Raw genomic sequence first — 134507 nt, 5'->3', positions numbered from 1 at the left:
TGTTGTTTATTATGTGATTCTATTTTTTAACACACCAAACTTAGCATAAGATAATCTCTCCATATGATATGCTAATAGTTTATTCTCATTTTCTTATATATACATTTCATCTGTGTGTAGGTAGATTGTTTTTCTTAATCCCCCACAGTTTTATGTTTCTACCAACAAACAAAACTTTAAGTTAGGAATAGACATGCTTAAAAAGAGATTCTTTTAGGAAAACAGAACTTATAAGAAAGAAGAGAATACAGAATGCAACCTGCGTTGATTTTCTGTTTGGAACTAAATGCTCACAGTATGTCATTTGACATACGACTCCCAGTAATCCTAGGAGGCAAGGGTGTGTTGTCCATTTCACAGATGAGCACGCCGAATACTGGAAGAATTATGCTAGCTGGAGACCATCCCTAGGGAGTGGCAGACCCAGGCCTTGTGTCTTCACAATCCATCATATCATGCTGCCCCCAAAGGTAATAATAATGAAACAAGTGCAATTAAAAAACTATACAGTTCAACTTTTTTCACAGAAATGTTTTATTGAAGACCCTGAGGGTATAAGACCCTGATTTATTTTCTTATTCCACATTTAAGAATCTTCTATCAAAAACAGATTGTTGACCCTTTTCTCATATCCAACTGAACAATGTGTTCTCTTCCTCTGTTTTTTTGACTCCCTTGTTTTCTGACAGTATTAAACTATAACTGTTGAATTCTGCTCTTTAAGTCTTTGAAAAATGGAGTTCTCTCTGTCCTTATACTTTTTAACTTTTTACATTGGACACACATGCTTCACAAAATCCTGATCTCGTCCGTGTGATGACCATCTTCTCAGCTTTGGTCCAGACATTAGTGCAAGGTTTCATAAGAGACCTAACGAAGTGTGAAAGGAATCTGAGGCCTTTGAGACGTCTTACTTCACTGACTCTTACTTAACCTTTCCGTGGTGGTGTATATTTAACCATAAGCCAAATAGAATCACACTATGTGAGCATTTGCTGTAAGAGAATCTTTTTTCCAGTGCTATATCATTAGACATCCTTTGGGATATAATGTGGATATGATATGTTTTTTCCCAAGCGCCTCTATTTGGGATTTTTTGGAGCCTTTTATCAGGTTATTGAGTGGAGAGTCGAGTCACTCCCAGGCCTGGGCAATTGCTTCTTTTCCCTGTGTATTTCTAGGCAACATGGTTAGAAGCACTGATGCTGAAGCCACACTGCCTGGGTCCAGATCTTGGCTTTATCTCCTGTGGTTTAATAACCCTAAGTCTCTGCTTCCTTACCTATTAAAAAAGTGCCTGTGTCATAGGTTTGTCCAGAGGATGGCATGAGATGACAGGTGCAAAGTGCTTAGTTGAATGCCTGGCATATGAAAAAGGCACCGTCCATGGAGGACTGGGGTTGTCAGCATCCACAGGTGATGCTGAGTTTCAGCGAGCCTCCATCACCCTGACTGTTCCACACCTTCCCCTTGCCCTTGGAATGACCTTAGGTTAACCAGTCCTGTAGGCACAAGGATGTGATTCTGTCCCCCGGACCCTTTACACTATTCTGCAGCCAGTTAAACCTGGTTGACCCTATGTGGCTTTTATTTGGTTACTTTGGTACCTGGCAATGACAACTGGATATCGTAATGTGACTCCAGACAACAAAGGATACTTGATGAATAGCCTTTTAAAAGATTGATTAAATGGCTGATTCTTCTTTAATTGTTTACTTTGTATCGGACTATAGTTGATTCATAGTTTTGTGTTTTGGATGTTTAGCAAAATGATTCAGTTATACATATACATATGTGTATTCTTTTTCAAATTCTTTTTCCCATTTAGGTTATTACAGAATATTAAGCAGATTTCCCTGTGCTATACAGTAAGTCCTTGTTGGCTATCTATTTTTAAGGTAGTAGTGTATATATGTTAATTCCAAACTCCCAATTTATCACTTCCCTCCGGTAACCATAAATTTGTTTTCTAAGTCTGTGAGTCTGTTTCTGTTTTGTAAATAATTTCATTTGTATAAGAAATCACAGACTTAATTATTATGGCTGTGTAGTTGGAAATAGGTCACTTAACCTTTCAAAAATATTCATTTGGTTTCTTTTTGGCATGCATGGTGCTGGGTGGCCAGGTCAAAGCAGTGAATAAAACCTAGTTCCTGCTCTCATGGAGCTTGATAGGTTAGTGGTGGAAATTAGTGAATACCCAAATACTACAACTGCCATCGGAGGAGATAGTAGGATGGACACATCTGGGGTGTCATGAAGGGTGTGGGCAAAGATGTTCTGAGGACCTCCAGTAGCAACAAGTCCTGGGAGCCTAGGAAACACACAGGATCCTAGTTTTGCCCCTCAACCCCCCAGACCTATTAAATTCAGAATCTGCATTGTAACCAGACCGCCAGAGATTACTAGGCATTTGAGAAATGCTGATGCGGAGGAAAGTTCACGGACCATGTGTTCCTACTGTCTGGCTACTGAACAGTTCTGTGACCTCAGATTACACCGCTTAACTTCTCTGGGTCTCCTATGCTTCCTATGTCAAAACAGAACCAAGAAAAGATCAAAAGTGGCATTAATGTCATTGGCTTTGCATATCACGTAGAAACACCATAGTTATTAAATGAACTGGACTGCTATTTGCAGGAAGACATATAACAGAAAGGAGTTCTAGAAATCTAAGATGTTGTTTAAACATCAAGAAGACAGGAGTAGCTCTGTGAAGTAAGAGACCTGTGACTACCTTCAGTAGGATTGGGAAAAGATTGTTTTCCTAAGTGGTGACAATATCCACCCAATATCCATGGCATATTTGTATGTATGCAGTCTGGGTTAGGTAAACAGATAACTGAGTAACAAGCACTGTACAACTGATGAAACATTAATGGTTAAATATTCACTTGAATGAAATAACTTGCAAGAAAAGTAAGCCAGAAAGCCTGAGTTTTATGATGGTTATAAATGGATATTTATAAGTTATAATGAGTTATAATGGACAGAAGAACTGTACAAAAAAGATCTTCATGACCCAGGTAATTACGATGGTGTGATCACTGACCTAGAGCCAGACATCCTGGAATGTGAAGTCAAGGGGGCCTTAGAAAGCATCACTACAAACAATGCTAGTGGAGGTGAAAGAATTCCAGTTGAGCTATTCCAAATCCTGAAAGATGATGCTGTGAAAGTGCTGCACTCAATATGCCAGCAAATTTGGAAAACTCACCAGTGGCCACAGGACTGGAAAAGGTCAGTTTTCATTCCAATCCCAAAGAAAGGCAATGCCAAAGAATGCTCAAACTACTGCACAATTGCGCTCATCTCACACGCTAGTAAAGTAATGCTCAAAATTCTCCAAGCCAGGCTTCAGCAATATGTGAACCGTGAACTTCCAGATGTTCAAGCTGGTTCTAGAAAAGGCAGAGGAACCAGAGATCAAATTGCCAACATCCACTGGATCATGGAAAAAGCAAGATAGTTCTAGAAAAACATCTATTTCTGCTTTATTGACTATGCCAAAGCCTTTGACTGTGTGGATCACAATAAACTGTGGAAAATTCTGAAAGAGATGGGAATACCAGACCACCTGACCTGCCTCTTGAGAAATTTGTATGCAGGTCAGGAAGCAACAGTTAGAACTGGACACGGAACAACAGACTGGTTCCAAACAGGAAAAGGAGTACGTCAAGGCTGTATATTGTCACCCTGTTTATTTAACTTATATGTAGAGCACATCATGAGAAACGCTGGGCTGGAAGAAACACAAGCTGGAATCAAGATTGCTGGGAAAAATATCAATAACCTCAGATATGCAGATGACACCACCCTTATGGCAGAAAGTGAAGAGGAACTGAAGAGCCTCTTGTTGAAAGTGAAAGTGGAGAGTGAAAAAGTTGGCTTAAAGCTCAACATTCAGAAAACGAAGATCATGGCATCCGGTCCCATCACTTCATGGGAAGTAGATGGGGAAACAGTGGAAACAGTGTCAGACTTTATTTTTTGGGGCTCCAAAATCACTATAGATGGTGGCTGCAGCCATGAAATTAAAAGATGCTTACTCCTTGGAAGGAAAGTTATGACCAACCTAGATAGCATATTCAAAAGCAGAGACATTACTTTGCCAACAAAGGTTCGTCTAGTCAAGGCTATGGTTTTTCCTGTGGTCATGTATGGATGTGAGAGTTGGACTGTGAAGAAGGCTGAGCACCGAAGAATTGATGCTTTTGAACTGTGGTGTTGGAGAAGACTCTTGAGAGTCCCTTGGACTGCAAGGAGATCCAACCAGTCCATTCTGAAGGAGATCAGCCCTGGGATTTCTTTGGAAGGAATGATGCTAAAGCTGAAACTCCAGTACTTTGGCCACCACATGAGAAGAGTTGACTCATTGGAAAAGACTCTGATGCTGGGAGGGATTGGGGGCAAGAGGAGAAGGGGACGACAGAAGATGAAATGGCTGGATGGCATCACTGACTCGATGGACGTGAGTCTGAGTGAACTCCGGGAGTTGGTGATGGACAGGGAGGCCTGGCGTGCTACGATTCATGGGATCGCAAAGAGTCAGACACAAATGAGCGACTGATCTGATCTGATCTGTGGATGAACTGAGTTTTATGATGGTTTTAAATGGATATTTATAAGTTATATCTGAGTTATAATGGATATTTCCTAACTTTGGGGTATGATGTGGATGAACTGCTATTATAAAGACTGAGATCAAATTATATTTTATATTGGATTAAAGTTAACAATGTTGTGTTAGTTTCCCATATACAGCGAAGTGATTCAGTTATACATACACACGTATTACATATCTATTCTTTTTCAGATTCTATTCCCATTTAGGTTATTACAGAATACTGAGCAGAGTTCTCTGTGCTGTATAGTAGGTCCTTTGAGAGAGAATCGGAAGCATGTGATATGTGTGTGACCACACAGACGTAGGCTGCTGTTCTGGGTGGCTTCTGCATGGCTATCGTTTGCTGTGCTTCCTGTGAGCAGTCCTACTAATGGAGCAAGCTGAAGGCATGCTGCCATATAGGCCACTCTGGGGTCAGCCATGAGCCCAGATTTATTTATAAACCCACAGGAAAGGCCCCAGAGCCATCCACCACCTGACCCGGGACCACAGTGAGGGAAGATTAGTGCAGGAGCAGAGGAAGCCCTTGGTGGCCAACTGGGCTTTCAGTCTCAGCCCTTTGCCCTTTCAGCTTGGCGGTGGCTACAGACTGTTCTCTGAAGAGTCAGTGTCCCGGGACTCCTGTCTGAAGTGTGATCTCAAGGAACAGAGCCTGACCTTTCAGGTGTTGCTTATGAAGTTGATTATGACTTGCCCCATGGAGATCATGTACTCAGTAAATATTTATCAAGCATTTACTACCTATCTGGTAGCTCTGTGGGCACAGGGAAATATTTCAGTCCCTGTTCTTGAAGACAAACCTGGTCTCTGTACAGCAACATTGAGTTAATTTTTGGAGGCAGAGTTTTGAGTGAAGTAAAAAAGAATCCCAAAGAAAGGCAATGCCAAAGAATGCTCAAACTACTGCACAATTGCACTTATCTCACAAGCTAGTAAAGTAATGCTCAAAATTCTCTAAGCCAGGCTTCAGCAGTATGTGAACCGTGAACTTCCTGATGTTCAAGCTGGTTTTAAAAAAGGCAGAGGAACCAGAGATCAAATTGCCAACATCCGCTGGATCATGGAAAAAGCAAGAGAGTTCCAGAAAAACATCTATTTCTGCTTTATTGACTATGCCAAAGCCTTTGACTGTGTGGATCACAATAAACTGTGGAAAATTCTGAAAGAGATGGGAATACCAGACCACCTGACCTGCCTCTTGAGAAACCTGTATGCAGGTCAGGAAGCAACAGTTAGAACTGGACATGGAACAACAGACTGGTTCCAAATAGGAAAAGGAGTACATCAAGGCTGTATATTGTCACCCTGTTTATTTAACTTATATGTAGAGTACATCATGAGAAATGCTGGGCTGGAGGAAGCACAAGCTGGAATCAAGATTGCCGGGAGAAATATCAATAACCTCAGATATGCAGATGACACCACCCTTATGGCAGAAAGTGAAGAGGAACTAAAGAGCCTCTTGATGAAAGTGAAAGAGGAGAGTGGAAAAGTTGGCTTAAAGCTCACCATTCAGAAAACGAAGATCATGGCATCTGGTCCCATCACTTCATGGCAAATAGATGGGGAAACAGTGGAAACAGTGTCAGACTTTATTTTGGGGGGCTCCAAAATCACTGCAGATGGTGACTGCAGCCATGAAATTAAAAGACGCTTACTCCTTGGAAGACCAACCTAGATAGCATATTGAAAAGCAGAGACATTACTTTGCCAACAAAGGTCCGTCTAGTCAAGGCTATGGTTTTTCCTGTGGTCATGTATGGATGTGAGAGTTGGACTGTGAAAAAAGCTGAGTGCCGAAGAATTGATGATTTTGAACTGTGGTGGAGAAGACTCTTGAGAGTCCCTTGGACTGCAAGGAGATCCAACCAGTCCATCCTAAAGGAGATCAGTCCATCCTAAAGGAGATCCTGGGTGTTCATTGGAAGGACTGATGTTGAAGCTAAAACTCCAATACTTTGGCTACCTGATGCAAAGAGCTGACTCATTTGAAAAGACCCTGATGCTGGGAAAGATTGAGGGCAGGAGGAGAAGGGGACGACAGAAAGTGATATGGTTGGATGGCATCACCAATTCGATGGACATGGGTTTGGGTGAACTCTGAGAGTTGGTGATGGACAGGGAGGCCTGGCGTGCTGCAGTTCATGGGGTCGCAAAGATTTGGACACGACTGAGCAACTGAACTGGCTGACTGACAGCATCATCAACCTTCTAGCTCCAACCAGTCTGGAGTCTCTGTGCTTGTGGGCAGCATACCTTAATTTAACTAGTCCCACCTGGTAGGGGTTTCATTATCTGCAAATCAGCTCAAAGACATTGTTATGTGTATCCCTTGAGGGGGAGCCAGGACTCAGCCCCAGGACTGACTATTGTTTCTTAACCATTCCTCCCTTTTTTCTGCGTCCCCTCCCTTCACTGATTAGAATCTGTTCCAACTTGCTCTTGGAACTCTGTGAAGGTCCTTGAGGCTGAATGAAGCCTATTTCCTGTAATGGAGAAATAGGGACACAGAAAGACTTTTGTGCCCAGGAGACTCAGAGAGTCCTGCTCGGGTATCAGCCTCATAGTGCTTGTCCGCTGCTGGAGTAAAGTGAAAGGATTAGTTGCTCAGATCAGATCAGTCGCTCAGTCGTGTCCGACTCTTTGCGACCCCATGAATTGCAGCACGCCAGGCCTCCTGTCCATTACCAACTACCGGAGTTCACTCAGACTCACGTCCATCGAGTCAGTGATGCCATCCAGCCATCACATCCTCTGGCGTCCCCTTCTCCTCTTGCCCCCAATCCTCCAATCCCTCCCAGCATCAGAGTCTTTTCCAATGAGTCAACTCTTCGCGTGAGGTAGCCAAAGTACCGGAGTTTTAGCTTTAGCATCATTCCTTCCAAAGAAATCCTAGGGCTGATCTTCAGAATGGACTGGTTGGATCTCCTTGCAGTCCAATGGACTCTCAAGAGTCTTCTCCAACACCACAGTTCAAAAGCATCAATTCTTCAGCGCTCAGCCTTCTTCACAGTCCAACTCTCACATCCATACATGACCACAGGAAAAACCATAGCCTTGACTAGACGAACCTTTGTTGGCAAAGTAATGTCTCTGCTTTTGAATATGCTATCTAGGTTGGTCATAACTTTCCTTCCAAGGAGTAAGCGTCTTTTAATTTCATGGCTGCAGTCACCATCTGCAGTGATTTTGGAGCCCCCCAAAATAAAGTCTGACACTGTTTCCACTGTTTCCCCATCTATTTCCCATGAAGTGATGGGACCAGATGCCATGATCTTCGTTTTCTGAATGGTGAGCTTTAAGCCAACTTTTTCACTCTCCACTTTCACTTTCATCAAGAGGCTCTTTAGTTCCTCTTCACTTTCTGCCATAAGGGTGGTGTCATCTGCATATCTGAGGTTATTGATATTTCTCCTGGCAATCTTGATTCCAGCCTGTGCTTCTTCCAGTCCAGCGTTTCTCATGATGTACTCTACATATAAGTTAAATAAACAGGGTGACAATATACAGCCTTGACGTACTCCTTTTCCTGTTTGGAACCAGTCTGTTGTTCCATGTCCAGTTCTAACTGTTGCTTCCTGACCTGCATACAAATTTCTCAAGAGGCAGGTCAGGTGGTCTGGTATTCCCATCTCTTTCAGAATTTTCCACAGTTTATTGTGATCCACACAGTCAAAGGCTTTGGCATAGTTAATAAAGCAGAAATAGATGTTTTTCTGGAACTCTCTTGCTTTTTCCATGATCCAGCGGATGTTGGCAATTTGATCTCTGGTTCCTCTGCCTTTTCTAGAACCAGCTTGAACATCTGGAAGTTCACAGTTCACGTATTGCTGAAGCCTGGCTTGGAGAATTTTAAGCATTACTTTACTAGCGTGTGAGATGAGCGCAATTGTGCAGTAGTTTGAGCATTCTTTGGCATTGCCTTTCTTTGGGATTGGAATGAAAACTGACCTTTTCCAGTCCTGTGGCCACTGGTGAGTTTTCCAAATTTGCTGGCATATTGAGTGCAGCACTTTCACAGCATCATCTTTCAGGATTTGGAATAGCTCAACTGGAATTCTATCACCTCCACTAGCTTTGTTCGTAGTGATGCTTTCAAAGGCCCACTTGACTTCACATTCCAGGATTTAGTTGCTCAGTGGTGTCCAACTCTTTCTGATCCCATGGGCTGTAACCCACCAGGCTCCTCTGTCTATGGGATTCTGCAGGCAAGAATACTGGAATGGATTGCCATTCTCTTCTCCAGGGGATCTTCCTGACCCAGGAATGGAACTTTGGTTTCCTGCATTGCAGGCAGATTCTTTACCGTCTAAGCCACCAGGGAAGCCAGACAAGAATTGATAAACATGTGAGAATTTCAGATAGTGCCATGCTGTACAGAAAATAAAGCGAGGTGTAAGAGAGGGTTTATATGGGGGAAGAAAATTTTAACTACAGGAGCTAAGAAACTTTTCCTGAGAAGGCAACATTGGAGCAGAGGCTTAATTGATGAGGAGTCAGCTGGTGGAGATGTGGGGACAAGTGAGGACTTCATATGGGGAGAACAGCCGACACCAAAGCCCTGAGGTAGAGAGGGCTCAGCAAAACATTAGCAAGACAAGTGTGAGTACAACTTAGTGAAGAAGTAGGGAGTTAATTTTTTAGGATTGATAAAAATTGGCTTCTATATAGTTTCCCGGGTTTAGCAAAATTTTCCCATGGCAGACTAAAGAGAGAATATGAGACTCTCTAGTGTTCTTTGTCCTTTGTACGGTGCACATCACGGCTTAAATTAAATAAGAAATCCTCTTTCTGGGGGTTGCAATTCTTTTCATGATTATTCTAGGCAGATCATGTCTGAGCTCTAACTTGTCACAGGTGTTAGGGAGTGCTATCGCTCTGCTGCTGCTGCTACTAGATTAATTTAAAAGCTGTCTTTGGGGGACAGCTTTTTTTTTTAAAAAATGTAAGCAGAGCTAAAACTGCATCAGTTTGTAACTTATTTTAATAGCAGCCTTACTGACATATAGTTCCTATTATTGTTTGTTGGTTTTAGATGCTAAGTCGTGTCCGACTCTTCCGACCCCATGAACTGTAGCCTGCCAGGCTCTTCTGTCCATGGGATTTCCCAGGAAAGAATACTGGAGCAGGTTGCCATTTACTCCAGGAAATCTTCCCAATACAGTAATCGAATCTGCATCACCCGCATTGGCAGGTGGATTCTTTACCACTGAGCCACCGGGAAGCCATAGTTCCTATACCATATGATTAATCTATTTGAAATGTACAATTCAATGATTTTTTAGTATATTTATAGAGTACTGCAACTCTTACCACAATCAACTTTGGAAAAAAATTTTATTATCCTAAAAAGAAACCTCATACCTATTAGTCCCTATGAGCAAGCAATTACTTCCTATTTTCCCTCAACCTAACCTCCCCTCAACCACCTCTGCTGCTGGCCCTAGGCAATACTAATATACTTTTTTTCTTTATCAATTCACCAGTTCTGGGCATTTCATATAAAAAGAGTTGTACAATATATAGCTTTTTATGCCTGTCTTCTTTATGGCCAAATAATATTCCATTGTATGCATATACCACATTTTATTTATCTATGGATCAGTGGATAGGTATTTGCATTGTTTTTATTTGTGTCAACTATGAATAAAGCTTCTATGAAAACTCATGGACTAATTTTTGCTAGGGCATATGTTTTCATTTAGGTCATACCTGAATGGTCTAGTGGTTTTCCCTACTTTCTTCAATTTAAGTCTGAATTTGGCAATAAGGAGTTCATGGTCTGAGCCACAGTCAGCTCCCAGTCTTGTTTTTGCTGACTGTATAGAGCTTCTCCATCTTTGGCTGCAAAGAATATAAGCAATCTGATTTCAGTGTTGACCATCTGGTGATATCCATGTATAGAGTCTTCTCTTGTGGTGTTGGAAGAGGGTGTTTGTTATGACCAGTGCATTTTCTTGGCAAAACTCTATTAGTCTTTGCCTGGCTTCATTCCGTATTCCAAGGCCAAATTTGCCTGTTACTCTAGGTGTTTCTTGATTTCCTACTTTTGCATTCTGATAGATCTGATAGATAGAGTGCCTGATGAGCTATGGAATGAGCTCCGTGACATTGTACAGGAGACAGGGATCAAGACCATCCCCATGGAAAAGAACTGCAAAAAAGAAAAATGGCTGTCTGGGGAGGCCTTACAAATAGCTGTGAAAAGAAGAGAAGCAAAAAGCAAAGGAGAAAAGGAAAGATATAAACATCTGAATGCAGAGTTCCAAAGAATAGCAAGAAGAGATAAGAAAGCCTTCTTCAGCGATCAATGCAAAGAAATAGAGGAAAACAACAGAATGGGAAAGACTAGAGATCTCTTCAAGAAAATCAGAGATACCAAAGGAACATTTCATGCAAAGATGGGCTCGATAAAGAACAGAAATGGTATGGACTTAACAGAAGCACAAGATATTAAGAAGAGATGGCAAGAATACACAGAAGAACTGTACAAAAAAGATCTTCATGACCCAGATAATCACGATGGTGTGATCACTCATCTACAGCCAGACATCCTGGAATGTGAAGTCAAGTGGGCCTTAGAAAGCATCACTATGAACAAAGCTAGTGGAGGTGATAGAATTCCAGTTGAGCTATTCCAAATCCTGAAAGATGATGCTGTGAAAGTGCTGCACTCAATCTGCCAGCAAATTTGGAAAACTCAGCAGTGGCCACAGGACTGGAAAAGGTCAGTTTTCATTCTGATCCCAAAGAAAGGCAATGCCAAAGAATGCTCAAACTACCACACAATTGCACTCATCTCACACGCTAGTAAAGTAATGCTCAAAATTCTCCAAGCCAGGCTTCAGCAATATGTGAACCGTGAACTTCCTGATGTTCAAGCTGGTTTTAGAAAAGGCAGAGGAACCAGAGATCAAATTGCCAACATCCGCTGGATCATGGAAAAAGCAAAAGAGTTCCAGAAAAACATCTACTTCTGCTTTATTGACTATGCCAAAGCCTTTGACTGTGTGGATCACAATAAACTGTGGAAAATTCTGAAAGGGATGGGAATACCAGACTACCTGACCTGCCTCTTGAGAAATTTGTATGCAGGTCAGGAAGAAACAGTTAGAACTGGACATGGAACAACAGACTGGTTCCAAATAGGAAAAGGAGTTTGTCAAGGCTGTATATTGTCACCCTGTTTATTTAACTTATATGCAGAGTACCTCATGAGAAACGCTGGACTGGAAGAAGCACAAGCTGGAATCAAGATTGCAGGGAGAAATATCAATAACCTCAGATATGCAGATGACACCACCCTTATGGCAGACAGTGAAGAGGAACTCAAAAGCCTCTTGATGAAAGTGAAAGTGGAGAGTGAAAAAGTTGGCTTAAAGCTCAACATTCAGAAAACAAAGATCATGGCATCTGGTCCCATCACTTCATGGGAAATAGATGGGGAAACAGGGGAAACAGTGTCAGACTTTATTTTTCTGGGCTCCAAAATCACTATAGATGGTGACTGCAGCCATGAAATTAAAAGATGCTTACTCCTTGGAAGGAAAGTTATGACCAACCTAGATAGCATATAGAAAAGCAGAGACATTACTTTGCCAACAAAGGTTCGTCTAGTCAAGGCTATGGTTTTTCCTGTGGTCATGTATGGATGTGAGAGTTGGACTGTGAAGAAGGCTGAGCACTGAAGAATTGATGCTTTTGAACTGTGGTGTTGGAGAAGACTCTTGAGAGTCCCTTGGACTGCAAGGAGATCCAACCTGTCCATTCTGAAGGAGATCAGCCCTGGGATTTCTTTGGAAGGAATGATGCTAAAGCTGAAACTCCAGTACTTTGGCCACCACATGCGAAGAGTTGACTCATTGGAAAAGACTCTGATGCTGGGAGGGATTGGGGGCAAGAGGAGAAGGGGACGATAGAGGATGAGATGCCTGGATGGCATCACTGACTCGATGGAGGAGAGTCTCAGTGAACTCCAGGAGTTGGTGATGGACAGGGAGGCCTGGCATGCTACGATTCATGGGGTCGCAAAGAGTCGGACACGATTGCGTGACTGATCTGATCTGATCTGATCTGATGTTTTCATTTCTCTTGGGTATACAGCAATTTGTGAAATTATTTCGTCAGACTGAACTGGACAGAACTGATGCTAACTCTTCCTTTAACCTTTTCAGAAACTGCCAGACTATTTTACAAAGCAGATGCCCCACAACTATAATCTTTGAGAAGGTTTTCTCCTGATCTCTAAAGGAAAGAGAACATTTTTGTCATCCTGATAATCCTCAGGATTTCAAATATTAAACAGGTAGGTTATGAAATAAAGGCTAAAGATGAAAGTATTTACTCTTTTCCTCTTCATTACAGTTTTAAAACCTTCATCAATTTTCTTTAAATCTCTATTTTATGCTGTCTACCTATCAGAACTCATTATTTGGTCTCCTGAAGTACCCATTCCATATCAAAGGATTCATTACATAAGAAATCTATCACATTTCTTTCAAGTACCGTAGGTCAGATAATAAAGATCCAAGTTAATGTGAGTTAATTTTTAATTGATGAACATTAGATTTATTCAATTAATTTTCACTGGATACGTACTCTAAGCCAGGTATGTTTGAGGTGCTGGATATTTTCTGTGCTGTTTTCAGTTCTAGGAGGTTCAACTTCATTCAGTTCAGTTCAGTCACTCAGTTGTGTCCAACTCTGCGACCCCATGGACTGAAGCACACCAGGCTCCCCTGTCCATCACCAAGTCCCAGAGCTTACTGAAACTCATGTCCATCAAATCAGTGATGCCATCCAACCATCTCATCCTCTGTCATCCCCTTCTCCTCCTGCCTTCAATCTTTCCCAGCATCAGGGTCTTTTCCAGTGAGTTAGTTCTTCGCATCAGGTGGCCAAAGTATTGGAGTTTCAGCTTTAGCATAAGTCCTTCCAATGAATGTTCAGGACTGATTTCCTTTAGGATCAACTGGTTTGATCTTGCAGTCCACGGGACTCTCAAGAACCTTCTCCAACACCACAGTTCAAAAGCATTAGTTCTTTGTACTCAGCCGAAGAATCAGACTTCTTTATACTCCAACTCTCATATCCATACATGAGTACTGGGAAAACCATAGCTTTGACTAGACGGACAGACCTTTTTTGGCAAAGTAATGTCTTTGCTTTTTAGTATGCTGTCTAGGTTGGTCATAGCTTTTCTTCCAAGGAGCAAGTGTCTTTTAATTGTATGGCTGCAGTCACCATCTGCAGTGATGAAGTCAACTTCATTAGTCATATGGTTATGGTGCAAATGACTCTTAAATGTCATTTTCCATTAACTCTTTTTGCCAGTTGAGTTTTTACCCTTTGATATCTATGCTTCAAACTTCTTATAAAATATGCTCTTTGGCTACACTCAGTAAATCTAACATGTTGTAGATTATAATTATCAGCATGACAGGAGTTCCATTCTGTATTTCTTTTTCCACCCACAGCAATATTCATTTTTTGATTTCTTTGGAGCTATACTGTAACCCTGTCTGCTAAAGAACCTGTTGAAAAATAATCTTGACCAGCCAAAGAAAAGTTGAACTAAGAGTCTTGCCAAAAACGACATCTGAGTCAAACATCTTCAGTTCATTAAGACCATAGTTGACAGAAGATGGACTCAAGTTGTAGAGATATTCATGTGATGTGGAGTGAGGCTAACACTTGAGGAGCAATTAGGATCTACTTCTTAAAAAGGATCATTTTCAGACTTTGTTGGTCACTGGACTTTATTGATTTCCTGGGTTGGTTATCATACCTGCCTGTCACTACAGGAGCTCTTCTTGAGTGAATTTTAAGAACTCAAATGCGGGTTCTGATAAGACATCCTTAAAGGATATTATATATGACAACTATCTGTAATCATTGTCAATTTGCCAGTAGGTAAAAATTTCCTCTTTTAACTATGTGTAGGAAAGGTAGGATCAGTTTCCCAGTTGAAGTGGGGTCATGAATATAAACATTTATATGACACTTATTATGTGTTAGGAATACTTTATGTGGTTTAATGCACTGATCCTTCTTATCTATCATACGAGATAGGTATCATTCTCTGCACAGGGAGAAGGAACCTTGTCCAGGTTACAGAGCTAGTCAGTAGTCTGGCTTCAAGTTGTACGCTCATATCCTCTACACTTTCCACCTCATCATTCAACCTCTTGGGGCCTCTGTTTCTTCATCTGAAAAATTATTAGATTAAATGCTACAGCAAGTATGATAGTCTACCTGCTAATCTTCAAGACCTCTTCCAGTTCTTAGACTCTGATTCAAATTCAGCTGTCTCTAAAGAAGCATTCATGACTGTGTGTAACTAAGAGAAACAATGAAGACACAAAGTATGTTGCTGAAATACCCAGGAGCAGCCTTTTTGGCTCTCCAACAGGGTCAGGAGGAACAGGTTCAATGGAAGGAAATGCCTGCAATTATTATTGTCCGTGATATTGAGAGTTAATTCAGCTTTCACTTGGTGAGTGCCAGGGTCTGTTTGATCAATCCAAGCATTTATACTGTGGGTCATACCACACCAGATTTAGAAACGTAGATTTTTCTTTACATACAGACTGATGGCTTTGGTTGTGGATATCTTGTTTGTTGATATTAGTGTTGGCATGTCTCCATCTGAGCCAGCTGTACATCTGGTATTTTATCGATGTTTGCTTGTTGCTGCCAAAGGATCTGGCCCCTTCCTTCTAAGGTCTCTTTAACCTGATAATCAACCCAGATTCTTCTCAGTTAGGATAAGCCTGTAAAACCCTAGCATATACCTTGCAGGCACCACTACTCATTATGTGTGTGTGTGTGTTGGTCACTCAGTTGTGTCTGTCTCTTTGCAACCCCATGGACTGTAGCCCACCAGGCTCCTCTATCTATGGGATTTCCCAGACAAGAATACTGGAGTAGGTAGCCATTCCCTTCTCCAGGGGATCTTCCCAACCCAGGGATCAAACCCGGGTCTCCCACAGTGCAGTCAGATTCTTTACTGTCTAGACCACCAGCGAAGCCCACTACTCACTACACTGATATTGAATGTTTCCTGCTTTTTGTTTATGTTATATATATTCACTCATCTATGATCACATTATCCATACCAGAAGTCAAGAGAGTCAGACCAAAGAACTTTGAACCATACCCAACTGAAAAAGGAATGTTAGAGATGTATTTTAACTTGAGGTTTCTTGAAAAATTTTTAATGTTTTATTGGAACAATGAGATACAGTCTTTGAAATTTGGACTATTCTAGAGAATTATGGTTTTTCCAGTAGTCATGTATGGATGTGAGAGTTAGACTATAAAGAAAGCTGAGTGCCAAAGAATTGGTGCTTTTGAACTGTGGTGTTGGAGAGGACTTTTGAGAGTCCCTTGGACTGCAAGGAGATCCAACCAGTCCATCCTAAAGGAGATCAGTCCTGGGTGTTCATTGGAAGGACTGATGTTGAAGCTGAAGCTCCAATACTTTGGCCACCTCATGTGAAGAACTGACTCATTTGAAAAGACCCTGGTGCTGGGAAAGATTGAAGGTGGGAGAAGAAGGGGATGACAGAGGATGAGATGGCTGGATGGCATCACTGACTTGATGAACATGAGTTTGGGTAAACTCCGGGAGTTGGTGATGGACAGGGAGGCCTGGCATGCTGCGGTCCATGGGGTCCAAAGAGTCGGACATGACTGAGTGACTGAACTGAACTAAGAGGATCCTGCAGTGTGAGGCATATTTCCCTAATTTTACAGCAATTCTTTACAAGCTCTTATGGGAAATCTAGAAGCCATTCCCAACATTTCTTTCTACTCATCCCTGTATCCATCAGTTATGGCACTTAATTTCATTTCACTTTGAATTCTTAATCTCTTAAATTGGTCCCCTTATTTTGAAATTTTCTAGGTATTAAATTTTCAAATATGTATTTTTGCCTCAGCTATTAAAGCAGACTCTGACTACTTCTCTCCCAATCCATCTTTTAACATGGTTTCTAACAGTGATGGTTTTGAGACACAAAGCCAACCATATTATTCCAGTGTTTAGAATCCTTCAATGGTTCCTCTTTGCTTCCTGGAGAACCCTTCATAATAGAGACACAGAGTCTAACCGACTGAAGAGGACATTCACTGTGTTTAGGCTAGGTGGCATTCCAATTTGCTTTTGGAGAGTGCTCTCAAAGTGCCTCCTCTTCCTCTGAGTGATGGTTATAGTGCCCACACCAGGCCAGTCACACTCTTTCTTCTGGGACTTAATCTTAACAAAATCCTGTAAGGCTGGAGAAAACAGACAGAGCTCATTCATTTCCTGTTGAGGCAATGTAGCCTCTGCCCTGTAGATCTCCAAGTACACCAGAGTTCTCCCCAGTTCTCTATTTATGTTGTCCTGCCAAGAGATAGGAGCTGTTGCTGATGATCAAAAGGCCTCTTCCTGTTTACCTCCCACTTCCCATAAGTACTCTGACCTTGAATCACTTGTAATTATCCACTGTATTTCCATAGTCCAGGAGCATTTTACACCATTAAGACTTTGTAAGTGTTCTTCCCTCAGTCCTGGAATGTCCCCTTCCCAACTCAAGCAGTGTTTCCTCCTCTCTGCTCTCTTAACAGAGCCTGAGTACCTCAGCTGAGGTACTTAGCACATTCTAGTGGTTGTTCACCTGACACTCTTCCCTCCTAGATTGCAAGACTCTTTGTTTTCATTTACTGCTGGCACAGCATAAATGATTAAGAATTATTTGGATGAATGAACAAAGAAGAATTGACTGTATAGTTTGGAGTCCCTGTGTGGAGATTTATGTTCCAAGCAACAAGTGAGGCACATTTCCAGAATTCAAGAAATGGCTTGTAAGTTGCAGTTCACAGAATCAACATAAAATGCATGAAACTCCCCGTAATCTAAATTGCTGACAAGATTAAGGCACATTGATCAAAGTAGCAATGATAAGGTCACAGTCACGTGATAGATGCAGAGCTCAGTTAAGTGCCTGGTGGGCCTGGTCATTCTCTCTTTGCCACTCTCCCCAGCCCAACCCAATGTCTACCTTCTTTGCCGTGCTCTGTGTGCCAGAGGCTGACCCTGGGTGGGCAGCATTTTCTGGACTCCCTCAGTGCCTGGCTTCTGCCTGGCTTTGGCCAATGGTAGATGCCACCAAGAAATCTGAAAGCAAAGAGAGAGGTGGGAGTATTCTCTCCACACGCACCTGGACTCTGTCTCTGGCAATAAAACAAAATCTCTTCCAAATTCCAGCTCCCGCTGGGTGATCCCTGCTTTGCAGCTTCTGCTCTCCCAGGCATTGGTAACACTAGATCTTCCTTTTATTACTTAAAGCCCAGAATCAATAATCACTGCCCACTGTCCAGTCTAGGTGCCTCTTGTTTACTTGTAGGAAACACTTGTAGGATTTCATGAGTGAATTTAAATGTGGGAAAGGGTCTTAAACTGTCCTGGAAACATGAGGGAATTTCCTCCTTTTCTTGGTTAATACCTTTATAGAGAGTCAACTATGTCCCAAGCACCATACTTGACCCTTGGCTAGAGTAAGCTGTGAACTAGCAGAGTAAGGGGCCATAGCCTAGCCTTAGAAGCATGCATCCTGGACTTATCTACCTGTGTTTACCTCCTGTCTCTGCCTCTGCTTTGGTGCCTCACCTTGGGCAGCTCACTTAACCTCAGGGGGCCTTAGTTCCCCAACTACAAAAGGAGTGAAAAGTAGTAGTTGCCCTATGAGATTCAGTGAAATGATTGTAATAATTACTTAGAATAGAGCTTGTCAGAGTAAGACAACTGAAGAATTTCAATTATCTGCTATAGCAAAAATACTGCTGATACTTCGAGCGTGCATTCGTTCCTTTGCTTGTTCGATCCTTTCTTCCTTCAACAAAAGCTCATTAAGTGAAGTTCTGTTCTGCTGCTGCCACTGTGTTCTAGGGAACAGTGATGAACAGGACTCATCTGGTACCTGCTCTCAGGAGGTTATAGTTTTGCTACACAAACAGACAATGAGGACATTACAGATGCTGTCAGTCCAACACCTGGAGATACACTGAGGGTTTTGGAAATGGTATGCACAAAGATGTAGGTTCCTTTTGGTTATGGCCTTGAAACCATGCAACACAGGACAGAAGGATGTAAAGTGGATATATATGTACACATACACACACACAGAAGGCATGTACATTCTATATAATTTTACATTTCTGATTTCCATTTTCATGAAACAGGGTGGTGGTTCAGAGCTTGGATGCCTGGATTTGAACCCCAGCCTACCCATCATTGGGCTTCCCAGGTGGCTCAGTGGTAAATAATCCACCTGCAATGCAGGAGCTGCAGGAGACCTGGGTTTGATCCCTGGGTGCGAAGATCCCCTGGAGGAGGGGATGGCAACCCACTCCAGTATTCTTGCCTGGAGAATCCCAAGGGCAGAGGAGCCTGTAGGCTACAGTCCATAGGGTCACAAAGAGTCAGACATGACTGAAGTGATTGAGGACTCACACATGTACTGCTGCTGCTGCTAAGTCGCTTCAGTCGTGTCCGACTCTGTGCGACCCCATAGATGGCATTAACTGTGTGATTGGGGGCAAGTTATTTAACTGCTCTCTAGTTCATTTTTATCATTGACAAACTGTGGGTAATAATAAGAGCTCTTCCTTTTTAGGTTTACTGTGAGCCTCAGATGAGTTATTACCATTGAGAAGGCAGTCCTCCATTAGCTCATCCACGCCTTGATGCATTTTTCTAAGGTAGATTGGGGAGAGCACAGGCTTAGCCATCAGCCAGACCAGGGCTTGAATCCGACTCCATCACTTACCTACTGAGTGACTCAGCAAGTAACTTACAGCTCTGAATTCCAGTTTCCTCATCTACAAAGTGAAGATAAGGATACAAGACTACAATAGATTACTTTGAGGAGTCAATGAGATAGCAGAGTTCTTGACAATTACCAGGCACTTAAAGAACAGTATTCTCCTCTCTTTCCTCCTTCCTCTAAGATTAAAAATTGTTTAAGCCAGATAAATTATAAAAGAAAAGGCAAGAAAAAGATGAAACAGTACTCTGGAGGATTGCAAGAAAAAAGTGATATAGTATGTTCTTCAGGTAATTTTTGACATTTGAAATTGTGTCCTTTTCAGTAAAAGCTCTATAAGCATGAGGGGAAGGATTTATCCACTTCTATCTACTCTTTTCTTATCTTTTATCAGTTAGAGCATCAGTCCTCAACCTTTTTGGCACCAGGGACCAGATTTGTGGAAGACATTTTGTCTACAGACCCTGGGGTCGGGGGATGGTTTCGGGATCTGGTTTCCCAGATCATCAAGCATTAGATTAGATCCTGCTAGAGGGTGAGTGAGTGAAAGGGAGTTAATAGAATGATCTTTAGATCTCTGAGCTATAAAAATGCTAAAGTCTATTTGTGTGTGTGTGTTATTTTTATGTGAAAGTGTAGTGTCTGTGTAGCTGTGCTAAGTTGCTCTGTCGTGTCTGACTCTTTGCGACCCCATGGACTGTAGGCTGTCAGGCTCCTCTGTCCATGGGATTCTCCAAGCGAGGATGCTGAAGTGGGTTGCCATGCGCTCCTCCAGGGGATCTTCCTGACCCACGTATTGAACCCGTGTCCCTTGTGTCTCTTACGTCTCCTGCGCTGGCATGAGGTTCTTTACTGCTAGCGCCACCTGGGAAGCCCTATGCGGCTGTGCTGTCATTCATAAACAGGGGACGAACAAGACTTACAAAAGAAACCTGCCCTGATGTACTAACATAAGTCGGGAACGGAAGTCCGGTCAGCCAGGCAGGCGGTGGACCTCCGTCTCAGGGGCTACCCTCATCCTAACCCTTCCCTACCCACTGACACCTGCCTCTGCCGGCATCTGTATTTCTGGCTTCCTTGCTGGGCTGATTTTAGGTTAATTTCTCTATCTTACCCTCCAAAAGCTTAAGGCAACAGATAGTCTAAGAACTGTGGAGCTTAGAATATTACACCAACCACAGACTTCTTAACAAATGCTCCATAAGGACAACACAAGACAACCAATGTCTTCCTTCAGGGTACCACCTCTGTATCATTTTTTCCTTAAATGCTTTCGCTTAGGTCTCTTTCTTCCCAAGGGAGGCTCATTTAAATCCAATTTATTTCATGATCCGCCTTTTTCTCTCACTCCATCATGTTGAAAGTACACCAACTTCTAGGCCCAAGAGAGACTCAAAGGGCAGGGGCTGCACAGAGCTGCAATGTTGAACTTGTCTGACCCTCACCTCTCAAGCAGATCTTGCATCTTTACTTCACTGGGAATAAAAACTCTGGGTGGTCAGGAGGTCATTTTGGTCTTTACTGACTGAAAGTTTTAGCAAGTAACATCATCCGTAAAACGGAGCTAACATACTTGACCACTTGAGATTGCTTTGAGGAGCAAAGGCGGTAGCACCGTCTCTGTCTGCCAGACCTGTTCCCCACCCCACCACTCTGACCTGGGGTTGATCAGGAACTCATCCCTGGCTTCTCTGGGTCAAATTCCATTCATAGGTAAAGTGTCAGGTTTGGACTAGATTTTTGAGTTCTCAGTATGTCTAAATGCTCTGCTGAGGTATGACTGAATAATAAACCTTCATCAGTGGCAATTTTCACATTCCAGCCAGGCAATAATCCCTTAAACCAGGGGGCTCCCGCCCCCAACCCCCCACCCTATATCCCCTGGAGCCAGCTTCCATGCTCCCAGTCTGCATTCTGCCCGCTTCATTCACAACATTATGAGTCTGGACCCTCAGCCATTTGAGTTTTTGACTCGTGGGATTTGGTTTTACACTAAAGTTGGAACCATGCTGCATGGAAGAATGAGCTAATTTTTGGTTCTTAGGTGATAGGTGTGGACTGGCTGAGCAGATAGGAGAATGCTGATTACATCCTCTCTTTAAAAGAAATCTGGGAACTTGGTGAAGATGAGAACAGGGACCGAGCAACTTCAGAAGCCAGCTGGTGAACAAAGAAATATTTTTCAAGCAGGGTCTCCTTGTCCCCCAAATATAATTTCATACATTTTGATCGGGCTTCCTTGGTAGCCTAACAACAAAATGCATTGATTGGTTCAACCAACTGTCAAGATGACATTTGCTCTAGTAGTTAGGGAGTATTTGAATCAAAGAAAAAACTTTCTAAAAATACCTTTTATTGAAATGTATAGAGAAAAGTACAAAAATTATCAGTGTACAGGTCAACACATTATTACAAAGTGAATGTACTTGAGTGTGGTTGCAAACCAGGTCAAAAATAGAAGAGGATGAGAAGTCCCTATTGGATTGCCTTTCCTCAGAAATAAATTTTTGATGGTGTTGACATCACCACCTCTCCATTTTTCCTTCCAGAAACTTTCTGGGACCACCTTCCTATTATTATTACTGTTACTCCCCCACTCCCCTCCTTAATCTTTCTTCATCTTTAAAGTGAAAGTTGCTCAGTCATGTCTGACTCATGGTGACCCCATAGACTGTAGCCCACCAGGCTCCCCTGTCCATGGAATTCTCCAGGCAAGAATACCTGTGTGGGTAGCTGTTCCCTTCTCCAAGGGATCTTCCCCACCCAGAAATCAAACCCAGGCCTCCCACATTGCAGGTGGATTCTTTACCATCTGAGCCACCAGGGAAGCCCAAGAATACTAGAGTGGGTAGCCTATCCCTTTTCCAGGGGATCTTCCCGACCCAGCAATCAAACCAGGGTCTCCTGCATTGCAAGCAGATTCTTTACCAGCTGACCTACCAAGGAGGACAAAACAAAGTAATAATTAACCATTAACTAATAACTGGTCATTCTCTTCCCCACTGGGGCTTCCCTTGGTAGCTTGGCTGATAAAGAATCTGCCTGCAATGCATGAGACACAGAAGATGTGGATTCGATCCCTGGGTTGAGAAGATCCCCTGGAGGAGGCCATGGCAACCCACTCCAGTATTCCTGCCTGGAGAATCCCATGGATAGAAGAACCTGGTGGGCTACAGTCTATGGGGTCACAAAGAGTAGCACAGGACTGAAGCAACTTAGCACGCAGGCATGCACTCTTCCCCATGACCTGAATAAAATTCAGTAAACTGCAGGGAAACGAATGGTGTGAGGCAAATAGATGAAATACTATTTTCCTATCTGTAAGAACACTCACCAACGTGGCCAGGGTCCACAGGTTTTGTTTTTGTTTTTGTTTTTTGGAATTTTCATCTCATAGACTCTTTGATGCAGAAAAGATGAAACAGGGAGGCTAAGGAAGCGTATGCAGCTTCATTTGGACTTCAGAAACCAACCCTTGGCAAGGTGTAGAGTCTTTGTCTAGGTCAGAACTAGAGGAGATTCAGTGTATAAAGGAAATTTGCATCTCAGTGGTGGATGGTCACAGCCCTCTTTGAGAAGCTAGTAGAATGTATGGTGTCCCTTCTCAGAAATACCCATATATACAGGAACACAAAAGTTGCACATCGCTTTAGGAGGTTGCCATAGCTGGTAAGCACTAGATACCTACCTATGGACTGGCCCCAGTCCGCTGCGGCGACTGGAAATCTCAGCGCCATGCCTGTTACCTTTTAACTGAAGACAGGAGTGTATCTTTAGCGCAGCGCATCTGCCTTATAGACAGAACGTGCTCAGACGCAGCCTCTCTGCTTCAGCACACTTTGTGCACTGCAGGGGCGCCCCCCTTTTGCTTGGAACTGTCACAAAGGACAGCACTTGGCATCCTCACTCCTTACTGCTCAGGAGCACCGACTCCTCAAAGTTCTGGTGCCCGTTTCTCTGGGATCGCTGCCAGCTCCGGCTAGGAGGGCGCCCGGCGGCCCAGGAGCCTGGGAGACCCGGGGGGCACTCGCACTCATCTCCACACTCGGGCTCGCTTCAAGTGCGCACGGTCCTGGACCGGCCGGCGCGAGCACGCGGTGGGCGGCGGGGGCGCAGCGGCGCCGGGGGACGCGCGAATGTGCGCACCGATAGGGCGCCTGGCCGGCGGTGCCCAGCTCTCCCGCGGCTTCCGTGGCTCCGGGCCGGGCCGGGGCCGCGGCCCCCACACTGCCCTCCCTCCGCCCGGCCGCACTGGCCGGGCTGGGAGCCGCGAGAGCAAGAGCAGCGCCCCTACCGCCCGCTTTTCCACCTCCATCTCCTCTGCCTCCTCCTCCTTCCCCCAGCCACCCGCTCAGTCACAACCGGTTCAGACTGGCCAGGGTGCCCCGCAAAAGAGAGAGACCGGGGGGAAAACCACGAGAAATAACTTCCCAAGGAGAAGGAGGGCGAGAAGGTGGAGCCCACTGGAGGGGCCGGCTCCCTCCCTCCATGTGGCCGCCGCCGCCGCTGCCGCGGGGCTCGGCGGGGGCAGAGGGCGGCGGCTCCCGGGGCAGCCTGTAGCGGGACGAATTGCCCAATACTCCGGCAGGGGCCGGGGCCGGGGCCGAGCCCCCGGATAAATAGCCTCCCGGCAGGCCCGGAGCTGCCGGGGAGAGCGGCGGCCGCGGTTCTCCCCGCACCACCCGCCCGGGCAGTGCGCCCTGTGCTGCGCTCCGGAGACGCCGCTCACTGCGGCCGGTACCCAGGTAAAAAGCTGGAGCTCGCGGGGAGGGTCCGGGGGTCGGCGGTCCCCCGTCTGCCTCCCAGAGGCTAGGAGAAACTCTTCGGTCTCCGAGCGGCCGGAGACGGCGGGGGCGACGCTGTCATCTGGGGCCAAGCAGCTCGGAGCCGGTTTCTTGTTTGGAGTGTGTGCGGGGGAGCTGAGAGCCTCTTCGGGGTGTTCGCGCCCACCGCGTGACAACTCCCAACCCTTTGGTAGGGTGCTGCCCTGCAGCGGGCCAGTTTCCCCAGCGCTCTGAGGGCGGTATTGTGCACGGAGTTGGACGGGAGAGAGGGAGAAAGGAGGTCCTGTGCCCTCGGATTGAGCTCGGGTTAGAGATCTACGCCGGGGCTGCCAATGGCAGAGCAGGGTGGGAGTTGAGGGGGAAGCGACTCAGGTGAGCCCCTGTTACCCAGGGGGCACGAGGCCTCCAAGTGCCCTGGTTGGGAGCTGGTGCACGCAGATGACCCCGGGAGGGTCGCACTGGGGCGCCCAAGGGTTCTAGGCGCGGCGCCAGCTTCAGCACCGCGGGGTCAGCTCGGGCGAGCGCAGGAGGCACGCCTGGACACAAAGCCGGAACTTGCGAGGACCTGATGTTTCACGCTCCATCTGTGGCTTACTCTAGGTAACCACCTCTAGATTCAGGAGCTCCTAGAGGGTTCGGAGAGAAATAATAAACGCTTAAAAACTTGGTCATCAGAAGTAGATCAGTGCTTCTTAGGTTGCTATGTCTAATCCAGCCCAAAGCAATCAATATATCCTGGAGGTTAGGTAGGATTTACACTAAATAGACATACTACTTACACAGTGAGTTATTTAATATCTTGTGTTTTTGAATCAGTGTCTTGGGTCACAGTTAGTTTGGATGTATTTTTTTTAATCTTGAATTACCTGGATAGTAGCTCAGGTTGCAGGTGAGTTCCCCCCTTCCCCGCCAAGTAGGATTTTCAGTTGTTCCAGCAAATCTGTTAATTGGGTATGTCCTAACAGTTTCACAGATTTGAGTTGGTTTCAGCTATGAGAAATTGCTCTGGCTGGTTCAGGCAGAGGACCGAGGAAGCTCGACAAGATTCTGAAGAGAAAGCACCAATTATTCATTTCTAGGATTACACCTTCTTTTTAAATACCTTGTGGATCATAACAGGGTTATCCATGTCATTGCTAGAAAGAAATGTGTTTCTTTTCAGGCCCTAGAAGTGGAAATTACATAATAAAATAGCTTAACCTGCAATTTTGCAATAACTCATACTTGTAGCAGCCCTGACTGCCCAAGAACACACTTCTCTGTTTCTTCCCTTTTGTGTGTGGGCAAGAGGGGGTAACAAGGACCCTTTTTCTCTGTGGGATGCCTATAGGAAAAGACAAAAGATACTCAGAGGTAGATCAGGACACTGGGAAGCCTTCTCTAATTTCTGACTGAGACTCTGAAAAGATGGTGGTGATATGTGCGTTGATTGGTGTCTGAATCTGTATCAAGGCATAGCTTGGTGCTTTGGGTGTGGTTCTGGTCATAAAATTAGAGCAAGAGAATGACAATTAGATGTAGTTAGCTTTTCAAGCTTTATTTTCTCACCTGATACTTTGAGCCTGCAATTTTTTTAGTCTTTCTTGAGCGAGTCATTACTTGAACTTACTTCATACAATGCAATTGGGTATAGAAAGCCCGTGGGTAGGTACAAAAGAAACAATGTCTTGCTTGCTTAATTATTGCTTTACAAGCAAGTATCACCTAATGACTTTAATTTTAATTAAAGTTGGAGAGAATGCATATATTTTGAGCTAGCTGGCCTTTTCTTTGGGAGGTTCTTTGTAGACATTCGAGTGTTCCCTGCAGATAATGAGCTTGAAGTGTGACTTAAAACTGAGTTCAAGGAAAGAACACATGACCCCTGCCTTCAAAGCATTTAGTCTGGTGGGAAAGATAGGCCTGTTTATAAATATCTATAATACATGATAGTAAAAATGTAGTCATATGGCAGTGACATCAATAGTGTATGATTGAATGGCAGAGAGGTTCATTCAGGGTTAAGAAATGAGAAAAGTTATGTGGTGGGTGTGGCATCTGAGCTAAGACTTGAAGAAGGAAGAGGATTTCCTTGATGCAAAGGAGGGCTGCTGGAACAAGCATGTTGCATGGAGATGTGCAAGTCTGGTGTGTTCAAAGGTAGCAGAGCAGTTTGGAATGGCTGGAGTCTGGAATTTTAGATAAGACTGGGAGGTAGAACGGGGCTAGATTATGGAGATGACAAGCCATGGTAAGAAATTAAAGTGTGATTGAACATTATTATTGTATTTATACTAACAGGGTTAACATCCTTCCCTGTAGTTTATTCCTTGAAGTTCAGTTTTGTGAGCGTCCCCTAATAAGTAAATGAACAAGATCTTAATAGCATTTACTTTCTATAGATGTGAAAGAGTAATGTGTTTTCAAGTAGATTTCAATGCTTTAATCAAATCCAACAATTATTTCCCCTGAATTTGCAATCTTGTGATACAACAACTTTTAGTTTGATTAAAACTTTGAATAGGAAAATACCCCCACTTTCCTGGGTCAATATGCAGAGTATAGTCACTTTCTGTTCACTGTTTCAATTATTGACAGTAATAATAATTGTTATTAATCTTTATTAAACATGACATATTAAGTGAGCTACATACCTTCTTTTATCTAGGGAGACATAATTTTAAACTTATTCTGAGAATTTCTTTTTGACCTCATTGCGCAGCATGTGGTATCTTAGTTCCCTGACCAGGGATCAGTCTGAAGGCCCTGGCATTGGAAGTGCAGAGTCTTAACCACTGGACCACCAGGGAAGTCACATTGATCTCTTGATCTTGAGAATTTTAATAAGGTCACTCACCTAAGTAAATGGTAGAACCAGGTATTGAACCCAGGAAGTTTGTCTTGATAGCCCATTCTTTGGGCAGGGGCATAATGTATGTTAACTGTTATTCACAGTAATTAGAAATTGGGCCTGCTACCTGTAGAAGTTTTTCTCTGTTTTTCCTTTGCATCCTCATTTCTATCGTTTTAATTTTATTTTTTAATTTATATAATTGCCATATAAAATATTACTTTTAGGTGTACAACATGATGATTCTAAATATATATATACTGCAAATTGGTGACACAGTAAGTTTAATTAACATGCACCACCGTAGTTCTAATTTTTTCATGTGTCTGATGAGAACTTGAGGATTTCCCTGTAGCTCAGATGGTAAAGAATCTGCCTGCAAAGCAGGAGACCAGGGTTCGATCCCTGGGTTGGAAAGATCCTCTGGAGAAGGGAATGGCAATCCACTCCAGTATTTTCTCCTGGAGAATCCCATGGACAGAGAAGCCTGGTGGTCTACAATTCATGGGGTTGAAAAGAGTCGGACACTAACACACACAACACAATGAGAACTTTTAAAATCTACTCTTTTGGCGACTTTCAAATATATACCACAGTATGTTACAGTCACTGTACTGTACATTATCTGATTATTTTTACTTTATAGGTTCAGCGATGACCCGTATTTCAGTGTTTTAACACATCTTCAAACTTGTTTCTTAAATTAATCAGTCTATTTTGGGCTGTGCTGGGTCTTCATTGCTATGTGGGCTTTCTCTAGTTGCAGCAAGCAGGGGCTACTCTCTTGTTGCAGTGTGCAGGCTTCTCATTGCCGTGGCTTTTTTTTTTTTTTTTTTACTTATTGCAGAAAAATGGGCAACAGGGGCTTCAGTAGTTTCTGCTTCCCAGGCTCTAGGGTACAGGTTCAATAGTTGTGGCGCATGGGCTTAGTTGCTCCAAAGCATGTGAGATCTTCCAGGATCAGGGATCAAACCTGTGTCTCCTGCATTAGCAGGCAGATTCTTCACCTCTGAGCCACCAAGGAAGCCTCATCTTCAAACTATTATATGATCTTGTGCTTTTATGACCCACTCAAAAGAAACTCTTAAGCTCTTTGAGAAGAGATGGGGTATGAGATGAGAAAAACTTTAGTGAATCTCACAGCCTTAAATACAAAGACGCAGTTCAGTTCAGTCGCTCAGTCGTGTCCGACTCTTTGCGACCCCATGAATCTCAGCACACCAGGCCTCCCTGTCTATCACCAACTCCCCGAGTTCACTCAAACTCATGTTCATCGAGTTGGTGATGCCATCCAGCCATCTCATCCTCTGTCGTCCCCTTCTCCTGCCCCCAATCCCTCCCAGCATCAGTCTTTTCCAATGAGTCAACTCTTCGCATGAGGTGGCCAAAGTACTGGAGAAGAAATCCCAGGGCTGATCTCCTTTAGAATGGATTGGTTGGATCTCCTTGCAGTCCAAGGGATTCTCAGGAGTCTTCTCCAACATCACAGTTCAAAAGCATCAATTCTTTGATGCTCAGCTTTCTTTATAGTCCAACTCTCACATCCATACATGACCACTGGAAAAAACCACAGCCTTGGCTAGACGGACCTTTGTTTGCAAAGTAATGTCTCTGCTTTTCAATATGCTATCTAGGTTGGTCATAACTTTCCTTCCAAGGAGTAAGCATCTTTTAATTTCATGGCTGCAGTCACCATCTGCAGTGATTTTGGAAAAAAAAAAAAAGTCTGACACTGTTTCCACTGTTTCCCCATCTATTTGCCATGAAGTGATGGGACCGGATGCCATGATCTTCGTTTTCTGAATATTGAGCTTTAAGCCAACTTTTTCACTCTCCTCTTTCACTTTCATCAAAAGGCTTTTTAGTTCCTCTTCACTTTCTGCCATAAGGGTGGTGTCATCTGCATATCTGAGGTTATTGATATTTCTCCTGGCAATCTTGATTCCAGCTTGTGCTTCATCCAGCCCAGTGTTTCTCATGATGTACTCTGCATATAAGATAAATAAACAGGGTGACAATATACAGCCTTGACGTACTCCTTTTCCTATCTGGAACCAGTCTGTTGTTCCATGTCCACATCTAACTGTTGCTTCCTGACCTGCATACAGGTTTCTCAAGAGGCAGGTCAGGTGGTCTGGTATTCCCATCTCTTTCAGAATTTTCCACAGTTTATTGTGATCCACACAGTCAAAGGCTTTGGCATAGTCAATAAAGCAGAAATAGATGTTTTTCTGGAACTCTCTTGCTTTTTCCATGATCCAGCGGATGTTGACAATTTGATCTCTGGTTCCTCTGCCTTTTCTAAAACCAGCTTGAACATCAGGAAGTTCACGGTTCACATATTGCTGAGGCCTGGCTTGGAGAATTTTGAGCATTACTTTACTAGCGTGTGAGAAGAATGCAATTGTGCCGTAGTCTGAGCATTCTTTGGCATTGCCTTTCTTTGGGATCGGAATGAAAACTGACCTTTTCCAGTCCTGTGGCCACTGCTGAGTTTTCCAAATTTGCTGGCATATTGAGTGCAGCACTTTCACAGCATCATCTTTCAGGATTTGAAATAGCTCCACTGGAATTCCATCACCTCCACTAGCTTTGTTTGTAGTGATGCTTTCTAAGGCCCCCTTGACTTCACATTCCAGGATGTCTGGCTCCAGATTTCTTGGAAGAGCATCAGTTTCATGTATTCTTTTCACTCTTCCCAGCAAATCCCCCACATGCACCAGATATTTTGGTATTTCAGCATCCTGTATATATTACCATGTGTCTTCAGAGTTTTTACTCTGAAAATTGTATAGGAAATCTACTAGTTTGTAGGTGACATGCTAAAGTATGTATTCAGGCAAAAGACTGGATTCTACATAATCATGTACAAGTTATACAAAACATGTACTAAGCAAAATGACACACCACTGGAGACAGCGTCATCAGAGTTTTCTTCACCAGAACTTCACTGCTACTCTTAATACTTGGACCCAGTTTTATGGGATATGGGTTGTATGGAATCAAGATAAGCTGAGACAAAAGCCTGGTAGCATAGGGAGCATGATAAATGCCTGTGATAAATGAAATGATGGTACCAACTCACATCCAAGTCTCTGGCCCTCACTTTGCCTATACTGACTCTGTTAAATCTCTAGATCTATCTTTTTGTTTGTTCTCAGACTCTGAATGGTTTATGAACTCTGCTATTTACTCTTCTGTTCCTGAGAGCAGGACTGGAAATAGGTGGCTTTTCACTGGATGGGTCAGTAAGGGGTCTTGAGATGCGTCTCTCCCCTAACAAAATATCTCTAAACCTCAGTTTCCTCGTGCTGTGCTGTGCTTAGTTGCTCAGTCGTGTCCAGGTCTTTGCGATTCCATGGACAGAGGAGCCTGGCTCCTGGATTCTCCAGGCAAGAATACTGGAGTGGGTTGCCATGCCCTCCTCCAGAGGATCTCCCTAACCCAGGGATCAAACCCAGGTCTCCTGCATTGCAGATGGATTCTTTACCTGCTGAGCTATCAGGGAAGCCCCAGTTTCCTCATCAGTTCAGTTCAGTCGCTCAGTCGTGTCCGAATCTTTGTGACCCCATGAATCACAGCACACCAGGCCTCCCTGTCCATCACCAACTCCCGGAGTTCACTCAGACTCACGTCCATCGAGTCAGTGATGCCATCCAGCCATCTCATCCTCTGTCGTCCCCTTCTCCTCCTGCCACCAACCTCTCCCAGCATTAGAGTCTTTTCCAATGAGTCAACTCTTCACAAGAGGTGGCCAAAGTACTGGAGTTTCAGCTTTAGCATCATTCCTTCCAAAGAAATCCCAGGGCTGATCTCCTTCAGAATGGACTGGTTGGATCTCCTTGCAGTCCAAGGGACTCTCAAGAGTCTTCTCCAACACCACAGTTCAAAAGCATCAATTCTTCGGCTTTCAGCCTTCTTCACAGTCCAACTCTCACATCCATACATGACCACAGGAAAAACCATAGCCTTGACTAGACGGACCTTTGTTGGCAAAGTAATGTCTCTACTTTTTAATATGCTGTCTAGGTTGGTCATAACTTTTCTTCCAAGGAGTAAGCATCTGTTAATTTCATGGCTGCAGTCACCATCTGCAGTGATTTTGGAAAAAAAAAAAATAAAGTCTGACACTGTTTCCACTGTTTCCCCATCTACTTGCCATGAAGTGATGGGACCAGATGCCATGATCTTCGTTTTCCGAATGTTGACTTTTAAGCCAACTTTTTTACTCTCCTCTTTCACCTTCATCAAGAGGCTTTTTAGTTCCTCTTCACTTTCTGCCATAAGGGTGGTGTCATCTGCATATCTGAGGTTATTGATATTTCCCCCAGCAATCTTGAATCCAGCTTGTGCTTCTTCCAGCCCAGCGTTTCTCATGATGTACTCTGCATATAAGTTAAATAAGCAGGGTGACAATATACAGCCTTGATGTACTCCTTTTCCTATTTGGAACCAGTCTGTTGTTCCATGTCCAGTTCTAACTGTTGCTTTCTGACCTGCATACAGGTTTCTCAAGAGGCAGATCAGGTGGTCTGGTATTCCCATCTCTTTCAGAATTTTCCACAGTTTATTGTGATCCACACAGTCAAAAAAGGCTTTGGCATAGTCAATAAAGCAGAAATAGATGTTTTTCTGGAACTCTCTTGCTTTTTCCATGATCCAGCGGATGTTGGCAATTTGATCTCTGGTTCCTCTGCCTTTTCTAAAACCAGCTTGAACAGAGGAAGAAATTGAGGAATTGTTAAGATTGTGGGCAGTAAGTTCTCTAGGTTCACCCGGGCTGACTGGCCTCTTAGAGCAGCAGACCAGGGTGGGAGGTGGGGAGAGCACAGGTGAAACTCCAAGACAAGTCAGCCTTGGTCCTGTGAAAGGGAGAGGAGGGAGTGGAAGGAGCTGGGGAGAACATGCCCATTCATGAGGGCTGGAGCTACCCAGTTCCAGCCAATTATTATGTAAGAACAAGAGCCCAGTGTTGCCAGATCTTCAAGAGAATCCGGAAATTCAGATTTTGATGGGAAAACATTGGCAATTCATTCAACATGGCTAAAAATAAAAGAAAATAAGAATTGGGCAGGCCAAACAAAACACCTCTAGAGATCAGATTTGGCTTTTTTGCCACTAATTTGCTAGATGACTTCCAAGCTTTCTTCTGGTTTCAGACTTCCATGATCCTGCACTCAGTCCATCTGATCTCTAACCCACTTCTTCTTTACTGACACATAGTCCAGTACTCACTGGATCTAAAGCATGATAACTTTGGAAGATCTCTTTGGTGAGTGCTGGACCATGATAGATTTATAAGGCCTTTAAGATCAAAGAATGCCCTTTTTCGATGGCCATGCTGTTGACATAATTCAGAGGCCCTGGCAGTTAATTGCTTGTGTTAATTATCCCTTTCAGGGACAGTTAGTTCGGTTTAATTCCAGGACCCAGAGCTGTTTCTCTAAATATTTTCCTTCCTGTTCTTTCTTCTCACTCAAATGTAAGAAGATAATGACAGCTGGAAAATAGATCCTGGTTTTCACTTGGACAAGGTGTATTTATAAGCTTAGTTTTTTCTTTTCTTTATTTATTTTTTGCCATGCTACTCAGCTTGCAGGATCTTAGTTCCCTGATTAGGGATGGAACCCAGACCCCTGGTCTTCGAAGCTTGAAGTCCAAACCACTGGATCGCCAGGGAATTCCCAACAGGCATCTTTACCTGAGCAAGAGTCTGCCCTGTAGTCTGTCTCTCTTCTTAGTCTGGGGATGTTCTTCAATTGCAACAAGGTGAATAAGTTAAGAGTTTGGCTCTTATGTGTTAATATGGAAGTTTAGGGGTTTTTTAAAAAGCATATTTATATGGATCCCCAAAAATAAAAATGAGAACAAAAGTAGTGGACTAGCATGTGATTCCAATCTCCAGTTCTTTTGAATAACTCATTCCTGGGGGAACAGTACAGTTCAATTCTATAATATAATATTTTTAAAGCAGAGTTTCATGAATGTGATGAGCTAAGATGTGTTCTTTGCTTTATGCTAATAAGCTGTTTTACAAACAAGTGGGCCAGCCTCTACCTGAAAAGCTCAGAGCAGATATTGAAACAGGAAGGAAGCATCTGAGTAAAGGAAGCCTGGCGTTTTCAGAGAAATCACAGAGCTTACTGGGACTGAGCTGACAGAGAGGACCAGAGGAAGGCTGTCAATGACAGTTCTGAGCCACACTTTGTCCTTGTCCCTTCTCCAGTGGTGAGTTGACCCTCCCTTGCACCTATGGGAGTTTGTCAGCCAACCCTGGATGTTTATCATTTAAAACAAACCTGAAAGAATCAGGTAATTGCCTGATCATTAAAGACATACCATCTGATCTTATACTGGTAACAATTTTGAATTTGAAAAGTCAACTCTATGTTTACCCATGTATTTGGCTAGCCTTTCAGGTTTAATGATGGAGGCAGGCTCTAAGCCCTTTGGAGGAAGGAACCACATCCACCTTCTGTCCACAACACCTTCCAGATACATTCATTTTCTTCAAAATACATTCATTTTCTTTGAAATAAACAAATACCTCCCAAATGTACTCAGTTCTTTCTGTTGAATGAAAGCTGTATGGTTAATCATTTTGATATATGGAAGATTTAGGTCAGTAGGCTTTCTATGCATTCATTTATTCATTCATTTCATAAAGACCTATTGAGCCTTTACTATGTGCCAAGCGCAATTCTTAGTGCTAGGGATGCAGGATAATCTTGTTGGTTACATACCTTAATGAATAATAATATATTGTGATAAATGTTGTAAGAACAAGATTGCCCAAATTATTGTGAGGCCTTTGAGAAGGAATGACTAACTGTTGAAGGGTTTGGGTGGCATCAAATAAGAGGAGACATTTAGGCTAAGTCAAGAATTGATGCTTTTGAACTGTGGTGTTGGAGAAGACTCTTGAGAGTCCCTTGGACTGCAAGGAGATCCAACCAGTCAATAAAGGAAATCAGTCCTGAATATTCATTGGAAGGACTGATGCTGAAACTGAAGCTCCAATACTTTGGCCACGTGATGTGAAGAGCTGACTCATTGGAAAAGACGGTGATGCTGGGAAAGATTAAAGGCAGGAGGAGAAGGGGATGACAGAGGATGAGATGGTTGGGTGGCATCACTGACTCAATGGACATGAGTTTGAGCAAACTCTGGGAGATGGTGAAGGACAGGGAAGCCTGATGTGCTGCAGTCCATGGGGTTGCAAAGAGTTGGACACACCTGAGCAACTGAACAACTTGAAGCAGGAGTTTCATAAAGGATTACAGCTTTTCCAGCAGCTGGTGGGGAGTGAAGAGTCTAAGGCGTGCAGGAGGAGAGGAGCATGGTTTAAGGGATGAATTGTGACAGTGGTGTGAAGAGCCCAGGTTTTGGTAATCCTGCAGAGGTAGTTGGGGCTGAATTGTTGCAAATCTTTAGAGAAAATAGAAAGAATCAGGTAGCTAGCTGGGTATTGAAAGATCTAAATACCAAATGTCATATGAACAAAATACAGATTTGTAAAACCAGTTTTTATTTTTTATTTATAATTTTTTATAATTAAAAAATTTTATTTATATATTTTTGGATGTGCTGGGTCTTTGTTGCTGCACAGGCTTTTCTCTGCAACTATGCAGAGAACAGGGGCTGCTCCCTAGTTGTGTTCGGGCTTCTCCTTGTGGTGGCTTCTCTCGTTGCAGAGCGCAAGCTGTAGGGCACATGGGCTTCAGTAGCTCCGGCTCCCAGGCTCTAGAGCACAGGCTCGATAGTTATGGCACACAGGATTAGTTGCTCCACGGCATGTGAGATCTTCCCAGATCAGGAATTGAACCTGTGTCTCCTGCATTGGCAAGGGGCTTCTTTACCCCTGAGCCACCTGGGAAACCCTATTTATAATTTTTGGATCACACTGTTCATTGATGCCTGGCTTGAATCTCCATGAGGGCAGGAATAATCATCTTTGATTTTCTTTTGCACTTAAAAGTTAAACATCACAGTAAGGACATTTTTCTTGTCTGGATGCATAGAAGCCAGAAAACATTGAGTTGAGGAATGATTAGGAGATGAGAAGGTGGAGGGGAGGGAGGTACTCATTCAAGTTTTTCTAAGAAAACCTTAGAACAGGCCACAACAGGAGCAGTATTGCTAAACATTTGCTCTGTGCCAAGTATCAACGCCTAGTATTTCATAGAGATTATTTCGTATGTTCCTCATAAAATTCTATGATGAAGGAGTTCTTCCTATCCTATTTTCATTTCATAGATGAAGAAACTGAGGTTTTTTACCTTGCTTAAATTCACATGGCTAATGCTGTGCTATTAATTGTGGTCTAACCTCAGCTAGGTACCCAGGTTGAACATGGACCCTTCTGGACTAGGGGCTTTCAGTGTTTTTGACTGTGACTCATAGTGAGATTTATTTTACAGCCCGACCCTGCCAGCAAACACAGGCGCACATGTAAACTGAAGCCAAGTCTCTCAAAGTAGTGCTCAGCCCTTAGCAGCGTGCAGGAGGGCTTATATTTGCTACTGTAACTGATTTTATTCTAGTCTGAATTTCAGTTTTTTAAACATTGCTGCTCACAGTGTGATTGATTGGATGACCGACGATGTACTACAGAGTTTGGACCACACCCCTCTAGCCTGCTGGCTACTTTATGTTGCTCCCTGAACTATAGCTTAATATCTTTTTCTATTAACATCAGCAAACATTTATTCAGTGCCTACTGTATGCAGAGATGTGGAAGGAACATAAGAACATATGGTATGTCTTGACCCCAAGGAATTTTCAGTGTAGTGAAGGGAAAGACAAGTAATGGCTAATTATAATGCAGACCAGCAAAAAAAAAAAAAAAAAAAAGAGAAGAGAGGCACAAGCCACATAGAGTGGCTTGTGGAACATAGGAATAATGATGGATGCTGGTAGTGTTTAGTAGTTGTGTGTGTGTGTGCTGCAAGAATGTTAAGAGACTTTTATGAAATAAATAGAAATGTCTTTGGTAAAGACTTTTAGGACTTAGGGCCAAAGGAGATCTGAAGACCACAGTATTCTGTGTATTATTCTCAAAGGTCCTTGAAATGGTCAAGCTATCATTATTATTATGTAGACATTAGTTTGTCCACTATAAGCCCTTGAAGGATGCTAGCGTGTCCAGTTATGTTAAAGAGTAGCCATTAAAAAAAAGTTTAAGATAACTTCCCAAAGTAAAAGAATGCAAACTTACGAACCATTTATGAACCTCCATTAGGTGATCAATCCTAGGGTTAAATGGAGAGAGAGAGCCTTATGTAGAATCTAGCAAAAATTCTGTGGACATTGGAGGTAGAAGGAGGGTTATTAATACTTTTCTAATTTATCTTACTTAGATTAAAAAGATAACATCTGAAAATCCTGGCACTGTGTCTGATACACAGGAAGTGTTCAGTTCAGTTCAGTTCAGTCACTCAGTCGTGTCCGATTCTTTGAGACCCCATGAATCGCAGCACACCAGGCCTCCCTCTCCATCACCATCTCCCAGAGTTCACTCAGACTCACGTCCATCAAGTCGGTGATGCCATCCAGCCATCTCATCCTCCATCTTCCCCTTCTCCTCCTGTCCCCAATCCCTCCCAGCATCAAAGTCTTTTCCAATGAGTCAAGTCTTCGCATGACGTGGCCAAAGTACTGGAGTTTCAGCTTTAGCATCATTCCCTCCAAAGAAATCCCAGGGCTGATCTCCTTCAGAATGGACAGGTTGGATCTCCTTGCAGTCCAAGGGACTCTCAAGAGTCTTCTCCAACACCACAGTTTAAAAGCATCAATTCTTCAGTGCTCAGCTTTCTTCACAGTCCAACTCTCACATCCATACATGACTACTGGAAAAACCATAGACTTAACTAGACAGACCTTTGTTGGCAAAGTAACGTCTCTGCTTTTGAGTATGCTATCTAGGTTGGCCATAACTTTTCTTCCAAGGAGTAAGCATCTTTTAATTTCATGGCTGCAGTCACCATCTAGATCAGTTTAAATAACTAAAATCAGTCAAGTCTTTCAATTTAGGCTTGTCCAGCAAGAGGAGCAATTATGTAAGCTAGTGCAGTGGTCCACTCCTTTCTGTTAGAAGCTTCACATTGAGATCACCTGGAGCCCTTTAGCAATCTGGCCTCAAGCCCAGAGATCCTGTTTTCATGTTTCTAGAGAAGTCTAAGACATTGGTCATTTTTAAGCCCCTCAGGTACAACCAGGTTTGAAATGAAAAGTGTTGGTTGTTCAGTTGTGTCCGACTCTTTGCGACCCCACAGACTATAGCCCACCAGGCCTCTCTGTTCTTGAGATTCTCCAGTCAAGAATACTGGAGTGGGTAGCCATTCCCTTCTCCAGGGGATCCTCCTGACCCAGGGATCAAACCCTGGTCTCCTGCATTGCAAGCAGATTCTTTACTGTCTGAGCCACAGCCAGGTTTGAAATCCCCTGAAAAGTATATGCTTTAATGATTAGAAACATGCTTGTGTGGAGATACAACCTTAAAATTGGGTCCTTTGTTTGCTTTTTTGATGCCCACAGAGTCATCACCTTTTCTTTTTTTTTAATATAAATTTATTTATTTTAATTGGAGGTTAATTACTTTACAATATTGTATTTGTTTTGCCATACATCAACATGAATTCACCATGGGTGTACACGTGTTCCCCATCCTGAACTCCCCTCCCACCTCCCTCCCTGTACCATCCCTCTGGGTCGTCCCAGTGCACCAGCCCCAAGCATCCTGTATCCGGCATCGAACCTGGACTGGTGATTCGTTTCATATATGATATTATACATGTTTCAATGCCATTCTCCCAAATCATCCCACCCTCTCCCTCTTCCACAGAGTCCAAAAGACTGTTCCATACATCTGTGTCTCTTTTGCTGTCTCGCATACAGGGTTATTGTTACCATCTTTCTAAATTCCATATATATGCGTTAGTATACTGTATTGGTGTTTTTCTTTCTGACTTACTTCACTCTGTGTAATAGGCTCCAGTTTCATCCACCTCATTAGAACTGATTCAAATATATTCTTTTTAATGGCTGAGCAATACTCCATTGTGTATATGTACCACAGCTTTCTTATCCATTCATCTGCTGATGGACATCTAGGTTGCTTCCATGTCCTGGCTATTATAAACAGTGCTGCGATGAACATTGGGGTACACGTGTCTCTTTCCCTTCCGGTTTCCTCAGTGTGTATGCCCAGTAGTGGGATTGCTGGGTCATTTACCTTTTCTTAAGAACTAGTTTAGAAAACAAGATCTTAGGTATCTTTATGGTCACACCTCACGGCTTTCGGGATGTTAGTTCCCTGACTAGGGACTGAACCCTCACCCTTGGCAGGGAAAGTATGGAATCCTCACCACTGAACAACCAGGGTGTCCTCAAGATCTTTGGTACATTTGAAGTCAGGAAGGGGTATCTTTGAACTGGGGAAGAGTAGAAAACTGGGGTATGAAGACTGTCAAGGCGAACTTGACTTCCTGCGGTGCTCGGGAGACAAAGGAATTGATTTTGTCCTGTTATCTTTGAGGATACATCTTCACCTCCATTCTACCAACAAGTACCCTGGTAACTGTGGAGTAGCATGTGGCAAAGAGGCGTGCATAAGTTACATAGCTCCCTGAGTTGATAGGAAAAAGAAGGAAGGAAATGAAAGAAAGGAATGAAAGTAAGCCTCTCTTGGACTTCAGTGCCTCTTTGTTTTGTCTTCTTTGGGCTGTGGGTGATCTGATGGCTCTTTGGGACCTAAGAGCAGACAGTCATTGTCACTGGGGTCTTTCCTCACTGAGACTTCTCTCTTCCCTTTTTTTAAAAAAAGTTTATTGTATTGAAGTATTGGTGATATATAGTGTTGTGTTCCTTTCTGTTGTACAGCAAAATGCTTCAATTATACATATATATCTATTTTAATTTTTATTTTTGTATTGGTCCATGGGGTCACAAAGAGTCGTACATGCTGAGCATGCACACACACACACACACACACACACACACACACTTATCTATTTTTGGCTGCACTGGATCTTTGTTGCGGTGCTCGAGCTTCTCATTGTTGTGGCTTCTCTTGTTGCAGATCGTGGGCTCTAGGCACATGGGCTTCAACATTTGGGGCACAAAGACTCAGTAGTTACAGCTCCCAGGCTCTAGAGCACTGGCTCAATAGCTGTGATGCATGGGCTTAGTTGCTGCATGGCACGTGGGATCTCCTTGGATCAGGGATTGAACCCGTGTCTCCTACATTGGCAGGTGGATTCTTTACCACTGAGCCACCAGGGAAGCCCCTGCCTGGAGATTCTTGAAGCTGCTCCTCCCAGGTCTTTACCTGCACTGCTCTGCAGCAGCAGGATGGCATTATGGGTGGTGAAGTGATGCTCTAGAGGCAGTGCATCCAGATTTGGCCATCTGGGACAGTGGGAGAGATGGGAAAAGATTCTTCCCTCTTCTATCTGGCAGTGTGTGTGTTTGCCCTCTCTGGAGCCGTCAGGGTGAAATTGCTCCTTCTCTGGCCAGAAACCAGCCAACAGGTTTTGGGCACTTGCCACATCAAAGGGTGGGGTTAATAGCGTTGCCACTGCCAGTGGGGACAGCGCCAGATGTCACAAGTGAAGAGGGAGCTTGCAACCATCCATTCCTTTTTTTCCCTTCTTCTACACTCCAGGGGGCTTTAGAAAAATGAAAGTCATGCTGTCCTGAGATGGTCCAATTATTCTGCTCTCTTGTTTGGTAAACTTCTGATTCTTTGGAGAGAGATGCTGACTTTTCTATCACTTTCAAGTCACTTAGGTGCATTAGCATGGTAGGCGTGTTTATTTATTTTTTGCATTGTTTGATATACTTTCTTACACCACGTTCTCCTCTTTTCATTAAAACAGCAGATAAATGGATGTAATCATCTTTTAAATTTTTTATCATAGATAGTGATCCTCTTCTGCATTTTTTCTGCAAGCATTTATAGAAAATCAAGAAACTAACTTTTGCCATGGTTGTCACTGCTGTAAGAATTTTTGCTTTTGTTTCTGTTTGAAACCAATGTAGACCTGATGATCAGTAGAGATTTAGGTGTGGGGCTGAGTAAGCTTTGTCTTTGACAGGGTAAATGACAGAGTAGAGTCAAAGGACAGCCAAGTGCTGGATGCTGCATTGGGGTGGTGGGCTCCAGGCAGAGTTTCCACTTGCTCAGTTCACTATCGCCAACTGCTTATCTTCTTCTCTGTCTTCCTCACCTATGTCTTTCTTCCACTGGGGTGGAAGATGGGACGGTTGATCAGAAGGTGCTCTATCCTCTAGGACAGTGATGCTCAGCCTAGCTACACATTAGAGTGGCTGGAAGTGTTAGGGTCTACCCCAGAGCAGGCTGGTGGTGGGACCTGGCATCGGGGATATTTAAAAGCTTCCCAGATAGCTGCAGTCCATGGGGTGGCTAAGAGTCGGATACAACTGAGCGACTTCACTTTCACTTTTCACTTTCATGCATTGGAGAAGGAAATCGCAGCCCACTCCAGTGTTCTTGCCTGGAGAATCCCAGGGACAGCAGAGTCTGGTGGGCTGCCGTCTATGGGGTCGCACAGAGTTGGACACGACTGAAGCAACTTAGCAGCAGCAGCAGATGATTTTAGTGCAGTCATGGCCGGGAATCACTGTGGTTGGGCAGCAGTTTTCAGGGTGTATCTGTGGATAACCTGTATCAGAATCATTGAGTGATTTTTTTGTTTTTGTTTTTTATTTTGGCTGCACTGCGAGGCTTGCAGGATCTTGGTTCCCTGTCCAGGAACTGAATCTGGGGCCATGGCATTGAAAGCTCTGAGTCCTAACCACTGGAATGCTGGGAGTTCCCCATAGGGTGACTTTTTAAAAATGCAAATTCTGGAATTTCTAAACTTGAAACCAAATCAAGTTTTAACAGGAGTAAACACGGTTTTGAATCATTCCAAATGCAACCTGCCAGTATCCAGATCTTGGTTTCAAGGTCCTTAGTATTAAGAAATAACTAAAGATTAAGAAATAACTAAAGATCAAAAAGTCTTAGAAGCCCTAGAGTGAGAAATGATTTAGTAACTAGTTGATCTCGAATTCTGGTGTGAGTAACTAGGAACTACTTCTGAGAAAGTGGCTATCAAGTCCCCAGAAATCCTTTATAGGAATAAAATCATAGCTAATACTTAGTAAAATGTTTTATTGTGTGCCAGGCACTGAGATTTGAACTTAAAATTTTTTTTATTGGAGTATAGTTGATGTACAATGTTGTGTTAGTTTCGGGTGTTCAGCAAGGTGAATCAGTTACACATATAGCTACTCTTTTTTTAGATACTGTTCCCATATAGGCTATTGCAGAGTATTGAGTAGAGTTCCCTGTGCTATACAATAGGTCCTTATCTTTTATCTATTTTATATATAATACTGTCTACATGTCAATCCCAGTCTCCCAATTCATCCCTTCCCCCTCTTCTCCCCGTAACCTTAAGTTTATTTTCTACATCTGTAGCTCTATTTCCATTTTGTGGATAAGTTCATTTGTACTCTTTTTTAACATTCCGCATATAAGTGAACTTTGTACTTTAAACTCATTATTTACCATTTTCAGTTCAGTCACTCAGTTGTGTCCAACTCTTTGTGACCCCATGGACTGCAGCACGCCAGGCCTCCCTGTCCATCACCAACTCCCAGAGTTTACCCAAACTCATGTCCATTGAGTCAATGATGCCATCCAACTATCCCATCCTCTGTCGTCCCCTTCTCCTCCCGCCTTCATTCTTTCCCACCATCAGGGTCTTTTCAAATGAGTCAGTTCTTCAAATCAGGGGGCCAAAGTATTGGAAATTCAGCTTCAGCATTTACAGATGGGGAAAACTGAGGCTCACAGACATTAAGTACTTAGCTCAAAAACATATGGTGAGTAGTGTAGACTGGATCAGAACCAGATATACATGTGATAACAAAGCTCATATATGGCATCATGGATGACATCACCGATTTGAAGGACTTGAGTTTGAGCGTGCTCCGGGAGTTGGTGGTGGACAGGGAAGCCTGGCGTGCTGCAGTCCATGGGGTCGTGAAGAGTTGAACGCGACTGAGCGACTGATCTGAAATGAATAAAGCTCATGACCTTAACCATTCCTCAGTTCCTTCTGCTGTGCAACCAGATACTGGCAAAACCTCTCTTCCTCTCTACCCTGTCTTTATGGTGAAAGCAAGAGGAAAAAAAAGGAAGCTATCAAACAACTGAAAGTATTAACTTGCTCCTTATCATTCTATACGTACACAAAGCAGCCAGGGATCACTGACGTTTACTTTAGAAGCCCTGAACCTACATTTTATTTTCATTGCTTAGATTCTTCTTTTATGACGTGTAGTCATTCCTGCACTTGAACTGGAGCTTTGTTACTGCTTTATTTGAGGAGCTACAATGCAAACAGAATAAGCAAAGCATAATCTCCTGATTTTATTGCCCTTGTTTAAACCTGTTCCTAGGTTAGAAATCTGGGTGTGATCAGGAGTGAACTTGATGCTCTGACTTAGGAAGTGACCGTGTCTGCATTAGTTAAGTTACATGAAAGAATCATGACCTGGAGGGGTCATCACAGAAAAAAGAAATCTGTGTGTGAGTGTTGGGAGGTGTGTAGGAGGGGAGGGAACCTCACGTTTATGAAAGACCTTAAACAGATATTGTTGATTTTATCTCCAAATCAGGTCATAGAGCAGTCATTGGAACCATATGTGTGTTTATGGCATTAATAATTTTTCTTTATAAAGTCAACTTTACTGAGGTATACTTTATATACAATAAAATCCAACAGGTCTAAGTATACAGTATGATGAATTTTGATAAATATATTCAGTTGGGGTTTGCATTAATTTTTTGACAGCTTTATTAAAGCGTAATTCACAAACCTTATGATTCACCTATTTGAAGTGCACAAGTTGATGGTTTTCAGCGTATTCACAGACATGTACAACTGCCACTGTAATTAATTCTGAAATATTTTCATCAGCCCCCCAAAGAAACCTTATACCTGTCAGCAGTCATTTCTCTTTTTCTCCCAACTCTTTTAGTCCTAGGCAATGACTCACCCACTTTCTGTAGACTTGCCTGTTCTGGAAGGTTCATAGAAATGGGAACCATGTAATATGGAGTCTTTGGTGATTGGCTGCTTTCCCTTAGCACTTAATACAGTGTTTTGAAGGTTCATACATGTTGTAGCATGTGTAATACTTCATTCGTTGCTGAATAATATCATTGTGTATGGAAATAGACTCACAGAAATGGAGAACTTGTGTTGCCAAGGGTAAGGGTGGGGAAGGGATGGATTGGGAGTTTGGGACTATCTGATGCAAACGATTATACACAGGATGGTAAGCAACAAGGTCCCATTGTATAGCATAGGGAACTGTGTTCAATACCCTGTAATAACAATAATGGCAAAGAGTATGAAAAAGAATTACACATATACAGAAATGCTTCACTGTAAAACACTTCATTGTACAACAGAAACACTTCATTGTAAACCAACGATACTTCAATAAAATGATTTTTTTAAAAAATGAAAGAATAAAACAACCTACCTCCTCAGTTAACTTGGAGACCGAAAGCTAAATACAATTTATAGTAAAGAAAAAATTCCATTGTGTAGATATACCACATTTTATTTATTATCAGTTGTTGGATATTCAGGTTGTTTCTACTTTTTTGGCTGATAGCATTGATTTCTTTTAGGATTTTTTTTATAAGGACCATTTTTAAAGTCTGTTGAATTTGTTACAATATTCTTCTGCTTTATGTTTTGGTTTTTTGGCCACAGGGCATGTGGAATCTTAGCTCCTGACCAGGAATTGAACTCAGATCGCCTGCATTGGAAGACGAAGTCCGAATCACTAGACCATCAGGGAAGTCCCCTAGCACTGATTTTTAAAGAGTAAACTTTTAATAGATACCTTGATTTTTAAATCCTCATTTAGGCTTTTTTTTCCTTCACTCATATGCCAGGAGTATAAAGTAGCTTGGACTTCCCAGGTGGTGCTTGTGTTGAAGAACCTGCCTGCCAGTGCAGGAGACACACGAGACCTGGGTTCAATCCCTGGGTTGGGGAAAATCCCCCATGGCAGCTCACTCCCGTATTCTTGTTTGGAGAATTCATGGATAGAGGAGCCCTGGTAGGCTACAGTCCATAGGGTCACAAAAAGTCAGATACAACTGAAGCGACTGAGCATGCATGCATGAAGTGTCTTAGTCCTCCCTTGACTACTGAGACAGTCTGATTAAGGTCGCAACACCTGGATTTACAGTTGTACAAAATTCTTGTTTGGAGAATTTTGTACTAAAATTCTCTTTTATAGCTATTTAATATTGTGGAAAATGCATATAGAATTGTAGATATAGAAATATATATACATATGTATATATGTGCATGTGTGGGCTCAGTCTCTGAGTTGTGTTTGACTCTGTAACCCTATGGATTGTAGCCCACCAGACTCCTCTGTCCATGGGATTCTCCAGGCAAGAATACTAGAGTGAGTTTCCATTTCCTCCTCTAGGGGATTTTTCTACCCAGGGATTGAACCCATGTCTCCTTCGTCTTTTGCACTGCAGGCAGATTCTTTACTGCTGAGCCATCAGGGAAGTCCTAATATATATGTGCATGTATATGTATAAAATAAGGATAACTCATATGGTTTTACAAGGAGTTTTAAAGTTAATTTGCAAAGACAACATGTAGTTTCTTTTTCTTTTAAAAAATAATATTGGTATATAACAAATTATTTTACTTTAGAAATCATAAACTGTGCTGATTATGAAATGTCATTGGTAAATGTCAAAATTGATCCAATGACTATTACTTTTGAAGGACTAACATTGGTGTTAGGGTTATTCTATTCGAAAATATATAAATCAATACATAGGAAGTTTACGTTTTTGACCCAGAAGAAACTTACATTATTTTAAAGCTTTATGCTACTCATAAATTATCAAAAATCAGTCATAATAGTTTTGACACTCTTGTAACTGCAGATGTTACACTTCTCACCCCTGAAACACATCATAGAACTAAAGTGCTTGAGAAGTAGAAAAGTGAAAGTAGATGTGAAATGATAGAAGTCAAGAACTAGGTACAGGCATCATTACTTATACATCTTTTAATTTTTAAATAATAGGACTTTTAAAAATGGAGACAGGGCAGAGATGATGAAGGACAGGGGAGCCTGGCATGCTGCAGTCCATGGGGTTGCAAAGAGTCGGACATGACTGAACAACTGAACTACAACAAATTGTTGATTTACAATGTTGTATTGGTTTCAGTTGTACAGAAAAGTGGTTCAGTTTTATACTGTATATATCGTATATATGTATAAAATGTATATATATATATACATATAAATATATATGGAGCATTCATAGTCAACAAAAGAGCCTGAAATGCAGTGCTTGGGTACAATTTCAAAAACAACAGAATGATCTGGGTTCCTTTCCAAGGCAAACCATTCATCAGCATAGTAATCCAAGTCTATGCCCCAACCAGTAATGCTGAAGAAACTGAAGTTGAACATTTCTATAAAGACCTACAACACTTTCACGAACTAACACCAAAATGTCCATTTCATCATAGGGGAGTAGAATGCAAAAGTAGGAAGTCAAGAGATACCTGGAGTAAAAGGCAAGTTTGGCCTTGGAGTACCAAATGAAGCATGACAAAGGCTAACAGAGTTTTGTCAAGAGAACACACTGGTCATAGCAAACACTCTCTCCCAGCAGCACAAGAAACAACTCTGCACGTGGACATTACCAGATGGTCAATACCAAAATCAGATTGATTCTATTTTTGCAGCCAAAGATGGAGAAACTCTATACAGTCAGCAAAACACAAGACCCAGAGCTGACTGTAACTCTGACCTTGAGCTCCTTAGCAAAATTCAGGCTTAAATTGAAGAAAGGAGAGAAAGCCACTGGGCCATTCAGGTATGACCTAAATCAGATCCCTTATGATTATACAGTGGAAGTGGCAAATAGATTCAAGGGATTAGATCTTGTAGACAGAGTGCCTGAAGAACTAGTCAGGAGGCAGTGACAAAAACCATCCCAAGGAAAAAGAAATGCAAGAAAGCAAAGTGGTTGTGTGAGGAGGCTTTACAAATAGCTGAGGGAAGAAGAGAAGTGGAAGACAAGGGGGAAGAGGAAAGATATACCGAACTGAATGCAGAGTTCCAGAGACTAGCAAGGAGGGATAAGAAGGCCTTCTTAAAGGAACAATGCAAAGAAATAGACGAAAATAATAGAATAGGAAGACTAGAGATCTCTTCAAGAAAATTGGTGATATCAAGGAAACATTTCATGCGAGGATGGTCATGATAAAGGACAGAAATGGTAAAGACTTAACAGAAGCCGAAGAGATTAAGTGGCAGGAATACACCGAAGAACTATACAAAAAAGGTCTTAATGACCCAAATAACCATGAGGGTGTGGTCACTCACCTAGAGCCGGATATCCTGGAGTGTGAATGAAGACAGGCGGGTCTTAGGAAACATTACTATGAACAAAGCTAGGGTAAGTGCTGGAATTCCAGCTGAGCTATTTCAAGTCCTTAAAAATGATATGTTGAAGTGCTGCACTCAATATGCCAGCAAATTTGGAAGACTGAGCAGTGGCCACGGGACTGTAAAAGGTCAGTTTTCATTCCTGTCGCAAAGCAGGGCAAACGCCAGAGAATGTTCCAGCTATTATTCTTAAAGAGACTGAAGTAAAACCAGACCACCTTACCTGTCTCCTGAGAAACCTGTATTCAGGTCAAGAAGCAATGGTTAGAACCCCACATTGAACAACGGACTGGTTCAAAACTGGGAAAGGAGTATACATCAAGGCTGTATATTGTCACCCTGCTTATTTAACTTATATGCAGAGTACATCATGCGAAATGCCAGGCAGAATGAATCCCAAGCTGGAATCAAGATTGCCAGGAGAAATATCAACAACATCAGATATGCAGATGATATCTCTCTGATGTCTAAAAGTGAAAAGGAACTAAAGATCCTCTTGATGAAAGTGAAAAAGGAGATTGAAAAAGCTGGCTTAAAAGTCAACATTCAAAAAATTAAGATGATGGCATCCAGTCCCATCGCTTCATGGCAAATTGATGGGGAAAAAGTGGAAGCAGTGACAGATTTTCTTTTCTTGGTTCAAAAATCACTTTGGATGATGACTGCAGCCATGAAATTAAAAGACACTTGCTCTTTGGAAGGAAAACTATGGCAAAGCTAGATAGCATGTGACAAAGCAAAGTCATCACTTTGCTGACAAAAGTCCATCTAGTCAAAGCTATGGTTTTTCCAGTAGTCTTGTATGGATGGAAAGTTGGGCCATAAAGAAGGCTGAGCATGGAGGAATGGATGCTTTAGAACTGTGGTGCTGGAGAAGACTCTTGAGAGTCCCTTGGACAGCGAGGTGATCAAACCAGTCAATCCTAAAGGAAATCAACCCTGAATATGCATTGGAAGGAGTGATACTGAAGCTGAAGCTCCAATAGTTTGCCCAATTGATGGGAACAGCCAATGCATTGGAAAAGACCCTGTTGTTGGGAAAGATTGAAGGCAAAAGGGGAAAGATTGAAGGCAAAAGTAGAAAGATGAGATGTTTAGATAGCTTCACTGACTCTGTGGACATGAATTTGAGCAAACTCTGAGAGAGAGTGAAGGACCGGGTATCCTGATGTACTCCAGTCCATAGGGTCACAAAGAGTCGAACATGACTTAGTGACTGAACAACAACAATGAACTTTAGTATGTACAGTATTCTTGCCTGGAGAATTCCAAGGATGGGGGAAGCCTGGTGGGCTGCCGTCTATGGGGTCTCACAGAGTCAGACACGACTGAAGCGACTTAGCAGCAGCAGCAGCAGTATATATTTCTTTGTCTGTATTTTAATAAGCATAATTCACAGTAATTCACAAAGAATTATTTGCTTACCTTCTTTTTTTTATCACAGCACCCAAAGACTGATTTGTTTACCTACGATTTTATTAGAATTCCCAGTTCTCAGAATCCCTTTCTCCCAAACTGTGGTAGCAGGCAATAAATGATGTACGTTTGGGATAAAGGCACAATGGGGAAAGAACAATACGAATGCTAGAACAGCTCTGGCAGAGCAGGTCTGCTCTTGAGTTTATGAAACTTGTTACCTGTATTGGAGTCAGAACTAAAACACAATTTCTAGGAACTTCTAAAAATTTAATTCTTATTGGAGTATGGTTGCTTTACAATGTTGTGTTAATTTCTGCTGTGCAGCAAAATGAATCAGTTATACTCTAGGAGCTTTTGAATGTGTTTTCTTTTGACAGATAAAGATTCACATGTGATAAAATTCACCCACCTACTGTGTACTGTTGAGTGGATCTTATTCAAGAGTTGTGCATAATATACCAAAATCTGATTGTAAAATATTTAAAAATAATTGTAGGACTACGCTGGTGGTTCAATGGTTAAGACTCTGAGGCCCCACTGTAGGGGATGTGGGTTTGATCCCCCGTCAGGGAGGTTCCACATGCCAAAAGGTTTAGTCAATGAATAAATAAAAATAATTGTAAAACACTTTCATCACTCCAAAGAAACCTTGTCCCTTTACCAGTCATTCTCCATTTCCACTCCTCAAACTTTTCCAAAGTGGCCACTGCCTCTGCATCCCCACCAGCAACACGGGAGGCTGTCTGTGATCTACCTCCTTGCCCATCCTTTAGAGCTGCCCACATGTCTGTGGCATTAATGTGACTGAGGAAAGGTCATGAAACCCAGGCTAATTCAGACTTTTGACACTCCTCACGGATGGATGCCTAGATCAAGAGAAAATCAACCTGGAATAAACTGTTTTCCCCCAGGATGTAGCCCATGATTGTAGGCCCTCAATTAAAGTAATAATTCAGCACCATGTAATTTGGTAGTGATTGAGATTCAAATAAAAATTTGCTGTTTTTGCCTACTTTTGTTCAAGTAGAAAATGTATCTAGGAATCCTTAAGGAGATATTTAATGGTAACATTGAAAAAGGAGTTACTAGAGAAAAATTACTGGGGCAGCTATGACTGAAAATAAGACCAAACAGTTGTAAATCACTCTGTATTTGACAAAAAATAGTGTAGAACATTTGTATACATTTCAGGGACAGGAAGCTTCTGTGTCAACATTAAGTGTTCATAAATGTCAAATGCTCAATTCTGACATCCCATCCTATATCCGGGAGAATAGAAATTTTCAGCCAGTGTAGAGTTGAGGAAATAACAAAGACTTGGCATCACTTGAACAGAACTGAATGCCATCTAAGATGTTAGAGCTTAAAAGTTTTCCATGAGTGTAATGTAGACTTTCATCAACAGTCCTTTTCATTTTCTGAAGGAAATGTCTTGCAATTTACATAACTCTCCTTTTCCTTTAACAGAACAAACGATAACTTTAGGAGTACATGCTATCCTTTATGCTAATAATCTAATTTTGTTGAATGGTGTGATTTTATTATGGTTCATTTTACTTATTGTTCTTCTTTCTTGTCCAAGGGAGGTTTATAATAATATGTGGGATAGATATATTTTTAAAGACCAATATTTTTTACTTCATCAGGCATTTTATTTAAATTTAAAAAATTTCATATAATTTTTAAGGATACTTTCCATTTACAGTTATTACAAAATATTGGTTATATTCCCTGTGGTGTACAATACATCCTCGAGCCTATCTTATACCCACTTGTTTGTACCTCCTCCCCCTGACCCCTTTATTGCCCTTCCTCCTCACTGCTGCTGCTGCTGCTGCTAAGTCGCTTCAGTCATGTCCAACTCTGTGTGACCCTGTAGGTGGCAGCCCACCAGGCTTCCCCAGTCCCTGGGATTCTCCAGGCAAGAACACAGGAGTGGGTTGCCATTTCCTTCTCCAATGCATGAAAGTGAAAAGTGAAAGGGAAGTCGCTCAGTCGTGTCCGACTCTTAGCTACTGCATGGACTGCAGCCCACCAGGCTCCTCCGTCCATGTGATTTTCCAGGCAAGAGTCCTGCTCACTGATAACCACTATTAATAGTTCTCTATAAGTCTGCTTCTTTTTGTTGTATTCACTAGGTGTATTTTTTAGATTCCACATGTAAGTGGTATCATATAGTATTTGTCTTTCTCTGTCTGACTTATTTCACTAAAACATAACACCCTCCAAGTCTATTCATGTCACTGCAAATGGTAAAATTTGGCAGTTTTTTGTGGCTGGATAGTATCTCATTGTATACATACTCCACATCGTCTTTATCCAATTATCTGTTGATGGAATCTTAGTTAGATTACTTCCACACCTTGGCAATTGTGAGTAATACTGCTCTGAACATTGGGATGCATGTATCTTTTCAAATTAGTGTTTTTGTCTTTTTTGGACATGTACCCAATAGTAGAAATGCTGGCTCACATGCTAATCTTATTTTTATTTTTTTGAGAAACCTCAATACTGTTTTCCACCATGACTACACCAATTTATGTTCCCACCAGCAATATACAAGGTTTCCTTTCCTCCACATCCTTGTCGACATTGTTATTTGTGTTCTTTTTAATGACAGCTATTCTGACATAAGTGAGGTGATGTTTAATTGTGGTTTTGATTTGCATTTCCCTGATGATTAGCAATATTGAGCACCCCTTCATGTGCCTGTTGGCCATCTGTATTTCCTCTTTGGAAAAATATTTATTTAGTCCTTCTGTCTATTTTTTAATTGGCTTGTTTTGTGGTTTTTTTTTTTATGTTGAATGGTATGAGCTGTTTATATATGTTGAACACCAATCCCTGATCTGTCGTATCATTTGTAGATATCTTCTCCCACTCAGTAGGTTGATGACTATCTTTAGTGTTATGTTTGGATTCCTTTTTCTGTGTGTATATTTATTACAGATTTTTGGTTTGTGGTTATCATAAAGGTTTTAATATAGAAGTCTGTATTTATATGTGCCAGTTTTAAGTTACTGATCTCTTAGTTTCAAATTCATTGTAAAAACCCTGCATTTTTACTCTCCTCTCCTTATAATTGCTGTCTTTGATATCATATTTTACTTTTAATTTTTTGTGTATCCCTTAACTGTTTCTTGTGAATATAGATGATTTTTACTACTTTGGTCTTTTAACCTCTCTTGGGATTCCCTGGTGGCTCAGATGGTAAAGAGTCTGCCTGTAATGCAGGAGACCTGGATTTGATCCCTGAGTCAGGAAGATCCGCTGGAGAAGGAAATGGCAACCCAGTCCAGTATTCTTGCCTGGAAAATCCCATGGACGGAGGAGCCTGGCCAACTACAGTCCATGGGTCGCAAAGAGTTGGACACGACTTCACTTTCACTAGGTTGTAATGTGTAGATAATTTCCTACCTTTACTGTGTATTTTCCTTCAGTGAGCTTTTTCATTTTGTGATTTTCTTGTTTCTAGTTGAGGCCTTTTCTTTTTCGCCTAGAGAAGTTCTATGAACATATGTTGTAAAGCTGGTTTGGTGGTTCTGCACTCTTCTAGCTTTTGCTTGTCTGTAAAATCTTTGATTTTCCTATCAAGTCTCTTCAAATTCTCTTTCAAAATAGCTTCTGATTTTGAGTTTTATAAGATGTCATGCAGAGTCTGAAGTTAACATAGGTTAAAAGATTCCAAACTCTCAAAGAGTGTACTAGAATATACAACAATACATGTAGTATATAGAAGCATATTTTCATACAGTTATATGAATAAGCATCCCAAACTTTGAGTATACTCATGGAACACTAGTCCAAATGTTCTGGTACTTATTGCTCTTGTTTTTTTTTTTAATTTGGCTGCACTAAGTCTTGGTTGTGGCATGCAAGCTATTAGTTACAGCATGTAGGGTCTAGTTTCCTGACCAGGGAGTGAACCCCGGGCTCCCTGCATTGGGAGTGGGGAGTCTTAGCCTCTGGGCCACCAGGTAAGTCTTGATCTTGCTATATTTTTTAGGGAAAAAAAATCCACCATTTAGATTATATAATGGGTTATTAATACCAGGATTTATTACAAAAAGTGGAAAAGAATCCTTTCTTGGGGCTATAAACTCAAGCTTCTTGGGATACTTTGCTCTTAAATTTCAGTGGAAACTGCTATCTTTCTAATATTTTCCTCTGTAAGCCTTTGAAGATCCACTCTTTATGCTTTACACCAGAGCTGCTAAGCTTGTTCCTGATTCCAGACCCGTATTTGTCTTGATCCTCTTGCTGAGCCACCCTTTAATGAGTTTCTACATTATTTTTTAGAACTGACCTGCTTTCCCACTTCCCTAGTTAAGACTCCACCGTCCAATGCAGGGAGTGTGGGTTTGATCCCTGGTCCAGAAACTAAATTCCCACATGCCGTGCTTCACCCTATGCTGCTGCGGCTCAGTTGTGTCCAACTCTTTGTGACCCCATGGACTGTAGCCCCCCAGGCTCCTCTGCCCATGGAATTTTCCAGGCAAGAATACTGAAATGGGTTGCCATTTCCTACTCCAGGGGATCTTCCTGGCCCAGGGATCAAACCCACATCTCTTGCACCTCCTGCAGGTTGGGTCGGCAGGTGGGTTCTATACCACTAGCGTCACCTGGGAGGCCATGCCATTGGGTAAGGCCAAAAATTAAAAAAAAAAAAAAAAAAAAGAACCAACCTGCTTCATGAGGCCTTCCACTCCTGCTCCTGCCTTGATTGCCTGCATTTCTCTATGACTCCTAAACATTTACTGTCCACCCAACCCCTGTGGCACTTCACCATATACTCTTGGGGATGCATCTTACTTTCCTAATGGGGTTATAAGCTCCTAGGTGGCAAGGGCTATGCCTTATATTTCTTCTGAGGTCCCTTGGTATCTATTGCAATATAATTTAAATTGAAAGTGATCAAAAAATTTCTGGAATGAGGATCCCATTTTTATAACAAAGCATTTCTGTAAATATTAGGATAAACAGGCTTAGTGGAAATTTCAGTTAATTAATTTTTGGTTACCTTTTATTGGAATATAGTTGCTTTACAGCAAAGTGAATCCACCATATATATACATAGATCCCCTCCTTTTTGGATTTTCTTCTCATTTAGCTGCTCCCAGAAAGCACTGAGTAGAGTTCCCTGAGCTATACCATGGGTTCTGATTAGTAATCTATTTTATACATAGTAAAAATAGTGTATATATGACAGTCTCAATCTCCCAGTTCGTCCCACCTCCCCTTTCCCTCTCTTGGTGTCCATATGTTTGTTCTGTACATCCATGTATCTATTTCTGTTTTGCAAATAAAGTTCATCTATACCATTTTTCTGGGTTCCATATGTATGTGTTAATATATAATATTTCAATTAATTTAAGCTCTTTATTAACAAGAATACCAGGAAAGACATTTTATCATATTGGATCATAAGCTATGAAGAGGGAGAATTAGTAAGATGAAATTTTCAGAAAAAAATGGTAACTCATATCTATATTTCCTTATTTTGTGGTCATAGACTGTACACCTAAGCTTAACCTTTGACCCAAACAGGATCAAGCTGGGTGTGGATAGTTAAAATAATCAACTTGAAATTACTGCACACTCACAAGATGTTTATTCTGTTGCAGTTAAAAGAAACAAATGCCAGCTAACTTAAAATAATTTACTAGGTTAGCTCTGAGAATGAAATGGAAGGCTGGAGGAACCAGGCCTGGGTATCCCTTGGGAGCCAAGGTAGTAGGATTTGACAGAGGGTTTCTTTAATGCACTGCAACTAGGATCAATAAATCCCAAATATTTTTCTTTTATTAGAACATTGCACTCAAGTTCAGGATCCTGGGGAAGAGGTCCTACTGGCCTTGCTTGGTTCAGGTTCTACTTTATAGGTCAAGATCAAACACCTCTTGATGAAAAGTCCCACCAACCATCTATCCATGAGGAAAGACCCAAATACTCCAAAGAAAATTGGCTACCATTACAACAAGGAGGAAAGGCTAGTCTAGTTGTGAAGTCACCTTATGGAATATAGAAAATCAGAAAAAGCAGATGAGAGACATCTAAAGGATAGCAGATTACAGGAGAAAGATGTTGCCCTGACAGAAAATAAGAAACCACTAAATGGTATTTTTCACCATGTTCTGTTCAGACTACCTGTGTCTCAAATTCTGAGACAATGAAAGGTCAGAAGCTCTTAGCCAACTCTTTAAAAAACTTGTCATTCTAGTCCCGGTTGATACATATGGGAGCTTTGTATTTCAAAGATTTGCTCTCCCAAACATTTACTGTGAGAAGAATTTCTCTGGCTCCTGTCCTATGTGGTGAAATGTCACTCAAGGCAAGGCAAAGCAAAGCAAGGCATGGCCACAGGTATTTGGTGTATAAAGGCATTTCTGTCTACTTCAGTTTGAAAACTTGCAAGGGAGATACTCCTTACTTTTTCACTCCCCTTCCCTTTCCCTCCAGAAAACTCTGACTTTTTTTAAGATCATGGTGCTTTGCCTTTGTAAATGTGTACTTTTCCTGGACACCTGTACCTTGAAGATTTAAATGAAGGACAATCTCTTATACATTAAAAAAAATTATTTATTTATTTATTTATGACTGTGTGGCTCAGAAGGTAAAGCGTCTGCCTGCAATGCAGGAGACCTGCATTCGATCCCTGGGTCAGGAAGATCCTCTGGAGAAGGAAATAGCAACCCAGTCCAGTACTCTTGCCTGGAAAATCCCATGGACAGAGAAGCCTGGTAGACTACAGTCCATGGGATCGCAAAGTCGGACACGACTGAGCAATTGCTTGCTTGCTTGTGCTGGGTCTTCGTGGCTGCGTGGGCTTTTCTCTAGTTGCAGCGAGCGAGGACTCCTCTGAGTTGTAGTGTGCAGGCTTCTCATTGCAGCAGCTTATCTTGTTTTGGAGCAGGGACTCTCGGGTGCGTGGGCTTCAGTAGCTGTGGCTCTCAGGCTCAAGAGCACAGGCTCAGTACTTTTGGCCCACAGGTTTAGTTGCTCCTTGGCACGTGAAATCTTCCAGGATCAGGGATCAAACCTGTGTCTCCAGCATTGGCAGACGGATTATTTACCACTGAGCCGCCAGGAAAGCCCAGCATTTGGTTTTTTATACAACCTTTTGGCCTCATTAGGTATTTGGTTATTGAAGTCATACATTACCTGGTTTAGGGAATTAAGACTATCTTTTCTTTAACAGGTACTCTAAATAGGAATCAGAGAAGGCAATGGCACCGCACTCCAGTACTCTTGCTTGGAAAATCCCATAGACGGAGGAGCCTGGTAGGCTGCAGTCCATGGGGTCGCTAAGAGTCGGACACGACTGAGCGACTTCACTTTCACCTTTCACTTTCATGCATTGGAGAAGGAAATGGCAACCCACTCCAGTGTTCTTGCCTGGAGAATCCCAGGGATGGCGGAGCCTGGCGGGCTGCCGTCTATGGGGTCGCACAGAGTCGGACATGACTGAAGCGACTTAGCAGCAGCAGCAGCTAAATAGGAATTGCAGAGCACCACTATGTTGTCTCTAGAAGGAACAGAATTTATTATTTACTTTTACAATAGAGTAGGTACTGGAGAGAATAGACTTCTTAGGAAGGGCATATCTGAATACTTCAAAGGATTTTTATATTTGCAAGTATTCTGTCTGCTAACACAGTCAATGTGGTCTGAAGACTAAATTTTAGACTCTACAGTTTTGTGCACAAATTGTAATATTTCTTGGTTTTCAGTTATGAAATATTGAAAGTTAATTTGTACAAAAAGCTGTGGCAGGTGGTGATGTGATTTTTGCGCAGTACTTTGAATGTCAAAGTGAAGAAATTCATCGAGTCGCAGGTAAATTGATGGGTATAGATATGGCTCTCTTGAAAAAGTGAAAGTGAAGTCGCTCAGTCATGTCCGACTCTTTGGGACCCCATGGACTATAGCCTACCAGGCTCCTCTGTGCATAAGATTTTCCAGGCAAGAGTACTGGAGTGGGTTGCCATTTCCTTCTCCAGGGGATCTTCCTGACTCAGGGATTGAACCCAGGTTTCCTGCATTGGAGGCAGATGCTTTATTGTCTGAGCCACCAGGGAAGTCTCTCTTAAGATAGCCAAATTCCTCACCATATAATTAGGGATATGCATGAATGGAAGAATGATAGTCCTACTCTCTTCACCTATTTATTGATGAAACTACAGCCAAGAGAATGGTTTGGCAAAATCTGTGGATAAAGAAGACTCTTTTGAGCCTGACTGTGAGGCTGGCGTGGTGAAGGGAGACAGAAGGTAAAGATGACTGGGAGGCCCTGTCGAGGGCAGGAAGTTCAGGCCTTGGGCCTCCAAATCCATTACCATATAGACTACTTCAGAATTTATAAAGAATGAATGTTTTCAAATTCTTTTAAAATATAATTTTGATACCAAAACCCAGTCAAAATTAAAAACAAAAGAGACAAATCTCACTTATGACTTTAACCCTCCCCCAAAGAGACTGACATAATCAAAACAGAGCATGAACCAGAGAAGTTTTAGTCTACTAATTCAAGGATGATTCAATAGTAGAAAATAGAGACTTTATTAAAATTAAAAAGACAAAAAAATCACAGTAATCTCCATATGCACTGGAAATGCATTTGAGAAAAACATAATACACATTCTTTATAATAACACATGAAAGTAGAAACTTTTGTCCTTAAGTTTGTGGAATATATCTATCTGAGCCTCAGAAGCAATACCATGGCACTTAAAGGCTTTTCCATTAAAGTTAGAAACTAGACAAAGATATATACTCTGATTATTTAACATTATTCTGTATGCCTTGTCTCACACAAAGGCAAAAAAAAAAAGATTAGACATATGAGAATCCAAAGTAAGGGGTTTGTAGATGGCTATATGACTGTATTATATTATCAGTTGTATATACCCAAGAAAATCATCGAAGAACCTAATTCAAACGAGATTTTATAGTAAGGTAGTAGAATCCAAAATTAACATACAGATAGTAATAGCTTTTATACATACAAACAGAGGTAAAGAAATAAACCTAATTATAATGTTAGCAAAAAGAATAAACTATATAAAAATAAAATAAAAAGAAACATTGAGGAAAACTTTAATAAACACTAGAACACAAAATAGATTGAACAAATGCAAAGATATGAAATGGAAAGTAGACTCAACATCATAAAAGGAATTTTCCCCCTTAAATCAATTTATAATTTAACTCAGTCATAATGAAAGCACTATCAGATGTTAGAATCAAACTGATTAAGAAGTTCACATAAAAAAGTAAATAAACAAGTGAAAATCCCTCAGCCATGTCCAGCTCTTTGCAACCCCATGGGTTGCATAGAATTCTCCAGGCCGGAATACTGGAGTGAGTAGCCTTTCCATTCTCCAGGGGATCTTCCCAACTCAGGGATCAAACCCAGGTCTCCCTCATTGCAGGCAGATTCTTTACCAGCTGAGCCACAAGGGAAGCCCAAGAATACTGGAGTGGGTAGCCTATCTCTTCTCCAACAGATCTTCCTGGCCCAGGAATCAAATTGGGGTCTCCTGCATTGCAGGTGGATTCTTTACCAACTGAGCTATCCGGGAAGCCCAAACAAACAAGAGCCAAGAAAATATTGAAAAGGTGTGCAGCGATAGACAGGAAAGAAAGTATTTGCACTGAAACTTGAAATATATTAAAAATGCTTAAGGAATAATTCTCTAGTGGTCAAGTGGTTAATTCTTTGCACTGTCACTGCTGTGGGTGCGGGTTCAAGCCCTGGTCAGGAAACTAAGATCCCGCAAGCCACATGGATTGGCCCAGAGAAAAAGAAAGACTTAATAGTTAAACAAATTTGATAATGATGGGTGACTAGACAGATCACTGGAACAGAAAGAAAAATCCAGAAACACCCATATATACCCAAGAATTAGATACGAATTACAAATGACTTTTCACCTATGAAACAACACATATCATTCAGAGAATGCTGAGAAATGCAAGTTAAAGCCAACAAATTGACAAAAATCCTGAAGTTTCACTGCACACCCAAAGTTGCTGAGGCTCAGATAAATTGGTTTAATCCCTTGAAGTCAATTTGCTAATACTAATTACAATTACAAATCTATATTTGTAGTTGACGCAGCAATTCTTTTCAGATATGTGTAAAGATATATGTGAATGTGAGGTTATTTATTACAGCATTGTTTTTCTTTGGGAGCAGTGGTTAAAGAACTAAGAATTACTGGAACACAACGTAGCCGAAAGAAAGGAGTGAGGATGGTTATTATGCATTGATGTGAAAGATCTTCAAGGTATTTTTCAAGTGAGAAAAAGCAAGACACATACCAATATATATATAACATGCTATTTTTTGTGTGTCTAAAAAAATTAGAGGGAATCTATATTTCAGTTAGCTTAGACCTGGGTTCGATCCCTGGGTTGGGAAGATCCCCTGGAGAAGGAAATGGCAATCCACTCCAGTACTATTGCCTGGAAAATCCCATGGACAGAGGAGCCTGGTAGGCAACAATCCATGGGGTTGCAAAGAGTCGGACACGACTTAGCAACAGGGCTATAAGGCTATGTATTTATGTTAATTCTGTGTGAGTGTGTGCTAAGTTGCTTCAGTTCTAGAAAGATACAAGAGAAACAAGAAGCGTTGGTTACCTTTGAAGGGTATGGAAATTAGACAGGAACTAGGTAGAGGGAGACTGTATATCATCTGTCATTTTTTTTTCCATTTTGAACCAAATGAATGTTTTGTTGAAAAGAGGATGTCTAAGACTATTTGCTTGTTTTTGCTTGTTATATCCATAAAGAAACTCTTGAAGGGGACTTCCCTGATAGTCCAGTGGTTAAGAATCTACCTGCCAATGTGGGGGACACGGATTCCATCCCTGATCTGGGAAGATCCCACGTGCCATGGAGCAACTAAGCCCGTGTGCCGTAACCACTAAGCCTGTGCTCTAGAGCCCGGGGGCAGGAGCCATAATTACTGCAACCCAAGTCTAGAGCCTGTACTCTGCAGTGAGAGAAGCTCCTGCCCTGAGAAGCCTGCGCAAGGAAGACCCAGTGCAAAAAAATAAATAAATATGTTCTTTTGAAAAAAAGGAAACTCTGGAGGGATACTTGAGTTGGTGAACATTGTGCCGTGCTGCCTACCCTCCCTCCAGACCCCCTTTAGGAATGAAAGGTTTCTTGCCCCCGAAACTGAAGGGCTGCTGACAGATGGCTTCAGGTAACAGCCCCCAGGGGTAATGGTTGCCCCTTGTGAATAGAGTCACCTCACCCGAGGTCACGCCCCCTTCCCAGGTGGCCTGCAATTGGTGAGTTATCAACATGGGGCTGTGAAGGGCCAGCTCCTCTTGCCCCACGCAGGGCAACTCTGAGAGGTCAGCCGGCTTTGGAAATCTCCTTAGCCCTTAACTCTATGTGGTGGCTTGCCTTCTCTTGCTGCTGTCTTTTCTCTTCCGTTGAGAACACTTTTAATAAACCTGCTCTTGCTAAGAGTCTTCTTCATGGGGAACTCAACATGCAACAAGAATCCAAAACAGTCATTTCCTGTGGTTGGCTTGGGGTGGGAACCTGGTGAATGGGGATGAATTTGGGAAGGAGACTTTTCACTCTATGCCTTTTTAAAAAATTTTGAAGTGTAGTTGATTTACAGTGTCATGTTAGTTACAGGTGTACAGCACTGTGATTGAGTTGTACATATATTATGTGTGTGTGTGTGTATATATATGTATGTATATATACAACTACATATGTATATACATACACACACACACATATATATTCTTTTTAGATTCTTTCCCTTATAGGTTATTACAAAATATTGATTATAGTTCTCCATGCTATACAGTAGGTGCCTGTTGGTTATCTATTTTATATACAGTAGTGCATATATGTTTATTCCGAACTCCTAATGTATCCTTTTTATAATATAAAAAACATTTTTTGGAAACATGTGGATATAGTACTTATTCAAATCAGAAATAAAAATTTTAAAGTTAACTTGATATGTCAGTGATCTCTTATCCTTTTCCTTGTGTATTTTTAGGGAACTTTTTAATATTTTAATTTAGGAGGAGCTATTTTAAATCTAAAATACCATGCCTTACCATACTCTAAATATGCTTTTTTTTTTCTTTTTCTTTTTTTTTTTTTTTTTTGCATAGGACCCAGTGAGAGACGCCTGCTTGACTTCACGTTACAATGGAATTTAAAAAGTCACCCGATGGTGGCTGGGGCTGGGTGATTGTGGTTGTCTCCTTCTTTACTCAGTTTTTGTGTTATGGGTCGCCGTTAGCTGTCGGTGTCTTGTACATAGAATGGCTGGATGCCTTTGGTGAAGGAAAAGGAAAAACGGCCTGGATTGGATCCCTTGCAAGTGGAGTTGGCTTGCTTGCGAGTAAGTGGATAACTTTGTGCTTCTCCTCACTCATTAATCGTTTAATTAAGTAATTGTTTCCTGGCTCATTAACACTGTACAAGGCATAGGAGGCTACAATTTTTTTTTAAAGTATAATACCTACTTTTCTGCTTTCACTGAGATTATAAACCTCTCCTTCACTGTTATAATGTGTCTGACAGTCATGTCTGACTTTCTGCGACTCTATGGACTGTAGCCCACCAGGCTCCTCTGTCCATGGGAATTTCCAGGCCAGAACAGTACAGTGGGTTGCCATTTCCTTTTCCAGGAGATCTTCCTGACCCAGGGACCAAACCCAAGTCTCTCGAATTGCAGACAGATTCTTTAACATCTGAGCTACCAGGGAAGCCCTCACAGTACTAAATCGTGTGAAAATACAGAAATTCCATAAGATATTGAAGAATTCATAACTTTATTCATTTATTTGCTGCTGTGTACTAGGCATTGATGCTGGATATGAAAGGATGAATGGCTAACACATCATTTATTTCTGTCTTAAAGAGGTTCAGTCTAGTAAGACACAAATACTTCCACAAGTAAGAAAGATACAAGGGCGTGAGGACAGTGATCCACGTCTGTCCGATGAATGCTGGTGACCAAAAGGCCAAATGTTTTGCATTAGTCCTGGCAACAGTTCTTCTGTGATTCATAGTTACTCCTCTCTGATTCAGATATACTGTGATCAAATTGCATGTCCTATGTTTGTGTCACCTTCTTAAGAAAAATTTGACATGGCAAAGGGTAGTCCCATCTCACAATGATGATGCCATTAAGGATTTAAATGTAGTGTTATGTATGTGATGCATTTTGTGTGACCTTTATGTAATGTATCCAGAAGTAATATTCTTGATTAGCACTATCAAGTATGGTACAATAGTGATTCTTAACATCTTTAGAGAGCATAGTGGAGGGGCTTTTTTTTTTTTTAAGGGTTATATGCACTTCAATTTCTAGAGTTGCAGTTTGAACTCCGCTGTATATTTAGTGATTGTCAGTCTGATTTACTTGGAACTGGTTAAGAACAGACATGCTAAAACGTAGCCCTGGAGTCTCTTTCTGTGCTTTGAACTTGACATGATGATTCATTGAGCAAATCACAATCTGTTCTTATGGGAAAATAAGGACAACGCATGTGGTGATTTATAAGATCTTTTTGCAGCTCTACAGTGATTTCCAAAGAAAATGCAATGGCTATTCCTTCTTTTAAATTTGTTGTCTTTGCTGATCACTAAAGGGGACTTCTTAGAACAAAATAAAACATAAACAGTTGCTTCCAACTGATTCATTACCTTGTTAAATTAAAAACAAGACTTGAAAAACAATGCTGGATCATCTGGCCATGTCAGATAAGATAACTAAGCATAACTAAACAAATGAAAATAACACTGTCATTATAAGCTTAAGAAAAACAGCAAACATTTGCCAAGATTTGTTTGAAAGAATTTTTCAAAACGTGGGCTGTTTGTAAAGCTGTCAGAGGACAAGTGAATGGTGGTTGATATGTTTGAGAGTATAATTTTTAGAGAATGATCTGGTGAGAAGAGAATTTTTAAATGTTTTCCAATTAGTCATCATTTCTATTAGCAAATTCAAAGTTAACTAGGAATGCAATTACTTGCCTTCCAGCAAGAGTCAAAGGGTAATTGAAATACTACCTCCATTAGCACATATCTGGAGAACAGCTCTTTTTCATGAAGTTTGTCCAGGTAGGACTTGAGGGTTTGAGGGTTCAGGGAAGCTAAGATCATCTTAGGGATGGGTAGGGTGGTCAGAGCTGACGTTGAGATTCTGAACTGTGGCTCTCCACTTTCTGCAGGTTCCCCGGTGAATGATTAGTTTGTCTCAGGGCCACGAGCAGTCCTCTTCACTTATAGGCAGGACCAGATACGTAATTTGCAAGCCCATGTGCGAAATGAAAATTCAGGACCTTCTGTTAAAAAAGTTAAGAATTTCCAGATAGCAAGAGCAGGGCAGCAGACCAAGTACATGGCCTTTTTTAGAGCCAAGTCCTGTCCCGCTGGTTGGGCTGGAGAGAGAGCATCCCACTGAATGTCCAGGGAGTGAACAAGTACTGAGGGGAATGTTGGGCTGAAGTCAGAGTTAGTCTGAGCCCTGGCTCCACTACCCTGTAGCTGAGGGACCACATGCAAGTCACTTATCTTCAGTGTTTACAGCTAGATGAGGAGACACTTAGACCAGCTAATCAAAACTTTTGAAGATAAGCATAGACTATGGAGACCAGAGGGTTCCAGAATGAGGAAGCAGTGAGAAGAAAATGCTGACAGGAGACCTAAGACTTATGGGTGTGTGTGTGTGTGTGTGTGTGTGTGTGTGTGTGTATGTGGGTGTGTGCGCGTATGTGTGCATTTGCACGTGCCTGTGTGCACTTTAGTTAGTGGCCACTGAATATCCATGTTGTTGGCCTCTCTTGGCTCTTTATAGCATAAATTAGAGGACAAATCCTGAGAGCTATGGTAATACAATGTTAGCGAGAGGTGTTGAGCAGTGTTTGAGCCACATGCAGCTTCTACTTTGTCTACCACTTTGTCCCGCGCAGAAACAAACAGGTCGGTACTACCTTGGAAACAGGAAAAGTACACCTCACGATGTTTATCAGTGATTCTTTTTCTTTTAACTGTATTAACTTACTTACTCTTGGCTGTGCCGAGTCTTTGCTGCTGCACATGAGCTTTCTCTAGTTGGTGGAGAGTGGAGACTACTTTCTGACTTCTCATTGCAGTAGCTTCTCTTGTTGCGGAGCTCGGGCTCAGCAGTTGTGGGGCACAGGCTTAGTTGTCCCGTGGAATGTGAGATCTTCCCGGAACAGGGATAGTACCCATGTCCCTTGTCTTGGCAGATGGATTCCGGACCAGTGGACCACCAGGGAAGTCCTATCAGTGATACTAAAATAGGGAGATAATCAGAATCATTGGCAGAAAATTTCAGCATATAAATGCCTAGATTAGACCTTAGGTATTCTAATTCAGTTTATAATGGGGCCCACATGCATGATTTTTTTTCAAGAAGCTTCCAAAGTGATTTTCAAGTTGGAACTACCACTGGCTTAAGCCCTCTATACTTAAATTTCATTCTGGACCTTTTTGATATTTTTCAAATATATGATTGCTGTTGACTTATTTAGAAAGAGAAACACTGTAGGTTTCTGCTTGAATGCGTCACTGTGCTCATTCTGTCTAAATCATGACAAATAAATTGTGTCCAGTGGCTCCAGTCTGGTGTTTGTATACTTTTTGAAAAAAAATTAATATAATTTGTACATATATATATATGTGTGTGTGTGTGCATATATGTATTTATGTAAGTACATCTTTGATAGTTGTTCTCCAGTTTAGGAGTATATATGAATTACTTGAGCTTTAAAAAGCCCATTTCTTACTCATCAGTGCTGTGAGGGTGGGGATGGTCTCAAGAATCTTCATTTTTTTATCATTTAAAAAATATATATGTATATATTTATTTATTTGGCTGCTCAGGTATTAGCTGTGGCACACTGGATCTCTGATCTTTGTTGCTACATGTGGGATCTGGTTCCCTGACCAGGGATCAGGCCCGGGCTCCCTGCATTGGGAGTGCAGAGTCTTAGCCACTAGACCACTAGGGAAGTCCTAGAAATCTTCATTTTACCTAGTTCCCCAGATGATTCTTCTGCAGCAAACTATATCATAGCCGAGAAACACGAGTTGTTTTCTTTACCCAATTTTGTCCAGAGAAGGTCTGGTAGGTGTCATCTGTGACCAATTTTATGATCCAGCCTCTGGAGATGATAGCTGAGCAAGTAGATCTACACACGGACATCACCAGATGGCCAACACCAAAATGAGATTGATTATATTCTTTGCAGCCAAAGGTGGAGAAGCTCTATACAGTCAGTAAAAACAAGACCGGGAGCTGACTGTGGCTCAGATCATGAACTCCTTATTGCCAAATTCAGACTTAAATTGAAGAAAGTGGGGAAAACCACTAGAGCATTCAGGTATGACCTAAATCAAATCCCTTATGACTACACAGTGGAAGTGAGAAAGAGATTTAAGGGAATAGATCTCAAAGAGTGCCTGATGAACTATGGACAGAGGTTCGTGACATTGTACAGGAGACAGGGACCAAGACCATCCCCAAGAAAAAGAAATGCAAAAAAGCAAAATGGCTGTCAGAGGAGGCCATACAAATAGCTGTGAAAAGAAGAAAAGCAAAGGAGAAAAGGAAAGATATAAGCATCTAAATACAGAGTTCCAAAGAATAGCAAGAAGAGATAAGAAAGCCTTCTTCAGCGATCAATGCAAAGAAATAGAAGAAAACAACAGAATGGGAAAGACTAGAGATCTCTTCAAGAAAATTAGAGATACCAAGGGAGCATTTCATGCAAAGATGGGCTCAATAAAGGACAGAAATGGTATGGACCTAACAGAAGCAGAAGATATTAAGAAGAGGTGGCAACTCATGTTTCTCGGCTTAGCCACTGAACCACCAGAGAAGTCCCACAAATTCTGTTTTTCATCTGTTTGTCCCTGTAGTTTGAAAAGTGCCCCTTGTGTGTCTGGCAGTCACCTTCGCTTACTTGATCCTCATAACAATACATGGTATGTGTGTGTGTGTGTGAGAGAAAGTTGCTCAGTCATGTCTGACTCTTTGCGACCCATGGACTATACAGTCCATGGAATTCTCTAGGCCAGAATATTGGACTGGGTAGCCTTCCCCTTCTCCAGGGGATCTTCCCAACCCAGGGATCGAACCCAGGTACAATACACTGAAGTAGGCGTTATTGTCCTTAGGGTTTAGTGACCTGCCCAAGATGAAGTACACTATCTAAGGGTTTTTTCTGACCTGTTAAGTCTGTTTCTTCATCTTTAAATGGGAGATAATGAAAGTACCTACTTCATAGGATTGCTTTGTAGAAAAACAGAGATGGTTCTTGGCAGCAGAAGACATCTTCTCTGCTATGAGTCATTTATAATCTCAGGAAAGAGACAGGGAAAAAGGGTAGTGATCCTTTGAGACATCACCGCAAATACCAAGAATAGCAAGAACAAGACAGTCTGTATGGGCTGGGCAAGGCAGATGGGCAGGGAGAGGGCAGTCCATGCAGAGGCCATGTATGCAGAGCCCTGGTGTCTGCACTGCACGTGACGTGGTCTGGTAGAGTGAATTTGGCTGGAGAAGGAGAGATTGTGTTAGGTGTGACACAGGTGTGTTAGGTATATAACATTGTGTTAGACGGGGGAGCCTGGTGGGCTGCCGTCTTTGGGGTTGCACAGAGTCAGACACGACTGAAGCGACTTAGCAGCAGCAGGTATAGCCAATAGGTGTGACAGTTGGTGTCAACTTGGCTAGGCTACATTCTGTGGTTGTTGAAACACTCATGGAGGTGTGGCTGTGAAGGTGTTTTATAGATGTGCTCTAAGTCCATAGTCAGTTGACTCTAAGTCAGAGAGATTATCCTGAATAAACTAGATGGATCTGATTCAATTTGTTGAAAGACTTTATGAGCATAAGGGAGCTTTTCAGAAGAAGAAATTCTGCCTGCAGGCTGTGGTTTCATCCTGTGGGAGAGAGTTCCAACCTGCCCTTACTGATGCCTATCCTGTGGACACCATACTTGCCTCACCAAGCCCCACAACCGCATAAGCCACTTCCTTGCCATAAATCTCCTAACATACGTCTACTTCTGGTTCAGTTTCTCTGGTCAGAATCTGAAGGATACAGAAGGAATGGAAGGTCACTGAACTAAAGGGCAATCATGGCCTTATATATACATATTTTGTTGTTGTTGTTGCACTGGATCTTCATTGCTGCACACAGACTTTTTCTAGTTGCAGAGATTGGGGGCTACTCTCTAGTTGCCATGCATGGGCTTCTCGTTGCAGTGACTTCTCTTGCTGTGGAGCAAAGGCTCTAGGCGTGCAGGCTTCGATAGTTGTGGTTCGTGGGCTCTAGAGCTCAAGGGCTCCAGTAGTCGTGGCACGTGGACTTAATTGCTGCACCGCGTGTGGAATGTTCCCAGACCAGGGATCAACCCTGTGTCCGCTGCATTGGCAGGCTAATTCTTATCCACTGTACCACTGGGGAGGAAGCCCCTTTATTACTTTTTATTGGAGTATATTTGTGTTACAATACTGTGTTAATTTCTGCTCTACATATATACAGTGGAATATTATTCAGTCTTTTATTAAATTGAGAGAAAGCACTCTTTGGTTAGATGTAATTCTTCAAATTCAAGGAGAAGGGTGGGGCCATTTTTCCAACAACAGAGATGCTGATGGAGCAGAGAGATCTTTTGTTCTGCAGTTTTGTACTCCAAATAGATTGAATAGTCCCTTCCCTCTCATTTTTTGCCCTTAGTTCCTTTAAAGGTCTTCAAATTGCTAAGGAGTCAGTACATCTATCCCTGGGTTAATATAATAAGTCAGTATAGCCAACAGATTTGCTGCCTGAGTTGCAAGTGTTGGCAGAGCTGAGTTTGAGTGTATCCATACAATTTTACCCCCAAGTACTGTAGACTCCTTTGTGTAGAGCTGAATTTCTGCCTCCTGTTACTTTGGCCTGCTCCCAGCGTGCTAGGTGGGTCTACGGTTGATTGGTGCGAATCATGTAGGTTTTGCTGACTTGAAAAAAGCAAATGTGTGTAATATGCCAAACCAACCCACAAGCAAAGGTGATCAGTATACTTGACAGCAAGGATTTGAGTGGGTGTGGCTCCATAGTGCCTTTCTCTTCCTCAGGAAGATAAACTTAAAATTTCTGGTCTCAGCAAGAACGAGGAAGGAGGAACCTGCATTGTTGGGCTCCCTGCATTGTAAGTGGAGGGATGGGAGTCCTGAACCCAATCAGTCTACTCTGTTAGGGAACCTTTACAGCACTGTGAGCACACAGCCTGGTTATAATTTCATTATACACACACATACACACACACAAAATGTATGTTCTCAGTTGCTTCAGTCGTGTTCCACTCTTTGTGACCCCATGGACTGTAGCCCGCCAGGCTCCTTTGTCCATGGTATTTTCCTGGCAAGAATACTGGAGTGGATTGCCATGCCCTCCTCCAGGGGATCTTCCCAACATAGGAATCGAATCCATATCTCCTACGTTGTAGGCAGATTCTATTGCTGAGCCACCAAGGAAGCCATATATATATATATATATGTCAAATTTCAACCTGCTATAATTTCATTCTTTTTTTTAAGATTTTTTTTGATGTGGATCATTTTAAAAGACCTTATTGAATTTGTTTCTGTTGTTTGTTGAAGCAAGAATAATATTGCTTCTGTTGTTCATGTTCTGGATTTTTAGCCTGGAGGCCTGGGGATCTTAACTGTCCAACCAGGGATCAAACCTGCACCCCCTGCATTGGAAGCACAGAACCTTAACCACTGGACCACCAGGGAAGTCCCTATAATTTATTTCTCACTCTAATATGAATAGAGTGAGATATTTCTATGCCCTGTGGCAGGCCAGGCCATCCTATCACTCTGGGGACTCTCTGAATCTTTTTGGGAGAGAGAAGTTCATGGAAGTTGATTTCTTTTTCAAAGGAGATAATTTCTTTCCCAAAGCTTTCTTACAAAATTTATAAACTGGAAAACTGCATTATGGTTCTGTTGCCTCCATTGAGGATGTTTTTCATTCCTTTTGTCAATATAACCATACTTCACAGCCCAGTTCAAGACTCGGTTCGTTGGCCCATGATGATCTCCCTTTTCTTAAGTTTCCAAACACATGATCTGAACCTTTCTTTTGGGACTTAATCACCCACGGCCTTAGGTTTGGACCTTCGTTTGTTTTGCCTTTTGGCCTTGCTTGGAAACTGTGTGTGTTCTTCTCTGTGTCCTTTCCTCCCATGATAGGAGACCAGGTGCCATGAGACTGCACACCAGGGCTGTATGGCCCAGAACAGTAACCAGCCATATGTGGCTGCTGGGTACTTAACAATGTGGTTATTTCAAGATGAGATGTGATTTAAGTGTCACAAATACATACTGGATTTCAAAGACTTAGTACAAAATAAAGGAGTGTAGAATTTCTCTAATGATATTGAAATGCTGAAGTGATAATGCTTTCGATACAGTCAGTTAGGTAAACTATATTATTGACATCAATTTTACCTCTTTTTCTTTTGCTCATGGAGCTACTAGAAACTTTAACATTCCATGTGTAGTTTCTTATTTTTCTGTTTTGCAGCAGTGCTTCTCTAACGGATGCTTGGTAAATAGTGGGGGAATGGTAATGGTCAGATATTTACTTTTTTGTGTGCTTCGTGCAGCCTTAAATTTATGTTACTATTCATAGCAAATTTTAAAATTTTAATCAGTGTATTCTTCCTCCTTGCTAATCTCAACCACCAGCAAAAATTTAACAGTTTCTTCCCACATCACCCTGAAGGGCTAAAGGAAACAACTTCATCCCTTACTAGTAGTTCATTCTGACTTCCTTAAAACAATTCATCCTTCTCATTTTCTAATTCACCCTTGATCATAACAAAACACTTTTTCCACTGGAGTTTTCATTTTCATTTCCCTCTTGACTGAGAATAATATCAACCAGTCAGATCTTCAGATGGCTATGAACACATGGTTTTATATTTTTGTTTCATTTTGTATTTAAGATGTAGTAAGGCTTTCCTTCAGAGAAGTCAATGGCACCCCTCTCCAGTACTCTTGCTTGGAAAATCCCATGGATGGAGGAGCCTGGTAGGCTGCAGTCCATGGGTTTGCTTAGAGTCAGACACGACTGAACGACTTCACTTTTCACTTTCATGCATTGGAGAAGAAAATGGCAACCCACTCCAGTGTTCTTGCCTGAAGAATCCCAGGGATGGGGGAGCCTGGTGTGAAGCCGTCTATGGGGTCGCACAGAGTTGGACATGACTGAAGTGACTTAGCAGCAGCAGCAACAGGGCTTCCCTGGTGGCTTAGATGGTAAAGAATCTGCCCACAATGCAGGAGACCTAGGTTTGATTCCTGGGTTGGGAAGATCCCCTGGAGGAGGGCATGGCAACCCACTCCAGTATTCTTGCTTGGAGAATTCCATGGACAGAGGAGCCTGGCAGGCTACAATCCATGGGGTCACAAAGGGTTGGACATGACTGAGTGACTAAGCACAGCTGTCTTAAAACTCATCTGTATCCTCCTTTCATTCTTCATTGCTCACTTTGGTTTATAGGGCTACTCCCTAATATGTAAGTTCTTAACCTCTTTTGAAAATTTTATTTATTTTTAATTAGAGGATAATCGCTTTACAATATTGTGTTGGTTTCTGCCATACATCAGCATGAATCAACCATAGGCATACATATGTCCCCTTCCTTTTGAACCTTTTCCCCACCTGCCACCCCTCTAGGTAGTCACAGAGCCCTGGTTTTGAGCTCCCTCTGTCATACAGCAAATTCTCACCTTTTTTAGAGGGAAAGTGTCAGCATCGTGCCAAAGATGTTGCCAGGCCACTATGCAAAAGAGTGGAATATCTTTTAGGACCCTGCCTACGTCTTACCAAGGAAGGCATGGCAACCCACTCCAGTACTCTTGCCTGGAGAATCTCATGGACAGAGGAGCCTGGTGGGCTACAGTCCACGGGGTTGCAAAGAGTCGGACACAACTAAACCACTGGGCATGCATACATGCATACCTCTTACCGCCCCACCTGTCACCTGCTATCCTCAAGCCATTCTTCTGTGCTGACTGCCAGCCCTGCTACTGAGCATTTTCAGTTCATCTAAGCAAACAAGATTAACAGAAGGTAGTAATAATGGCTCCTAAACCCCAATACATATAAAACTATGAGCTCAAGAAAAATTTTCATGGGGTCTTCCGTAGTGGTCCAGTGGTAAGACTCTGAGCTTCCAATGCAAGAGGCATGGGTTTGATTCTTGGTAGGGAAACTAAGATCCCATATGCTGCACAGTATGGCCAAAAAAGAAAAACTAAACCAAAAAAAGAAAAAAGAAAACTTTTCACAGAAGACAAAATGAATATGAAGACAGTGATACATTGTATGTATTTCCCACTATTGTACTAGCTTCCATTTTACTCTGAAAATATATCCCTCTCACTATTTCCTTATTGAAATATTCCTTCTTCTGCTTTAATGATGAAGCAATGAAAATAGATGGTTATTACATTTAAAAAATGTTTTTATTTGTCAAAGTAAAAAAAAATCAGCAACCCAATGATGATGCTCCTCCCTCCCTTTTTTCTAAAATTTTACAGATCCCAAGCAGTGGAATCACTGGTCACATTACAAGTTAACTGACTTATGTTCGAAAGGTTCCTTCTGCAAAGTAAAACACCTAAAGCCTCATCAATCTCCCCTGAGAGTAGTCGTTTAATTTATTTAGTCTCTTGAATAGAAACTAGTCCAATGCTGAGAAATAATCTATGGTTTATCATCTTGGAGAACTTGCCTGTTACTGTAAAGAGCTAAACACATAAATGTGTCAGGTTTTGTGGGTGTAACTGACTGGTCACTTCCAGTGTACTTTGCCCTAATTGTTATTGATGAAACCTGGGGCTGCTGTGTCTATTTCTGCTTTATTGACTATGCCAAAGCCTTTGACTGTGTGGATCACAATAAACTGTGGAAAATTCTGAAAGAGATGGGAATGCCAGACCACCTGATCTGCCTCTTGAGAAATTTGTATGCAGGTCAGGAAGCAACAGTTAGAACTGGACATGGAACAACAGACTGGTTCCAAATAGGAAAAGGAGTTCGTCAAGGCTGTATATTGTCACCCTGTTTATTTAACTTATATGCAGAGTACATCATGAGAAACGCTGGGCTGGAAGAAACACAAGCTGGAATCAAGATTGCCGGGAGAAATATCAATAACCTCAGATATGCAGATGACACCACCCTTATGGCAGAAAGTGAAGAGGAACTAAAAAGCCTCTTGATGAAAGTGAAAGTGGAGAGTGAAAAAGTTGGCTTAAAGCTCAACATTCAGAAAACGAAGATCATGGCATCCGGTCCCACCATTTCATGGGAAATAGATGGGGAAACAGTGGAAACAGTGTCAGATTTTATTTTGGGGGGCTCCAAAATCACTGCAGATGGTGACTGCAGCCATGAAATTAAAAGACGCTTACTCCTTGGAAGGAAAGTTATGACCAACCTAGACAACATATTGAAAAGCAGAGACATTACTTTGCCAACAAAGGTCCGACTAGTCAAGGCTATGGTTTTTCCTGTGGTCATTTATGGATGTGAGAGTTGGACTGTGAAGAAGGCTGAGTGCCGAAGAATTGATGCTTTTGAACTGTGGTGTTGGAGAAGACTCTTGAGAGTCCCTTGGACTGCAAGGAGATCCAACCAGTCCATTCTGAAGGAGATCAGCCCTGGGATTTCTTTGGAAGGAATGATGCTAAAGCTGAAACTCCAGTACTTTGGCCACCTCATGCGAAGAGTTGACTCATTGGAAAAAACTCTGATGCTGGGAGGGATTGGGGGCAGGAGGAGAAGGGGATGACAGAGGATGAGATGGCTGGATGACTCGATGGACGTGAGTCTGAGTGAACTCCGGGAGTGGTGATGGATAGGGAGGCCTGGCGTGCTGCGATTCATGGGGTCACAAAGAGTTGGACATGACTGAGCGACTGATCTCATCTGATCTGATCTGAAATCAAGTCTAGAAATACCCTGGTTCTGAGGATGAGAATAAAATAATTTGTTCTAAACCTTTAAGCACCAAAATGAGCATAAATGTCATGTTTTCATCTTCCATAAATTCATTAAGCTACTTAGACTGTGAGATAATACAAAAGTATGTAGGTGTTTTTTAAACATATTTCTAGAAAACCATTAAGGTACCAATGGAAACACTTCTCAGTTGGGAAGAATGTTGGGCAGACTTTGGCCTTAGCTCTGTCATTGATTAGCTATGGATTCTTGGTCAAATCACATGATCCTTTTAAGCTCCAGTTTCATCATTTTACCTTTGGACCCTTTCCAAGGCGTCTTTCAGCTCTAAAATTCTTTGTCTTTAACCTCTGACATCAAGATTTTTTTTCATTTCAGTTAGCAGCAGTTGATGGTGTGAAAGTAGAGAATTTTTTTTCTTCTAGTTTTATGCAGGAATAATTGACATAAAGTGCGTATAAGTTTAAGGTGTATAGCATGATTTAACTTACATTTATCATGAAATGATTACCACAGTAAATTTAGTGAACATCCATCATTTCGTATATGCACAGCATTAAAGAGATAGAAAACATTTTTTTTCCTATCATTATGTTTTAGTTTAGTGAACATCCAACATTTTATATATGGACAGCTTTAAAGAAGTAGAAAAAAATTTTTTCCTTGCAATGAGAACTGTGAGGATTCACTCTCTTAGCAACTTTCATATATAAATACAACAGTGTTAATTATATTTATCATGTTGTACATTTCAACCCTAGTGCTTATTTACCTTATAACTGAAAGTTTGGACCTTTTGACCACTGTCCTCCAGTTCTTCTTCCCTCTACCCTCTACCTCTGGTAACCACATACTTGATTTCTTTTCCTATGAGCTTGTTTGTTGGCTTGTTTGTTTTTGAAGTCTAACTGACTTACAGCACCATGTTAGTTCTAATACACAGCATAGTGATTTGCTATTTCGATGTGTTTTTAAGTGAGCTTCCCTGGTGGCTCAGGTGGTGAAGAATCCACCTGCAATGCAGGAGACCTGGGTTTGATTCCTGGGTTGGGGTGACCCCCTGGAGGAGGGCATGGCAACCCACTCCAGTATTCTTGCCTGGAGAATCCCCATGGACAGAGGAGCCTGGTGGGCTACAATGCATGAGGTCGCAAGGAGTAGGACACAACTGAGCGACTAAGCGGAGCACAGCACATGTTTTTAAATGATCACCATAATAAGTGTAATTACACTCTGTCACCATACTAAGACACTCTATAATTATTGACTGTATTCCCCACGCTCTGCATTTCATACCTGTGACTCCTTTGTTTTGTAACTGGAAGTTTGCATCTCTTAATTTCCCTGATCTAGTTTTCTCTCCCTCTATACCACTCCCCTCTGGCAACCACCAGTTTGTTCTCTGTATCCATGACTGTTTCTGTTTAGATATGTTTGTTCATTTTACTTTTTTAGGTTACACATATAAGTGAAATCATACAGTATTTATCTTTCTCTGTCTGACTTATTTCACTTAGTGTAATACTCTCTAGGTCCATCCATAGTGTCACAAATAGTAAGATTTCATTCTTTTTGATGGCTGAGTAACATTCCATTGTATATATATAAATATATATACACACACACACACACACACACCACACATCCATTTATCTATTGATGGGCACTTAAGTTGGTTTCATATCTTGGCTATTGTAAATAATGCTGCACTTAACATGGAGATGCATATATCTTTTTGAATTAGTGTTTTTGTTTTCTTTGAATGAAGACCCAGGAATGAAATTGCTGGATGTTATGGTAGTTCTATTTTTAAGTTTTTGAGGAATCTCCATATTGTTTTGCATTGTGGCTACACCAATTTACATTCTCACCAACAGTGCATGGGGGTTCCCTTTTCTACACATTGTAACTAGCACTTATTTGTTATCTTTTTAACAAAGTCAGTCAGGTGTGAGGTGAGAATTTCTTTAAAAAAGTTTCAATTTGCTGTTTTAATTTGTTAAAGAATCTCTGCTTGTTTCTTCCTTAAGCTTAAGTTTTTTCAAAGAATCATGTATTAGACAGCATGATAAAATAATTTATCACAAAATTGATAATAATATCACATATTTTATAAAGTAGTGATTTTGACTGTACATGCTATGAAATTTATTACCCTTCATCCCACTCCCAGCTTCCCAAACTCTGGGTTTCCTTGTAGAATTCACATGCATTAAGGAGAATAAATTTAAAGACCTACTTCGAGGGTGAAACTTAAAACTTTTCAAGTATGCCAGTTACAATCTCTGTTTCAATTCCATGTGACAGATGAATTTGTAAACACTGACTCTCAATGTCAGTACAATTTGGTAAACAGCAGAAAAGGGTCATGACTTTATCCATTTATGAAATTTGACTCTTAAAATCATTTCTATTTTTGAAGTATCTAAGTGTTTCTTTTTTGGGTATACACATAGCTCAATAGCTCAACTGTCAGATAAAAAGTATGGTCTTTCAAATGGCTTTTCCTCCTAAAACACTGGCATATAATATTCTCTTCTGTCATGTAAATATATCAGTTTTCTTCTCTGTACTGGTTCACAGAAGAGGGCCTGAAATGACCAGGGAGGAATGTGGGATGTCTGTAGGCTTTAAAAGCTGGTAATATCTCAGTGATCATAACCTGGTCTTAAATATGTGCTTAGCACATTGTTGACTGGGGGATTTTTGCAGAAACTAATCCCTGTGGCCATAATACACTATATGTATGTCTCCAGTTAATAACGTGTTGAATAAGAATGGGCCTGGTATTGGTGAGCATGGGCCTGGGATCGTCAGATCCTGGTTCCACCACTTACAAGGCTGTGGATGGATGACACCATCTCTCCATTTGCGTTTTCTTAAAAACTTTTAAGATATGTACAGAAAAGTGTGCATGTCATGAGAATATAGCTCTGTAATTTTTTTTTTACAAACCAGACACACTCATGTAATGAGCACATTCACATCCAGAAACAGGACGTTAGAGCACCTAGAAGTTGGGCTGCGTTCCCTTCTGGATACAGCTCCCTAACCCCTACCAAAGATAACTGCTGTCCTGACTTCTGACTAGATTAGTTTTGCCTCTTTTTGTACTGAGAAGGACTAAGTACTGGGACTTCCTTGGCAGGTCCAGTGGTTAAGACTTTGCCTTCTAATGTAGTGAGTGCAGATTCGATCCCTGGTTGGCGAGCTAAGATGCCGCGTGCCTTGTGGCCAAAAAACCCAAAAAACGTAAAACAGAACAATATTGTAACAAATTCAATAAAGACTTAAAAAATTATCCACATCAAAAAAAATCTTAAAAAGTGCTGAAAATAATTGAAATTACTGAACGTGTACTTTTTTCATGTTGGGTCTTCCACTCTGCATTCATTTGTGAGATTACTCCTGCATTGCTGTTGCTGTGTGTAGCTGTAGATCATTCATTCTCATGGCTTTATCATAGTCCATTGTTTGAATCTCCTCATACCTTCTACTACTGAAGAACATCTGTATTTGTAGGCACTGGCTACTATGACTGCTGCTGCTGCTGCTAAGTCGCTTCAGTCGTGTCCGACTCTGTGCGACCCCATGGATGGCAGCCCACCAGGCTCCCCCGTCCCTGGGATTCTCCAGGCAAGAACACTGGAGTGGGTTGCCATTTCCTTCTCCAGTGCATAAAAATGAAAAGTGAAAGTGAAGTCGCTGAGTCATGTCCAACTCCTAGGGACCCAATGGACTGCAGCCTACCAGGCTCCTCCGTCCATGGGATTTTCCAGGCAAGAGTACTGGAGTGGGGTGCCATTGCCTTCTCCGGCTACTGTATGACTAGTTTTGCCATAACCATTTATGTTTATGACTTTGGGTGTAGGTAGGTGGCGCTAGTGGTAAAGAACTTGCCTGCCAATTCAGGAAACTAGACACATGGGTTCCATTTGTGGGTCGGGAAGATCCCCTGGCGGAAGACGTGGCAACCCACTCCAGTATTCTTGCCTGGAGAATTCCATGGACAGAGAATCCTGGTGGGCTACAGTCTATGGGGTCACAGAGTCAGACACGGCTGAAGTGGCTTAGCACACACACTCACATACCCGGAAGTAGAACTTCTGAGTTGTATGGTGCTATGTTCCGCTTCAGAAGATCATGTCAGCACTGTGGGAGCTGTAATTGCTCTACATTCTTGCTAGTACTTACTGTTGTTTATATTTAGCCATCCTGATGAGTATGTGTTTTAAAAATTGGGGATAATAGATTGTACCTTGAAAGGTTGTTGTGAATTCAGTTAAGGTGTTTCTCTTTGCTATCCAATATTAGACTCTTTCTTTGAACCATGGCCATGCAACCCTTCTGGGCTTCAGTTTCCTTGAGTGTACGTGAGACTATTGAGCTATAAGTAACCCTTCATGTCCTTTTATTTCTAATAACGCTAAGCTCCGTAGTTGTAGATACTTTGAAGGTACGGCACTAGTGAGAACAGATTTCACTATCACTTAAATCTTAGTACATGAGCAATTGCCCACCTCTGCGTAGGACTGGTCCAAGTGATGGTCCCCTTGCCTGTCAGTGAACAGCGCACTTCCTCCCCCAAATTCCAGGTTGCATGTGGTATGTAGGACATGGTACTGACAAACTCATGCCTGGGTGAGTAAGGTCGAAGCATTACCACCGCACCCCACCCCCCAAACCCCTGCCAGAACATTCTCTAGGAGGGGAGTAACCTCACTCCTCACTTCGCCTCTCTATAGGGTTGCTATTGACTGCATTGAGTGAATCATCAAGTTTATTTTTGTCATCAATTATATGACTGGTCTTGTGCTGGATAGGAGCTTTGGATAGAAAAGATGTTATGGCCTGTCTAGGAGACCAAAATCCTCAGAAGAGTGTGATGGTTAAGATGGTGGGCTCAAGGGACTTCCCTGATGGTCCAGTGGTTAAGACTCTGTGCTCCCAGTGAGGGGGCGCAGGTTGGATCCCTGGTCAGGGAAGTAAGATCTCACATGCCATATGGCATGCTACCAAAAAAAATAATAATAAAACTGGTGGACTCAAAGAGTCAGACAGTCTGGGTTTTTATTTCTTTATTGCTACTCTGTGGCTGCTGCTGTTACCCTCATTGAGAATTTAATCAAGTCTGACTCCAGAACCCCAATTTCTTAACTATGTGACCTTACTGTCCTGCAAGTTTAATTTCCTTATAAAAAAAAAAAATGAGGATAACAAAAACACCTAGCTCCCAGGGATGCGGTGAAGTAAGATTGTTTATGTGAAGTAGCAGAGTGTCCAACCCATAGTGAATATGCAGTGGCTTATTGTTATTTTGTTGTTTTATGATGGAAAGAATCATTTTAAACTTCCCATGGGATGGATAATAGGATTGTGGAGAGGAGGTTGCTGTTAAATAAGTGAAGGTTTCGTTTATGATTTTAGGTCCTGTCTGCAGCGTGTGTGTCTCATCTTTTGGAGCGAGAGCCGTGACAATCTTCAGTGGCTTCCTGGTGGCAGGAGGCCTGATGTTGAGCAGTTTTGCCCCCAATATCTACTTTCTGTTTTTTTCCTATGGCATTGTTGTAGGTAAGAAATCTGGTCACAATGACGCTTTTCTAAGCTTTGAAAGTTAAATGTCGTTTTAATGAATGACGTTAATGTAAGGAGTGAAAATGCTCAGGGATAATTCACTTTCAACCACCACTTCGCCAAAAATTGTTGCTTTAATGAAATGCCCACCCAGTGAATTACAGTATTTCGAGGGATAAGTGTGTTTTAACAATGCACATTATGTTTTCTTGCAAGGCATGGGAGGGGTTTTTTAAATTTTAGCACTTGTCTCTCTAGCACAACAAAGGAAAAGAGAGAGGGAAGAGTGAAACTTAGGTGTCACTGACACCTGCCACTTCTCACTGATGTGGGAAGTGGTCGCTTTCATATCGGTTGGTTGAACAGGGCTGTGTTGAGCTGTTTGAGTTCTAAACATCCTGCTGTTCCGCAGTACCTGTCACCAGGGCCTCAATCACAAGGTCATAGCAGAAGTAAAAAGTAGATTTTCAAGTACCTCATAATAATGATTGTTTTTGTGAAAGATAAGGCATGAGCAGATAAAACTGAGTGGTTGATGATGATCTTGGTTATAGGAGAGGAAAGGGTACCGGACTCAGGGCCTGAGAGCACTGACAGTTTTGGGGGAAATACTTTTGTGATGTATTGTACTTGTTGTATTCTGTGTTAAACATCACCAGACTCATGATTCCTAGGAGCTGTTGGCAGGGAATTTTTTAAAAACACCAGCTTTCCAAGTTTCTTCTGAATGTCTGAAAGACTTAATTACTTTTCCTTCTAAATATTAAACATGTATTTTGTAAATCAGATAGTCACTTTCAAATGTATCGTCTCTGTAAATCCAAATGTTCAGCTATTAGATTTTTTTAAAAACAATACACCAATGTTATATAAATTGGAGGGGAATCACAGTTGAAATACAGTGTAGGCAGAAGTTCTAGTTTTTCATATTCAGTTTGAACAAATAGAAATGTGTATTAGTCACGTAGAAATATTTTATTATTCATTTATTTCTTATTTTTGGCCATGCCACACAGCCAGCATGTTCTTAGTCTCCTGACCAGGGATGGAACCTGGGTTCTTACCAGTGAAAGCGCAGAGTCCCAACCACTGGACCACCAGGGAATTCCTTAAATATTATATTTTAGATTGTAAAAATATTATGCCCACTCTTATTATCTAGTAAAATGTAATTGAATATTTGTTTAAGTAATGAAATGGTTAAGAGTTATATTTGAGTTATAATCAGAGGCACATAAGTTATATAGGAAGATTGACATGTTCCAAATGAAATTCCAGGAAAAGGCTAACCAACCTCAAACATTTGATGTAAAGAATGGGTTATTCCTGATTAACATGTTTTTGCTTTACTGTCAGAAAAGTTACAACACATTTGATAAATGTATGTTGAGAGCCTATTTTCTAGACAGGAGTTCCATAGTACCATCTATATGACATTGGTTCAGAAGTGGTGCCAAAATTCTTAGAACACAGCGTATTTGGGTGGAGGAAGACGTGCCTGCCAATGCTGACACAGCTAATTAATAGGGGACAGGCTGCAAGGGAATAGACTGGAACAGGGGGAAGATCTCATCACTAAACGTGGCAGCAAAGGAAAGAGCACAGCTGGGCCGGACATGACCCACACAGGGACTATAGTTAAGGATTTTGGTATATAAGACTTCAGAGACAAATTCCAGCAAAATGGCTGGTTTGAGTCAAACCTGAAAGAACCTAATTTTGTTGACAACCAATATTCTTCTTTTTCACATAGGAATATTTCCCTAATAATAAATGATGGAAATAATAACCTCTAATATTTGAGTTCATACTGTGTGTTCAGCTCTGTGCTTTATATGCTTCCCTGGTGACTCAGTGGTAAAGAATCTGCCTGCCAAGCAGGAGATAGGGTTAGATCCCTGGGTCAGGAAGATGCCCTGGAGAAGGAAATGGCAACCCACTCCAGTATTCTTGCCTGGGAAATCCCATGAACAGAGGAACCTGGCAGGCTCCACGGGGTCACAGAGAGTCAGACATGACTTAGTGACAAACAACAACACCAACAGCTGTATGCTAAGCTCTGTGCTTTATATGCTCTCATTCCGTCTTCATATGAACACATTTTACAGACAGGGAAAGTGAAGCTCAATGAAGTGAGATTACTAACTAAAGCTGCAAAGCTGGGAGACTTGGGGTTAAATCCATTCCGTCTGACATCAGGTCCTGACCTCTGTTATGTGTTTGCAATTGTTTTTAATGCTTTTAGAACTCTTAAAGTTTATTTTGAATTTAACTCCATACTCAGATTCTACTCAGATTATAATCTAAATAAGCAGGTTACTTGTTAGTTCTTTGGGAACAGGTTATATATGAGATATTTTATATTACCTAGTCACTATAGTGTTTATTACAGTTTAAACCTGTACATGCAAATATGATGATCTCTGGTGTAAAATTTGAAAATATTCATTGAATAGTCATCTTGAATTCTTTTCTAAAATCATGAAAATAAAAATATTGCTATTTGTGCATGGACATTTGATTACTCCTTGTAGGACAAACCCCTTTTAACATAGAAAATTAAATCATTATGTTATTGGTATGATTTGGGCATTGTCTCCAAAATTTTGGACTAAGCATTTAAAATTTCGTGGGGTTTTACTGTCTCACATGATTTCAGAGTTAAGGTATAGCCTTTGTGAGTACATATCCAAAGTTGTCACTGACTTAAAAAAAATTACCTAAAGTGAGTGATACCATAGTATTTGTATTACAATAGATAAAAATGAATTTTTAAAAATAAAAAATGTGAGTGTAGGTTGTCCAAGATTTTATGTGCATTTGATTGTTGGAAGCATATCTAAGGGTATATAGAAAGACAGAGACAAAATTAACTAACCCCTATAATTAAATTTCAAATTTTCTGTGGCAATGGAAAGGGCTTTATCAACCAGTACATCTGATTTTGATTTGGCTAATGGTGGTGTAACCTTTCAGTAGCTAATCCTGTTCCCTCTCCTCCGTGAATCCATGATCTTCTATTCATTAGATAGGATTTGATACTTTTCTTGATTTACTCTGGGATTCCTTGGTGGCGCAGACAGTAAAGAGTCTGCCTGTAATGCAGGAGACCCGGGTTTGATTCCTGAGTCAGGAAGATCCCCTGGAGAAGAAAATGGCAACCAAATCCAGTATTCTTGCCTGGAAAGTCCCATGGACGGAGGATCCTGGCCAACTACAGTCCATGGGTCACAAAGAGTCAGACACGACTGAGTGACTTCACTTTCACTTTTTGATTTAGTCTGCTGGCTGCTGCTGGTGGTTGACTTGCAGATCTTCCACGTGGCTTTCTCCACTATGGTAACTTTTACTCCCTTGGGCAAAGAGCAATGTAGAAAGAAGGTTATGCCAAATATCATGTACATGGGCTTCTCATGTGGCACCAGTGGTAAAGGGCTGCCTGGCAATGCAGGAAACACGAGAGACTCAGTTTCAGTCTCTGGGTCAGGAAGTTCCCCCGGAGTAGGAAATGGCAACCTACTCCAGTATTCTTGCCTGGAGAATTCCAATGACAGAGGAGCTTGGCGGGCTGCAGTTCATAGGCTTGCAGAGTCGAACATGACTGAGCACCCTCAAGTGCCCACACTGCTGTTGAACCTATAAGCACCTTAGTGCTCCAATTAAATATTAGGAACTGGGTAAATAACTGTATGATGTGCCCATGGACTCAGTGGACTCACTGTGAGCAAGACCAGGGCCATGATCCCACATATTCCCTGGCTCCCATGAGATCCCACTCTAAGGGGAGGCCATGTAAGTGCCCCAGACCCCTAGCTAACAGTGCCAGTTCATTGCCTGTGTCCTACCCTGCTCAAAGGCATCCCACTTTCTCTAGTGTATGATATCTAAATAAGTGATTGTAGTTCTCTTCGGGGAATGATCCAAGATGTTATTATCTATATATTTGTCTTAGTGTGTTTTGCAATGTCTTTCCTTCTGGAATCCTGGCCTCTCCTTCACGTAATGGAACCTGGGGCAGAAAACAGGTCTATGGGGACTTCTCTGGCATTCCAGGGATTAAGACTCTGCACTTCCATTGCAGAACGACAGAGTTCAATCCCTGTCCAGGGAACTAAGATCCTACATGCAGCATGGCCAAAACATAAAAACAGTCACAAGTCTGATTAAAAAAAGAGCAAAACAAGCTATGTCTGAAGATTGTATATGACTCTGATTTGGCAGCAGATTCTGAATCTCTGTGGCTAGGAGAAAATTATAAGCTCAGGGAGAGAGCACTGAGCTTTGGGTCAGGAGATACAGGTTCTGTGAGTTTGTGCAAAGCCCTTGATCTCCAATAGTGACTGTCTCCTCATCTGTGAAGGCAAACTAAGAAACCTGCATCACACAGGTCTTGTAAGGACTAGGTGAAATCAGGCAAAATAAAAATAAGATATATAAGAGTGTTGAGTTGGATTTCAACAGCAAAAAATCAGTTGAATTTTCATTTCAATAATTAGAGAGCACTGAGCTTTGGGTCAGGAGATACAGGTTCTGTGAGTTTGTGCAAAGCCCTTGATCTCCAATAGTGACTGTCTCCTCATCTGTGAAGGCAAACTAAGAAACCTGCATCACACAGGTCTTGTAAGGACTAGGTGAAATCAGGCAAAATAAAAATAAGATATATAAGAGTGTTGAGTTGGATTTCAACAGCAAAAAATCAGTTGAATTTTCATTTCAATAATTATTTTGTAATTTCCAATCATTTTAAATAATTAAAATTTTTTCAAGTTTTAATTTCAATAATTAAAAAGTCACTCACTGTAGTAATAATTGGACCTCTTTGCTGGCAGATTATTAACAGTTCTTATCATGGTTGACTTCTTTGTAGTTTTATTTTGTCAGTAAGCTCAGAGTATAGGGCTCATAGAATATTCGTGGGATAAAGAAATGGGAATTTAATGAACAATGACACTTTCATCTGTTCCCATTGAAAGCAGAGTATCCAGTTGAAAAGGAAGTGACAGGAAATTATAACACAGTCTACACTTACAAGTTGAGACTGTGTATTATGAATTCTTTTGAAAAAAACAAGAAAGATTCAGTCTGATGATAACATATATTGAGCACCCATTCTGTGCAGTATTCTAAGCATTTTCCTTCATCTGGAATGAACTAGATGGTCTCTTGAGAAAGGTAGTATGGCATACACAGGAGCAAGCACTAAAAAGCAGGCTCTGGGGTTGGACCATGTGGGTTAATCTTATCTTACTCACTTGCTAGCTGCATGGATGACAGACAAGTTGCATATTGTTTTCTCATTTTTTGAACGGAACATATCAATGGTATCTACCTTAGAAGGTTTTGTGGATGGATGAGTATTTTGCCAAAAGTTTTCACTTTCGTCTCAGGTTCAAAGGATTTGTTAACAAATAAGCCACTCGTTATATACAAATAAGTAATACAAATATTTATTAGAATTATCTAGCTTACTTTCAATATACTAAGATTAAAAGAAAAGAGAAATAGAGCAGAGGATACATCACCAAATTAAATTTTGACCAACATCCAGAGTTAATCAGCGCTGAGAAGTCCCGTGTCACTGCACATCTGGAGTCCCATTGGGAAAGGGTCCCAGGCAGCACATCCACTCCGTGGGTGAGACTTCAAAGATTGCAGTTTGGGGTTCCTGCTTATAATCCCAGGATGGTAGCAAACTGATATCCTTAATCTGTGACTAAACTGCAGCTCTGGTTTCCTGTAAATGCTGTTTGTTTTGTTATGTAAAACTTGGAATGCAGGTAAGCCTGGGGCTTGGTTAGCCAGGCCCCCTCCAGGGGTTCAAGCAAGATTTCTCCCCCATCTTATCTATGCGGCTGCAAGTCTTGCACTCAAAGCAGGCAGTCACTCACAGCCACTCCCAGGTAGGACAGTATCCAGGGAGGTTAGAAGCAAGGTCAGAGGCCTGCTCTGCTTTGTCTCTGAAACCTAAACAAGACTATTTTTTAAATTTCTCTAACAATGAGTTTTCCAAATTTGCTGGCAGATTGAGTGCAGCACTTTCACAGCATCATCTTTCAGGAATTGAAATAGCTCAACTGGAATTCCATCACCTCCACTAGCTTTGTTTGTAGTGATGCTTTCTAAGGCCCACTTGACTTCACATTCCAGGATGTCTGGCTCTAGGTGAGTGATCACACCATCGTGATTATCTGGGTTGTGAAGATCTTTTTTGTACAGTTCTTCTGTGTATTCTTGACACCTCTTCTTAATATCTTGTGCTTCTGTTAGGTCCATACCATTTCTGTCCTTTATCAAGCCCATTTTTGCATGAAATGTTCCCTTGGTATCTCTAATTTTCTTGAAGAGATCTCTAGTCTTCCCCCATTCTGTTGTTTTCCTCTATTTCTTTTCACTTCTCTTCTTTTCATAGCTATTTGTATGGCCTCCTCTGACAGCCATTTTGCTTTTTTGCATTTCTTTTCCATGGGTATGGTCTTGATCCCTGTCTCCTGTACAATGTCATGAACCTCAGTCCATAGTTCATCAGGTATTCTTTCTATCAGATCTAGTCCCTTAAATCTATTTCTCACTTCTACTGTATAATCATAAGGGATTTGATTTAGGTCATACCTGAATGGTCTAGTGGTTTTCCCTACTTTCTTCAATTTAAGTCTGAATTTGGCAATAAGGAGTTCATGATCTGAGCCACAGTCAGCTCCCGGTCTTGTTCTTGCTGACTGTATAGAGCTTCTCCATCTTTGGCTGCAAAGAATATAATCAATCTAATTTTGGTGTTGACCCTCTGGTGATGTCCATGTGTAGAGTCCTCTCTTGTGTTGTTAGAAGAGGGTGTTTTCTATGACCAGTGCATTCTCTTGGCAAAACTCTCTTAGCCTTTGCCCTGCTTCATTCATTTGAGAATGCTCAAACTACTGCACAATTGCACTCATCTCACACGCTAGTAAAGTAATGCTCAAAATTCTCCAAGCCAGGCTTCAGCAATACATGAACCGTGAACTTACAGATGTTCAAGCTGGTTTTAGAAAAGGCAGAGGAACCAGAGATCAAATTGCCAACATCTGCTGGATCATGGAAAAAGCAAAAGAGTTCCAGAGAAACATCTATTTCTGCTTTATTGACTATGCCAAATCCTTTGACTGTGTGGATCACAATAAACTGTGGAAAATTCTGAAAGAGATGGGCATACCAGACTACCTGACCTGCCTCTTGAGAAACCTATATGCAGGTCAGGAAGCAACAGTTAGAACTGGACATGGAACAACAGACTGGTTCCAAATAGGAAAAGGAGTACGTCAAGGCTGTATGTTGTCAACCCTGCTTATTTAACTTATATGCAGAGTACGTCATGAGAAACACTGGGCTGGAAGAAGCACAAGCTGGAATCAAGATTGTCAGGAGAAATATCAACAACCTCAGATATGCAGATGACACCACCCTTATGGCAGAAAGTGAAGAGGAACTAAAGAGCCTCTTGATGAAAGTGAAAGAGGAGAGTGAAAAAGTTGGCTTAAAGCTCAACATTCAGAAAACTAAGATCATGGCATCTGGTCCCATCACTTCATGGGAAATAGATGGGGAAACAGTGGAAACAGTGTCATACTTTATTTTTGGGGGCTCCAAAATCATGGCAGATGGTGATTGCAGCCATGAAATTAAAAAGCGCTTACTCCTTAGAAGGAAAGTTATGACCAACCTAGAGAGCATATTACAAATTAGAGACATTACTTTGCCAAAAAAGGTCCGACTAGTCAAGGCTATGGTTTTTCCTATCGTCATGTATGGATGTGAAAGTTGGACTGTGAAGAAAGCTGAGCATCGAAGAATTGATGCCTTTGAACTGTGGTGTTGGAGAAGACTCTTGAGAGTCCCTTGGATTGCAAGGCGATTGAACCAGTCCATCCTAAAGGAGACCAGTCCTGGGTGTTCATTGGAAGGACTGATGCTGAGGCTGAAACTCCAATACTGTGGCCACCTCACGTGAAAAGTTGACTCATTAGAAAAGACCCTGATGCTGGGAGGGATTGGGGGCAGGAGGAGAAGGGGACGCCAGAGGATGAGATGGCTGGATGGCATCACCGACTTGATGCACATGAGTTTGGGTGAACTCCAGGAGTTGGTGACGGACAGGGAGGCCTGCCGTGCTGCGATTCATGGGGTCGCAAAAAGTCAGACTGGACTGAGTGACTGAACTGAACTGAACTATGAGTAAATGAAATAAGTATTGGTTAGCATAACCATCATTATCAGTTTTGTAACCTTGGAAAATTATTTAACCTCTCTGAGCGGTTCCGTTTGTATTTCTTAAGAAATGAGACTAACGACTTCTCAGAGATATTGTGACTATTCATGAAATAAGGTGTGTAGAGAGGCACAGAGGTGTTTAATGCATACTTGTTCTGTTTTCCTTATATTCCTTTCTAAGGAAAGACCTTTCTAAGACCTCTTAGTTTAAGACCACAGCAGTAGAGTTTTGCAACTGAAGAAGCTCTATTGAATCAGAAATATTTGTATAACAGATTAAATAATATGAAGAAAGTAATGTTATGTAGAAGGAAATGGCAGCCCACTCCAACATTCTTGCCTGGAGAATCCCTGGGATGGAGAAGCCTGGTGGGCTGCCCTCTCTGGGGTCGCACAGAGTCGGACACGACTGAAGCGACTTAGCAGCAATAGCAGCAGCAGTATGTTTATAATGTAAAACATCAAAAATAATACTGATGTGTATTAGTTAGCATAATTCTGTTTTACCATTTTAAAAAAATACCGTTTTGAAAATAGAAGATTATCTTGTTTGGTGTTTGTAGCTGGAATAAAATGACAGCTTGCTTGGTTTTCAAGTGGCTCTATGTCACACTGCCAACAAACCCAGTAATTCAGGCTCCTGTTTTCTCATTAACTTTCCTAAAATCAGGAAAATCAGGGACTTCCCTGGAGGTACTCTATCCTTCCACTGCAGGGGATGCAGGTTCCATCCGTGGTCGGGGAGCTAAGATCCCACAGGCCGTGCAGCCAAAAAACATAAAACAGAAGCAGTACTGTAAGAAATTCATTACAGACTTTAAAAATGGCCTGCATAAAAAAAAAGAAAAAAGAAAGTGTAGTGGGAGATGGGGAGGAGTGGGAGCAGGGACCGCAATATTCCATTAATGAATTGCTCACGCTTCTTCCCAATTAATTTTCTTTGCTTTTCTGAAAAGCACAGCTGAAAAAATCAATTTCTTACAGTCTCTTTTCTTTATATTATACTGATACTTGGCTACCCTATTACTGTTTTTTTAATAATACCTTCTCGATTTTGGAAAAATTCAATTTTCTCTTCCTTCATTTTCTTGGTCATATCTTCATAGTCCATTGAGCTTGAGGAGGGCATAGCCCACATTCATAGACAATCTCATTCTCCTCTAGTGATGTCAAATTAGGTAAAGGTCATTTTCTGGATATTCACTTTAGCAGTTAGACTTTTATAAGCCTTTTTTGGTTTGTTTGTAATGGTTATGCCATTAAAGATCTCCTTTTGTCTCTCATGGATGTTCAGTTATAATAAGGAAGTCTGATTTTCTAATTAGTCTGAGGCTATATAGCTATGTAATTCCATAATACTCAGGTGAAAACTGAAAAAAATATATCAGTATAATGTCTATTTCAGGATATTTTATTATAGTCCAAGCACAGATATGAAAATATTTTACATTTTTTAAATGTCTCTTAATCTTTGCAACTATCCTATGACATTGTTTTAAAGATAAGGAAACTGAAAGTCACACAGCCAGTTAAGTGTTAGAGTTGAGATTTGAATCCATACCTGCTTGATCCCAAACCTGTGCTTTTGACCAGCTAATGTTATGTTCAGAGTACTCATGTTAAGCATATAACGTTTGTGCTTTAATCAAGTCAGTGTCAAAACCACATGCCTGTATAAAACCCTGCCAATCAGAAAGCTAGCCAGTTGCTTAAACTTTTAAACTTTTTCCATGCAGATGTTTTAGGCTAGAAGCATAACCAGTAATTACATTTGGATGCTCTAAACTTATTTATCTTTTTTAGCATCTGAAGGTCCATTCTCACAAATTCATTTCTAAAAGTAGATATTTCTGGAATTCTATATGCAATTGCCTACCTTAACCTTTGATCAAGATGATAAATCCTACTGGCTCAGCTATTTTAAGAGGTGCTCAGATGCTTGTTTCAGAACATGGAGAGGGGGCGTTCTCCCAAATGACCAAGAGACAAGTCCTTACACACGGTGACCAGCTGTTCTAGTTTGCCCAGGATGAAGGGTTTTCCAGGATATCAGACTTCTAGTGGCCAAGCTGAGAAAGTCTTAGGTGCTACCCCTGACCCTTGTTTCACATGTAGAATCTGGATTCTGTAACTTGACCCTCATCACTTTTAAAGATTGCTGTATTAAAATGAACTAGTACTAAACCATTTCCTTTTTGTAAAAATAATACTGCAGGGAGAAATTTTCATATGTAAGTACAGGGGGTCGATAGATGTCCGTTAAGTTAGGTATATACAAAGATATGCGTATAATGAAAGAATAGTTTAATTCATAAACAATTTTTAAAATGTGTGCACAATTTCCAATATTTTGTTGCTTGTCCTCCTAAAATAAATGAAAATTCCATTCAGTTATATAGTCTTCTGATATACATATCTCTTATCAGTTTAATTGGTCTGGGTGTTTTTTAGTTATAGATAAGGACTAAGAAAACTGAAGGGGACTTCCCTGGTGGTGCAGTGGCTAAGACTCAGTGCTCCCAATGCAAGGAGACGAGGTTTGATCCCTGGTCAAAAATCTAGATCCCAAGTGCTGCAACTAAGATCCCAGCACAACTAAATAAATACAAAAATTTTTTTTTTAATTTAAGAAAAATGAGAAAATGCGGCTGTTTAGTAAGATTTGCTCAGACCATCATACCATAATGCATACAAGTTGTAAATCCTTTTTCCAAACCATATAATTCTAATTCTATATTTCTAATGATTCTATCCTATTACATGAATTATTGTGAAATAAAATAATCTTTAATATTTTTTGAGCTAAGATGTATTTTCTGGCCTAACTTAAAAAAATCAGCACAATTTAGTTGGAAAGCAGACATCAGTTCAGTTCAGTTGCTCAGTTGTGTCCGACTCTTTGCGACCCCATGAATCGCAGCATGCCAGGCCTCCCTGTCCATCACCAACTCCCAGAGTTCACTCAGACTCACGTCCAAGGAGTCAGTGATGCCATCCGGCCACCTCATCCTCTGTCGTCCCCTTCTCCTCCTGCCCCCAATCCGTCCCAGCATCAGAGTCTTTTCCAATGAGTCAACTCTTCACATGAGGAGGCCAAAGTACTGGAGTTTCAGCTTTAGCATCATTCCTTCCAAAGAAATCCCAGGGCTAATCTCCTTCAGAATGGACTGGTTGGATCTCCTTGCAGTCCAAGGGACTCTCAAGAGTCTTCTCCAACACCACAGTTCAAAAGCATCAATTCTTTGGCACTCACTCTTCTTCACAGTCCAACTCTCACATCCACACATAAGATACTTTAAAATATATATATATATATATTCCCACACAAGCATGCATGTATGTAGTTTGTGTATGTTTGTTATATGAATAGAGAAAATGAGACAAAGAGAGGAAGAGAAAAATGCAAGAAAGAGTGACAGCCAGAGTAAGAATAGACAGAAATGGTTGAAATTAGCCAATGTAACTTAAAATTGGGAATTCAAATGAGGTTGATGGGAAAAAGAAGAAGAATAACTTTAACACTGTGCCAGGCTCAGACCTGGAACCAGAAGGCTCAAATGATTAAGACAAAGCCTTCCCTCAGGTAGTGGCTTGGCTCATTGTCTAGTTGGGGGACGAGACTTGTAAATATGTAACTCGTGACATAGTAAAATTAAGTGCAGTAATAAAATGAATGCAACATTCAGTGCAGGTATAGTATGTCGGGGGGTGGGGGCATGGAAGAAGGCTTCATGCAGGAATTGGTGCTTGAGCTAAGTCTTCAAGGGCAGGTGGGATGTGATCAGGTGGGCACAAGTTGGAGGAGTGAGGATGGTGGGAGGACATTCCAGGAGCTCAAATGCTCAGGGGCATGAGATATAGTGGATAATAGGGGTCTTTTTCGGGATATTTGTTTAAGGAACACACAGATCGTGAGTGGACTTGCAAATATGTCAAAGCTTTGTTTGCTTTATAAATAAGATCGTCTATACCAATTTTTTCAGATTCCATATAGATCCAATAATATGCAGTATTTGTATTTCACTTTCTGACTTTAGTCTGTGTGACAGTATCGAGGTCTATCCACATCGCTTCAAATGATAGAAATAAAGAGACAGACAAGAAGAAGCATAGAAATACCAAGGCGGAAAGGGGGTGTGGGGTGAATTGGGAGACTGGGATTGACATATATACATTACTATGAATAAAATAGATAACAAATGGGAACCTACTTTATAGCATGGGAAACTCTACTCATTGCTTTGTGGTGACCTAAAATGGGAAGGAAATCCAAAAAAGAGGGGATATATATATATATATATGTATAGCTGATTCACTTTGCTGTACAGCAGAAACTTAACACAGGCTTCCCCGGTGGCTTAAACAGTAAAGAATCTGCCTGCGGTGCAGGAGACATTGGTTCAATCCCTGGGTCCAGAAGATCCCCTGGAGATATTCCAATTCTAAAATATAAAACCTAAAATAAAAATATAAAAAATAAATTGAAAAAAAAGCTTGCTTTGTAGCAGAGACCTGATGATGAAGGGTCTTAATGCAGGACAGTGATGTGATGAGAACTGTATGATAATTAGAAGATAGATTGGTGGACAAAGTACTGGAGGCTGAGACAGCAATGAGGAGGCCATTTGTTCAGAACAGAAAAGATCTGGAGGAGATGAATTGAGGCAGTGGCAGTCCACGGAGTGGGAGATTGATAATTTAGGCAGTGGGTGTGATAAAGAACTTGATGTCTGGGGGAGGAGATGAAAGAAGAAAGGCCTCTGAGGTTATGGTCTACCCAGAGATATGTGAAATAAACAAAAGGTATGGAAAAGAAATGTAAGAACATGTAAATATGTTTCAGTTCAGTTCAGTCACTCAGTTGTGTGCGACTCTTTGCAACCCCATGGACTGCAGCACATCAGGCTTCCCTGTCCATCACCAACTCCTAGAGCTTGCTCACACTCATGTCCATTGAGTCGGTGATGCCATCCAACCATCTCATCCTCTTTCATCCCCTTCTCCTCCTGCCTTCAGTCTTTCTCAGCATCAGGGTCTTTTCCAAGGAGTCAGTTCTTCACATCAGGTGGCCAAAGTATTGGAGCTTCAGCTTCAGCATCAGTCCTTCCAGTGAATATTCAGGACTGATTTCCTTTACGATTGACTTGGATCTCCTTGCAGTGCAAGGGACTCTCAAGAGTCTTCTCCAACACCACAGGTCAAAAGTACCAATTCTTTGGCGCTCAGCTTGCTTTATGGTCCAACGCTCACATCCATCTGTGACTACTGGAAAAACCATAGCTTTGACTAGATGGACCTTTGTTGGCAAAGCAATGTATCTGCTTTATAATATGCTGTCTAGGTTGGTCATAGCTTTTCTTCCAAGGAGCAAGCATCTTTTAATTTCATGGCTGCAGTCACCATCTGCAGTGATTTTGGAGCCCCCCAAAATAAAGTCTCTCACTGTTTCCATTGTTTCCCCATCTATTTGCCATGAAGTGATGGGACCAGATGACATGATCTTAGTTTTCTGAATGTTGAGTTTTAAGCGTACTTTTCCACTTTCCTCTTTCATTTTGATCAAGAGGCTCTGTAGTTCTTTGCTTTCTGTCATAAGGGTGGTGTAATCTGCGTATCTGAAGTTATTGATATTTCTCCTGGCAGTCTTGATTCCAGCTTGTGTTTCATCTAGCCTGCCATTTCGCGTGATGTACTCTGCACAGAAGTTAAATAAGCAGGGTGACAATATACAGTCTTGACGTACTCCTTTCCCAGTTTGGAACCAGTGTGTTGTTTCATGTCTGGTTCTAACTGTGGTTTCTTGACCTGCAGACGGATTTCTCAGGAGGCAGGTAAGATGGTCTGGTATTCCCATCTCTTGAAGAATTTTCCACAGTTTTTTATGATCCATTCAGTCAAAGGCTTTGGCATAGTCAACAAAGCAGAAGTAGGTGTTTTTCTACAACTTTCTTGCTTTTTTGATGATCCAACAGACGTTGGCATTTTGATCTCTGGTTCCTCTGCCTTTTTAAAATCCAGCTTGAACATCTAGAAGTTCATGGTTCATGGACTGTTGATACCTTGCTTGGAGAATTTTGAGCATTATTTTGCTAGCGTGTGAGATGAGTGCAATTGAGCAAAGTTTGAACATTCTTTGGCATTGCCTTTCTTTGGGGTTGGAATGAAAACTGACCTTTTCCAGTTCTGTGGCCACCGCTGAGTTTTCCGAATTTGCTGGCATATTGAATGCAGGATTTTAATAGCATCATCTTTTAGGATCTGAAATAGCTCAACTGGAATTCCATCACCTCCCCTAGCTTTGTTTGTAGTGATGCTTCCTAAGGCCCACTTGACTTCACCTTCCAGGATGTCTGGCTCTAGGTGAGTGATCACACCATCGTGGTTATCTGGGTCATGAATATCTTTTTTGTACCGTTCTTCTGTGTATTCTTGCCACCTATGTTTATGTTTAGTTCCACCTATATAAGTAAAAGACAGCAATTATATTTTACTAATGATTATGCTTTGAATTGCTAGTAGTATAGATATTTCATTTAAAAAATTATTATGCTATACTGGAGGTCGATGCTCAAAATTTTTTCACTGGTCACAGTTTAATCAGAAATGATTTGAGACCAAGAAAGGCTTTATCTTTATGCATTTATTCTTTTCATTAGAGTATAGTTGATTTATAATGTTGTGTTAGTTTCAGATATACAGCAAAGTGAATCAGTTATACATATACATATATCCACTCTTTTTTAGATTCTGTTCCCATATAGGCTGTTACAGAATACTGAGTAGTGTTCCCTGTGCTATATAGGAGATCCTTATAAGTTGTCTATTTTAAGTATAGTAGTGTATATATGTCAATATTGATTTCCCAATTTATCCCTCACTCCCCAAGGAAGGCTTTAAGGCAGTGGTTTCCAAATTTTCTATTCTTCAGACTCTTTACACTCTTTTATTTAAAACCCCAGTTCAGTTCAGTTCAGTCGTTCAGTCATGTCCGACTCTGAGACCCCATGAACCACAGCACACCAGGCCTCCCTGTCCATAACCAACTGCCGGAGTCTACCCAAACCCAAGGAACTTTTAAGTATGTGGATTATACTTATTTAGACTTACTTTGTCTGGAGTGGTTGCCTTGCCCTCTTCCAGGGCATCTTTCCTACCTGGGGACTGAACCCACATCTCCCGTGTCTCCTGCATTGCAAGTGGATTCTTTACCCACTGGGAATTCTTTACCTGGGAGAAGTCATGTTCTTTACCTGAGCCAGGGAATTCCCTGGCTCAGACGGTAAAAGCATCTGCCTACAATGGGGGAGACCCGGGTTCAATCCCTGGGTCAGGAAGATCCCCTGGAGAAGGAAATGGCAACCCACTCCAGTACTCTTGCCTGGAAAATCCCATGGACTGAGAAGCCTGGTAGGCCACAGTCCGTGGGGTCACAAAGAGTCAGACATGACTGAGTGACTTCACTTTCACTTTCAGACTTATTTTGTTACTGTATTAGCAGTTGAGAAATTTTAAAGTATTTGTTTAGTAATTCATTTAAAGATAATAATAACAAATCCAGTACATTTTAGCATAAATAACGTGTGCTATGCTATGTTCAGTCGCTTCGGTCGTGTCTCACTCTTTGTGACCTTATGGACTATAGCTTGCCAGGTTCCCTTGTCCATGGAATTCTCCAGGCAAGAATGCTGGAGTGGTTGCCATGCCCTCTTCCAGGGGATCTTTCCTACCCAGGGACTGAACTCGCATCTCCTGTGTCTCCTGCATTGCAAGTGGATTCTTTACCCACTGGGAATTCTTTACCTGGGAAAAGTCATGTTCTTTACCTGGGAAGGGCATCAATAACATACTTACTACAAAAACCAATTCTATTTTCCAAAACAAAACAAAGTTTAATGAGAAGAATGGCATTGTTTTACATTTTTGCAAATCTCTTTAACATCTGGTTTCATGGAAGGTATCTGGATTCTCTGATCTGTTCAGTACTCAAATCTGTTGTAATATTTTTTTTTTGATTGAAGTCTGTGAATAAAATCTCACACAAAGGTGTAATTGGAAAAGGGAGAGGTTTATAAGACTCTCCTCACGTCACTGTAGATACTTTTCTTTGATCCTATTCAAAAACTTGATATATGATAGTTTTCCAAGGGTTAATTGCAATATGGAAATTGAAACCACATCAGTATACTTTTCATGCTCTGTAATAGTAAATCAATTTATTTAAATCTGTAACTTTGACTAGGTCAGCATTCAAGTCTGATTTTGTAACATTGTGAATTGGATATGTGAAAAATATTGGTTCTCTGAGTTAGGCAGGAACTTTTAAATGTTTACACATTTTATTAAACAACAGCTAAAAAATCACTTCTGTTAGTATCACCAACAGGCTTGTCAGGTGAGTGTATGCTCCTCGGTTCTGTCTCGTCACAACAAAGATTTGGAGGGACGGACATTAAAGCCCTCGACATGTCACAGCTCTCGGGTCTTGGACAGACTGTGTTATAGCTCTCAGGTCTCGCATGGACCGTGTTATAGCTCTTAGACAAATCAGTGTTACAGCTCTATTTTATTTAGATAATAGCAGGAAAATCCATCCTTGAGGCGTGAGGACATGTCAACCCAAAGACGCGAAGAGAAGAGCTCTGCAGCGCACAGGAGAGAGACCCCCAGCCCTTCGGCTCCTCTTTTTATATGTTTTTTTCTCCCCGTGGGCCTGCCCTATGTAAATTGGGCTAGCCAGGAGTGTTGTTTGGTCTACCTGAGGTCCTCACTCCGGTCCTCACTTCCTTTGTTCTATTTTCGCGGGCTTTTCTCTTCCTTGTCTTTTAGCCACCGCCATTCTGGACTTCTGTTTCCTATTCTAAGGACCTAACAGGCTCATCAGAAAATATTTATGTTTCGGGAAACTGTCAAATCATGGGGTTGGATACAAGTTTCCAAAAATTCTAATTTTTACTGGAAAATTCTAATTTTATCATTGGTAACCATTATTTTCAGTTATTTTCCTTGCTTGTTTTCAAGAAAATGTCTGCCCAACATATAAGTCTGAGTAACCATAGTTTTCCTGTCAGACATTCTTTCAAATACATGCAGGGTTACGTGGAAAATTTGGCTACTTTAGCTGGCTACTAAAACAGTTGAGTAAGTGCTTTTTCTTGTCTCAATTGTTGCAATGGAGATGAAGCATTTAAAAAAATTTTGTTTGTTTTTACTGTGAATGAGTGATGATGAAGCATATAAGATAAGAAGCTGGGTACCAATACCTTGATTTGTACTAAGGCTCTTCCAGTTTTACTCACCATCTCTTTTGTAACAATAGCATAAATGTGAACACAGTGGAAAAAAGCCAAAAATATGTTAGTATCATTATGAAAATTGTTCTGACTTCATGCACTCTGAGAAAGACCTTGAGGGCTATCTCCTTAATAACTGATGGTTTAAGGTCATCCTGATCCTGATCTGTGAAAGGGTCCTGCCACCTTCTGTGTTTTGAAAAGTTTAGAGAAAAAGCATTTAAAATTTCTGCTATGTTAAAAAAAAAGTGAGGTGATCTTATCTGAAACCCATGACCTTGAAATAATTTTTTAAAATTTCTTTCTTTTTAGTCTAAGGGAAAACATTTAAAAGTTACTGTTTTAACTTTTCTGACATTGGCAAACAGAAATGTCCCTTTTATGGAGCCCTGCCAACCAAATTACCCAAAAGTAAATTCATTCCCTCTCCAAAGCTTTTTGAATTACAATTTTAATTAAGGGTGGCATTTTTTTTGGTTTCACAAAATTGATTGTTCAGGAACAGGTCTTATTTTATTGAAATATATTATATGTGATAATGATAAGTATATAAGTCAATCCAAGTCATGTTTTAGTTTATGAGATATAGTATCTCTTCCCTTAAATCATACAAAAGGGTGCTGTATTTGAAAAATTTAATAATATTTAAAGTGTAATTATTTTAATCTACCTTGTTTCTTTAAGAGTATTTTTTAATACAGTCATGGATGATCATCTAAGTCTTGAGTTGTCTTAAGTGCTAATTTCATAAAATGTTTATGCAGCATATTTGTTAAACCCATGTATTCTTTCTAATCATAGTCCAGGTGGCAATTGAAAGTAATGAAACTGACTTTAATAACCCACCTATTGAGTCATGGTTAAAATTAGTTTTTAGACAATGGCTTTTATGTTGTTTATAGAGTGACCCTCAAGAACGGATGATATTGCAGAAAGAGGGCACATGTTATAAGTTAGAAGTCAGAGGAATGCTTTATGGAAACCAAAACTGGGGTTATTAGATCCTTAATAGGGAGAAAAAGATTAAGCTAACAGACAAGAGCCTTAAATGTTGCCCTAGGGTCTAAAGAAAGGGATATTGGGTTTTAAGGTATTTTTTTCCTAACCATAAAAGAATTTCAAATTCACAGAGAAATAAAGAATAGTATAGCAAGCAACCAAAATGCTTAAATGTAACTGTTGTTAATATATTATTATATTTTCTTCCTCTTTTTTTCAAAGAGATTTTAAACTAAAGACATTTTATTCCTATATAAAACCATTTACATCTGTAAAAGATTAAAACTTAAAAATACACATTTTACAGTGATGGGATATCTGAGAGCCCCAGAAGGCCTTTGTTTTGTAGACTGGATGTGTCAAGCTGTGAAGTCTAGCAAAAGAGCTTGGAATGATGAAGGGGATTTTATAAAATTGTTTAGAGGACTTAGAGGAGGAAGAGCTGAGGGTAAACATGTGGAAGAGAGCCAGAGATAGTTAATGGAGACTTTTGGTTAAATTTTGCTATTTGGTGTGTGATTTAACAATTTTCTCTCTCTCTCCAGAATGTCTTAAATTAAATTTACATTACTCCTTTGTGCTTTAGAAATTGGATTTTTTGTGACCCTGACCTTAAGGGTGGGTGGGAGTGTAAACCGAGGCTGGCCAAAATGTGTTCATCGGAGCTGCACCGTTAACGTCAGAGGGATCTAGGAACACATACTTTGAAGAGTTTTAGCCAATCAGTAACAGAATGTCCTATTAGAGTTATTTATTTATTTTACAAATACATTTTTTTATTGGAGTATAATTGCTTTACAATGTTGTGTTAGTTTTTGCTATACAACAGTGTAAATCAGCTGTATGTATACATCCCCCTCACTTAAGATATATATAATTACATATATATCCCCTCCTCTTAAGCCTCCCTCCCACCCCCCATCCCACCCATCTAGATCATTGCAGAGCACTGAGCTGAGCTCCTGTGCTATCTAACAGCTTCCCGTTAGCTATCTATTGGTAGTGTATATACATCAGTACTAATCTATCCATTCGTCCCACCCTCCCCACCCCTTGTCCACAGGTCTGTTCTTTACCTCTCCATCTCTTTTCCCTCCCTGCACATGGGTTCACCAGTACCAATTCTCTAGATTCCATATATATGCGTTAATGTACAATGCTTGTTTCTCTCAGAGTTATTTAATTATCCCTCTTTGTTTCTTGCATTGAAATAATATAGCCTGCCTTCATTTATGCAATGTCTTCTTGTGTGTAGGTCTCGGATGTGGTTTATTATACACTGCAACGGTGACCATCACGTGCCAGTATTTTGACAGCCGTCGTGGCCTTGCCCTTGGCTTGATTTCAACAGGTACATTTTCAATATAAGTACAGCACTGCCACTGTTCGGCCTTGTAATCAAAGTTAAAAGTTACCAAGCACAGATAGGTTTAACCAAGTACCCCCCGGCTACCACTCAGGAGCACAACTTTTTTTTTTTACTCTAATCCTAGAAGGAAATTATTTTCCACTGTAAATATGGGTGTAGCTTTCAAAACACCCTAAAGATACATATATGAAAAAAGCTGGGGCATTAGATGTCCAGTATAACATAGGAAAAGGAAACTTATGGGTCCAATAATTTGAGAATCACATGCTGGTGAGAGCCTTGCTAAAAGAAGCAGAGGGCACTTAAGTAAAGCACCTGAACCCTGAGAAAGACAGGAGAAATGAAAGGAAAATGGAGATCCTTTAGGCCACTGTCAAGAAGACCAATGCTGACACCTCTCAGACTCCATTTATTGTGGAACTTAGTTTTTCTAAAGTACTGATTTGTGAATACATCCAACTAGTCTATGTGCATATCCAAACGACAGACTGTTTATCCTTATTATTCCTTTAATAATAAAGACAATCACTGGGGTGGGGGCAGAGTGTAAGTATAAAACCTTCTGGACTTCAAGTCTCTGATATTTTTGAGTGGTGTTTTATTTTTCAGATGTATTTTTTTTCCTAAGCCATTTAGAGAACTTATCAAAATTTCTGTGGCCAATATTTTATGGGTTTGTTTAGGAGATAAAGTGTCCAGGCTTACTGAAACTTGTACGTTTACATTGCTACTTGCTAATGGGTGGCTGTTCCTGAGAACACTTTCCGATAAGCTGAATTACTTCAGTAGTGTATCTGGCAACAGGATCCAAACTAATGTTTTGTTCCTGAGGCCATTGCAGCAGAGTGACTCCAGATCAGATTAAATTAAGCTGGATATTTACCTGAGGTGGTTTTAGAAAGCTTTACCAGGTCAGAAATGTGAATCATGGCCCAGGAGGATAGAGGACCGGGGTCTGAGGGCATGGTTAAGGTAGAACTGAGAGAAGAAAGAGAAAAAACAAAAAGATAGAGAATCCAGAGCAGTTCAATAGCAGTTTAAAGAACTGACAGCATCTTCCACAAGTGTGGGAAGAACTGTGAGAAAGGCATGGCACCTTCAAGGACAATAGGTCTTACCTCTACTGTATTTTTTTTTGGCCATGCTGCATGCGGGATCTTCCCTAACTAGGGATCAAACCTGTGCCCCCCAGCATTGGGAGTCTGGACTCTTAACCACTGGACCACCAGGGAAGTCCCACCTATACTGTATTTTTGTTTTGTAATGTAGTGACAAACCCAGACCCTGAAGCCAAATCACCTGGTTTTGAATCCTCTGTCACTCAGTAGCTGCCTGATGACAGACAAGTTACCTAACTGCTCTGTGAAATTAACTGTTAAGCCTCAGTTTTCTGAACTATAAAATGAGGATAATAATAGTTCCCATCTATTGGACTCTACCCAGTACAGCCTGTATTTGCCCAGCTCATGACTGAAGAAACAACCCAGTGACATATGAGTAGGTATAAGTGAAGCAGGCACTGGTCAAGCAGGGGATGTACAGACAGCAAGAGAACAGCCACTTTGAGTGACCTGAGCATACACCATCCCACTGGGGTATTAGGAATATTAAAGGAACATATGCATAAGGCACATGGCAAGGGCTGTAAAAGTGTTAGCTGTTTAAAAAAAAAAAGTGGTAGCTGTTAAAACTATCACCTAGGTTTCCCTTAACATCCAGATTTATCTGGGATGAAGGTGTTAGAAATCGTATGCTGAGAGAGTTGCTCTTGCTTTCCATCCCGTCTAAAGAGGATAAGGGCCTGGACCTTAGCACACTGAACCCAAATGGACTGACTGTGGACAATCCAGATTTGGCAGAATTAGGGAGTTTTCAGTTACAACACATAGGAAGCCAGGTGAGGCAGAAATCAGGGAGCAGTATGAGTCTACTGTCTTAGTCTGTTCAGGCTGCTCTCAAGTATCTTAGACTGAGTGGTTTATAAACAACAGAAATGTATGTCTCAGAGTTCTGAGACTGGCAGTCTAAGATCAGGGTGTCAAGGTTAGCTGGGTTGGGCTCTGGTGAGAGCCTTCTCCTAGGTTGCAGACTGTCATCTTCTTCCTTTGTGCTCATATTACAGAAGAGGGAGCTCTCTGGGGTTCTCCTTATTAAGTTCATTCATTCCATTCATGGGAGCTCCAGTCTTTGACCTAATCACCTCCCAAAGGCCATCCCTACTAATTCCATCATGTTGGGGGTTAAGATTTCAACTTACAAATTTTGGAGAGACACAAACGTTCAGTCTATAGTAGCTACCATCAGTGAAAGAGGTGACAAGAAAAATAAAACTCACAGTAGAAATTTTTAAAAATTGAAAAAGAACCCCAAATCAAAGTAACTGAATCAACGTGATTTAGTTTAAATATTGTGACCTAGATGAAAGAAAGAAACATGGGCATAAAATGGAAGTTTTGGGAATAGTCTTACTCCCTGGTGAAAAGGGACTGATAAACTAATGCCCATGGACCCAGTCTGATCTACTAAGTGTTTTTTGGACAGGTCATGCATAAAGAATGGTTTTTACACTTTTGATTGGTTGAAAAAAAATCAAAAGAATATTTCATGGCACATGAAAATTATGTAAAATTAAAATTTCAGTGTCTATAAATAAAGCTTTATTGAAACACAGTCATACTCATTCCTTCACGATTCTTCTCTGGCTGCTTTCATGTTTCAAGGACAGAGTTGAGCATTTGTGACAGAGCTTGGATGGCCTACTGTGAGTTAATTATTTCCTCTCTAGCCCTTTTATAGAAAAAGTCTATTGACCCCTGGTCTTGAAGAAGAGTTCATCAAGATGTATGCGTATATCTTACCATTTCAGGTTCCCTGAACATCAAATTCATATTTTGCCTCTTTGTGATCATGTATACTATAGACATTATGGAGAAGGCAATGGCACCCCACTCCAGTACTCTTGCCTGGAAAATCCCATGGGCAGAGGAGCCTGGTAGGCTGCAGTCCATGGGGTCACTAAAAGTCGGATACGAACTGAGCGACTTCACTTTCACTTTTCACTTTCATGCATTGGAGAAGGCAACCCACTCCAGTGTTCTTGCCTGGAGAATCCCAGGGACGGGGGAACCTGGTGGGCTGCCGCCTCTGGGGTTGCACAGAGTCGGACACGACTGAAGCAACTTAGCAGCAGCAGCATACTATAGACATGCATGGAAGCATAATTAGTGCTTTATTTCACTTTTTCCTTTACATTGATGATTCTAAAATTGGGATTTTCTTTTTAAAGGTTAAAAATTATAGTTTTACAGTTTACACAGTTCCACAAGAGAGCTCTAATTACTCTTCATTGCCCTGAAAGAATTTCTGCATTTTGTTTTTTGGCTGTGCCACATGGCTTGTGAGATCTTAGTTCCCCGACGAAGGATTGAACCCAGGCCCTTGGCAGTGAGAGCGTGGAGTCCTAACCACTGGACCACCAGAGTATTCCCTGCCGTATCTTCCTAATCCATGACTACATTCTCATGGGATGTGGGCTGAAAACACTAGTGTCCACAGTGGAATTTTATTTTGGTGCCCTGTCATACACTTAGCATATCATAGGTTTTTGATAAACCACCTATTGAAGTGATTTGATATGTTTCCCTTAATATTTCATAATGTTGATAGATAAACTTGGTGAGCAATGGGGAATTGTTTACTTTCTCAAGATCAAAATATTTAACTTTCAAAACATCAAGAATATTTTAAAGTAATTATATGACACTTTGTTAGAACTTCTACAAAGAAATGGTGTTAGAGAAAATATGAATTAATAGTAAATGGATGCTAGTGCACTATGGAAGTACATGAAATATAGTCCTCTTTTCAGTTCTTTCCATTTGTTTTCTGAAGTGCTTTTAACCTTTGAAGTATGTGCCACTTTTAAAAAGAGAAGGAAGGATTCAACTTGTCTACTTTTATTACTTAATAGTCAGCACAGGGATATTTCCTAAGTAGCCACAAAAAGATACTGTATTAACTGCCATTACACTAATGTGAACTATTGATTAATGTTTGTAAGCAAAGTTTTTTTCTTTCGGGATGAAGGAGTTAATTTTAAATATGTTAGGAAGGGACAACTGTGGTACCATTTTTTCTTTAATAATTCTAAGAGTCATTTGGTTATTTGTAATTTTTACAACAAGCTTGGCATCCTGTTGGGATTATGATATAATTTGGTATAGACCATTTAAAAAGTATGATTAACTTTTTTAGACTATTTTTTTTTAATTACAGATCACTTTCTTTCCTATTTTTTTTTGAGTTGACATTTCTCAATGATATTTAAATGTTAAAATACTCATTAACAACTTGAAATCAGAACCACATAAGAATACTTCAAATTAATTGGGCTGATGTAATTTGCCATTCCAGTGTGGTTCGTGTGATCTACTAAAAAATGGTGTATTTACAGTGTTGCACAAATGTACAAGCAGGCATACTTTGTAATTTTAATATCCTATCGAAGTTCACTTTACTTTCTCATAGTTTATTAATATCAATCATTCATTCTGATGATTAGCAATGGATTTGAGCTCTCCTTGTGTCTCAGATGGTAAAGAATTAGTCTGCAATGCAGGAGACCCAGGTTCGATCCCTGGGTTGGGAAGATTCCCCTGGAGAAGGAAATGGCAACCCACTCCAGTATTCTTGCCTCAAGAATGCCACAGACAGAGGAGCCTGGCAGGCTACAGTCCATGGGTTCGCAAAGAGTCGGACAAGACTGAGTGACTAACACACTGGAGTTATCAAACCACTATAAATATCCTACAACTAAAATATTAATATATTCTTCATCTCAAAAAATAAAATATGAAAACTTTTCTTTTCCAAAAGGAATACATATAAAGCATGTAAGTACTTAAAATGTAGTTGTATAAGGTATTTGTTAAGAACATAGGTTCCTGGGGTCAGACTGAATGTGAATCCTACCATTATGCCACTTGTAGCTTTCTGATCTGTGGCAAATTTCTCAACCTTTCTAGCCCAAGGTCACTTCAAGTGTACACTGGGAATAATAATAGCACATACCCAATAGGAGGGGCTTCCCAGGTGGCGCTAGAGGTAAAGAACCCAACTGACAGTGCAGGAGACACAGGAGATGTGGGTTTGATCCCTGGGTGGGAAGAGCCCCTGGAGAAGGAAATGACAACCCACTCCAGTATTCTTGTCTGAAAACTTCCATGGACAGACGAGCCTGGCGGGCTACAGTTTATAGTCACAGAGAGTCAGACATGACTGAGCAAACACAAGCACTCACATGCACCCAATAGGATTACTGTAAGGAAACATTGTTGTGCCATGTAAAGTATTTAACACAGTGTCTGAACTGCAAATGCTAATTTTAAAAATAGATCTATCAGTGTTACTATTGTTGAGGTCATCATCGTCATCATCTTCAGTTTTCTTGTTGTGATTTTAATATGAAGGCACACTCATGAATGCCAGTGTGAAAAAGAAATTGAACTGTAGTACTAATAATGTTTGTTCTGAGAGTCCCGATGATAAGAGGTTAAGATTAAACAGTTCCCATTTCCTTTTTAGGTTCAAGTGTTGGACTTTTTATATATGCTGCTTTGCAGAGACTGTTGATTGAGTTCTATGGACTGGATGGATGCCTGCTGATTGTGGGTGCTTTAGCTTTAAATATATTAGCCTGTGGCAGTCTGATGAGACCCCTCCAGTCCTCTGATTTCCCTTTACCTGAGAAAACAGCTCTGGAAAATGTACCAGATAGGTACTTGATTTACAAAGAAAAAGAAAAGGACCCAGAAGAAAACATAAACATGCTTGAAAAGAGCTACAGTGGGGAGGAAACATGCAAGAGCACCTTAGCCAATGGTGACTGGAAATCAGAGAGTCTGCTTCATAAAAACCCAACAACAATGGCACGCACAAAAGAGACTGAAACGTACAAGAAGAAAGTTGCAGAACGGACATATTTTTGCAAACAGCTTGCCAAGAGGAAATGGCAGTTATATAAAAACTATTGTGGAGAAACTGTGGCTCTTTTTAAAAACAAAGTATTTTCAGCACTCTTCATTGCCATCTTTCTCTTTGACATCGGAGGGTTTCCACCTTCGTTACTTATGGAAGACGTGGCAAGAAGTTCAAATGTGAAAGAAGAGGAGTTTATTATGCCTCTTATTTCTATTATTGGCATTATGACAGCAGTTGGTAAACTCATTTTAGGGATACTGGCTGACTTCAAGTGGATTAATACCTTATATCTTTATGTAGCTACCTTAATAATCATGAGCCTGGCCTTGTGTGCAATTCCATTTGCCAAAAGTTATGTTACGTTGGCACTACTTTCTGGGATCCTAGGGTTTCTTACTGGTAATTGGTCCATCTTTCCTTATGTGACCACGAAGACAGTGGGAATTGAAAAATTAGCCCACGCCTATGGGATATTAATGTTTTTTGCTGGACTTGGAAATAGCCTTGGACCGCCAATTGTTGGTAAGATATTTATCTTATAGTAAGCCCATTTTTGGAGAAGGCGATGGCACCCCACTCCAGTACTCTTGCCTGGAAAATCCCATGGATGGAGGAGCCTGGTAGGCTGCAGTCCATGGGGTCGCTAAGAGTCGGACACGACTGAGCAACTTCACTTTCACTTTTCACTTTCATGTATTGGAGAAGGAAATGGCAACCCACTCCAGTGTTCTTGCCTGTAGAATCCCAGGGACGGGGGAGCCTGGTGGGCTGCCGTCTATGGGGTCGCACAGAGTCGGACACGACTGAAGCGACTTGGCAGTAGCAAGCCCATTTTACTGTTCTTCTTTGCAATGTCTCTGAATACAGGAATTGCTTTTGTAATAATAGCACAGATTTATACAAAATAAATCTGCTTGGAATGCCTCTTGATCATGATTTATTCAGAATCACTTTGCTATAGTTGGAAAAGCCAATACACTTGCTCAGGAATTTGTATTTATTCTTCATTTGGGAGAAACCCAAAATGCCTGCTTAGTCTTGTCCAATTATTTAAGAAATTCTCCTCTAACTCCCATTAGGCCACTTTGGGAGTAGAGCTGGGTAATTTATATCCTAATCCAAACTGTATATAAATTTTTAAATTAACTTTTTTATTAGGTTATAGTTGATTTACAATGTTGTGTTAGTTTCTGCTGTACAGCAAAGTGAGTCGGTTATACATATAAATATATCTACTTCTTTTTTAGATTCTTTTCCCATGTAAGTCATTACAGAGTATTGACTAGAGTTCCCTGTGCTATTAAGTAGGTTCTTATTAGTTATCTATTCTATATATATAGTAGTGTGTATATGTCAGTCCCACAAACTGTATATAAACTGATGAGATTAGAGTATTCCTATATATACTATGTCTATCAAACTCACTTTTTTCTTACTCTCTTTTCAGGTTGGTTTTATGACTGGACCCAGACCTATGACATTGCATTTTATTTTAGTGGTCTCTGCGTCCTGCTGGGAGGTTTTATTCTGCTGCTGGCAGCCTTGCCTTCCTGGGATACATGCAAAAAGCAACTCCCCAAGCCAGCTCCGACAACCTTTTTATACAAAGTTGCCTCTAATTCCTCTAACGTTTAGAGGAGTATTGGAAGGCGCTAAAGACTGTTTTCACACAGTGAAATTTCACTGTGTCCGATCTGAATGATTTTTTTTTACATATCCTTTATGTACTGTATATGTAGACTCAATCTCCTATATTTTTTCTTTTTTCCCCCCTTTTTCCAAAAAGTTGGACTACTCTGTTTTGCTACTATTCATGAGTTCTGGACATTGTGAACATTTTGGCCAGCCTCAGAAGGCTTTCTCTGTGTAAAGAAATATCATTTCTCTGCCGACTCCATTAGTTCCTTTGCAGGGCAGCCAGAGGAGACTCTGGCTATTTTAAAACTGATGCAAGCAGCGTGATGAGTTATGTGTGAAGGCCGCCATGGACTAAAACACTCTCTTCTCTCTGTTAGACTCACTAGTACATAGAAGACTTCGAGCCAGTCAGGAAATGAAAGTGGTTCCTAAAACAGCGTTAAGAATTGCCGTGGCACCAACTGGTCATTTTTTAAAAACATGATTTTTAAATTACCGTCCCCCATTACCATGATTCTGTTTACCTTGATGAAGCACCCGCATGTTTGGTGCCCACCAAGGACACGTCCTTCCAGTTCCTAAGGTGTTTGCTGAGATCCAGGCAGTCTCCAAACAAAGGGGTGGTCACCATAGCCTTTCTTCCTGGTTGGTCGCTGGAACCTCGCTCACTTTTGTCAGCAGCCACTCAGTGATGTTTTCCAAGAAGTGCTGACTTTACCTGTTTCCAAATTGGAAATGCATATTTAAAGCATTCCATTCTGGCAAATGGGAAACATCCATTTGCTTCGGGCACAGTGGGGATGAACTGCCAGTCTTTGCATATCTTCTCAGTGAGGCATTTATTTGCAACTATCAGATTTTACTGCTATCCAATTTTAATTCAAGGGCAGAACTAAAAAGTGTGTGGGTGGTGTGTGTGCGCATGCATGTGAGCATTGTGCTCTGTGTCTGTGCACTCTATGGAAAGGGAAAGGGGCAATAAGATATTGATACCCTCACCCAACTTTATTCAATTGTAAGAAAAATATTCTAGGAAGAAAATCAACATTTAATAAATTGACTTTTTTCTAAAGAAATGTTTTTTTAAACTTTGCTATGCATCAGAGTCTTCTATAGATCCTTTTTAAAATGTAGTTGTCTGAGTACCACTGGTAGAGATTTTAATTATGTACGTCTAGGCTGTGGGCTAAGCATCTATATTTTAATGAACATTTCAAGTGATTCTGAGAGCACAGCCTGAATTGAGAATGATATAAGACTGGCAATAGAGAAACATTTTTTTCTCTTAAAAAAATAAAACCAGTAAACCATTGAGGTGAGGGTTTTTTCAATAAATAGCCAAGTTTGGATCTTTAAATAGGAGGCACTCTGCCCATTGTGCCAAAATTGTCTTTTCATTTCTTTTGAAATAGGTAAGGTTATTTTATACGTCTATGTTGCCTTTCTTCGAAGGCGCCTGAAGCACTTTATAAGCTTGAATCCCCACAAAACCTCAGTGAGGTCAGTAAATAGTGCTTTTCTAGGCAGGAAACCTGGAGTTGTGGGGAACTTCATACCTGAGTGAATCCTACTCAGTAACCCAGTCGTGGGGCTCCAAAGCGCCTTGGACTTCTGCTCCATATTCCGACTTCTGGAAAGTTTTCTGTACCTCATTCTTCAGTCACTGTCAGGGTAGTAAGTAAAATAAGCAACATTCAAAAAAAAAATTAACTGAAATGTTTTTGTGATAAAAGTTCTTTTTGCCAATATCATGTTCAGGAAATCCTATAACCTTTTTTTATTTTTTTAAATTTTTATGGCATCCCCACATTCATCAATGTTGATACCTGTCCAAATGCATCGTTACCGTGTCTACTAATATCATCCAATGTGTGCATTATCCATTGTCTTGGGAATAAATTTTAAGTTACAATAAAATTTTTTTTGTTTGTTTTTCATCAGTGTGGTTGCTTTTCCTCTTCTTAGCCGCCATACCCCCAGCACTGAATTACAGTCACATTTGAATGTAAAAATACGAAATCTCTGATTTCACTTCAGATCCAGAATCTGGTGATTTAGACATTAGCATTTTCAAAATCACTTCACAGCTAATTGATGGGGGAAAAGTTGAAACAGTGGCAGACTTTATTTTCGTGAGCTCCAAAATCACTGTGGACAGTGACTGCAGCCATGAGATTAAAAGATGCTTGCTCCTTGGAAGAAAAGCCATGACAAACCTAGACAGTGTATTAAAAAGCAGAGAGGTCACTTTGCCAGAAATGGTCCATATAGTCAAAGCATGAGTTTTCCAGTAGTCATGTACAGATGTGAGAGTTGGACCATAAAGAAGGGTGAGTGCTAAAGAATTGATGCTTTTGAACTGTGGTTCTGGAGAAGACTCTTGAGAGTCCCTGGGACTGCATGGAGATCAAACTAGTCAATCCTAAAGGACATCAACCCTGAATATTCATTGGAAGGACTGATGCTGAAGCTGAAGCTCCAATACTTTGGCCACTTGATGGGAAGAGCTGACTCATTGGAAAAGATCCTGATGCTGGGGAAGATTGAGGGCAGGAGGAGAAGGGGATACAGAGGATGAGATGGTTGGATGGCATCACTGACTCAGTGGATGTGAGTTTGAGCAAACTCCAGGAGTAGTATAGGACAAGGAAGCCTGGTGTGCTGCAGTCCCTGGGGTTGCAAAGAGTTGGACATGACTTAGCAACTGAACAACAAAATTATTTTGACCATTAGTTTCCAAAAAAGCTAAAATGTCATTTCTACAGAATCCTTTTGAGGAAAGGGGAATGGACTCCCTTTTGGAATTCTTAATATTGATCTTGCTAATCCTTAATGGAATTCTTGGTATGTTCCAAGCACATTATGTTATTCATCCCTCATAATAGCCCTGTGACATGGGGATTCTGACCCTCTTTGTATGGTATAAAACATAATTGTCATGGTACAAACGATGTACAGAAGTCATTTTCAAAAGCAAAATGAGAAATATTTCTAGTAAGCCCTTTGATTTCTAACATGGCTAGGATAATAGGGCCTAGCTGGGAAGATTGCTGTAAAGCCAGTCCTGTAGTGAATAGATGAATCATGTTTATGAAGACAATTATTCATGACTTGCCTATTTCCCGAGTATTTAAAAACACCATTTAATAAAATTTTATTGATTGGAATATGATCTTTCTTTTGTGACTCGGAAGATATTTCCTGACATTTCAAGTGCCTAGGGTTGATTTTGGGAAATGTATGAAATAAGGAAGTTTGTTAGGGACCCTCTTCCCTGACTTGAACAGCTCCTCATTCTCCTTTCTGCTTCCTGCCTCTCTCTCTCTCTCTCTCTCTCATGAGCCTCCTAGGAGCCAGTTGATGATCTAATTTTCTCTAGGGTGACTAGGTCTTCAGAGGAGAAGTTTCAGCCACCAACTTTTAAAGGCCTCATGAGGAACAAGCCCAAGAATCAGGAGTTCCAGAGGTCATGATCGAGCAGGATGGCAGTTTTCTTGTGCTGGCTGAAAAGTCCTGTGACCTGAGATGGCCTCAACTTCTAGCAATCATCATAGGATTATCTCAACCCAGGATGTTACGGGAAATGAAGAACTTTGTTTTGAATAAAAGAATGGCTCCTTTTTTCTTTGACTTGGACACAGTATTATATTGAACACATAAAATACACAATTTACATGAACAGTGCTGTACAATTCCTCTTTTGTTAGTAAGAATCTTGGGACCTTTTGTGCTACCGTCAATTGTGTCTGAAGAATGTCAGTAAGATGCCTCTTTGAGTAAGGAGTTTAACCACAATCAGTTAAAGATCCGAGATCTATAAATCATACATGGATAGTATTTGGAACGATGGTGTACATACTTATTAAGGTTGTGATTCCAGTTCCTGTGGCTGGGTGATGGTGAGCAAATTATTTAACCTCTGAAAGCCCATCCCCCTATATGTATAACTGGCCTATGTTCATAAATATTAGCTATTATTATTTTTGTTACAGTCCTTACTCTTGAGTGTGTGGCTTCTAAGTACTGGGGCAAGTATCGAGTATTCCCGGGCATAGGAGTGGGATAAATGTTTGTATTGAAGGGTCTCATTTAGGAGAATAAGCCTTCGGTTATCTACAACTTGTACAACTGTCACAGGTTCTTGCCCTCCCCCAAGCATGTTCTTCTCAAAATCTTTCATCCTTCGGGATTCATGACTCAGCACATTTTTCTGAACTTGCCATTCAGAAGCTTTGACACAGAACGGAACAAAACACACGCTGTTCTTGCACAAATCACATAGAATCCACTTTGTAAACTGGGAATTTGAACTTTTTTTTTTTCCCTTAAGAACTCATCACCCAAGCTGCTTGGAAGGCGGGACTGAAACTGGGCAGAAAGCAAAAGGCTCCCGTTTGTTTATTGAGCGCTAATTGGCTTCAGCTCAGGGCCCTTACCTCACTGCCTGCCCAGTATGCCTTTGAGATTTACCCTTGAGGGAGTGTAATTCCTTGCCAGGTCCTCTGGGATTCTGTTCCTAGCAGGTCTCAGTCACATTAGTAGCTTTTTGCTACATACATTCCTTGTTTCATAAAATTATTTACTTTTGTCTCCCTTCAAAAATAAAAAAAACGTACTTTTAAAAATGTCAGTTTTCTCTAAGTGATAGTCTAAAACTTTTGGTAAACAGCACGTTTTCAAAAACGAATAATGAACTGCGGTTTAGGTGTTGAATTGCCATAGGTCACCTCAAAACTACATAGCCACAGAGCTATGCCTGTTTTTTCCTTCCTGGGAATCATTCCCAATGTGATAAGATGAATTATTATTTTGGATCTGGATTCCCAAACATCTACAGTTTTCAGAGGCAGTTTCTAAGACTAGTCCAGATAACTCTAACACCTAAGGGGACCAGGTGGGACTGGTTAGATCAATCTCCAGGGAAGGATGGGACAGGGTCAGCAACTCATTTGCAAATAGCCACTAAGGCTGCTGGGAAGCTGCCGTTTTGAAGAGTCCTGGGAAAGGTTAAGCGAGAATAAGAACCAGGTGGAGGAATCATTTGAAGCCAGTGAGAGGGCCATGGTACACACAGAGCCAGGATGAGCTCAGGTCCCTGGACAGAACTCTAAGTAGAGTATAGGTTTGTTCCATGAAATGGGAACGTTCACTGTCCAAGACTGAAAACAACTGTAACTTCCGAGGGGCATTTTAGCAGTCACCAGCTGAGAGGAGTAAGAGGAAAAGAACTCTGTCTTTGCCTTGTTCTCAAAGCCCTGGGAAGCGGTGTGAACCAAGGAAAGGTAAACAGAAGCAGCAAAGAACCTGAGCAGTCAGCTTTGATGTGACTAGGTAGGGATGTGCCTAAGAAATGTGAGAGAAAGCGTGTGTGTTTGTATGTACCCACGCAGGCACGCATGCGCACGTGCATATAATATGTGCTTGCGTGCCTGCGTGGCGTGCGTGCGTGCGTGCGTGAAAGAGAGGTTGAGAGAGACCACGAGCGTCTTCATTACCTCAGCCTGCAGCCCACCATGAAATTTCTCAGGAAGATCTTGTTTCAGGACCTGGAGCCTCCCAGTCTTTCCAGAAAGACCTGAAGATTGAAGACCTCTGCGTTGTTTGTAGGCAAGAGGAAGATTCTTTTTAGCTGGGCTTCTTCAGGAAGTTCAAGATATTGATAGATTTTCTCTGTGGGTCATTGACTTTGCCTTAGGAGGAGTTGCCTAACCCCACCTTCAGGGGATCTTCAGGAAGGGCGTGGGCTCTGGGTAACAGCAGAGACAGCGCCTAGTGAGCTAGGACTGGTCTGTGAGTAGGCGCATCCTCCCAGGGCATCTGCTGAAACGCTGATGGCAATGGTAACTCCCCGGGTCCTGGTAAGCTAACCATTGGAGATAGGTGGTAATAAGAAAGTAGCTTGGCATGAGGGATCTGGAGTCCAGCACAGCAGGCTTTTACTTCCGAGCTCCTCCAGTTACCACCTCTCTAGATGGGTACTCTTTGGTTTATTAAGCTTTCTGAGCTCAGCTTTTTGTTACTGGTGAACTGTACTGTCGGGACGTTTAGAAATAATAGATGCAAAATGTCCAGTGTGTAATTGTTTCTAAAAAAGACATTATTTTTAATCCCTGCTCCCACTTTTCTCTTAGAGGAAACCTCAGTATCATAAAAATAAGTATAGGGTAAAGTAGTAGATACACAATATACAGTAGATTGAATTCTTGTCTCACTGGGCATATTATCAAGCGATTGTTCTTCAAAACAGTTTTGTGTGTGATGGTGGGACCATCGTTTTTATAGTAGTAGGGGACAGTGTATTACTACTAGGTTTTGCCCTGCTGCTGCTAAGTCACTTCAGTCGTGTCCGACTCTGTGCAACCCCATAGAGGGCAGGCTCCCTGGTCCCTGGGATTCTCTAGGCAAGAACACTGGAGTGGGGTGCCATTTCCTTCTCCAATGCATGAAAGTGAAGTCACTCAGTCATGTCTGACTCTTAGCGACTCCATGGACTACAGCCCACCAGCCTCCTCCGTCCATGGGATTTTCCAGGCAAGAGGACTGGAGTGGGGTGCCATTGCCTTCTCCGAGGTTTTGCCCTAGATGCTAGGAACACAGGAATAATTAAGAAAGCTTCTTGCCCTGAGGAGTTAATGGTTTAATAGGAACAACTAATATCCAATTAAGTATAAATGCAGAAGCCACTTTTAAAAACTTGTTAATTTATGTATCCATTCCACAGATTTTTATTTAGCACTCATTGTGTGCTGAATATGCAGGGCTTCCCAGGTGGCGCTAGTGGTAAAGAACCCGCCTGACAATGCAGGTTAGACGTAAGAGACAGTGGATCGATCCCTGAGTTGGGAACATTCCCTGGAGAAAGGACTGGCAGTCCACTCCAGTATTCTTCCCTGGAGAATCCCAACGACAGAGGAACCTGGCGGGCTACAGTCCATAGGGTCGCACAACTGTTGGACACTACTGAAGCAACTTAGCATAGCGTGCTGAGTTTGCAGACATTGAGATAATGGTGAGGAACAAGACAGACGTAGCCTTGTGTTCACAATTATTTCTTAGAACACAAAGTAGATCCCATGCCAACACAGTATTGTGAAGCAGTTGTCCTTCAATTAAAAATAAATTGTAAGAAAAGTAGATTCCGTGGTATCAATATTCTAACCAGTGCTTGTGCTCTAAGGTCAGTTCTCTCTCTGATATGTGTCTAGGGGAAGAAAAGGTATCTGTGTTTGTTCTTCTGTGTCACTTCAGTGTTTCTGCAGGACCTTGGCACTCATTGCCTTGGGGGCCAGGATTGGTTGCTAAGGGCCCACAGCTGAGTCGTGCTCTGGGCACTGCCTTCAGCTGAAGGAATTACCTCCCTCCTTAGGGGAAGCTGACTTCCCTGGTGGCTCAGACAGTAAAGCGTCTGCCTACAATGCAGGAGACCCGGGTTCACTGGGTCAGGAAGATCCCTTGGAGAAGGAAATGACAATCCACTCCAGTACTCTTGCCTGGAAAATCCCGTGGATGGAGGAGCCTGGTAGGCTACAGTCCATGGGGTCACAAAGAGTCAGACGTGACTGAGTGACTTCATTTTCACTTAGGGGAAGCTGAACTCCAGTAACCCTGGCCTCAATGACTAATGAATGGCTTCGTTGACTCTATTGGGATAACTCTGAAGTGCTAGCCTCTCTCTAGGGTTTTCTATAAGAACTGAGTCCTCTGTTGCAATTGCATCACAGCTCAACTTTTTCTACTGCCCAATCCTGTTTTCCCTGTTCTCTGGAAGGTGCTTTTCTACATGCCAGTCAACATCCTGCATACAAACTCCATTGCATAGTCAGCTTTTCACCAGGAAACCTGACTGAAGATACCTGTGATCCCAGTATAGTGAGAGAATGCCCTGCTTACAGGGTCGTCAGAGCAGAGGGAGAAGGGAGACATCCTTCTTGGGGGCCTGTATGCGCCTAGTATTGTTGCAGATACTTCACAACCAAATCTTGACCTATTTAAGTTCCTAGGACTTTGGCAAAGATCAAGTATTAGCAGGCAAAGCCTGCTGCTTAACTATGAAGATGCCACAAAGATGCTTTTACTTTTTCCTAATTTATGTATTTGGCTGCACTGGGTCTTAGTTTTGGCACACGTGATCTTCATTTGCAGCATGTGAGCTCCTAGTTGGGGCATGTGGGGTCTAGTTCCTTGACCAGGGATTGAACCTGGACCCTCTGTGTTGGGAGCACAGAGTCAGCCACTGGACCACCAGGGAAGTCCCAGCACAAACATGCCTTTTAACTTGGTACATTGAGGGCCCATCTTTCTTGTGGCAGATTCAGATTCTTCATTTCTTATTCACCCAACCCACATTAACCGAGCACCTACTATGTGTCAGATACTCTCCCAGAGACTAAGGATGTAACTGTGAGCAAGGTAGACAAGGTTCCCAACCTCTTTGAGCTTGTCAGAGCCCTGGAGCTAGTTGCAGCAGAAGCCTCAGGTGTTATGGGAAGCTCTAGGTGGGCTGGCTCTTTAGCATTGTCCCATTTTAGTCAAGTCACCTCTGAGTCGCTACGATTCCCAAAAGAATGGATATCGGGGCCAAAATGCCAATTTATTAATTTGTATAAGAACTTTCCAGTTCACTTACTCGTCACCCTTTCCCGGTAGGTAAGTCCAGGGGGAAGCCAAGTACTAATCAGAAGGTGTTTGAGGTTCCTGGGATCAGGGCCATGGTGGCTCATTGAGTGACAGGTGTGTTTTTAACAGCATCATGAGAGGACAGCCTGATTCTGCTTTCACCTCTCTAAGCACTGCCTCTGGACAGTGCTTGTTGGGCACAGATGCTATTTGCCTCCATGGCAACAGCACCATGGCTGACCAATCAGTGTTCTCTCCTCTGATGTGTTAATACCTTTAGTCAGGTTACAGCCAAGTGCTGCTGGTCAGAGCCACTGTGCAAATGTCTGCTCAGAGGCATGATGTTTGATTCATATTGCTCAAAGGACAGTCTACTTGGGCAATACACAACTTTTACTGAGGGAGCCACCATCACCAAGGACAGTTGCAGAAACCGAGGAATCGAGGAAATCAAGCCGTGTGCTTCAGGCAGAGGCCCAGCTCCTATCTATTAACAAAGGTAGGGAGGTGAGGGTACATTCAGAAATGATCTGACCCACCCCTCTGACCTCACAGAAGAAAACACCATGGGCCAGAAAGAGACAGGTCCCGAACAGAACTCTCCTTCCTCACTCTTTATACCTAGAAATTCATGACATCACTCCCTCCCCTTGAAAATAAACATGCATTTAATATGTAGCAAGAATGTCATGATTAGTAAGAACCTTTTTTGTTGTCCAATATGGTAGTCACTGGCGAACGTAGCTAGTCACCTCTTGAGATGTGTGAAAATAAGGCACCAGTTAATAATGTAAAATATTGAGTATATATTTGATGATTATTTGATAATTAGATAATATTTGGCTATATTAGGTTAAATACATTATTAAACTAATTGCATATGTTTCTTTTTATGTTTTTAATGTGGCTGTGAGAAATTTTAAGATTACACATATGGCTCATATTATATATTTACTGGGCAGTACTATTCTAGATGCTATCATCTAAAAGCATATTTCACAATTTTAAAGAAGATGGTAAATAATCTGCCTGCAATGCAGGAGACCTGGGTTTGATCCCTGGGTTGGGAAGATCCTCTGGAGAAGGGAATAGCAACCCCCTCCAGTATTCTTGACTGGAGAATTCCATGGACAGAGGAGCCTAGCAGGCTACAGTCCATGGGGTCACAAAGAGTTGGGCACAACTGAATGACTAACACTTTCACTTTTTTTCATCACATTATATTAGGTTGATATAAATCTTCAGTCTCTCTTAAGATTTTTCTCTAATTTATATATTTTGTTGCTATGAACCTTAAGATTTTTCTTCAATTATTTGGTAAATAAATCAGATTTATTTGGCCTGTAGAGTTTCCCATATTCTTGATCTTGTTGATTGCACCCTCCTTGTTTCATTTAATATATTCTTTTGTAGCTTGATACCTGGAAACTGGGAGTTATATCTAGAGGCTTGGTCACATTGAGAGTTGATTTTTCAGAGAAGAAAAATTCATTGGTGGTGTGTACTTCCGTCTAAATATCTGGTTGCCTCAATTTTTTGGTGTTAAGATTGAGCTGTGCGTTCAGCATGATTATCCATTGTACATTTCCCCATAATATTTTCTTCATATAATGGTTTTTGTACTTTTTTATGGTCATTGCTTATGCTCATTATTTCACTAGAGGTTGCAGAGTGGTGAATGTTCTTTCATTCCTTCATTTGTTAGCTGACATCCCTCTGTAAAGAGATGATTCCCCTTGTCAAATTATCGACTTCCTCAAGGAGCAGCAGATACAAGAAAGGTAAGATATACTTGATTCCTTGTCTTTATTTATCAGTTGCAGAAAAATAGGTTGGCTTTATGGAATCCTCTAAATGTCCCCAGTGAGTTCCCCTGCCCTGTCTTGAAGGAAGACTGAATTATGAACTCATAGATTTAAAATTTGGGGGGTAGTAGATGTCCAGCAATTGCAGAATTTTCTTTTTTGATGCTCAAATTTTCTTATCAAGTTGCCTCCTGAGTCCCACTGATAAAAATTCAGTAGTCTTTATTAGTTTCTTTACTTTTTGACATGCCACAATATTTTAGGCTGATCTTTCACATTTTCTGCCCCAGATCTGGAATTAGTCATTCTTCCAAGGAGTCCTGTGGGATGGTTTTCAGACCACAGTCTTGGCAGTAGGAATGTTCATCAATAGTGGGTTGAAAATTGTTTCTACAAAATAATATATTTATTTTTCAATAGAAAGAGCATCATGAGTTAATAATAGCTCTTATTTAAATTGAGGATCACATATTTTTGCCTGATTTCATTGATTTTATTTTTTTGTTGAATTATAGTTAATTTCCAATGTTTAATTTCTGCTGTTCAGCAAAGTGACTCAGTTATATACATATCTACATTCTTTTTTAAATATTCTTTTCCATTATGGTTTAGCATAGGATATTGAATGTAGTTTTCTGTACTATACAGGAGGACCTTGTTTATCCATTCTGTGGATAAAAGCTTACCTCTGCTAATCCCAACCGCCCAATGCACCTCTCCCCCAACTCCTTACCCCTTGCTAACCACAAGTCTGTTCTCTGTGTCCATGATTCTGTTTCTGCTTCTGCTTCATAGCTAGGTTCATTTGTGTTTTAGATTTCACATATAAGTGATATCATATGATATTTATCTTTCTCACTTCACTTAGTATGATAATCTCTAGTTGTATCCATGTTGCTCAAATGGCATTGTTTTATTCCTTTTTATGGCTGAGTAGTGAAAATTCTGACTTTCTAATGATAGAATTTATTATATCTTAGCATGTATATATTATTTTAAAAATAATGATAAAACTATCATTGTGAATTAAATGATTACTGAAAACACTTTAAGATTGCTTTGTAGCTCTTTTTGTCCTTAGGGTAACCTAATCGGGATGTGAAATCAGATTGCTGTGTTTTAGTCCCTTGAGATAATCCCTCTGCGTAAACAAGTGACAACTAGTTACTAGGTTTGTGCAGTACTATTAATAACGGGTGTTTTTCCTATTGTGAGTGAAGTTGAACATCTTTTCATATGTGTAGGAGACATTTGAATTTCTTTGTAAACTCTGTTTTCCTATAGAGTTACTGGCCTTTTTATTCTTTATTTTTTGAAACTTTTTATATTTGAGGGCTATTTGCACTTTGTACTGTAAGCTGAAGTGATTTTTCCCCAGTTTGATATTTGTCTCCTTACTTTGTTCATGACACCTTTGCTATGTTGAAGCTTTTAAATGTTTGTGTTTGATACATTTTTTTATTGGATATTCCTAAATTGATTTTAACTAAGAATTTGTATGTTTTAGATATTAACTATATGCATGTTTTAGATTTTTATTTACTTATTTTTGTAATTATAATATAAAGTTTATGTGTCATGGTGTGAATATTATGAATATTTCTGTTTATGCCTTATGAGTTTTGTGTCATGCTTAGGAAGGCCTTCTCAACTTCAAGATGGTTTTTAAAAATGTATCAGAATATTTTTGACTATAGGCTGTAGAATGTCAAATTAAAGGTTGTGCATATATGAAGAATATTTATTTTGCACAGCAAAATAAAGATCTGGCACTAGGAAAGTCAGAGCATTAATTTTGTAGCCTAACAATGTCATCAGGGACTCAGTCTTTACATCTTTTTGTTTTGCAATCCTGAGCGCAATAGTCTATCCTCGTAGGCTGAATCTTCTGGCCTCAGAGAGCCACCACTGTTCCAGGTATCACATGCAAACAATTACAGACATAGGGAAAGGAGGTACCTCCTCAGATTTCAGGTTTTGAGAATATGAAAATCATTCTCAAGAAGCCCTGTGGCAAGTCTTAAGTCTGAATTGTGTCCTATGCGCATTCCCAGTGTAATCACTGGCATTGGAATTTAAATTGGCAAAATGACTTAATGAAGATTGAACCCTGGGACTTGAGAAAAGCCTAAGGCAAATGATCATGAGCAAGAAAGAAGGAAGGAATCACTTGTGTGGTTTTGCAGATTTACTTCTAATATATGAATCTTTGATCCACCTAAAATATATGTTGGTATAAATGAGCTAGGATTAAGCTTATTATTTTTTCCTTGAACAACTAGTTAAGTGTCTGACTTGTTAAATAATTTATGTTTTTAATCAGCTATCTTATGACAGTTTCTAAGAGGAAACATTGAGGAAAATGTGCTGACACTATGAGAATTTGGGGTCAAGGATTTTCAGTCCACGATCTCATATAAAACTTCGTGAGACTGCACTTTCAAATCACTTTCTCACATGTACCAAATCCATGGTGTAGGAACCTGATTTAGGATATTCTCTCTCCATCTAAAATCTAGATAGACAATATGGAATACAACTTAAAAATCTGAAATCGTCTCCTAAGAAGTCTCCTGCTATACTAGCTTCAGAATAATCAAATGCTTAGATGTGTGTGTGTTAAGTTGCTTCAGTCGTGTCTGACTCTTTGCGACCCTATGGACTGTAGCCTGCCAGGCTCCTCTGTCCAAGGGATTCTCTTATTTGTTATAAAACAAACTAAATGGCCACTATGTGTCTGCCATATGCCATATTGTACACATACAGTGGAAAAAAGAGTGAAAGGGATGAGAGTGGTTTTAAATACAGTTGTTAAGGAAGATTCCACTAGGAGGTGACATTTGAGTAGAGACACGAGGCAGAACAAGCTGTATGGCTATCTAGGGAGAAATCAGCCTGGGTGAAGGAACAAAGTGCCGAGGCCCTTAGGCAGGACTCTTCTTAGGACTGATGGGTGGAATAGGTGAATTGAAGAGGTATAGAAAGAAAGTGGAGTCGCTCAGTCATGTCCGACTCTTTGTGACTCCATGGAGCCTACCAGGCTCCTCCGTCCATGGGATTTTCCAGACAAGAGTACTGGAGTGGGCTGCCATTTTCTTCTCCAGGGGATCTTCCTGACCCAGGGATCGAACCCAGGTCTCCCGCATTGTAGACAGACGCTTTACTGTCTGAGCCTCCAGGGAAGTTGAATTGAAGAGGAGATGAGATCAAAGAAGTGAAGGAACTTACAGGCTTTGTTCTAGGGCCTTATAGACTATTGTAAGGATGTTGGCTTCTCATATTGTCTTCTAGTCTGTGACATGCCTTTTCATCTCTTAGCAGTGTATTCCAAGAGCCGAAGATTTAATTTTAATAAAAATCACTTTTTTCTCTTAAAAAAAGGATATAGTCTTTTTCTCTCAATGAGGTTGCAACAACTCTAGTGATGAGGGATAGAGAGGGAGAAAGGAAAGAAAGGGGGAGAGGAAGGTAGGGAAAAGGAAGGGATAAATCTGAATCGTGTTTTCAGAGGATCATCCTGGTTCCTGTGTTGAGAATGGACTGTAGGGAGTCAAGGGCGGGAAGCCAAGAGATGAGGTAGGAAGCTGTTGTCGTGATTTGGTTGAGAAGTGACGTGGAACAGATGAGAGGTGTTGCGAGGGAACCAGATTCTGGTTTTACTCTGAAGTTAGAGCTAAGAAGATCTGTTGATGGATTTGGTATGAGGTATGATAGAGAGGAAGAGAGAGGCCGAAAGGATGGAGTTACTGTTTGCAGAGGTGTTATGTAGGCTGTGAAATAAGCATTCTGCTCTGGACGTGTCAGGCTTGAGAAAGCTACTCTGCACTCATGTGGAGCTGCTGAGCAGGCAGTTGGATGGAAAGGCACGAAGTTTAGGGTCATGTTTGTGCATTTGGAGTAAAGCCATGAGTCACGAGGAGATTTTTAGGGGATGAGTGTAGATAGAGCAAGGAGTGGGTCTGGATATTCCATGATTTAAAAATTTGGAAGATAAGATGGAACCAACAAAGGAGGCTGAAAAGGAGCAATTTCTGTAAAACAGGAGGTTTTACGGAGGAGAGAACAATGTCCCCTAAACTAGGATGTGATTTAAGGAGGAGGGTGTGATCAACTGTGTTAAATGATGCTGATGCATTGTTTGCTTGACTGGCGTGGAGATCCTTTGGTCGTCTTTTTTAAAAATTTATTTTATTGAGGTATAGTTGACTTGCGACATTGTGTTAGTGTCTGCTACACAGCAGAGCGATTCAGTTATACGCATATATTCTTTTTCACATTTTTCCATTATGGTTTATCATAGGATATTGAATATAGTTCCCTGTGCTGTTCAGTAGGACTTTGTTGTTTACCCATCCTATATATGATAGTTTGCATCTGCTAATCCCAAACTCCCAACCTACCCTCTCCCCCTCCCTCTACCTTGGCAACCACAAGTCTGTTCTGAATGTCTGTGAGTGTATTTCTGTTTTGTGGATAAGTTCATTTATGTCATATTTTAGATTCCACATATAAGTGATATCATATGGTATTTGTATTTCTCTTTTTGACTTGTTTCGCTTAGTATGATAATCTCTGGGTCCATCTATGTTGCTGCAAATGGCATTATTTCTTATTTTTTTAATGACCAAGTAGTATTCCATTGTATGTATGTACCACATCTCCTTTTCCATTCATGGATGTTTAGGTCGTTTCCATGTCCTGGCTATTATAAACAGTGCTGCAATAAACATAGGGGTGTATGTATCTTTTCAAATTGTAATTTTGTCCAGAGATTGCTGGACCATATGGCAGTTCTATTTTTAGTTTTTTGAGGAACCTCCGTACTGTTTTCCATAGTGGCTGCACCAGTTTACATTCCCAGTCCCTTTGGTGGTCTTGATAACTCATTTGGAGAAGCAGTCAGTATAGAAGGGTCTTACTAGAGCAGGTTCAAAAGAGAATGGATGATGGAAGATCATGAGTATAAATGACTCTTAAGGAGATTTATTCTTATGTATGATGAATAATCTTTGTGATCCCATGGACTATAGCCCACCAGGCTCCTCTGTCCCTGGAATTCTCCAGGCAGGAACACTAGAGTGGGTTGCCATTCCCTTCTTCAGGGAATCTTCCCAACTTTGGGTCTTCTGCATTGCAGGCAGATTCTTTCCCAACTGAGCCACCAAGGAAACCTGAAGTGACTTAGGCCTGGTGTTAATTAGCCCCAAATTACTGTTTTTGTCCCTCTGTGAGCCTTCAAGACAGGGCCAATTAGTTTTGCTTTGTTTTGTGGCCAAAAACAAATTCCTGACTTTGATCATGCATGTTAATCACCTCTGGGGTTAACATGAGAGAGCTGTACACAAACCATTACAAACTCATCCACAGTTCTGGAGAACCAGCTTGAAGTGTCTGTCTGACTAACGAGTGGCTGCTGGCCTTCTCTGCTCTGAAAGTTCTCTCTACAATGTGAAGTAAACTGGGGCAAATCATTCTGACTGGGCCTGCTGAACGGCAGGTGCCCTGGATGAGGGTAGAAAATAGTAGCCCCCTTTGATTGTACAGCACTGCCTGGTTTATAGACTGCTTTCCTATCCAGTATCTCATTGGATCCTCATAAAAGCCATGTGATGTCACCCAGGCAGATGATGCTCTCAGCATCTTACAGAGGAGGAAACCGAGAACTCTACTTCAGTGACTGAGGCGTTGCTTTAGAGCACAGAGCTGGGAGTATCACCTGGGAGTTCTGACTGTTTTGTTCAGTCAGATTCCACTGGCCAAATCAGCACTTATTGTACTTGGGTGGAGTGATCAGAACCTAGATCTGCTTCCCTGTGTCATGTGCTCCTGGTAAGAGGAAGGGAAAGAAGGGCAGCACGTAGCTCTTACTGTGGTCCTTGAACATCCTGAGGCTTCCCTGCCCTGCCTTGGTTTCTGACAGTCATCAACTCTAAGCTCTGCTCTCTTCTCTTGGGCTCTTCTAGGTTAGATTGTCTGTTTTCCGCTGGTTGTGTCTCAGCGTTTGATGGGCTTTGACAAGCCTCTCAGATTGTGCTGGATGATTCCACTTCTGTTAAAATCAAACGTAGCTCCTTTTAAAAGCAAGAGATTAAATAAAGCATTAGATAAAATGACAGGAGGCCCTTCATTTTATGTTCCTGAAATTAGATAACTTTTCTTCCATTTTCCAAGAATGTTCCAGAACTAATTTTAGAGAGTGTAATTTACATATCAGTGTCCCCAGTCAAAACAAATGAAATGCAGCTATATGTTATCCTTGGATAGGAGGGCATTAAAGGGGGAAATTTGGAGCTGAGGTGGTGGAATTGATGAAGCTGAATTTTTTCTGCCATGGATCATGCCTCCTTTAAGATGTTGTTATTTAAAAAGGCATCATTGTGAGATTGCTAGTATCGTCAAGCAGCAAACCCATATAGAGTGTGAGAATGCGTAGAATGTGGGGCACTGGTCTGATTACTAATTACACAGTATGGTGCCTTTACGCAGGCCAGGTTTCATTATTCCAGGTGAACTTCCGGTTTTCTGGCTCTAGACACTTGATGGAATTACTAAGTGGATCTGAACTCTGAGAGGAGAGAGAACAGATGGAAATTCCCTCACTCATCACACTCAACACGTGGCCTTAGGTCAGTCTACATGAAGGAAGGACAAAAAGATGCTGGGAAAAATGGCTGGCAAATCCGTGCTTGTCTTACTGGGTTCTCCCTGCAGGCCAGTAATAAGGATATGTCCAAAAAAGTCATGTGGGGCAGGTGAGGAAGGAGAAGGGTAAGAGGTAGATGTACTTGGGAGATCTCAGATCCAACCAGCTGCCTTGAAAGTAGTGAACACATGTGGTACTGATATGACCACTCTCATATACTCACGACAACAGATAATGAAGTAAACTATTCATGGAGGCAATATCTATCACAATTAAAAGGTACATACTCTTTGATCCAGTAGTTTCCCTACGAGGTATTTATCCTTTTCTTGTTGGTGTGTACAAAAGCTCATTGCAGAATTGTTTGCAAGAGCAAAGCTGGAATTAGCCTCAGTGTCTAAGAAGTTGGTAATTGTGTTATATTCTGTTGAAGCAGTGAATCACAGTGCAGCCATTTGATAATTATAGACTGAGATGGAATGTGTTTCAAGGCATATTAAATGAAAGTGTGAGTCTGTGTGTGTGAGTAGAGGCAGGGGTTTCACGTATTGTAGGTGTGTTGGTCAGGATCCCATGGGGAAACAAAAATTTCCCCAGCTGGTTGTTGAGACTGTAATGAATGGACTGTGTATAGAGGTATGGGCAGAGGCACTTAGACACCAGCACCAGTGGGAGAAGCCACTGCCTCCTTATAATGGGAACTGAGTCTCTCCACCCAGGTCTCCTTTCTAGGGCTGATGCACCTGTTCCCAGGGGCTGGGAATACCAACTGCTGTTGGCTTGCAGCTGTCCGCTCACTTGGTTGCCTTCAGCCATCACAAGGGACAGCCTCTTTCAGGTTTCTCTCCCGGGGATGGCCGTGGCCAATGACTGTCTGATGCAGGCCTACAAAAGCCCAACCCCCTTTTCTCAATTTGGGACATTTCTGAAGGACCACCACAGTTCCAGAGCTCCCTGTAGCATCATTGGAGATCTCATTGAACTGTATTTCATGTTAACTTCTTCTGGCCAGTCCTGCTTTATTCCCTTCCTTACAGTTATGTCTCCTAAGATGCTCCTCATTAAGCTATGCGCATGTACCTCTCCATGTCAGTCCGTTTCCAGGAAACCTAGATTAAGGTACATCCTTGGAGCTAAAGGGGCTGAATGCTGGAGCCTGGAGTGTGGGTTGCATGTTGGAGCTTTAGGTGTGGAGGTGTGCAGCTACCATCAGGGACAGGGGGCCAGAACAGGGAAAGAAGCGATACCCAAACCTCTCTCTCTTCCATCCTCCAGCTTCCTTCCTTCTGTGCCAGTCATTGGAGACTCAACTGGAAACCAGCCAGCAAGGGAGACTGGGTAATGAAGTACGCAGGGGCCACCTCTTGGGGGCAGTTAGGACGTAAAATGGCTTGAGACTGGGAGTGGCAGATGGAGAATAAGTAGCACAGTTGTGTAGTCGCCAAGTTGTGTCCGATTTTTGCCACCCCATGGACTGTAGCCTACCAGGCTCCTCAGTCCATAGGATATCCCAGGCAAGAATACTGGAGTGGGTTTCCATTTCCTTTTCCAGGGGATCTTCCCAACCCAGGGATTGAACCCATGTCTCCTGCATTGGCAGGTGGATTCTTAAATGCTGAGACACCTGGGAATCCCAAGTAGCACAGTATCTTCCATTTGTATAAACGGGAGGAATATGTAGATATATACATATATGCAGGAATATATATATTCATAATATATATGCATATAATTCATGTATATACATAAGATATGCTTCTTATGCATACATTTCTGGAATGATCTAGAATAAGATGTAGTGACTATTTCTGAAGGTTAGGGCTACTGTGCAACTAGGATGTGAAGGAGACTTGTCCTTCATTCTTTTCTGACCATTTGAAAATCTTTTATGTGTGTGCACGTGTATTTAATACTGTATTTGGAAAAAGTTTAAAGTATTGAACTTCTTGTAGGGAGTTAAGAGATTGGAGTTGCTTCCTTCTTTTGTGGATGGTTATAATGGTTACTAGGTGCTTTATATTTATTGCATGTGTGAGTTCACAGAGGAGAGGTCTTTGGCCTCCAGGAGTTTACAGCCTAGGGTAGTGTAGGTGACGATAGTAACGCGGTGGTGTTGCCAAAAGGGGGCCCGTCTAGGGCCTAAGAGTGGGCTCTTGTCTAACGCTGGGAAATGAGTTGTCTGAGGAGACACATACTGACAAAGCGAAAGACTTTATTGGGAAGGGGTGCAGGATCATACGGTTTGAGAAAGGTCTCTAGAGCAGCCACCTGTTACTTGGGATATTGTGTCCTGAGTTGGATCCTTTCTTTGCTTCTTCCTATGTGAGCAATTCCAAAGTCAGCCTCTCTGGGCCTCTGTGCTGTGAAGGTTAGATTGAAGTGGTGTGTGCTGCTGCCGCTAAGTCGCTCCAGTCGTGTCTGACTCTGTGCGACCCCATAGACGGCAGCCCACCAGGCTCCTCCGTCCCTGGGATTCTATGTACCCTGATAAGCTTGCTTTTTCTTCCCTTCTTCTGTACCTTTCACAAGTTGGTGACCATAACTGTCTTTCTCATTCACAATTGATTGGCAGGTATCATGCTTATCAAACAGCCCCCCAGTCAGCCACATGAATTCAAAGAAGAGTCATCAGGTGTTAACTTGACCCCACACCTGCAAGGTGGTACCCTTCCCCTCCTTCAGCACAGAGTCTCATCCCCTCCACATCACTTGTGTAGACAGATGCTGCTGAGAATTACCTTTCTGCCAGGCATAGTTTTGTGTAGTCCCTTCTTGGCTAATCCATACCTCCCATGTATGAGGAGTAGCATTTTGTAGTGATTAAGAACATGGACTTTGAATTTCGATACACCTCAGTTAGTAAAGTAGGGATAAATGAAAGTACTCATGTCTTTGGAATGATGATTGAGGTAAGGTTTGGAAATACCTTAGCAGGGATCTTGGGGCCTCATGAGCACTCGATAAAGGGTAATAACTGTGAGGCTGGCCACAGCTGGGGTCCTATCTGGAAGGCACGATGTTCTTCCTCTCCACAGTACTGAAAGCCTCACTGTGCTTGCCAGGTGTGGGGCCTCTGAGTCTCTGAGAGGTGCTTCTATCCCCCCCAGGGGCACAGTAATCCAGTCTTTTCAAGCTGACAAGGGATTCATCACTGGGGAGCAAGGGCAGAATCTCTGTTCTTCTTTCAAAGATCTAGGTTAACATGGCTTCATTTCTAAGACCTTTTGCTGCAAGGATTATTTCAAATTTACAGTCTGAGAAGTGAAAACTTAACTGTCCTGTGTCCTGGAAATTTTGAGTCCAGTGACAGCTTGGAGATATTACCAAACAGGACTTGGGTCCATTGGCTGACATGCAGCAAAGCCAGTCTGCTGACAGCAGATGTGGGGATGGAAAGTACATTGTTTATCGCATGTGCCGAGTGAGGGGGTGGGAGATGAGCCTCAGGTCTACTCCACTTGGTCTTGGAGTGAGGAGTTTTTTTTTTTTTTTTTTTTAAGGGAGAAGAATATGGAGGCTGGGATTAATCATTGTGACATTTCTGTGACATTTCTTAATCGTGGTTTCAGGAGTCAGGATGTCTCTGGTTTAGGATTCTCTGGCTAGGTGGTCCATCACTCGTGGGCCTGTTAGCTCGTCTTGCCCTGTAGAAGGGACCTGAGTTTGTTAATGATGATGTCTGTAATAGCAACTTCAGTACATTAATGATGTTATCGGAAACCAACAGTTTCAATCATCTAACTCTTGATTGGTGCTCAGCGCAGGATTGAGGATAAGAATGGGAATAAGCTTTTGGATAGAGACATTAATCACAAACTCAGTTTTAGAGGGACTTGGTTTCAGAGAGACAACTATAGGTGAGAAACTGAACAGGGATTTGAAGAATCAGATTGACACCTTGAAGTACAGACTAAAAGTGACTCTGTCATCTTATTCCATGAGGATTTTTCAACACAACAAACTGGTAGATTCTTTCTTCACCTTGCAAACCCTTCAGAGATTTCCCGCTCCTCGTTTTTCCCAAGTAGCATAACCCCAAGGGGGAAACTGACCTTGAAATCTCTTAGGGAGAAGTCAGCCTCCTTTCTGGATGTGGAGACTGATCTGAGGACCACCGTGTGGCCTCCTGATGCTGCTCAAGAGTCTTCCCATTTCTTACTTTCACTAACATATATGCAAAGAACATACGTGTGACATACATCTATGCATTTACTCCCGGTACTGCGAACACGGAATAAAAGGCTGGTTAAGATTTGCTCTGCCACCCATGAGCTCACGTTCTACTTAGGGAAATCAGCATATAAACAGAGCGCAAATTGAGAAAAATCACAATGGAGCTAAGTGCAAGCTTTATAGGTGTGGGTGAGATGCAAAATATTTGACAGGCAGAGTCACTGTGAAGTCTGCATTTCTCACCAACGACCAAGGTAGGATGACTAGGTGGAGGCCAGATGGACACGGGGCATTGGTCTGCAGGGGGCTAGCACCACCCTTAGGAGTGTCAACTCTCTTGTGGATCCAGGGTCGATCTGGGATTGCTGAGATGGACACAAGGAAATGAGTGGCTTATCACGAGCTGGCTGGGTGGCAGGCACTGCAAGACTGAGGGACTTGAGCAGCCAAGGCAGTGAGAACTCAAGGAGGAATTGGGGGACAAGGGCAGGGTTACCATTCCACTGATATTTCAGTATTTTACAAACAATATGGTTGTACGAGTGCCTCGCTCCTAGTGTTAATTGCTTGCTGGTATCTGACCCTTTGCAACCTCATGGACTGTACCCTGCCAGGCTCCTCTGTCCATGGAATTCTCCAGGCAAGAATACTGGAGTGAGTTGCCATTTCCTTCTCCAGGGGATTTTCCCAACCCAGATATTGAACCCAGGTCTCCTGCATTGCAGGCAGATTCTTTACCATCTGAGCCACTAGGGAAGCTCTTGCTTATAGAGCAGCAATATGCAGTAGAAATACAATGAGAAGCACATATGTAATTTACAGTTTTTTAGGAACTAAATGGGAAATTAATTTTAATATTTGATTTCATTCAGTGGATCCAAAATGCTATCATTTCAAAATGTAACTAATACACAGTGTGCTTAATGAGATAGTTTGCAATTTTTTTTTTTTTTTGAAATCTAGTGTATATTTGGAAACTGCAGCCCTTCTCAGTTCAGAAAGTACCCAGTGGGCACACGTGGGTGCTGTATGACAGCACAGGTCTAGAAAGACTGTGGGGAAAGCTGTTTTCTTTCTCTCTCTCCGCTTCCTGGATTTTGGGGGAGGTGACCTCCCAGTTGTCTATGATTTTCTGCAGGGTCTTCCCAGGGTTTTTCCCCATCTTTCAGCTCACCTATATGCGCACACATCCCTTAACAGGTGTAGAATTTATGACAAGAGACTTGGTGGCTTTTTCAGTTCGGAGCTCAATTACATTAATTACCTGCCCCATTGCTTAGTGCTGGCTTCATTAACAAACCAGAGCATGGCTTAATTGCTCTTTAAGCTTTGCATTTTCAGATGCCATTTACCTGCAGCCTGAAACTTGGGCACCTGTGGATTTAGAAGTCTAACTGGGAATTTGCTGCATGCTGAGACCTTCCTTGCTAGGCCTCCTGAGCTGGTGTCCTTCTTTTCAGTTCAGCCACCTCAGATGAGTTGTTTGCTTTCCTTTTTCCCCACTGCTCCTAGCAGGTGACGCCCAATGCTTCAGAAGCATTTCCTGTGTTTCAGCGCCACCTTGTGGTTTAGAGGAAAAAGTCCTGAAGTAGGCCGCATCCATCTTGGGATCCTTGAGCATAATTAACAGCCTTGAAGGGCCATCTGGCTTTTGTTGTCTCCTTGAGTCTGAGAGGAAATGAGATTTGTTATTGGATATGGAACATCTCCTACAGGCTAACTGCCTGCTGAGAAATCAGACAGTGTAGTGGGTCCAATCTGAACTATGCAGAGTCACACAGAAACATAAATCCCGGCTGCTACTGTTCTATTATTTAAATTGAATTGTGTCCACATTTCACAGATGACTTGGCTTAGCCAGGGAACTTGGCATCTCCAGCTACTGTTACTGTAAAATGTTGAGCTCATGTTTTCAGTTGCTCCAAGTCAGGAGTTAGGCCCTGGCCGTTGATGATACACCCTGGAAACTGCATTCACTCGACCTGCAGATGAATTTTACTCAGACTTGTGGGTTTGGCCAGAACTGGTTGAAAATAAATGGTACTAGAAAACAGAAAGATGGGGCAGAAGCCTAACCTCCATAACCTCACTTATTCCCTATTATCTGGCAGCCATACTCTTTTATCCCTGTATCATTTACTTCTGGCAGAAAGGTATGACCGTTTGCAATTTCCTTACTGGTTCAGAGAGAGACAATTGATTGCCTGTGGTCACATCATTAGTCTCTGGCAGATTCTTCCTGAGTAACTTACCACTCTTAATGGTTGACTGCTTCATCCCACAGATTTCTGTCAAAAATAAGTCCTCAGATTTTTTTTTTTTTTGCAGAGATATGCTCATACTAAAGAGCAATAAATAGAGTTGGTATCCAGAGGCCCCAGGCTCCAAACACCAAAGCCTTAGGGGACACATTTAACTGTTGTCACCCATTCAAATCCAAACTCTATTCTTCATTAGCTGTGTAACTTGGGCAGAATGTTTACTGGTGAGATTTCTGTGCCTCAATTTCCTCTTCCCATTAAATGAATTTATGAACATGTAAAGGCCTTTACTTGGACCTGCTAAGAATTCACTGATGTTGATAACTAGGGCTAGGACCGAGATGAGATAAGTGAGGTACAAAATGACTCTGAAAGTGGGTGCCTGATGATGGTGATGAAGCTCATAGTGACATGGTGTTTGCCTTAGTCAGTCTGGGCTGCTGTATCTAAGGACCACAGACCGGGTGGTTTATAAATAAGAAAAATTTATTTTTTGTGGTTCTGGAGACTGGAAGTCTGAGATCAGGGTCTGTCTGGTTTGTGGATGTCTTGTTGGATCCTTTTAGGGAGGGAGAGATGGCTCTCCCTCTTTATATGGACATTAATCCCAACATGGAGGTTCCACCCTCACGACCCAGTCACCTCCCGAAGGCCCCACCTCCTCATACCATCACATTGGGGGTTAGGGTTTCAGCATATGGATTTGGGGGAGACATGCTCAGAGGAAGGCACAAACATGCTCAGAGGAAGGCACAGTGTGAGGCGGACTGTCAGTACGCTAATCGAGGATCAGACTTGGTGCCATTCATGTCACGCCAAGATATTTCCAGCTTCCTGATGCACCTTGAATCCATTCAACCCTTCAGACTGAGCCTGTATTGTACAGGGACAGTTAAACAACACTGTAAGACAGCAACAAAGACGGATCCAAATCCAGAAGGGGGGGCATTTCCCAGGATATTTGGGGCCATCTATTTCATGTCAGCTAAGTTAAACGAGACTGAAAGGGAAAAAGGAAAAGATGCAGTGAATCATCCTGGATTAGATATTGGTTTGAAAAAGCTGGCTAAAGGAAATTTTGGGGTCAGTTCAGAAAATTTGAATGTTATCTGGATTTTAGCTGATATAATAAAGATCGTTCATTGAAAAAATAGATAATAGTGTATAGTCTCATGTCAGCTAAAACATGCCAACAAATATATGTAGAAAATGACCCCAAATGACTTGCCCTAAGGTGTAATAGGGGTGATCTCTGCATGGTAAAAATGTGATGTTTTTAAGTTTTTCTTGTTTGCTTTTTATTATTTTCCACTATGCATAGGTCATATTTCTGTAAATAACAAGTTGTTTTTAAAAATTATTAAACAAAATTGTTAAAAGAAGAATTTTTAAAATTCTTTAAGGCAAAACCAAAATTTAAAAAAAAAATTTTAAATAATAAGTCCTTTAAAATAAGAGGATGAAGAAGCCTTGCCTGTTTAATTCTTGATTTTGCTGAAATCTGGCTTGATCTGGAAAAATAGCTATGAAAACTAGCTGTATTCTTTATTCTCACTGCCCTTTTCCTTTTAGGAGCAATCACTGAAACTGCTGGAAGTGGCCACCCTAAATATTTTCTGTGACTGTCACGCAGTTGTAATCAATCTGGCTACTTCCACCCAGCAAAGGCATTTTCTCAGTAGGGTTCTTGGGACATATTTTAAAGCTTAAGAACATCCAGGGCAAGGTATGTTGAATGCTTTTGCTTTTAACAGCTGGAAAGAACTGCTTCTCTATATCCCTGCCTGAGAAAAACTGAGATCCTGATTAAGGAAATGATTACTCCAGGACAGACAACTGGTTAGAGGATGGGAACACAGGCTTCCTGACGCCTGAGCCTCGGTTTCTTTCTTCCAGTAATTTGTTTGTCATATATTTACTTATCATCTCTTCTTTGTGGGTGTGAGGGGTACAGTGAAGCAGGCGCCCCTCCTGCCCACAGTCCTGACCTCCTCTTAGTGCTTTGTTTCTTGGGGGAATGCCCTCCTCTGGTTCAAAAGATCCTTGTCTTTTGGGTAATGAACTGAAAATCCAAATGTGCTTATATGAATTTTCACGTGAGAAATAAGAGATTCTTAGTTCAACAGCAAAATTCAATGGCAGGGGCAAGAGTTTTGCCCCTTCCTCCATTTGCTGGGAAAGTCTACAATCTGATGGTTATAGGTGAGAGAATAGAGGAGAACGAGTTCTCTGCAAAATCAGGGCCTCTGTCCGAACCACAGTGTATCTGCCAGAAAATGTTCTCTGCTGCCTTGTCTGATACTCAGATGGTGCTCTTAAGAGATTTAGGGACTCATTCTTCTGTCGACTGCTCATTTTGCAAGTATTTCTTAAATGACTCCTGCAGGCAGAAGCCACAAGTCAGGTGTGGCTGGAATGAGAAAGGTTGGACTCAGCATTGAAATTTGGATCTTTTCTATTTTTCATAGTGAGAGAACCATCCCCAGAGGGATGAAGCTGGTCATGGAAACAGATTGTTCCAAAAAGCAACATCCATTGTTTCAGTATCAGAGGCAGGACCTGAATTCTCACTCCTATTTTCCTCGGGAAGACTGCATTTTATCGCTTTGTTAAAGTGTATTCCCTTGTTTATTTACAATAAATATCCATAAATTCATACTGATCTGAGTGAAGGATTGAATAAATTACGATATGAGGACAAAGAGGCAAGTCTCTGCAGAAGGATTCCAAATAATCTATAGAGATTGTCGTTGATGTTGTTTAGTGGCTAAGTAGTGTCTGACTTTTTTGTGACCCCATGGACCGTAGCCCTCCAGGCTCCTCTGTCCATGGAATTTCCCAGGCAGTAATATTGGAGTGGATAGCCATTTCCTTCTCCAGGGGCTCTTCCTGACCCAGGGATCAAACCCTCATCTCCTGTATTGGCCCGTGGGTTCTTTACCGTCAGGTACCTGGGAAGCCTGATTTATGGAGATACTCCCCCCTCAATGAGGCGAAGTCTAGCATCCCCCTCTTTAACTGCAGACTCTGCATGGTAACTTCCTTACAAAGTGAACAGTATGGAAAGGGAGAGGGAAAGAAAAGAGTAATTGTACAGTGGAGAAACCTAACAAATACTACTAATTTATCCAGATGATCAAGTCAACATCAGTATATGTCATGCTGATACTTTGTACCCTTGATACAGTGTAATGAAAATGTTACTTTACTTCTGAGATCCTCCTCAGCCAAACCCCTAGTTGAATCATGAGAAAAACATTATACAAATTCTGATAGTGGGACATCCTACAACATAACCTGACCACTACTCCTCAAAACTGACAAGGTCATCAAAACTAAGGAAATTCTAAAAAAATTGTTACAACCTAGAGGAGCCTAAGGAAATACAATGTAATTTGGTATCTTGAATGTGATCCTGGAATAGAAAAAGAGCATTAGATAAAAACCTAAGGAAGTCTGAATATACTATATCCTAAAGGAAATCAACCTTGAATATTCATTCAAAGGATGATGGTAAAGTTGAAGCTCCAATGCTTTGGCCATCTGATGTGAAGAGCCAACTTATTGGAAAAGACCCTGATGCTGGGAAGGATTGAGAGCAGAGGAGAAGAGGGCAACAGAGGATTAGATGGTTGGGTGGCATCACTGACTCAGTGAACATGAATTTGAACACGCTCGGGAAGATAGTGAAGGACAGGGAAGCCTGGAATGCTGCAGTCCATGGGGCCACAAAGAGTTGGAGATGACTTAGCAACTGAACAACAGCAACAATAATGTCTCGGTATTGGTTTATCAATTATAACAAACCTAACTACCCTAATGTTAAGTGTTTATACAGGAAGCTGGGTCTGGGGTGGGTGTGTGAGAACTCTCTGTATTATTATTGTTTCAGTCTTTTTTTTTTGGTAAATTTGAAACTACTAAAAAAAACTTAAAAAAAAAATACATTCTCTACCAAGTAGGTTTGGGGAGATCTTGTATTAGACCTTATAGGTGAACAAGTGTTCTGGAATAGACACAAATACTTTGGTGGCCTCAGAACACTGTGTATGGCAGCACAGTGACTTTTTAATGGTTTTTTCTTTAGAAGATTAGCTTTATGGATGAAATACACATAATCTAAAGAGTGCATATGAAAACAATGTGCTTATGTATAATTTATTTTTAAATAGTTTTTTCTAATTGCAAAGGTAATATATATTTATCTTAGAAAATATGAAAAATATAAAAAAGCTCAAACTGCATTAAAGATATTTGATATCTACAAGAGCTGCAGCTCTTTCCATGGGTGATTGCCCACTGAAGTAGCTGTTCCATGAGTCTCTTCTCAAAGGTCGGGGCTGATAGGCGCTCCAGCAGAGAAGGTCCGAGGGCCCTCTGTCCTCTTACCTTGTTCTCATTGTCACACCCCCAGATCAGGGGGAAATTGTTCATTAAATTGTCTGCAGTTAATTTCTCTCCAGAGCTGAGAAGGTCAGGAATTAACAACATGATTGGCATTTGCCCTGTCTAGCAAGTAGAGTGTGTGAAAATTTTAGTAAATCAGTTATTATCACACATTGTGCTAGAGCCCTATGCTTATTTGGCTACTTTTTATTAAAAGGTAGTCTTTCTCATTCAGAGTTCTTGTAGGAAAACCAGAGAGTATATTGAAAGATTCAAATAGGGTTATGGATAGAAAAGGAGTTTTAAAAAAATTCAATGTGAAGGATGCATTCGTTTCTATTTCCTTATTTTTACTACCTCTATCAGGGGTCTTGTGAGAAGAATCAGATAGTATATCGTTTAGGCTTTGAGAGTCACGTGGTGTTTGTTATAACTATTCAGTTTTGTGGCACGAGATCACTCATAGACAATACAAATGAACGTGGCAGGTTTCCAGTTAAACTTTATTGATAAAAACAGATGATGGGCCAGATTTGGACAGAGGGTCATAGTTTGCCTGGTCCTGATGGGCACACTTAGGGCCTGATCTATATCCAGCTTTGTGTGCTCTTCTGGACAAATCGGGTTTGGTGGCTGTAACGCATGGGGTGATGCCTGATGTGGTGAATGGGAATGGTATGGACATGGAGATGGGGAATGTCGTTATCACTCAAGTGACTGGGGAAACGAACCCAGAGCCTTAAGACTGCTCTGTAAGAGGATGCCTTTGTGAGGTGGCTGTCAGGAGCACAAGACTCCAACCCTTCCCAAAGCCTGACTTTCCTCTTGGGATCTCTTCCAACTCCCACTGCTGTTGCCATGCTCTCCATCTTCTTTTTAGAATTCCAGCCCACTGTGGACAACTGATCCTTCTGTTTATTTTCTCACAATACCTGCAAGATATAGCTGGGACAGTCTGAAGACTTCTCTAGAGGCTGGGGGGTAACAAGGGAGAAACATGTTACAGAGAGCACTTTGAGATCTGGACCCTACAGCATGCCTAATTGGTGCTTAGCCATGGGCATTTCTGCACAGTTCTAACCTGGGGGCTCCAGAAAAAGAAATCCAGGAAATAATTCTTTTATTTCTTCACCCAATTCTTCCTCTGCTTTTATTTTTGAAATTGTCATTTTGACATAATGGTAAGGGGAGTGGTGGCTGCAGTGATGAGGGAGATGAGGCAAGAATTATCAGATGTGTATATATATACCCAAATCTCCCCAGGTAACACCATCATGTCTGCTTTTCGCCCCATGAAGTCCTAGCACTGAGGCCCTCAGGAAGCTGGTGCCAAGGTAGGAAAAATCTGAAACTCGCCTTGACTTATTATTACTTGGGAGTGGCATAGAAACATGTGTATGTATTTGTCTGCTAATTTATTTTTAGGGATGAATAACCTTTTAATATGATGGTAAGTATTTGCTACTTACTGTTTGACAAAG

The 134507-nt window shown here is 41.3% G+C and overlaps 1 protein-coding gene and 1 long non-coding RNA gene across 3 annotated transcripts; both read left to right on the top strand.

Moving 5' to 3' along the window:
* The first annotated feature begins 23520 nt into the window (after positions 1 to 23520).
* SLC16A9 (solute carrier family 16 member 9) lies at positions 23521 to 107079 on the top strand. 2 transcript variants are annotated; one of them, XM_006074794.4, is made up of 6 exons: positions 23523 to 24182; positions 60156 to 60388; positions 77480 to 77623; positions 97412 to 97507; positions 103109 to 104026; positions 104952 to 107079. In XM_006074794.4, exons 2-6 carry the CDS (start codon positions 60193 to 60195, stop codon positions 105137 to 105139), a joined length of 1542 nt encoding a protein of 513 aa, XP_006074856.3. In that variant the 5' UTR covers positions 23523 to 24182; positions 60156 to 60192; the 3' UTR covers positions 105140 to 107079. The 2 variants fall into 2 exon arrangements, with proteins under 2 accessions (XP_006074860.1, XP_006074856.3); XM_006074798.4 differs by lacking the exon at positions 77480 to 77623 and having other exon boundaries at positions 23521 to 24182.
* Positions 107080 to 110755: 3676 nt separating this feature from the next.
* Positions 110756 to 131296, top strand: LOC102397166. Its single transcript, XR_006550782.1, has 3 exons — positions 110756 to 111000; positions 115464 to 115539; positions 131109 to 131296. It is a non-coding gene; the product is annotated as an uncharacterized LOC102397166 (long non-coding RNA).
* The last annotated feature ends 3211 nt before the right edge of the window (positions 131297 to 134507 follow it).

Source organism: Bubalus bubalis, chromosome 4 (assembly GCF_019923935.1).
Source record: "Bubalus bubalis isolate 160015118507 breed Murrah chromosome 4, NDDB_SH_1, whole genome shotgun sequence".
In the NCBI taxonomy this organism is placed as follows: Eukaryota; Metazoa; Chordata; class Mammalia; order Artiodactyla; family Bovidae; genus Bubalus; species Bubalus bubalis.
This window is presented reverse-complemented; position numbering and strand designations above follow the sequence as displayed.

Coding starts and splice junctions, on each gene's coding strand:
- SLC16A9 (XM_006074794.4), top strand. CDS start 60,193: ATGGAATTTAAAAAGTCACCCGATGGTGGCTGGGGCTGGGTGATTGTG. Junction 77,624..97,411: donor TTCCTATGGCATTGTTGTAG/GTAAGAAATCTG, acceptor TCTTGTGTGTAG/GTCTCGGATGTGGTTTATTA. Junction 104,027..104,951: donor CCTTGGACCGCCAATTGTTG/GTAAGATATTTA, acceptor CTCTCTTTTCAG/GTTGGTTTTATGACTGGACC.